Source organism: Myxine glutinosa, chromosome 5, assembly GCF_964187855.1.
Source record: "Myxine glutinosa chromosome 5, kmMyxGlut1.1, whole genome shotgun sequence".
In the NCBI taxonomy this organism is placed as follows: domain Eukaryota; kingdom Metazoa; phylum Chordata; class Myxini; order Myxiniformes; family Myxinidae; genus Myxine; species Myxine glutinosa.
The window spans coordinates 130233707-130373415 of record NC_136265.1 but is presented as its reverse complement, the minus strand read 5'-3'; the positions used below and the strand labels follow the sequence as shown (position 1 = coordinate 130373415).

The 139709-nt window shown below is 47.5% G+C and overlaps 2 protein-coding genes across 9 annotated transcripts; one reads left to right on the top strand and one right to left on the bottom strand.

The window, feature by feature from the left end:
• Positions 1–18433: 18433 nt before the first annotated feature.
• Positions 18434–92382, bottom strand: LOC137427073 (phosphatidylcholine:ceramide cholinephosphotransferase 1). Of its 6 annotated transcripts, XM_068116213.2 has the most exons (8): positions 66662–66727; positions 65602–65636; positions 27932–28039; positions 27484–27768; positions 25015–25132; positions 23344–23497; positions 21848–22020; positions 18434–19147 (listed from the first exon to the last, which is right to left on the bottom strand). In XM_068116213.2, the coding sequence occupies exons 3-8, from the start codon at positions 28036–28038 to the stop codon at positions 18950–18952; spliced, it is 1035 nt and encodes a 344-aa protein (XP_067972314.1). In that variant the 5' UTR covers position 28039; positions 65602–65636; positions 66662–66727; the 3' UTR covers positions 18434–18949. The 6 variants fall into 6 exon arrangements, with proteins under 6 accessions (XP_067972314.1, XP_067972313.1, XP_078634832.1 ...); XM_068116212.2 differs by lacking the exons at positions 65602–65636; positions 66662–66727 and adding an exon at positions 28853–29131 and having other exon boundaries at positions 18436–19147; XM_078778706.1 differs by lacking the exons at positions 65602–65636; positions 66662–66727 and adding an exon at positions 28591–28609 and having other exon boundaries at positions 18436–19147.
• On the top strand, positions 29746–59206 carry LOC137427072 (uncharacterized). 3 transcript variants are annotated; one of them, XM_068116210.2, is made up of 15 exons: positions 29746–29867; positions 33117–33194; positions 33701–33793; positions 33900–33979; positions 34122–34186; positions 34894–35039; positions 35255–35457; positions 35724–35784; positions 45085–45199; positions 47017–47321; positions 50374–50677; positions 53999–54135; positions 54343–54389; positions 54971–55047; positions 57320–59206. In XM_068116210.2, the coding sequence occupies exons 2-15, from the start codon at positions 33132–33134 to the stop codon at positions 57490–57492; spliced, it is 1869 nt and encodes a 622-aa protein (XP_067972311.2). In that variant the 5' UTR covers positions 29746–29867; positions 33117–33131; the 3' UTR covers positions 57493–59206. The 3 variants fall into 3 exon arrangements, with proteins under 3 accessions (XP_067972311.2, XP_078634831.1, XP_078634830.1); XM_078778704.1 differs by having other exon boundaries at positions 29816–29900; XM_078778705.1 differs by lacking the exon at positions 33117–33194 and having other exon boundaries at positions 29793–29867.
• Positions 92383–139709: the final 47327 nt, after the last annotated feature.

The following is a 139709-nucleotide window of genomic DNA, read 5'->3' as shown; positions in this document are numbered from 1 at the left end:
CCATCACCAATTCATCATCAGTCCCTCCTAAGGAGGGAGAGATGGAATCACCCCAATGTCTCATCCACGTCGTGATGCGTCTCACAAATCCACACAGCAATTCTCCTTTCCTGCAACACAGAACAAAGGAACACAGGTGTGGAGTCATCATCATCACCTCAGGTAAGTGGCTGCGCATGGTGCGACAGGTTCATCAATCCTAACTATTTCCTAAATGACTAACAACTTTACATTACCCGGGGTCTTTCCCTGCCAATCCATTGGCCAACTTACACTATGGGTTCTAAAAACCAATTCCCATTGACCAAACTGTGGTGCTTCTCAATTTGGGGTCTCACTCCCCCGATTCATCTCCCGGTGCCCTCGCACAATTTCTGGGCTGTGACGTGTAGCTCTCCCAGCAGGTCTACCCACCTGCACACCTCCACCACTGTAGTTGCCACCCGAGCTTACCTGCTCCTCACCCTAACCTAACTAACTGGGGAAGGCCCTCTCGCACTCTCACCCCCTCAGTGCCCTCTCTGGCACGGGCTGCCCGATCCACACCCGGGATCCTCAGGCACCCACTGACACTAACGGCTCCCAGAGCCCACCTGCGGCCTCACCTGGCCGACATCTAACAGTGGCGGAGTGCCCAACCATTCACACTCATACTAACAGGCCACACGACCAGCCAATTTCACCACACCAATGCACCCATCCACAATACCATTCTGCAACCGCACCACAAATGCCAATATCCAACCACAATTTACCTATACCCTCTACCTAACACTTACACTACCCGCCCCGGGTACTCGTGAAAGGGGTCCACTCTTCCCCCATCCACACCTTCGCACCATGCACACCACTCCGTACCACTTACTCCAACTCTCTCCACACCACTCATTCCAATACTCCATGTATTCCACACACCTGTACTTGCACACCTGTGCTTTCATACTTGGTGCCGCCTGCACCCTTCTCTCCCCCAAGCGCATTTGCGCTGATCCACAACACTCACTACTCATACACTGCTCCACACACCTGTCCCGTTCTCACACAGCATCATCTCATCTAACTACTCCCCTCTGAAACTTGCGCTTCCCAGTCGTCCCTTTAAACTATTGCGCTCCCTCGTCATTATCATCCACTCTAATCTACCTGCGTCCCCTCTACAGGTATCCTTGTCACTAACTAACCTTAACGTTACCTAATGTCATCTTCGCTAGATCCCTACACACAATATCCTAACCCACCCGGGCTAGTTTTCACTGCCATACACCCCATAATCTATAGCGCATTTGCCCCCATTCTTGTGAGGGATGACAGAGTTGCCATCCCACCACATCGGGCATCTCCCACTACCAATTTTGCACATCAAATTTCAACAAATCAAAAATTTGCCAATCACTACCCATCATCTGCCAATCATTACTGCCAATCCTTTGCCAATCATCAAATTTTGTTTTTCTAATTTCGGGGCCAAAACACTATCCTCGTCGTTACAGTCTACTTACTAATGCCTCTCGGTGCGCCAATTCACGTCTACAGCCCGGCTTCGTACAGCCAAGCCATGAATGCGGGTTGTTTGGTGCCAGCGGCTGGATACGTCCCGCATTTGGTGCAGGGAAGGAGGTTTACCCGGGCCGAGGTCCCACGCACCACCTCGGCGTGGAGCCATCCAATGTCCCGATCTCGACCTGCCGGCACGTCTCAACAAAAAGTGGTCGCCATGACGACCCTTCCTATCGGGCTGCCCGCTCCGCCTAGTGGAGCACGGACGCGGCCGTTCAAAGCGAGGCCCAGCGTGGATCGCGTACGGCGGTCCTTTCGAACCCGCCGTGGCTCGGATCCCCGCTGGTTCTCGCGGCACGCGAAGCCCGGCTCGCACCGAGGGCCCGATTCGGCTAAAAGTCGCTCTAACCGCTAACCCGGTTACCGTCGATGCCTCACCTGCATGCTTACACGCATACGCTACCCCTTTCTTGCTCATACCTCCAGCTGTTCCCATGCTCCTCGTACCTTTCCTTACACACCTCGGTACACTCATTCCACTCACAGCCTTGGTCACACACCTGACCACCGAACACTTTGGCACACATTCGTTGTTCGCACACCTCACCAACACACCTCTTCGCGCCCCTTCCTCGGTCACCTCCTCTGTGACAATCACAGGTGTGCTTTCACTCGCACACCCAACCACGTGCCTCACGACCAACTCAAGTGTGCATTCCCACACACGCTCTACCATTCCAGGTGTGCATCCTTCCATTCCAGGTGTACATCCTCGCTCACCTGTCACAACTAACTCACGCTCCATGTCACTCTCCCTACTCTCACCTCCACTCTCGGTCGCGCACTCACCCTTACTCTCGACAGCGCACTCTTTCCTCATGCACCTGTCCGTTACACACCTTTCTCGCGCACACTCTCCCGTTACACCCTCTGTAACACTCACCACAGGTGTACACTCTTCCTTACTTTTGACAGCGCACTCTTTCCCCATGCACCCCAGAGTCGGACTTTCTCGCACACCTCCTTTTTCGCACACCAGACCTGTCGCACACTTCACCAACGGCCTCTCACGAACACCCGGGTCCATCTCGACCCCCAAGCTTATTAAATCACCTGGCACATCATACGCACGACCATATTGGTCACCACTTACACCGGGTCCTCTTTCTCTTCGCTTCTCCTCCATCACCTGCGAATCCCTCATCCGGTTAATGAGCACATCATCACGATCCGAACACAGACTTTGGACCAATTCTTTTACTTCCTCCTTTATCTCTTTCTTATCCTCTCTCCGTCGCTTCTTAATTTCGCTCACCCCTTCTTCCACTTCTTCTAATTTCTGCTTCACCTCCTTCATCTCCTCGTGCGCCCCCTTAAGTTCTTCCTCTAACTCCACCTTATTTTTTTCTATGTGCTCCCGCACCTCCCGCTCTTTAACCTCCATCACCTCTACCACCTTGTTCATTTTCCTCGTCAGGTCCTCATGTACCGTCTGACACTCTTTTTTAATTACCCCTACGTCCTTTTTCATCTCCTTCTGTGTCGATTTTAAACCCTCTATTACCGCTGTGTTCTTCTTTACCTGGTCCCCCAACTCCTTTTGTCCCACTGTCAGTTGTTCTACTCCCAGCGTCAACTCCTCTATACCACCTTGCAATTTTACAGTCCCCTTTCTCACCTCCTTCTCCATGCGCTCCTTACAGTGCCTCACCTCCTCGCGCACTCCTCCGACCTCCTCACTCACACCTCTTCTGATCTCCTCTCCCATCACTTGCATCTCCTGCCCAGATGCCACCCTCATCTGCTCCATTTCCTCCCTGTGAGCATCCAATTTAGTTTCTACCCCCATTCTGACCCCCTCTATCTGCTGCCCCATTTGTTTAACTTCCCTTGACGCTTGGTCCCTTATGTCCCTCAATTTGCCTTCCATACTGTTTTCTAACCCCTCTAACCCCTGTTTCATCCCTTCCATTTGATTCTCTTGAGCGGCCATTCTGTTTTCTACCCCCATTAACCCATGTTTCACCCCTTCTATCCCATTGTCTAACCCCTCTAATTTCTTGTCTAATCCCTCACCGGTACCCCTCGCTTCGTCCCTCATTACCCCCATTTGGCCCTCCAATCGCTCACCCTGAGCATCCATCCGGTTCCCCATTACCCCCATTTGGCCCTCCAATCGCTCACCCTGAGCATCCATCCGGTTCCCCATTACCCCCATTTGGCCCTCCAATCGCTCACCCAATCGCTCACTATCAGTCCTCATCTCGTCCTTCTGCAGGTTGAGGGACGCCTGCATTTGTACCATAAATTGCTCCATGAGGGCCTGCATTTGGGCCATCCCTCCCACTTGTGCAGCGGGTGCGGCCGCCGTAGCCATGTGCGAGGCGCCATTTTGCGCGCCCGTAACCTCGTGCGCGAGAACGCCATTTTGCGAATCTGCCGCCCTCACTGCTTCGCTCTCATGTCCCTCAATTTGGTCCTGGATCGACCCTGCCTCACTCTCCTCTACCGGAACCCAGCCGTCTTGATCTGCCATAGCGCGACTTTCAAAATTCGGGTTTTTATTTTAAAACAAAACAAATTTCACACTGCTTGTAATTTTGAGCGCGTTAAGCACGCTTCGGGTTCAATCTCACTTCCTGACACCAATTGTTACGGACACGGCTAAAGTTGTTGCTTGACCGAGCGGAATGGCCGCCGTGTTCGCACAGTTTACCCGATTACCCCCAACTCACCCGATTCCACTCGAACGTTGGCCAAATCGCGCTACGCTAAATCAATGATTGGAAAGGACACAACGACTGGGATAAATGAAACGACGCAAGGGGTACAGTTCTCAAGACCTCCGGAGGAGGATATAATTAGTGGTGGAGAAAAGGGGTAGATTACAAGGTAGAGTGAGGTAAAAGACACAGAAGAGATAGGCACTTAGATACAATCTTATCTTATCCCAGACAGACCACAGACAAACGGAACAAGACTGACTTACACAGGGATTGATGGCAGGGAAGGACAGGCAGTCGATAGCACAAGGTGCACCTTGGCTCAGGGACAGGATAAAGCACGGCCCAGTCCAGAGATGCGGGGAGGTGTCACAGCGCTCGGAGGTGGCGTCCTTCTCTCTCCAAGCTCAGCGCGCATCTCACGTCACCTCCCTCTTCCTGCGCATGCTCAGCGGGGAGTCACACGCCCTCGGCTGGTTGACTCCGCCCCAGATGGGACCGGTCCGCCGCTTCTATTGGGTGCGGGGGTTACCGGGCTCCGCCCTTGACGAGGAGCTGACAGCGAGCCCCTACTTGGTAACCCCGTCGAGCACATGTGCGATGGCGGCTCGTTGGAAAAGCCTGGCGCCCTCCCAACACCCCCCACCAACCAAGCCGGAGTGAGGACGCGCACTCCCCGCGCCGCCGCCGTTGTTGTTGTTGTTGTTGCTGAACCGTGAGGAAGAGCTGCGGGGAGGTATTGGGAGGTCCTAAACTTCCTAACGGTGCCATACAATCACATTCTGGTGCAACGAAGAGTCAGAATTAATGGAAACGAGTCCTTAACTGACATAAACTAAGAATAACTAGCAAGATGTCCTATAGTTGTCTACGTGAGATGCGGTCGACCTGGATGCGACATTTAATGGGGGAAATAGGGGGAGGTCGGGTCTACAGAGTGTTGTTTACAGAAAATGGGACTAGGGAATGGGGGATTGGGGATAGTTGGGAAGTATGGAGGAAATAGGGGAATATTTACAAGCGGATATGGATGGATGCAAATCCCATATCCGCAACAATATATATATATATATATATTGTTGTGGATCTCCGACGTCGGCCTTCCCCTTATCAAGGGGGGATTAATCCCCTTGTCTTGTATCTGGTCGACGCGATTCCGGGGGCTATAACGTCCTTCCCGGGCAGCGTTAAATAGGGTTGTTGGTCGAATTTGGTCCTATTACCTAAGTAATAGTACCTAAGTACTAGTACCTAAGCTCACAAAATCCACCCATAACTTTGCCCTCAACATCGACGGTATCCCAGTATCCACCTCCCCTCACATCCGGAATCTTGGCGTCATCTTTGACCAAACCCTTTCCTTCGACAAATACACTAAACAGATCACAAAGTCAGCCTTCTTTCACCTGAAAAACATTGCCCGTCTCCGCTCATCCCTCTCCTCCACGGCTGCAGAAACCCTCATCCACGCCTTCATCACCTCCCGTCTGGACTACTGCAATAGCCTCCTCTATGGTTCACCCTCAAAAATCACCAATAAACTCCAATACATTCAGAACTCCGCTGCCCGTCTACTCACCCATTCCCGGACCCGTGACCACATCACCCCCGTCCTTTACAAGCTTCACTGGCTCCCCATCTCCCAGAGAATCCAGTACAAAATCCTCCTCTTGACATACAAAGCCCTCCATAACCTGGCCCCATCCTACCTGGCTGACCTCCTCTCCAGACACACTCCCACCCGCAACCTCCGCTCTGCTGGTACCAACCTCCTGACCCCCTCCATCCGGACCAAATTCAGATCCTGGGGGGACAGGGCCTTCTCCATCGCTGCTCCCACCCTCTGGAACTCACTACCTCACACCATCAGAGACTCCTCCTCACTCACCACATTCAAAACATCACTAAAGACCCACCTGTTCAACACTGCATTCAACATTCAACCCACAGCATTTAACCCCTGACTATCTCTTCTCCTTCTCCCTCCTTTTGCTTTAAATATTTCCCTATTGATTCTTGTCTTTTTGCAATTGTTGTTTTCATGTATTGTTATGCATTATGTTTGCCACTCTGTCAAAGCGCCTTTGGGCTTCTGGAAAAGCGCTATACAAAATAAATGAATTATTATTATTATTATAAGTACTAATGCTGACCGGAAACGAGGAAATATCTCCCGCCCCAACCACGGCGTTAGTGGACACGCCGAGCGAAGCGAGCCGCGATTCGGGCCGTTAGCAGGTACTAAACCCGATTCTAAGCGGTTACTAATGGTGCCACGCTTACCCAATTGAGAAAAGACCGATACGGTCAAATTGAGAGGAAACCAGGAAGAACAGGTAATTTATTAACACTTTGTACAATTAGAAGAGGAAAAGAAAGAAGAATGTACAGGGAAGAGGAAGAAGCAGACACTTAGGGCAGCCTTAATAACAGTCTTAACTTATTCCCTGGACACGGGCCCGTTCACTCTCAGACTCACTCAGGGTCACTCACACGGGGTTTGAAGATGGTCGGGTTGAGGGTCCAACGGTCCACAGCTCATCCGGTCCCCGACTCGTACCGTGCAAATGGTGGAATACGGCAGGCAGCTCTCCCCGTGGCGTAGGCGCGAAACGGACAATTATATAGTGGGGGATAGGTAAGCTGGCGATCAGACGGCGTACGTAATATGTGTACCGGCGCCTTTACACGCGCTCCCGGTATTACTATGATCGATCCAAGCGCCCTTCACCAACGTCCTTCTGCAATGCGTGCCGCGCGCCCGCCCTCTGTAAAGCTTGTTCCACAGCGCGTCTCTCCCTCTCGTAACTACTCAATTCCGATCAGGTCAAGCGCCTCCCTCTCGCCGCTCATAACTTGTTCACAATGATCACAGTTGCGTCCGTTCTCACAACTAAGGTACAATGTGCAAGCCCTCTCTCTCCTCATAACTCTGAACAAGGCTCGTAGTTGCGTCCCTCCTCATAACTGAGGTGGGGGCCTCGCGCAAGGGGTTATATTTCCACGCCCAGTGAACCCTCTCGAATCTCTAGCCACACCCTGTCAGGCGATCTCCCTCGAGCCCTGGTAGGCTGGTGAGGGCTTACCGGCTCCGCCTTGATGGCTGCTTGACGTGGCCGCACCTCCACCCTTGCACTCCGCCCCCTTTTCGGGCCTTACCTCGTGGCCTTTGGGCTGGTTTGAGCGGAAGCCCAACGAGGTCGCGACGGCTGCTGGCAACCTAAAGGGCGAGGGCGATGTAAAGACTGGCTAGCGCTTAATGGCGTCGATGGAAGGGAGGCTGCAAAAATGAACGAATGGGGCCTACTCTTATTTGTTTTACACAACGCAGATGCAACTACTGGACATGGCCTTATCTAAACACATACTATGAAATAACTAATGTCCTAAGGTGACCTACGTGTTGCTTGTGGCCGATATATGGGGTGCAACCTTTAACCTTTAATGATGTGACCTGTGTGGGTTCTCAAAACCGCAACAATATATATTTGTATTTTGAATTAAGATTTCCAATGCACCTCGTTGTGCCTGCTTGCAAACTGATTCCCTGCTGATAAATTGGCTGACCCATTGTTTAAAGTTTTCTCCTGCAAACATGGTCATAACACATTCTTTCTTGAAGGAATCAGAGTTTAAATCGACCTCATTGGTAATGAATGACTCGTTTTATGATGTGTTTTTCTCTCCCTGTCAAACTTTCTCCTTATCTAACAATGGATTTCCCTGACCATTTACAAAGGCAGCTGGTCCTTGTTATTGTCTCTGCTTATCTAAATGACGACATTAAACATTCGTTGACCTCCCGGTGAACCAAAGCACAGAGTGTTCTGCATTGCACATACTAGGGCATGCCCGTACTATATATTGTTGCGAATATGGAATTTGACCTCCATATCCGCTTGTAAATATTCCCCTATCTTCTCCGATACTCCCCAACTCTCCCCTTACCCCATTCCCTAGTCCCATTGTCTGTAAACAACACCCATTAGAGCCGATCTTCCCCTTCATTCCCCCATTAAATGTCGTGCCCAGGTCCCCCGCACCACACGTAGACAATTATAGGACATCTTGCTAGTTATTCTTAATCTATGTCAGTTAAGGACTTGTTTCCATTAATTATGACTCTTCGTTGCACCAGAATGTGATGATATGGCACCAGTAGGAGTTTAGGACCTTCCCATACCTCCCCGCATCTCTTCCCATCATCTCAAGCTCCAACAACAACCACAACAACAGCGGCTTTGCGTCCTCACTCCGGCTCGGTTGGCCGCCATTGAACATGTGCTCGACGGGGTTACCCAGAAGGGGGCTCCCTGTCGGCCCCTCGTCAAGGGCGGAGCCGGTAACCCCCGCACCCAATGAGAAGCCATGGGCCGATGCCATATGGGGCGGAGCTAACGAGCGAGGGCGTGACTCCCCGCCGGATATACGCGGCCCCGCGCCGGACGTGACGTCAGATGCGCCCCGAGCTTGGAAAGACAAGACGCCACCCTCCCGAGCGCTGAGCGACCTCCCCGGCATCTCCACCAAAGTCGCGACCCACGAGCGCTGAGAGACCTCCTGCATCTGTTGGGCCGCGCCATCCTGTCCCTGAGCACAAGGTGCACCTTGTGCTGGCCATCGACTGCCGCTTTCCTTGCCATCAAATCCCGAGTGAGTCAGTTTTTGTCCTGTTTCTCTGTGGTCTGTCGGGAATAATATAAGGTTGTGTCTAAGTGCCCACCTTCCTATGTTTCCCTCTTGTCCCTGTAATCTAACCTTTTCCGCCTTAATATAACCTCCTCCGGAGGTCTTGAGAACTGAACCCTTGGTGTCGTATTGTGTGATTATAATCCAGCCGGGTGTCTTCTTTTCCTTATTGAGCCAGCATAGCGCGGCTTCGTCGACGTTCGAGTACAATCGGGTAACTTGTACGGATACGGCGGCCATCCCGCTCGGCCCACCATACCATCAAAGTCGTATCTGTAACAATTGGTAGTCAGGAGATGGGATTCGAACCTGGGACTAAATTTATTTAGCCCAAATTTTGGACACCAATTGTGTTAGTACGATAACAATTGGTGTCGAGGAGTGAGATTCGGACCCGGGACTAAATTAGTTAGGCCCAAATTTTGGGAGGGAAAATCGATCCGGAGCGCGTACGGCGCTCGACAAAATCGATCCGGAGCGCGGGTACTGCGCTCGACGAAAGTATAACGGCGAAATTTCGAATTTGTTTTACGAAACTCGAATCTTGAAAGTCGCGCTATGGCGGATCAAGACGGCTGGGGTCCGGTAGGGGAGAGTGAAGCAGGGTCGGTCCAGGACCAAATTGAGACACGTGAGGAGAGCGAAACAGCGGGGGTAGCAGACGCGCGAAATGGCGCCTCGCACATAGCTACGTGGGCCGCACCCGCTGCACAAGTGGGAGGGATGGCCCAGATGCAGGTCCTCATGGAGCAATTTATGGCGCAAATGCAGGCGTCCCTCAAACTGCAGAGTAACCAATTGGGGGTAATGGGAAACCAAATGGGGGTAATGAGGGACGAAGCGAGGGCTCAGAGTGAGCAAATGGGGGTAATGAGGGACGAAGCGAGGGGTACCAGTGAGGGATTAGACAATAATTTTAAGGGATTAGACAATAATTTTAAGGGATTAGACATGAAATTTGGGAAATTAGACGATAGATTAGGGGAAATACAGGAGGGGTTAACGGGGGTAGAAAACAGAATGGCCGCTCAAGAGAATCAAATGGAAGGGATGCAAAAAGGGTTAGAGGGGTTAGAAAACACCATGGAAGGCAAATTGAGGGACATGAGGGACCAAGCGGAAAGGGAAGTTAACCAAATGGGGCAGCAGATAGAGGGGGTCAGAATGGGGGTAGAAACCAAACTGGATGCTCACAGGGAGGAAATGGAGCAGATGAGGGTGGCATCTGGGCAGGAGATGCAAGTGATGGGGGAGGAGATCAGAAGAGGAGTGAGTGAGGAGGTCGGAGGAGTGCGCGAGGAGGTGAGGCACTGTGAGGAGCACATGGAAAAGGAGGTGAGAAAGGCGACTGTAAAGTTACAAGGGGGCATAGAGGTCCTGACGCAGGAGGTGGAGCAGCTGACGGTGGGACAGACGGAGTTAGTGGAGCAGGTTCAAAGGAACACTGCGGTATTAGGAGGTTTAAAAGCGACACAAAACGACATAAAAAACGACTTGATAGCGACAAAGAGGGAATGTCAGATGGTACGTGAGGGACTGACAACGAGGTTGGACGAGGTGATAGAGGTAATGGAGACGAAGGACCGGCAGGTGAGGACGCACCTGGAAACGGTCAAGGTAGCCTTAGAGGATGAGCTTGAGGAGACGTACCGGGGAATAAAAGAGGTGAAGCACAAATTAGAAGAAGTGGAAGAAGGGATGAGCGAAATTAAGAAGCGACGGAGAGGGGATAAGAAAGAGATAAAAGAGGAGATAAAAGAATTGGTCCAAAGTCTGTGTTTGGATCGTGATGATGTGCTCATTAACCGGATGAGGGATTCGCAGGTGATGGAGGAGAAGCGAAGAGGAAGAGGACCCGGTGTAAGTGGTGACCAATATGGTCGTGCGTATGATGCGCCAGGGGATTTAATAAGCTTGGGGGTCGAGATGGACCCGGGTGTTCGTGAGAGGCCGTTGGTGAAGTGTGCGACAGGTCTGGTGTGCGAAAGAGGAGGTGTGCGAGAAAGTCCGACTCTGGGGTGTGTGAGGAAAAAGTGCGTGCCAAGGAGTGAGGGTGCTGGCGAGAGTGAGTCGGTCGTAGCGTGTGTGCGAGGGAGCACATGGAAGCGCGGGGTGGTGAGTGTTACAGAGGGTGTGACGGGAGAGTGTGCGCAAGAGTGTGCGCGAGAAAGGTGTGTGACGGACAGGTGCATGAGGAAAGAGTGCGCTGTCAGAAGTAAGGAAGAGTGTCCACCTGTGGTGAGTGTTACAGAGGGTGTAACGGGAGAGTGTGCGCGAGAAAGGTGTGTGACGGGCAGGTGCACGAGGAAAGAGTGCGCTGTCAAGAGTAAGGGTGAGTGCGCTGTCAGGAATGGAGGTGAAAGTAGTGAGAGTGACATGGAGCGTGAGTTAGTTGTGACAGGTGAGCGAGGATGTACACCTGGGATGGAAGGATGCACACCTGGAATGGTAGAGCGTGAGTGGGAATGCACGCTGGAGTTGGTGGTGAGGCACGTGGTTGGGTGTGCGAATGAGGGCACACCTGTGATTGTCACAGAGGAGGTGACTGAGGAGGGGGCGCGAAGAGGTGTTTTGGTGAGGTGTGCGACCAACGAATGTGTGCCAAAGTGTTCGGTGGTCAGGTGTGTGACCAAGGCTGTGAGTGGAATGAGAGTACCTGGGTGTGTAAGGAAAGGTACGAGGAGCATGGGCACGGCTGGATGTGTGAGCAAGGAACGGGCTGCGGGGTGTAAGCATGCAGGTGAAGCATCGACGTTACACGGGTTAGAGGTTAGAGCGACTTTTAGCCGAAGCAGGCCCTCGGTGCGTGCCGGGCCTCGCTTTGAACGGCCGCGTCCAGGCTCCACTAGGCGGAGCTGGCAGCCCGATAGAAAGGGTCGTCATGGCGACCACTTTTTGGTGAGACGTGCCGGCAGGTCGAGATCGGGACATTGGATGGCTCCACGCCGAGGTGATGCATGGGATCTCGGCCCGGGTAAGCCCCCGTCCCTGCACCGAGTGCCGGACGCATCCAGCCGCTGGCACAAAACAACCAGCATCCATTGCTTGGCTTTACGAAGCCGGGCTTTGGACAGGGATTGGCGCACCGAGAGGTATTAGTGAGTCGACTGGGTGATGAGGTTAGTGTTTTGGACCCAAAATTAGAGAAAAGCAAAATTTGATGATTGGCGGAGGATTGGCAGAGTGATTGGTAATGGTACAGTGATTGGCAAATTTTTAATTTGTTGAAATTTGATGTGCAAAATTGGTAGTGAGAGACCCCCGATGTGGTGGGATGGCAAATCCACCATCCTTCCCATGTGGGGGGCAAAGGAGCAATAGATTATGGGGTGTATGGCAGTGAAAACTAGCCCGGGTGGGTTAGGTTATATGATAGGGATCTAGCGAAGATGACATTAGGTGACGTTAAGTTTAGTTAGTGACTGATACCTGTAGTGGGGACGCAGGTAGATTAGTGTGGATGATAATGACGTGGGAGCGCAATAGTTTAAAGGGACGACTGGGAAGCGCAAGTTTCAGAAGGGAGTAGTTAGCTGAGATGATGCCGTGTGTGTGAGGATTGAACAGGTGTGATTGCACAGGTGTGCAACTGGACAGGTGTGTGGAGTAGTGTATGAGTAGTGAGTGTTGTGGATCAGCGCGAATGCGCTTGGGGAGAGAAGGGTGCAGGTGGCACCAGGTGTGGGAGCACAGGTGTGCAGGTACAGGTGTGTGGAGAGAGTTGGAGTGAGTGGGACGGAGTGGTGTGCATGGTGCGAAGGTGTGGATGGGGGAAGAGTGGACCCCTTTCACGAGTACCCGGGGCGGGTAGTGTAAGTGTTAGGTAAAGGGTGCAGGTAAATTGTGGTTGGATATTGGCATTTGTGGTGCGGTTGCAGAATGGTGTTGTGGATGGGTGCATTAGTGTTGTGGAAATGGCTGGGCGTGTAGCCTGTTAGTGTGTGTAGTTGGTTGGGCACTCCACCACTGTGAGGATGTCGGCCAGGTGAGGCCGCAGGTGGGCTCTGGGAGCCGGTAGTTGTGAGTGGGTGCCTGAGGATCCCGGGTGTGGATCGGGCAGCCCAGTGCCAGAGAGGGCACGGAGTGGGGAGAGTGCCAGAGGGCCTTCCCCAGGTAGTTAGGTTAGGGCAAGGAGCAGGTAAGCTCGGAGGCAACTGCAGTGGTGGAGGTGTGCAGGTGGGTAGACCCACTGGGAGAGGTACACGCCGCAGCCCAGAAATTGTGCGAGGGCACCGGGAGATGAATCGGGGGAGTGAGACCCCAAATTGAAGAGCACCACAGTTTGGCCAATGGGAATTGGTTTTTAGAACCCATAGTGTAAGAGGGCCAATGGTTTGGCCGGAGAGAGACCCCGGGTAGTGTAAAGTTGTTAAAGTCATTTAGGAGATAGTTAGGATTGATGAACCTGTCGCACCATACGCAGCCACTTGCCTGTGGTGATGATGATGACTCCACACCTGTGTTTTCTTTGTTTGTGTTGCAGAAATGAGAATTGCTGTTGGATTTGTGAGACGCATCACGACGTGGATGAGACATTGGGGTGATTCCATCTCTCCCTCCCTAGGAGGGACTGATGATGAATTGAAAATGGCAAATACTGATGATGAATTGAAAATGGCAAATTTTGATGAGAGTTGAAAATGGCAAATTTGATTGGTTAGGAGGGAGAGAAGACGAATTTGGTATATGGGAGGAACGGGGAAGACAGTAGGGATGTTTGTGGATTTGTAAAATAGATGTTTATGGGTAGTGTTGTGTTTTGTTGATACAGTAAGGGGTAAGGGAGGGGCCATGTAGGTTACCTGGTGGGGGGGGCGTACGGTAGGAACGTACCTGTCTCACCTGGTTCCCATGTGCCCCCAGTGTGCATCATCTTATATTGCGTGCACTTTTGCGCCCTTACCACCTTACTCACTTGTTTCTTCTTTTGTCTCCCACCTCCGAGGATCTGGCTTTGGGGTAGAGAGAGAGGAGAGAGAGGTGCTGGCTGCGCAGTTGTGGGCCTGCACTTTCGCTGTTCGCTGCCTGGATCGGTACACCATATGGACCGCAATGTTTGTGGCCACCCACAATGGACCGCAGTTCGTTTGCGGCCAAGCACCACCCGGGGATGGACCTATGGGTCAACGTGGCACCTATGCCATACAGGTGAACCACTTTTAGTTAACCACCAAGTGCACCACAAGAAGAGCAAGAGACACCTGCAGGGTTAGGGGTTGTTGAAGTTATTTTTATTCCAATGAACAATGGTGACTGCACCGATTGGTGGTGGGGTGGTGCTTTTGATGCGCGGGAAGGGTGCTCTGCACGTTATTAAAGGCCGTCGGCCACAGAGTACTCGTGGGTTGGTGTATCGATGTTGGCAAGCGCGCTCTCTCTATGCATAACATCTGCATGTGTTCCTCCAAAAACAGGTCCTGGATCGTAGTGTAAATAGCAGCGTAGTCTTGTAAATAATGCTCCCTACCGGCTGTATGTTTAGTTTGAGAATTCTTTCCGGATTCGGTTATCCTGTGGGTGTGTTTCTGTGAGGAGAAGGGTGCAACGTCGCAGGGGGACATATTTACTCATTTGTGAATATCTGTAAAACTGTCGCACTCAGGGTAGAGTTAATAGTAGAGGGAACTACATTGCGTGCCACACTAAAGTAGGTAAAAATTTATCGGGTCGGGACGCCCCGAGGGTAGAGAAGGGTGCAATGTTGCGAATATGGAATTTGACCTCCATATCCGCTTGTAAATATTCCCCTATCTTCTCCGATACTCCCCAACTCTCCCCTTACCCCATTCCCTAGTCCCATTGTCTGTAAACAACACCCATTAGAGCCGATCTTCCCCTTCATTCCCCCATTAAATGTCGTGCCCAGGTCCCCCGCACCACACGTAGACAATTATAGGACATCTTGCTAGTTATTCTTAATCTATGTCAGTTAAGGACTTGTTTCCATTAATTATGACTCTTCGTTGCACCAGAATGTGATGATATGGCACCAGTAGGAGTTTAGGACCTTCCCATACCTCCCCGCATCTCTTCCCATCATCTCAAGCTCCAACAACAACCACAACAACAGCGGCTTTGCGTCCTCACTCCGGCTCGGTTGGCCGCCATTGAACATGTGCTCGACGGGGTTACCCAGAAGGGGGCTCCCTGTCGGCCCCTCGTCAAGGGCGGAGCCGGTAACCCCCGCACCCAATGAGAAGCCATGGGCCGATGCCATATGGGGCGGAGCTAACGAGCGAGGGCGTGACTCCCCGCCGGATATACGCGGCCCCGCGCCGGACGTGACGTCAGATGCGCCCCGAGCTTGGAAAGACAAGACGCCACCCTCCCGAGCGCTGAGCGACCTCCCCGGCATCTCCACCAAAGTCGCGACCCACGAGCGCTGAGAGACCTCCTGCATCTGTTGGGCCGCGCCATCCTGTCCCTGAGCACAAGGTGCACCTTGTGCTGGCCATCGACTGCCGCTTTCCTTGCCATCAAATCCCGAGTGAGTCAGTTTTTGTCCTGTTTCTCTGTGGTCTGTCGGGAATAATATAAGGTTGTGTCTAAGTGCCCACCTTCCTATGTTTCCCTCTTGTCCCTGTAATCTAACCTTTTCCGCCTTAATATAACCTCCTCCGGAGGTCTTGAGAACTGAACCCTTGGTGTCGTATTGTGTGATTATAATCCAGCCGGGTGTCTTCTTTTCCTTATTGAGCCAGCATAGCGCGGCTTCGTCGACGTTCGAGTACAATCGGGTAACTTGTACGGATACGGCGGCCATCCCGCTCGGCCCACCATACCATCAAAGTCGTATCTGTAACAATATATAGGACGTGCCCGTAAGTGCGTGATGTTACCGTACAATGAATGTATCGTCCCGACGCCGCAGCTCGGATGGCGCTGCAGTTAATCGGGCCCCCAAATTCCTCATCGACGATAACTAAACAATATATTATATGAATCGCACCGTACATACCTCCTTCTAGATCTTGTTCTTGTCTTGATATACTCACTCAGGCTCACTCTATCACGACTGAGTCCTCCCAGCTCCTCCAAATGGCGCCCGCTCGCCGCTACGTAAGTCCGGAAGTGACGTCCTCATTTGACTGTCCGGAAGGTCGCATATCGCAGGAAAGCGAAAGAATCGCAAATTAGTTTTAATTCGTTTTAAAACATCGTTTAACGCCAACATAGCGCCAACATAGTTTGCCGACGGGAAATAAATGAATACGCTCTCAAATGTGCCATCCGAGGCAGAGTCTGTTCGCCACGTTCGGCACACGTGATAGCTCGCTGCTCTCTGATTGGTTGAATCGTTTTTTGGACATAGCTCGGTAACTACTTCTGCGATTAATTTAAAACCTTGAAAAGGCACATCCTCGGGTCCCCAGCAATATACCTGGCAAGTTTCAAGTATATCGGACCGGTAGTTGTCGAGAAACAGCGGTCACAGACAAACATACAAACATACAAACATACAAACAAACATACACACAGAGATTAGTGGAATTATAGATAGAAGACTCGGGCTTTGTTTTGCAGAGATCATTATCTCAGGCTGCGCTGAGCTATGCCTACTTAAAGCGCACGAGGTATCGAATATAATTTGTGACTTGGCTTGATTCGAGCTGGTCCGAATTCCCACATGTGCATTGTACTCTATCATTAAACCTGCTTTTATTCTCAGTGCGGTGTCTTGATCTCTCTTCTGAGCAGCAGACCTCGTACACGAACCGCGAGTGTCCATGGAGCACGAATACGAGCCGGCTGAGGTTTTGCTCGGCCGGCGGTTGTTATGATCGTTAGGGATGGCCAGAGGGTATCACGAACAGGGGAAATTAACCGTAAACCCTACTACAAATTAACACGGCATCATCCCTCGTAAGATGACATTTAAACACAACCTTAAGCTACATTTTCCCTACTTATTACATCGAAATGCTCCTACACGTCACACGGTCCATACTATTTTCTATTCAATCCTACCTTTCCTACGGTATTCTCTTACCTACCCCCATAAATGTAACAGATGATAGGCAGAGTCAACCCACCTGGTGTCGATTCAACGGATGACACGAGCTCGAACTGAGGACCAACCCGAATATATCAAGCCAGCCACCTTAACCATTAAGCCAACACCAGCAGGCTTATTCACTTTAGCCATTCCACAGAATTTCCCAGGGTACCTGCTTGTAATGTATAATTCTGTCATTTCACCAAAATATTTTTTGTCTTATGCAGGCGAATAATGGTCTGTAGGAGGTCTCTGTGGAAGGCGAGGTGTTCAGTTGGTAGTGTGCTCACCTCTGAGCATGGACTCAAATCAAACTATAGACCTGCTTCTCGCATGCAGCGTGGACAGGAGGCTTGCACAATGAAACAGAATAATTTGGACGGAGACAAAGTCGGTTGTCCCATCTGCATTTCTGCTGCAGATTATGCTGGCTCTCAAAGAGTATGTCATTGTGTGCTGGTTTCTTATCCAAATTATCAGCCTAGGCATTGAATGGAATATTGTTGGTCGGTTAGATATGGGATTTGGATGTAAAATGCATTGTGCATCTGCTTGGCATCCTTAATTAATCATGGCTCTGAAGATGTGGAGAAAGAATAGTAATGAACACCAAGACTTTCCTGGAAACCAGGTTTCAGTGCAAAATAAGAACTTGAGCAATCAGATTACTTCATCCCACCAATATGGGATTTTGATGCACGACCATATCCCCCATCTTAGGAATGAAGATGAACAGCTGCCAAAGCAAGTGTCATAAGACAAACATGTCAGAATAAGGATAATTAATAATAAATCGGAATAAGGAAGGGTAACATCAACTAGAATCCATCCAAGACAGAAAGACCACGTTGAGGTGGTCGTGAAGAGAACAAAAACTTGAATTGTCTAGAATCAAAAAGAAGGCATCTTGTGGTTCACAATCACAGGGGGAACACTTGGCAAGCAAAGGTGTTTAAAACAACTGGCTACCTCTATACAATGTTAATGGCTAAAGCAAAGTCCACAAAATCATTCGACAGGTTCGACTCTTCCTGGAATACAATCCATTATAAAAATTAAAAAAAGTCGTTGGCATTTGAAGTCTGGAAGGTCGGTGGTTTAAACCCTGTCCGAATCATACCAAAGACTTAAAATGTTATGTGCTGCTTCCTTGCTTGATGTTCAGCATTTCAAGGATACAGCACAGAAAAGACCCCATAGGTTGGCCTCCGTAGGGATGAGGAAATTCCTCCTCGATTGCCCCGCAGATTGCAGAGAATAGCAATGTCGCTGGTACCCAGGGTGCTCTGGGAAATGACGCCAGTCCCCCAATCTCAGCATCTGTGTTTGTTTGAACGTCATGTCTGGTGTTGTCTCATGTACGTGATTTGTTTTGCAGACTCCATGAGCTTAATCGACTAATTTACTAAGATTAACTAAGACTCCATGAGCTTAGTGTGTGATTTGTGTCAACTCCTTAGCCTGTAAAATGTAAATAGAAAAAATAAAACCCTTTGACTTTTTTTTTTTTTTTTACTCTAACAGCGATTACAAAAACTTCCACCAAGCACAGGGTATTAAAACAAATGCCAAACGACTTTCTCCAAATTCATCATTTATTTTTCTTCATTTGCGCTAAAAATCCGGGAGCCCATTGGGAAGCACAGAAACCGGACAAATACGCAGAAAATGATGGAACAAGAAAATATATAAATATATATATATATATATATATCCAGGAAAGGGGATGCTGTTTGGAATACTGTCAAAAAAAAAAATATTGCAATGCATGACATCCAATTTTTCTAAAATACTGGTCAAAATGTACTCAAAAGCTATGATGGGAAATTTCCAGCAATATCAGCAGAGGGCATTGCATTGGAAATATAGGGTTCCATTCATTTTGGGATTTTTTCTTGCCATTTATGGACACTTTCAAGACAAAATGCAATTCAAAATACTTGAGTCAAAATACTGGCACAGCCAATGGAGTGGCATCAGAAAGATTTGGGGGTGCGGGAGTGAGAAAAGGACGTAAAAGAAGAAGGATTATAATCGTCTTTCTTTATACTTGCTGAAGTCTGTTATAGCCTGTTCCCCTCCCCCGTGGCCAACGAGGGAAGCGTGGGAGGGGCAACCGTGGGGTACCCCAGCTCCACTTTAGGCAAAGTTCAAGAGTCATAGGACAAGGAGCTCCAACTTCCAGGAAGCGAAGCAAGCATCCCCACCATGGCCGATAGAGTGGGAGGGAGGGAGCCAGAGTCTAGGAAATGGAGGGGACAGACAGGGGGTGAGGAAGGTGAAGGGTAATCAGTTTAGGGCTGTGGGAATAAAATCAAACTTGTATGACAAATCACAAACCAGAAAATTTGTCTGTTCATTGTTGTCCACTTTTGTGCCAATTGTTGTTCGTGTCGTGTGCTCACTGCACTCCACCTTCACCCTTCAACCATTTCACTCATTTCACTCCACCTTCACCCATTTAACCCCCTTACTCTCACACAAGTTCGTCATTCTTTCTTCCCATCCCAATTCCCACCCTCACTCCAACTCTGTACAAAAATACCTAGAGTTCATGAAACACTTGGAATTTGAAGATCTTATCATTGGCATCTTGAAAAATGACATAGAAAGGGTCTGTGAGCGGTAAAATTTGATTGATCAAGATGACGGAAAATTTTGTCCATATACAAATAGGTTTTTGAAAGTGCCAATAAGTAATTTTAGTTCTACATTGTTCAAGTATATAATTCAATTGAAAACAAAATATATTTTAAAGAATGTATGAAAAAGTTTTGCATGTTTTCCACCGTTAGTCATTTACACCACCTTATTTAACATGTCGCATTAGTCATTCATGCCTGTTTGTGTCCTTTATAACACCCCTAAAAAGTAAGTTTCCTGTTTGGAATGATTTTCAATTTTGTTCAACTGCCAGAGAGTAAAAATATTACATCACTCCTCTCTGTGCATGTGCGAACGGTCAGAGCCAATATACGGTAAAACGACAAACTTGGCTTCCTATTTATGTTCAAACTATAACATTCAATTTTAATAAGTTGTTCCCTGATCAAACTGACGTTTGTAAACAGAAAGAATGAACCAATTTCATAACAGCGCTTTTCGCTTCGCCCACGGTGTAAAAATGCCATTTTACCACATTCTGTATTTGTCTGATGGTTTTGTATTGTCCATTAGTTAGCTATGGGTTCGACACCATCTGCAATCAAGCTCTTTCCCTACCTGCTCATTCCTCATCCTTCCGTCACTCGTCTGTCCCATTCCCATCATCCCTCACAATCTTATTCTTTCTTCAAAAATTAATTCTTCACTCATTCAGTCCCAAAACTATTTCTTTCCTCTCATCTCATCTCCATCCAACAACTGAATCTCAGATCATCAATTCTGATTGACCACGTCACTCCACCTTGGACATGCTGTTTCTACTCACCCAACAATGAATGGACACTCTCAATGTCAGACATGAGATCAAGGCCGTCTCTCTGGACATAGCTCGTGCTTTTCATACAATGTGGCATCCTGCCTTGTTCTCCAAACTCTCTGCCTATGGCATCAAAGGCCAACTTCACACATGGCTTACTGACTTCCTCTGCTCTCGTATCCAACGTGTCGCACTTAACGGAATCCTTTAATCTCCTCTCCCTGTCAAGGATGGAGTGCCCCAAGGCAGTGTTCTGGCCCAGTCCTATTCCTGATCTTCATTAATGATCTCTCAAACTCTAGAAAATCCCCTTTATCTATTTGCTGAACATTCCACCCTATGCTGTGACATCCCTCTTTATTCAGACAGACAAGCTGCAGCTGCAGCCTCTTCCCTCTCTTCAAACCTAGAAAAAAAGAAAAAAAAACTTCCCAAAATGGTCAAACATTTGGAATATATTTTTCAATCCTGACAAATCTCTCACCTTCTCCCTCCGAAAAGACCGTTTGGCAAACTATCTAATTTCTTAACAATTTACTTGACGAAATTCAGTCATCGAAGCTGGGTCTCACCATCATTGAAGATCTTGGGCAAAACATATGTCAAAGTTAGCCTCCAAAGCCAGTCACTGAATGGGCATCCTCCATCAAAGTTCTTCCTTGGCAATCATTAACCCCTTTCCACCTACAAGGCCTTCATCCGCAGCTTGATGGAGTACTGCTCTCCACTCTGGGCTGGCTCCCCTGCCTCACATCTTGCTCAGCTTAACGTCCTGGAAACCAAGGCCTTTTTTTTTTTTTTTTTTTTTTTTGTATACAAGATCGAGGCTCGTGAAAGAGCGAACATTAATCACACAGAAAGACAAACAGACACATAAAACAAATAACATCGGGAGCGGTAGACAAGATGGGGAGAGAGGGGGAAGGACACAAACACAACATTTGAGAGCAGGGACCGAGAGACATGGAGACATCGAGAGATCTGTGGGAGGGAGAGGGCTTTGGGGGGAGGCATGTGAAGGGGGGGAGGCATGTGAAGGGGGGGAGGCATGTGAAGGGGGGGGGGGTGGGAGAGGTATAAACATATGGACACTGCCAGGATTTCCTGGTATCCCTGCCTTTCGACTGGTATCCCTGCCTTATGCCCCTTTATGCTATAAAGTCTTTATGCTACAAGAGTTCCTTTGTTGTCCTCTGAAATCACTGGTGCATTTCCCTGCATTCCTTTGTATTACAACCGTTCTGTTGTCTAGCTCTTCCACGAGCTTTTACTTGTGTATGCAAAATATATATTTCAAAACCCAAATCTACGAAATCTCAAATTTACATTTTACGAAGATATGAGTATGGTGAATCCTCAGTGCAATCTTCAATTAAACTTTTTTCTTTTTTTTTAACAAGACACCATTTCATGTATCGATTTGAAGTTTGTGACGAGAAAGGGATTATGGGAATGCAATCATTAAATTCCCAAAGACTGTCCTGATAACCGAGGAACGCGGAGCGAGTGAAGGACATTTACCGGAAGTACCGCCAATGTGTGGTAGGCCCAGAACAATCGAGTGGTGATGTAGTAAGCCACGATTACATCCACCGTGTAATGATCATGAGCAAGAAGGATGCAGATAATTCCAGACGTGGAAAGCAACCAGCAGATAAAGAGGTAGGGCCGGGACCACACACCACTGGGACAGTCTGTTAAAAAAAAAAGAAAAAAAAAGACAAAACAAGAAAACACGTTGAAGAAACTAGGGGAAAGGGAACAAATACACTCGATGGAAATAAGGTAAATAAATACCAGAGCAGAATGAGAGCGGGATGGAACGAGCAAAACCCATTTGCGTGTGAATACCATCTAGGTCCCGAAGTCCCCAGGGATGGGTGGGGTGGGTAGAAGAGGACAAATGAATTGCAAAATCAAAAGGTATCTGTCATGTTCAATAACTGCATTGGAAGTTTAGTTTGAGCCCAAGTGGCACTGACATCCATCTCTACTAATTAATATATTATTTCCATCGTTCTTATGGCATTCATTAATTAGCAGTCGCTTTATTTGCCCAAAAGATCAGATGTTTCTCGACGTGGAGGAGCAAAGAGAATACAAACAAACCATACGGGCTCGGGGGAGGAAAAACAAAGGCACAAGCCTTTTGGAAAGCAACGATTTTTAAGCAAACAAGATAAGCGAGTGATAAAACGGTATCCCAAAGCAAACCGCTCGATTCAGCAGCTTATTCGCACGTTTGGATTTATTTGAGCAAATCATAAAACAACAAACAAGCACACAGAATTCTGGACACGTTCTCAAACGATGCTGACGGGAGAGCGGTAAGGAATAGGCTCGTGGGATTTCAAAGGGGAATAACGAAATGATCGTTTGTTTTGATAACCGTTAAAAAGTAATTGGGACAATAAAACGGTTTCAGTGTGGCCAACCTCTATTCCCCATTTCATTCTTCAATTCTCAGGTGCAATTCTAGTTCTGAAGTACCCATACACTGTTACAAAGCACCAGTGCTGCCGGAGCAATTTATTGGAAAGGGTTATACTGAGCTGTTTGCCATTGCCTTCCCAGAAGTAAAGGCAGGAATTTGTTCAGGGTGCCGGCGATAATTCACCGTGGGATATTTAACCTCCACCAACCGATTCTGGCAGATGGAACGCCCATTTAATGACCATCTGAGGGATGGCACACATCGATGAATCACCCTGCCTCTGAAGCACCGGGATGAGTTTATATCCGGGTCAGGATTCATACCCAGGCTAAACATCTTAGAAGCGAGTGTACGTACCTCTAGTCTAGTGTAAGCCATCCTGCGAGCGCTGTGCAACTCTAAAAGTTCTATTTAGGCTAGAGCATCTCTAACAATACAAGAATTCCAAAGTAACCTCAGGAAATATGGACATGTATCCATCCACTAGACTCCAAGGGTCTGCAATTGTTTAGTAGTTTCAGCACGCATGCAAAAAAGCAAGCTCGTGTGCACACCACACGTCCACACACAGAAAGATCCTTACACTGGGAGCAGAAGAGGTAGCAGAGGGTTAAGACCATCGTGTGGCCACTGTACAGATAGTCCCCGCAAAGGTTGTGTGCACCGGTCAGTGTCATACCACCACCAGCCAGCAGCCTAAAGGCTCGGCGGACTCGGCCTGCCACATCATTGCCCAGCTTGGAGGGAGAAACGGAACAAAAAAAAAACTCTGCATGGCATTTATCATTTTGGACATAACTTACGCTACAAACTCACGCATCCCCAGCATCTAGCCAACGGAACTCGCACATGGGGTCACAAGGTTTCCATCTTTTCAATAAATGTTTGGGAACCAAAGCCATGATTTCAACTCAAATGGCATCAGCAAACACCCACCAGTGCGGAAAATACATCACATCAGCACGAAAACACATGGAAGAGGACCAATACCTTTTGCATTTTCCTTCATGGTCAGGGGAGGGAAGAGTGGGTGTGGAAAGGGGCAGAGGGGGGAGGGTCGATTTCTCCATTGCAAAAGCGTGGCATTTCAATTGCTCGCAATTCAAAGTACAACTAATCTTCAAAATCCAAAGCAGATGTTATCAATGTAATAACACACAGAACAATGGTGGCAACTTTAAATCTTCGACATCTTTCGTATGCAGCACATGGCTGCAGGTAGCATCCTTTGCTGGGGACGTAGCTGTGACACTGATGCAGTGCCCCTTGTAGATTACAGCACAATTGCTTTGTTGTTGTTCAGGGTGCTGGCGATAACTCGCCTCCTCTTTGCGACGGACACCGTCGGATCTTTGACGTCCACCAAAAAATGCCGGCAGACAGGACACCCAGTTTAGCTTACACCCTACCTGTAAAACATCAGGATGACAGTTTATAGCTGGACTGAGATTCAAACACAGGCTGGATAGTTTAGAGGTGAGCATGAGGGCAACACCGGTTTACTCGCTCGATCAATTTCCAGCATTTTAAAGTCAATTTGATCGAAATAAATGCACACCCAAAGAATACCTGCCTGCACACAAAACAAGACACCTGTACGTGTTGGTGCTTGCAGAAAATGGACCAAAAATCAAGTTATTTGGTGCACGGTTGGATGGCAACAACGTGCCGATTAGAAGATGACAAAATAATCTGAGCCGAGCAATCTGGGAGTCACAAGGAAGCAAATGTACGATGTGGGATAAAAGCCAAGATCTAGGGTGGACGTAAAGGCCAAGATTTATGGTTCATTCAGTGATTTGCCAAGCAAATGGCAGCACGTCATTGGAGCAAAAAATAGCACGCCGAGCAGATGATTGGCATTTCACCTGGCCATTCTAAACCCACGATGTGGGATAAAAGCCAAGATTTATGTTTCATTCAGTGATTTGCCAAGCAAATGGCAGCACGTCATTGGAGCAAAAAATAGCACGCCGAGCAGATGATTGGCATTTCACCTGGCCATTCTAAACCCACGATGTGGGATAAAAGCCAAGATTTATGTTTCATTCAGTGATTTGCCAAGCAAATGGCAGCACGTCATTGGAGCAAAAAATAGCCGAGCAGATAATGATTGGCATTTTCGAAACCCCACAATTGCGGGCAAACTTGCCGCTCGAGCCGACTGAAAAGATTCAACACAATGGCTACGGACGTTTGGAGTTACAGTAAGCCAAAGAAAGGCTTGAAGCCAAAAGAGGGACGATGCAAATACCTTGGGAGCGCATTGGAAGTGCAGGCCTGGGACTGGAAGGATCGTCGCGGCCATGGTTATGCAACGATACAGGTAGAGCGTTCCAGCCAGGAACATGAATCTCCGCAATATCACCTGCCTGCACATTCCATTCAACAAAGCCTTTAATCACCTTGGGTTTCTTCAACATACCCATTGCTCCACCCAGCAACTTGCCTTCCCTCAAACTGGCTGAACAGGTCGAACGTTAAAACGGCACGTCCCGTCCTCCAGGTTGAGGATAAATCGGTCTCGTTGACCGGGATACAAAATATAGATTACAATTACTGACATTCTATGTATCAATTCGCAAGCTTCGACCATGTTTGGTGAAACAATAGGCACATGACAGTATATCAGATGTAATCAGAAAGGAGCTCATATCTGATGCCTTTTGCTCCTTTGTGTCTCTGCAATGTATGCAAAGCACATTTTTCAAAATTATCATTTCTGAAAGTTTAAGATAAACTTAAGGATGAGGCTACGGTTTGTACTTTACAAACAAAATTTACTAAAAAACTTATTACATCTCAGTTGGATCGGTCTCAGAAAGATTATACTGCACAACTATCAATTGGAATTGAGGATGAGAAGGTACCAACTCCTCACCAACCTTCTCCTTTCCACCTCGAAAATTAGTTGAATGGCAAAGTTAAGACAAACACACCCAAAGTTGCCCAAAATAAATCCTTAAGTATAACCACAAACGTTGAGATATTTCACATTTGTAATCTGAAAATTGCATGACAAGGGGAAATAAACACCGTTCCGGTGCAAAGCCCTTTCACACAGGGTGTGCAAAGGACAATACGCCTCAAAACGAGCCGAGCGGTACTTGGGTACATATTATTAATGGGGACCCCTTTGTCATTAGAGTCCTTTTAGTTTTTGGGGGTTCTGGACCAGTTATTGAAAGCTCATGTATGCCTCGTACTGTATTCAAGGCGAGAACACCGACAGTATGACTAATGGTAAACTGGAATGCATGCTGGTCACAAGCTTTAGAGTTTCACTAAAAGCCGTGACTGTTCAACACCGAGTGCTTTACAACAAAACAATGATCTTCTTCCTCTGCAAAAACGCTTTGCTCAGCACTTCAGTGCAGTCGGCATTTCTCTGCTCGAATCCGGTTACAATCAAAATTGGTTGCTGTGATGTAATTGTGATGGAGTTTACAAAGTTATTTTGCGTTTCTCGGAACACGCTGTGACCAATACATCCAATGCTCCGATTATGCAAGGGCAAATGTTGGGCGATAGGCTACTACTGCCACTACTGGTACCAATTTAATGGGCACAATAATTATCACATTTTTGTTGAATGAGAGTCCTGGTGTTGACTTAGCGGTTAGGGTGCCAGCTTGGGATCCTGGGATCCTGGGTTCGAATCCCGGTCGATCGCTGAATTAACGCCAGGGGGGTTGACTCAGCCTGTCATCCTTCCGAGGTCGGCAAATTGAGTACCAGCTCGCTGGGATGAATGATCCCGGTGTGTACGCCGGTTAGAATAGGTACACCGTATGAGTATCCCTGCGCATCGTAAGAGGCGACCAAGGGTTGGCGTCAGGAAGGGCATCCGGCCATAAAAACATTGCCTCAAACAGGGAACCATGATTGTCATGGGGCCCGCAAGGCTAACCCCCGCTCTAGCGGGGAAAATGGCCTTAAAACGATCATTCATTCATTCATTCATTCAGCTGGGGAACTTGTTTTTTTTGGCCTAAGTCTTTCAACAACTGGTTGGCTAGGCCTGCCATTTGACTGGAGGCAATTTGAGTAGGAATTTGCAATTTGTTCAATGTGCCGGCAATAACTCGCCTAATATTTATGAAAGACAGTGGGATCCATCCTTCTGACAGATGGTGCACATGATGTTCGCTCTGCATGTGAAACAGGGTGAAGGTTTAGACTTTAGAGCTAGGGTGAAACAAACCCAGGTGAGACACTTAAAGGGCAAGTGCACACACCCAAAGTAGCCCTGTCAGCACAAAATTGTTTTGTCCACAGAGAACACAAGTGTAAACTAGAATGGCAATCGGTAGAGCTCATACCTCTGCCATCTGAACAGTTTACGTTATGGATCCCACCGATAGGTCAGATTTGCATCCGGCCCTGAACCAAAATCTAATTGGCTTGTCCTCGTCACACACCCAACATGTCCACCCAAGTTTCGTCCAAATCGGTCCACAACCTTTTGAGATACTCTGCTCACAGACAGACAGACAGGGGTGAAAACATAATCTCCGTGCACCTTCAGTGGCGAAGGTAAAAAGAAAATCATCAATATCCCAAATAATTCAAAAATTATTCCAAAATCATAACGACGTCCTAAGCAATTATGTCAGATTCAAGTATGCAAAATCTAAAATCTGAAGCAAAAACAAAAACCAAACATCCAATTTCATTCACAGGTATTTCTCCAAACTGGCTGAAGGTTTCTCAGGTTTCTTACCTTTGGCGAAGCAAGAGGCAGTGCAGCAGGCAGAGAGATGCGAGCGCCAAACCATTCGTCTCGCACACGGAGAAGGCCCATGGAAGGCGCTGCCCCGAGCTCAACAGGATATCAGGGAGTGGAGGCGAGACATTCGGAGGGGGAACGTGCTCGTGCACCAAGGTTAATGTCACACCTGTTGCTAATCCTGACACTACTAAATAAAGGAAGGTCACTGCTGTGGCAAGTGCAGGAGAAATGCAGGTATTGGGTGTGGCCGCAGAAGGTGCAGGAATCAGGACAGAGCTGTGGTGGTAGGATAGAGGAGAACAAAAAAATGATCAATAAGGGTACTTATCACACTTTGATGTCCATAGGTAAAGCATTGTAATGTACATGAGGTATTACGTCACCAGTAAAAGAACCCTCACCCACACCTCCCTCATTGCACACCACACCCCTCCTTTACCGTTCTGCAATTCTCCATCCATTTGGCAAATTGCTTTGCCCATCCTCAGTGACCTCCCCTCCGCTGGGGACAGAGAGGAGCGTTGGCGTCGATTCGGAGAGAGACATGCTGGTGGTACGATGGGGAGCAGACAAGATAGAATGAACAGAAGGAAGAAAAAAAAGGGAAACAACCACCATCGAGCACAGCTACCCATCAAGGCAAGGCTCAAGTCCAACATTTCAACCACCGAGCAGTCTTCATCTGGGACTGTGCCAGCGGGTGGAGACGTTGGACCCGGTCCTTGCTTTGCTGGTCATCCATGCAGCTTGGTGACATTTTCACTTCTAAATACATTGGACCAATCGCCTCGAGCTTCTCAAACGATTTCACACCTGCTGCCCTCTCCCACCTCATGATCTCGGTCTCATTTCCACTACCATGCTTCACCACACCGGGATACCGTGCTCAATTCTCGAGTCCTACAATTCTTGCTGCGACACAAGTGTTTGTTGTGATCATACTATTTAACCTCTGACCCCATTTTGTCCGTTAGCTCATTATCCCTTGTAGTTCTCATCTACCATAACGGCATAAGCCTCGAGATAGATAAATAAATAAACGAATAAAACAAAAACACACACGCCTTCACATGAAAAGATGCATAATAACAAAAATACCAAGATATAATATTATTTTATGTAGACAGTCCAAGCTTATCGAGGAGAAGGAAATTAATTTTGAAAAGAAAATAAGGAAATGATTGTGAAACAGATTCTGGCCAAAGTCCTACTTCCCATTTTAAAGGGTTTTATCAATCCCATTCCTTCCCCGTTTAACGTCTTCTTCCGCCGCCTCCTCCTCCTCCTCTCACTCTCATTTCAACCTTCCCCTCAAGCTCTTCCTTTAATTAGTCAATCGTATACTTACTCACTCACGCACCCTCTTGTCCAACATCACTGCCCTTCGAGATGAAACCCTTCCGCGTCCGTTCTCTCGCAATGAATAGCCTGTTGTCCGAACGCACAAAACAGTCCACGCAGCCGCGACGGCACGGCACGAACAGCTGATTATAAAACCGAGATTTAACAGGGCAAATTAGCTTCTCTTCTTCTTCTTTTTTTAGCTTCTGCTCCTTCTTCTTCTCTGACTGTACCCCTCCATCTCCTCCCGTCTTCTCCTTCCCTTCGCTGCCGAACACGAGGGTGTGATGAAATTTCCGAACCTTAAAAGATTCACATTCACATCTTCAGTTTTTTTGTTGGAATGTTAATTCTTTTTAATTGTATCCGTTATACTTCTTCATTTTTCCCTGAGACAACAGTCATTTAATTGAATTGATATTTTTGTCTTGCATATTTGCGCCTCTTCTTCCAAGAACTATTAGTGTTTCTGCCTCACACTATGTCTGGCGCCATCCAGATTTTTTTTTCCAACCGGACGAGTTTATCCACCGCTCCAACTATCAGGGCACGCTGTTCAGTTTTTGTAGTCTGAAAAATCATTTAAATATGATATATTAAAGATAATATTGAAATACATTTAGTGGTCAAGCCCACGTTTTTTTGTGTTTCATTTTTTCAAATCCGATAAACGTGAAAGTGAAATGGATTCGCTCATCAAGGGAAATATCTTGGTTCTTGAAGTTATCGTTGAAGTTCTGCTCTTTTAAAAATCGTCTATGTTTTGTATTCGCTGTGCAGTTGCTTAAGCCTCATGGCGCAGCAAATATCAGCCATGTTAGTGTTAGTTGCGCTAGTGTTTTTGGTAATTATTTTTCTTTCTTTTTAAAAATCATCATTCAGGAATATTGTTTTCTTCCACGGCTTTTGCGGTAGAGATGATCATTATTAATTGTTTCTCTTCGTGTATAATTATTGTTACTTAGAATTTTGAAAAGCTTCTGGAATGAATCTGGGTGGAGACGAAGTCTGCATGTGAAAGGTTTACCTCGGTGGTGAGCTTCTTCAATCTTCACTCACATTTCTTTGTAAGAGGAATTATTTTGCCTTTGATTGAATAACTAAATAATGGACATACTAATTGGAAGTCGTGAAAAACGATCATCGAGATGTAACGAAAATGTGAAATTGTTCATTTAGTATGATCATGATGGATGGGTTGGTTCGGGCCTAGCTAGCATGCTTGTTTCATAGTCGCACTAGCTTGTTAAATATAAATGTAGTGTTGGATTGTTTCGTATCACCATTACCCCACCACCGAAGGTTGACGTCGGTTATGTTTTCACCCCTGGCTGTCACCTTCGCCAAGTATGTTGGTAGGTGACCGGCCAAGGACAGCAACGCGCATTTTTCGTCAGGATCCGCATACTAAAATGGGTAAATTTTTAAAGTTGCCCATAATCGTTTTTCACATCAAACCTAAGTTTTTCCGATGTTATTTTGATGAAATTCATTCGCATTTTATATTCATTTCGGCGGCAAATTATTCATTTTTTTTAAAGATAGGACCTCCCCCCCTCCCTTCCCCCCCTCCCCCTCCTCCCTTCCCCCCCTCCCCCTCCTCCCTTCCCCCCCTCCCCCCTCCCTTCCCCCCCTTCCCCCCCTCCCTCCCCCCCTCCCCCCTCCCTTCCCCCCTCCCCCCTCCCTTCCCCCCTCCCCCCTCCCTTCCCCCCTCCCCCCTCCCTTCCCCCCTCCCCCCTCCCTTCCCCCCCCTCCCCCCTCCCTTCCCCCCTCCCCCCTCCCTTCCCCCCTCCCCCCCCCCTTCCCCCCTCCCCCCCCCCCCTTCCCCCCTCCCCCCTCCCTTCCCCCCTCCCCCCTCCCTTCCCCCCCTCCCCCCTCCCTTCCCCCCTCCCCCCTCCCTTCCCCCCTCCCCCCTCCCTTCCCCCCCTCCCCCCTCCCTTCCCCTCCTCCCCCCCTCCCTTCCCCCCTCCCCCCCTCCCTTCCCCCCTCCCCCCTCCCTTCCCCCCTCCCCCCCTCCCTTCCCCCCTCCCCCCTCCCTTCCCCCCCCCTCCCCCCTCCCTCCCCCCTCTCCCCTCCCTTCCCCCCCTCCCCCCTCCCTTCCCCCCCCCTCCCTTCCCCCCTCCCCCCCTCCCTCCCCCCCCTCCCCCCTCCCTTCCCCCCCCCTCCCTCCCCCCCCCCCCTCCCTCCCCCCTCCCTTCCCCCCCTCCCTTCCCCCCCTCCCCTCCCCCTCTCCCCCCCTCCCTTCCCCCTCTCCCCCCCTCCCTTCCCCCTCTCCCCCCCCTCCCTTCCCCCTCTCCCCTCCTCCCTTCCCCCCCCTCCCCTCCTCCTCTCCTCTCCCCTCCTCCCCTCCCCTCCTCCCCTCCCCTCCTCCCCTCCCCTCCCATCTTAATCATCGAAAATGAGTTATTTTGACCGAAATAAGTATCAAATGTGAATGAATCCCATCTAACCCTATAAACAACTAGCCTGCAAGGCCACTCATTGGCCGATATGATCACATGGTGTATCGCTGCTCCATGATTGGCTCTTTCTCGTTAGAAGGAGGTAATTTCTATTCATATTTTCTCCGTTAATATATTTTTTTTACCGCGAAATTACTATATTTAAAAAGTTTTAGAAATGACAAGATATAATGGATTCTGGGTCTAAAACTTGTGTACGAATTTATGGGCAACTTGTGAAAATAAAATACCCTAAAATGTTTCAAAGTTTATATTCTTCACCATTGAGTGATCGGACCAAAAACCCTCTCTATTGTTCCTTTTGTCCTGATCCGTTCAGTGTTCCAGCTCTTCCACTAGCCTTGACTCTGTATACAAAAGGTAGTGGTGGTAGTAGTAGTAGCAGTCCAAGTGCAATTTATTTACTTGAAGGATTGCAGAACAATTTGCAGCGCCTTCAGAAAGTTTATCAAAGACACCCCTTGACTTATTTTCAAATTTTGTTGTTACAACCTGAATTTAAAATGGATTAAATTGAGATTTTTGGTCACTGATCTACACATAATAACCCATACTGACCGTGGAAATTTTGTTTTCAAATTTTTTTTACAAAATGAAATGCAGGAATATCTAATTTACATAAGTATTCAACGTCCTGAGTCAATACTTAGTAGAAGCGCCTTTGGCAGTGATTACAGCTTTGAATCTTCTTGGGTATGTCTTTATCAGCTTTGCACATCTGGATTCGGTGAGTTTCTCACATTCTTCCTTGCAGTTTTGCTCAAGCTTTGTCAAGTTGGATGGGAGCGTCGGTGAACAGGAATCTTCAAGTCTTTCCACAGATTCTCAATGGGATTCAAGTCTGGGCTTTGGCTGGGTCACTCAGACTTTCACGTTCTTGTTCTGAAGACATGCCAGTGTTGCTTTGGCTGTATGCTTGGGATCATTGTCGTGTTGCAATATAAAACTTTGCTGCAGTCCGAGGTATTTTGCACTCCGAAGCAAGTTCTCCTCGAGGATTTCCCTATTTTTGGCTCCATTCATTGATCCCTCTATCCTTGCAAGTCTCTCAGTCCCGGCTACTGAAAAGCATCCCCATAGCATGATGGTGCCACCACCATGCTTTATAGTAGCAATGGTGTTAGATTGGTGCTCAGTTTCCGCTGGAAGTGGCGCTTTGCATTCAGGCCAAATAATTCAGTTTGTCTCATCAGACCACAGAATCTTTTGCCTCGTGCTCTCGGTCTTTCACGTGCCTTTTTTCAAGACTCCAGGCGTGCTGTTTTTGCTCTGACATGCACTGCCAATGTGTGACCTTATGTAGAAAAGTGTTTCGTTCTAAATCATGTCCAATCGATTGAATTGGCCACAGGTGGACTCCAAACAAGTTGTAGACATCTCAAGAATTATCAAAGGAAATTGGATGCACCTGATCTCAATTTGGAGTGCCATAGCAAAGGGGTTGAATACTTATTGACTCCAGACATTCAAGCTTTTAATTTTTGATTTTTTTTTTTTTTTATGCCAAAACAAACAAAAAAAATCCACGTTGACATTATGGGTATTGTGTGTAGATAGATCATTGACAAAAAAATCTGAATTTAAACCATTTTAAATTCAGGCTGTAACACACCAAAATGTGAAAAAACCAAAGCGGTGTGAATACTTTCTGAAGGCACTGTATAACTTGTTGCAAGTTTCAAACTGAGTTGGAGTAAATGGAAGTCGACACTTAATTATATAATACAATCGGTTGGTAAGGATTAAGGATTAACCTCAGGCATTTGGGTTAAACATTGAATACGGTTTTAAACTAAACGAACCGCCGTGCATCACGTGCAGGGTTCCAGTCTAGAGATGAATCCCCCAACGCAAATCTCTGCGAGCCAGCTTATTGAGCTGCAAACATCACTCATTCCTGTGAGTACCACTCGTATAATCGTTTAACCGTACGCACCTGAGTGCTCACGCAATGTCAAATGCACTTTGTTTATTTTTGGAGGAAGGGGTTAAAAGGATGATCAGAGGTTAACGGTTGTGATATGTTTGTTATCTTTGATCACACACAGTGCATTGGATTTGACGAATTGCTTGAAGAGTTCAGACGTCACCACACACTGACTCTTTTAATCTCTTTTAATCAAGTGCAATTCTCTTGAAAGTCTTTAAAAATCGTCAAATTGAATTGCATTTTGATTCCTGTCCTCATTCATAAATTAGGTACTTTGCGATGCAATTGCAGACAAATTGATGTTTTCCATTTTATTTGGTGCAGGCTCAGTTTTGTGCCTTGTGGAACCAATTTTGTTTAATTTGGAAATGTCACGTGAAATTCCCCCAGGAAAATGGCCTGTTTTGGTGTTCTGATTCGATGAATAAATCTGTGAACTCGTTTTGTTTATACCCATTCTTGCATTCCCCAACAGGAATCCGGGCAGCCATTGATGGTAGAGATAGACATCAGCGATGAGCCTGCCTCCTGCCAGTCACTACTAGTTGAGGATGTGATGCAACAGGAGGTTTGTATTCTCTTTCAGCCCATTTTCAATTTTACGAAATTAGTGCAGCTCTCTCGGGCATTTTATTGCATCTTTGACTTGAGGCAACTCTTACCGTAACTTTCAGACTAGCATCGTGAGTGGTGCTTCGGTATCTATCAAGGGTCGTGGTATGCCCCGCGAAGATCAGGATCAGCAGCCCAGAAGGTATGTGGCCTTCGTGTGCTGAACCTCAGCTACACATGACGTCCCTCTGTTCATCGAGTTGTGCACCTGTGCAAGCATCTAGTTTGGCTTGGCTTCTTCGGTCGCCATTGTAATGCTGCTTTCCTTTTTTTGTTTGTTCCAGTGTTGTGGATTCGGGTCAACCTATCACTCTGTGTGTGCAAGGAGCAAACTCACAAAGTGTCAACAGTAAGATTCTAGTTTTAGTACATTGGGACACGTCATGTAAGATAGGAATGAGGAAAGATTTGTGGAATGAATGAATGAATGATCGTTTTTAGGCCATTTTCCCCGCTATAGCGGGGGTTAGCCCTGCGGGCCCCATGACAATCATGGTTCCCTGTTTGAGGCAATGTTTTTATGGCCGGATGCCCTTCCTGACGCCAACCCTTAGTCGCCTCTTGCGATGCGCAGGGATACGGTGCACCTATTCTAAACCGGGGCACACACCGGGATCATTCATCCCAGCAAGCTGGTACTCAATTTGCCGACCTCGGAAGGATGACAGGCTGAGTCAACCCCCCTGGCGTTAATTCAGCGATCGACCGGGATTTGAACCCAGGATCCTAGGATCCCAAGCCGGCACCCTAACCGCTAAGCCAACACCAGGCATTAGGCACCAGGCTTTTGTGGGAAACATGTTTTTGCACAGTGGAATGATGAGTGCATTATTTTATGGGTAATTGATTTACGATTAAGCTGTCCCATCGATTGTCACAGGATGGGATTTTTTGCTCGGATTTCTTCCTTCTCTCTCATGTTTCTTCAAAAGTTTGCTCACTATGGTAGCGTGAGGAAGAAAGTGAAAATGATGTGTCTAATACATCATGAGAGCATTTTTTGTCACTGAATGGAGCGTGAAGGTTAACTAAACCGCGTTTTGTTTCGCTTCTCAGAGGCTGTGGACCGATTGCGGAACATTCTGTCCAACGCATATTCCCAATCGGACTCGCACAATGCTCGGCAAAACCGCCAAAATCCATCGCGTCCTGAAGCCCAAGACGATCTTTCGGAACTATCTGATTCGCACACACCACCTATGGTGAGAAACCATCAACCACGTTTGGTCTACCACAACTAGGCCGCACTGGGCTATGAAATGGAATACCATACAATAGGCCTTAAAATCTGACGTTGACGAGTCGTGACGATGAAAGCCCACAAATTTTCTTCGCGCGTTTTGGATTGCATGCGACATGTTGCTTCGGCATATGTTCTTCAATGGATGTGCTACCCGTAACTCTGCATGTCTGGCAGGAACCACTGTACGAGCGTGTGTACGTTGGTCTGGATCACGCACCTCCTGCGTTTGATGTGCGGTTCTGCATTGAGGGCGAAGGTGCAAGCTACCTGAGGCACATAGAGGCTGAGACCGGTGCACATGTTGTACTGCGAGGAAAGCGTACAAGTTGGTCGGACAAGCAGGTGGAACACGAGGAGCCACTGCATTGTCTCATCAGGTTAGTTAATTTTTATATCGACCAGTTACAATGGCGTTGCTTAAGATGCCACCACCGACATACGATTTAATGATTTATTGGAAGAGGTGGGATGCTTTTTATTTTTTAGGGTAAAGTGTGAGAGGATACCAGCATCACTGTTGGATTAAGCAGCTTGAGTGTTTTCTTAATGGATATTAGGATGGAAATTGCAGTTACCAAGCATCCAATTCACCTTTCACCACTCCCACCTGCCCTTTTTGTTTTTGATCAAACCTCATTTTCAGCCACAACAACCCCAAGATGTTGGAAGCAGCCAGAACTCTATGTGAGAATCTTATCGAGTCGGTGAGTTATTAGAAATGTTTACGATCATGTGCCCACTTGGGATGCAGGCCTGATCGGGGGTGGCGGGGTGGGAGAGAAGAGTGAGAAAGAGGAGTAGGGAGGGTCATGAAGGAAAGGGTTACCTGCACTTGTGCCTTGTCTCACTTTCATTCCTCAGTTCCACGCTATCAGAACGTGGAGCTAAGGATTGAAAGTTAGATGGAACTAGTTTTGAAGCAAATGGTGTTTGCCCTAGCCCACCCCCCAACCTCCAATGTTCTCGCCCTATTTAAAAAAATATATATATATATACAGGGTGTTTCAAAAAGATGGACCCAATTTCAAAGCAGTATATTTCACGATGGCAACATGTTACAATTACACAAAAAGTTACAAACGGTTTAATGAGTTAAGTTTTGCTAACCATTTTATAAATGCTCTATGTGCCCTCCACCTGCTGCAAGAACAACATCGAGACGATAGTTGAATTCGTCCCAAACGTCTCTCAGTGTCTTCTTTCACTGAAGTCACCGCTGCCGTGATTCTGTTTTCGAGGTCATCCAGATTAGTCGCTAATGGTGGCACAAAAACACGGTCTTTGACGTAACCCCACAAGAAAAAGTCGCAGGGTGTAATGTCTGGGGATCTTGGGGGCCAAGAGTGTAGCGCCAAGTCTTGGGGTCCTGTGCGACCTATCCAACGTTGAGGCAGTGTGTCCATTTAGAAAATGTCGAACCTGCATGTGCCAATGTGGCGATGCTCCATCTTGCTGAAAAATGAAGTCATCGGAATCTTCATTAAGTTGTGGAAAGAGCCAGTTCTGCAGCATTTCGAGATAGGTTTGCCCTGTAACTGTTTTTCCCTCGAAAAAGAAAGGGCCATAAACCTTTATTTGAGAAACGGCACAAAACACGTTCACTTTCGGGGAATCACGCTCATGCTCTACAGTTTGGTGTGGATTCTCTAGTCCCCATATGCGCACATTGTGACGGTTAACTTTACCGCTTAGAATTAGATGAAACGTTGCTTCATCACTAAAAATCAAATGCGGTAAGAAGCTGTCGTCTTCCATGTTCTGTAACATCGCATCACTAAATTCTACACGCTTTCCTTTGTCACCTGTACGAAGAGCCTGTACCAATTGCAACTGGTATGGCCTCAGGATTAAACGTCGCCTTAACACACGCCAGACAGTCGTATGAGGGATCGCAAGTTCTCGGCTGGCACGACGAGTGGACCTGCGTGGGCTACGCAGAAAACTCTCTTGAATTCTTCTCACGTTTTCCTCTGAAGTGCGTGGTCGCCCTGGGCTCTTCCCCTTGCATAAACAGCCTGTTTCCTCAAATTGTCGCTACCAACAACGAATGCTCTTTGGCATTGGTGGATCAATGCCAAAACGTCGTTGAAACGCATGCTGCACCGCAATTATGGATTCAGTCTTGCTGAAATGCAGAAGGCAAAACGCTTTGTGTTGCGGGGTCGCCATCTTGCGAACGACTGAGGTTAGAGGCTGTTGGTGCACTGGGAGAGCCATCTAGCGGTGGTCATTTGACACGATGCCCGGCCCTTTCAAGTGGTAAGAGGTTCATTTATGGGCGGTTCGTGGTTGCAGAGATATAGCGATTTCAAATCGGGTCCATCTTTTTGAAACACCCTGGATATATATATATATATATATTTTTTGTATTAATCCTTGTGGCATGTTAATTTTTTTCAGGGTTTAGATTTATACATCTCTTGCTTTCACAATTACTACAGTATCCTCTTTTTATGATATTTTCCATTTAATCGTAGTAATTTTGTGCCCGTTTCATGTGAGCAAAGTTTCTAAACCAATGTTGATCCAGCTGGTGTGGAGGAGCAACTTTGCTTGGTGTTGGAATCGCATTGTGTGCAATTCTAGCGAATTGAGAAGCTACAAATCCTGCCCAAACCAGTTTAGAACTTAAGAGTGAAGATAAGACATCGTGTAACTTGGAATACCAGCAATGATCGATGTCTGCACACCATAACGGCGGTTTTCACCAACTAAATATTGACTGGTAATCTGTGTTTATCGCTGTGGGAAAGATTGACATTTGACCGTCAGCCCTCCATCGGCAAAAGCAGAATGTGTGGAAGAACAATGGTTCTTTCATACATTCTCATCCTCTGCTCTTTTGAGGAAGGGTTATGCTCGAAACGTCAGCCATGCCTTGGATCCCACTGTGTTGGATGTATTTATGCCAACTTTTAGTCTAAAATCTATCGTATATTAAATGGCCAATCTTAAATCCTTCCTATAATTCACGGACCGGTGTTTGTTTGTCGTGCCACTCCTCCTACAGTTCTGGGCCTATTACACCCAGACTGTTTCTCAAATGGTGGGTCGTGACCCCAAGGGTGCCAGTGAGTGGGTTTCCATGGGGGTCGTGAGCTGTCTGCGCCAAGTCGTTACACAAGTCCTAGTGATGTTCTCAACAACCTACCAATGTGAACTTGCATTCGCAAACTTATTAATGATCAAAACTAAAGACAGAAACAGGCTGATCGATGTCGAGAGTGAGCTATGATGGCCACTGAGTAAGACTAGTCCCCCAAATTGACACGTGTGCAAAAAAGAAATAAAAATGGCCCAGGTTCCAGCCTTTTTGATACTCCTGTAGTCAGGGTTGGCACTAATTGGCCCAGCCCAGTTTGCCCCACCTGGGTTAAAAAAACCCACTTGAATAAACCCAGTATTCTCCCAGCAGTAAAGTGGTGGGGAGGGGTGGGGGGCTTCAAAATCACGTTCCCTTTTTTATTTTTTCCCAATCCTTGTTGGGGATAAAGGGGATGCTGTGACCAAATAGCAGAACAGGTGGGTCATCTCATAAATCCAGCTTAGAAACACTGACATAGGATCAGCATGACCCCAATTAGTGTATAGGGGTGTTTTTGTCATTGTCGGTAGTCTTGGGGGTGAGGGGAGGAAGGGAGGGGGAGACGCAAATTTTCCATGTGAATGTGTTTCGTGCCGCCTCCAAGTGAGAGATGGTATACAAGTCCACACCCTCTGTACTGCAGTGATTCTTAACCTTTTTCTCAACAGAGACTGGCAAAGGTCAACGATAAATGACCGCACATAAGAACGGATCAAACCTTAGACTTGGTGGGAGACTCGGAGCGGGTTCTTCACTAGTGTGTAAAAATATATACATGGAAAGTGTAACTAGGGTACTGTTCCCGATTGTTACATAAGTTATACTGCTCATGAATATTCATGCACAATCCATCCTTGGAGTTGGTAAACAAATTCAGATACTACGATTTAATTACTATAATAAACACGTTTCATTTCAGCCTAAATTACCAAAGGATTGCTGAGTAAGTGATTGTCACTTTAAGTTTCAAATCTACAGGTTCTTTCTCAATCATGTCAAAATTAATAACGCCAAAACAAATAAAATATATTTTACAATTATTTAAACAAAGGTTTCCTGCACCCCTCCCAACATGTAACCAAATGTGGTCAGCAGATGCTCAGTCTACCTGAGAGCACCTAAAATCCCAAAGCTTCCAGGCCCCTTGAATGGACTCCTGACCCCACACCTTTTTTTAACGGCCTAACCGTAAGGCAAAGCCGTCTAGAATAGTTTCTCTGTCCGTATGTATGTTTTATGTATCTGTGTCTCTCACAAACAGACACCAATCGAAGCTGAGTATCTGGTCATATGACAAGGGTGATATCATTATGGCGTACGACGGCTGACTCCACACTCCACCATTTTGATTCCGATGCCGTTCAGGCCGAACATATCGTCGAATCTGTCATATATCACAATCGCCATGCTCTACCTTTACCTTTTTTATTCAGTGTGAAACGCAAACAAACCGACTGTTAAAATGACCATCAAATATCGAAAGCATGGGCGTCACAGGTCTTCCAACGACACAGTACATATAGGCCTTAGGCTTCATGCCTTCATGCCTCACCTTCAGGCCGCTTTGGAAAAATTAGTCTAGGTTTCTTAATACAGTAGTATCGTTTTTGTAGTAATAATGATAACGTTAACAATAATAATATTGTAAATATAACCGTAACACTGCAATCCCTTTGTCATGACTGCAAAGTTACTGGATTGAAGCGGTGAGTGGTTCATGGATGACTCTATGAGAAGCGGTGTACTAATTACCATGTGAGTAAGGAATTAGCGTCGGTTTATGAATACAGTAACATCGTCTTCGTAATAATAATAATAACGTTAATAATAATGATGTAGTAAACTAGTGAGGTACCCGTGCTACGCACGCACGGGTGGGAAGCCAAAAGCAAACAACCAATTCGGAAACGGTGAATGCAAAACCATGGAACCGATAAATTCCACATACATGTGCCACCTTCAGTCGAATGTCAGACATGTACAGCTGGTTAGTGAATTAATTGACCACGCCACTCACAGTATGCCAACACAAAGATGAAAGGAACATTAAATGTCAGTTCAAATATTTATTCAATTCAGAGTTAGAGTGAATAATCCCCTGTTCAGGTTGTTCTATATGATGCCAGATGCCTACGTGATGCGCCGATGTAGTGAATCTGCCGTTGAAAAACCGTGACTCGAGAAGGTTCTTGATCACATTTGTCCCGTGTGTAGCACTGGTACCTCGCTAATCGCTATTTTATTTTCATAAATGTAACACTCTTACTTGCGGCCTTCTCCATTCTTCTCCATTTTCTCCTTCTTCATTCTTTTCCATTCTCTCCATTTCCATGACAATCTTCTCCATTTTGCCCTTTCTTCTGCATCTCCCCTTGTTAACCCCCTTGCCCGCATTTCTTCTTCCACCACCTTTAGCCAAGTCTTTCTCGGTCTTCCCCATCCTCTACTTCCTTCTATATTCATTTCCATCACTCTTCTCAACCAGTCACTTTCATCCTTCCTCAACACATGACCAAACCATCCCAAACTGTTTCTCTTCACAGCATCCATCACAGGCTCTATTCCCATCATCTTTCACAATTCATCATTTGTCTTCCTCTCTCTCAACGATATTTCACACATCCACCGAACCATTCGCATTTCCACCCTTTCCAGCCTTCGTTGCTGCTCTACGTTCATTACCCATGTCTCGCTCCCATAAATCATAACACATCTCTCACATGCAGCATACACCTTTCCCTTCAGCTTCAGCGACACTCCCCTCCTCGTCAGCACGCCACTCAGTTCCCGAAACTTGTTCCATGCACATCTCACTCTAGCAACCGTTGCCGAGTCTGATCCACCTTCTCCATTCAACATGTCTCCTAGGTAGCAAAATGTTTTCACACCTTCCAACTTCATGCCGTCTTCAAGATCCAACTCAACATTTTCTCAATCTGCAGCTCCCTCTGTGCACACCTTACACTTCAATGTAGCTGCCACACTGGTTGATGACCCTCTCACTCCACTACATTTTTGATGAACCCACTCAGCGCACATTGTACATTGAATGGAGTTCACTCCGACACCCTTCCTGCACACAGCACATGGCCACTTCCCAGTTCTTTCCACCTCACCACATGCTTTACCACTTGCCATCACCTTCGTCTTTCCGATGTTCACCTTCAGACCTTTTGTCTCCATACATTCCTTCCACTTGTTCATCTTCTCCTTCAGTCCATCCATACATTCCGCAATCAACACCAGATCATCTGCATACAACAGCTCCCACGGTAAACCCTCCTTCACATTCCGAGCCAGCACCTCCATCATAGCTACAAATAGTAGTGGACTTAGTACTGACCCCTGATGCACTCCCACCTTCACCTCAAACTCACCACTGTTCCCGTCCTTCCTTACAGCTGTGCGCGCTCTCTCGTACATCGCCATCACAACTCTGATCAACCATTCCTCCACTCCTAACTTCCTCAATGCCCATGTCACTACTTCACATGGAACCCTATCGAATGCTTTCTCCAGATCAACAAACCCAAGAAACAACTTCTTCCTCCTCTCCATGTACTTCTCCTGCAACTGCCTCACAATAAAAAGCACGTCTGTCATTCCTCTTCCTGGCATAAATCCAAACTGCATTTCGTCGATCTTCACTTTCTTCCTTATCCTCTTCTCCATCACCCTTTCCAATACCTCCATTCCATGCTCCAATATCTTTATCGCTCTTTTTACGAGCCACAGTCCAGAGGGTCACCTTTCCCCTTGTATTGAGGGACGAGGGTACTCAGTTCCCAATCCACTGGAATGCGGCATTGTTTCACCACCAGATTACAGATCTCTGTCATTCTCTTCACACCCCAACTTCCTGCTGCCTTCAACATATCTCCCACAACTTCCGTCAGCCCATCCCGCTTTTCTACTCTTCATTGCTTTTATCGCTTCCTCAACTTCCTTCTCAGTTATCTTCTCTGCCGGTCCTAAAACTGGATTACTCTCTATGTTGCCATCCCATTCATTCTCTGCATTCAACAGCATTTCCATATATCTCTTCCATCTTCCTTTAATTCCATCTGGGTCCACAACGATTTGTCCCACTTCATCCTTCAAGCAACTCACCCCCATCACATCGCACCTCTCTTTCGCTATCTGCTTTGCAATCCTGCATACTGCTCTCTGACCCTCTTCCGAATCCAAGCGTTCTCCGAACATTTTCCTACATGCCTCCTGCGCCTTTGTTACCTCTATCTTTGCGGCCTTCTTGGCTGCCTTATAACTTTCATGCTCTGCCTTTTCTGCCTCCGTACCATTCGCCTTCTGCCACACCTTGAACTTCTTCCTCTTCTCGTCAATCCTCTTTCCAACTTCATCATCCCACCACCACCATGTTTCCGAGTCCCTCGGTGGTCCTTTTGTCCATCCACATACCTCACCAACGGCTCCCAACAGACTATCTTTCATTGACATCCAACTACTTTCAAGCTCAACCACATCATCCTCCACCATACTCAGCCTCTCTTTTAATGCAAAGCTCAGATCGGCAGTCTGCAGCCTCCTCACTCTCTGAAGACCTGGACAAAATCACAGACTGGTCAAACAAGTGGAACATGTCTTTCAATCCTGACAAATCTCACACTCTTACTATGTCTCTCCGAAAAGATCGACTGGACAACCCTCCCATCTACTTTCTCAACAATCCTCTCCAAGAAGTTGTCGCTCAAGCTTTTTGGTCTCGCTGTCTGCCATGATCTTTCTTGGGAAAACAACATTTCCAAGCTGGCCTCCAAAGCCAGTCGCCGATTGGGTATCCTCCATCGTGCGAAGTCCTTCCTAGGCACACCTGAGCTCCTCACCACATACAAGGCTTTCATCTGCAGCTCAATGGAATACTGTTCTCCCCTATGGGCCGGTGCTCCTGCCTCACACCTAGCTCGGCTTCACGCTGTTGAAACCAAAGCTTTCAGAATCATTGGAATCTCCCGCGATGAAGCTATCTCTGAGGGCCTTTCACTCACTCACCGCAGGCAGGTAGGTGATCTTTCTGTCTTCTACCGACTCCTCTCTGGCCTTGCTCCCCCAGCTCTCTCTGTGCTCTGTCCCCCAAATATTCCTACAGGTCGCACAAGATCTGCCAGCAACCCTCTGATGGTTAAACTGCCGAAATCTCGGCTTTCTGCTCACCTTCACTCTTTCATTCCACTTTTCTCCCGCCTCTGGAACAAACTCCCACACCCTTCAATCCCACTCCTCCCTCCAGGTCATTAAAACAGCTGTTCACCACCATCTCTTATCTTCCCCCATCCAAAACCTTGATCTTTTCTACCCCCACTAATTCACCCCAGTTCCACCTTGTTTGAAATTCCAACTTCTTTCCTGGAAGTCCTGGCAGTGTCCATATGTTTTATACCTTTCCCACCCCCCCCCCCCCCCACCCCTTCCCATGCCTCCCCCCCAAAGCCCTCTCCCTCCCACAGATCTCTCAGTCTCCATGTCTCTCGGTCCCTGCTCTCAAATGTTGTTTGTGTCCTTCGCCCTCTCTCCCCATCTTGTCTACCGCTCCCGATGTTTTATGTGTCGGTTTGTCTTTCTGTGTGATTAATGTTCGCTCTTTTACGAGCCTCGATCTTGTATACAAAAAAAGAAAGAAAAAAAAAGCCTCAATCACTGTCGCCTCTTTCAACCTCCACACCTTCATTCTCGGTTGGTACTTCACCCGCCGAGCTCTCCTCGCACCTTTCACCCTTATGTCGCAGACAACCAAGTGGTGCTATGAAACAGCCTCCTCCCCTGGGATCACCTTTGTGTCCCGGAGGTTCCCCCTATCTCGCCTACGCACCAGCAGGTAGTCAACGGTTGTCGTCGACCCACCTGACGTGTATGTAACAAGCTTATTATACTCTTTCTGGAACTGAGTGTTACAAATCAACAAACCAGCTCCATCAGCAAACTCAAAGCCTTTCACCTTCTCCATTTCTCACACCATATCCGTAACCCCCATGAACTCCCTCAAAACCATCCATACTCCTTCCCACATGTCCATTTAGGTGTCCTACCACAACAACTTCCTCATCTTTCACGTTTTCCATCAGCTTCTCTATCGCACACCAGAACTTGTCCTTCTCTTCATCGCTCCGACCAACCTGCGGAGCATATCCCGAGATGACGTTCACCAAGAGTTTTCCAATCATCATTTTCACCTTCATCAACCTTTCACTCACTCTAGTCACACTCACCACACTGTCTACAAACTCCTCAGAAAACAGGACACCAACAACATTCACACCCTCCGGGCACCCTTGCCACACAAACTTGTATTTCTGTCCCTGCCTACCCTTCACCATTCTCACACCACTTCCCTTCCATCGTGTCTCCTGCACACAACATATGTCCACTCTTCTTCTGACCAATGCTTCCACCACTTATCCTGATCTCCCTGTCATTGTCCCGACATTCCATGTCCCAAACCTGAGAAACCGATCTCCACGTCGGGCATCAGACGTTTCTTCATCATAAATGGAGTGATTTCCACCCTTGCTTCGATCGGGTTCCCCACCTTGATTTTTGCCGAGAGGGAGTGGGGTCCCCCACGGGGTACTTTGGGCTGTACCCTGCCCATATGTAGGTGTAATTGTCATGGTTCCCTTTTTGAGGCAATGTTTTATGGCCGGATGCCCTTCCTGACGCCAACCCTTTTAGTCGCCTCTTACGACACGCAGGGATACGGTGTACCTATTCTAAACCGGGGTACACATCTCACCCTAACAACTCTGATGCTAGCATACTCTCTGATAATGTGGTCTACCCTAATACTGTATAATATGGCCAATCTCAATGCTGTATATTATGGCAATATTAATTATTTATAACATGGCCAGATGATATCCTATAATTAGCCAATGCTAATATATTCTTCACATTGTCTCAAAAGGTCCATGCCAAGTTCCAACGCTTTCGCAGCCATATTCATGGCCCTCCACATCTTCTTCCTCCTCATCCTCCAGCGTTTCCTCTTCATCCTTATCCTCCTCTACCACCACATCGTCGTAAGTGTGCAAACTGTTTTTTTTTTTGTTTTTTTTTCTATATCTTTCTTGGACTCAGGCTCTTTACTTTTGTTCTGAACAAGCTTTTAGTTTTATAGCTAAAGCAGTTTTTTGTGATTGGTTGTTCATCTAAGGTTTTGTTATCCTACCTGACCATTGATGATCTGTTTTCCTTTTTACTGAGAAATGAAACAATTTTCAACACAGGCATTTTCCATAAGCTTGGTATCCAAACACTTTCTTTTTGATGCTTTTTTTCCAGCCCCCTTTTGAGTGGTGTTTTGTTATCGTGCCTTCTTTTGAGTGCTTTTATTATCCAGCATATTTTGAGTGATGTTTTGTTTTCCAGCCTCCTATTGAGCAGGGTATTGTTATCCAGCCCTATTTTGAGCGGTGTTTTGTAATCCATCCCTATTTTGAACGGTGTTTTGTTATCCAGCCCTATTTTGAGCGGTGTTTTGTTATCCATCCCTATTTTGAACGGTGTTTTGTTATCCAGCCCTATTTTGGGCGGTGTTTTGTTATCCAGTCCTCTTTTGAGTGGTGTTTTGTTATCTGGCCCTCTTTTGAGTGGTGTTTTGTTATCTGGCCCTCTTTTGAGCAGTGTTTTGTTATCTGGCCCTCTTTTGAGCAGTGTTTTGTTATCCAGCCTTCTTTTGAGTGGTGTTTTGTTATCAGGCCCTCTTTTGACCGGTGTTTTGTTATCAGGCCCTCTTTTGCCCGGTGTTTTGTTATCCAGCCCTCTTTTGAGTGGTTTTGTTATCTGGCCCTCTTTTGACCGGTGTTTTGTTATCAGGCCCTCTTTTGACCGGTGTTTTGTTATCCGGCCCTCTTTTGAGCAGAGTTTTGTTATCTGGCCCTCTTTTGAGTGGTGTTTTGTTATGCAGCCCCCCATGTTGCTGTTTCGTATGCAGCCTGTGGCTGCTGGTATGCATCATTTTTCTGAAAGTGCGTTTGTGCCGCTGATGCAGTGCTCTAATTACCAGTGAGCTGGTACTCAATTTGCCGACCTCGGAAGGATGACAGGCTGAGTCAACCCCACTGGCATTAATTCAACGATCGACCAGGATTTGAACTCAGAATCCTCGGATCCCAAGCTAGCACCCTAACTGTTTGTTTTTTTTGGTTTTGTTTGTTTGTTTTGTTTGTTTGTTTGTTTTTTGTATACAGGATCGAGGCTCGTGATTCATCACACAAAAAATCAAACAGACACACAAAACATATAATAAAGGGAGCCGTAGACAAGATGGGGAGAGAAGGGGAAGCACACAAACATAACATTTGAGAGCAGGGACATCGGGAGATCTGTGGGAGGGAACTGTTCAGCTGTTAAGGGAGGGAACTGTTAAGCCAACACCAGGCTATACCCAGCCCTCCATCTAGTTATTTTGTTATTTATTCCCCTGTGGATTGGTGATTTGTCATACCACCCAATGTAAAGATTCATTGTTTCCATTTTGTTTTCGCTTTCAATCTCAGACCTGTGTCTTCTTCTAATAAAATGCCTGTTGAATTAACATGTTGGGGAATATTCTTGACTGGCTTTTTTGGGGTGTGGCTTGTATGGAAAATTATACGTGAAGGTAATTCTATATTGTGGTGTTTTGTGAATGATTGGTTTGGTACACTCTGCCAGTCCTGATGACTGTTAGATTTTGAGCTGCATGTTTGTTTAAGATGCAATCTTTAATCCTAACCCAAATGGTATTTGATACAAAGTCATCATTTTAGATTCACTGGTACATGACCACCAACAAAAGACTTCACTGATTATTATTTTTGCCCCTTCTCTCTTCCTGCCCTTATTTTGCCTTCAGGTTTCCGTGGTTACGACCGTGGTTATGATCGTGATTACGATCGCGAATATGATCGTGAATACGATCCTGGTTATGAGCGTGGCCTTGACCGTGGCTATGATCCAAGCTATGATCGTGGTTTTAACCCGCATTTCGACCCTCGTTTTGATCCCCGTTTTGACAGTCGTTTTGATCCCCGTTTCGACCCTTGTTTTGAGCCCAGTTTGGACCCTTGTTTTGATCCCTGCTTCAACCCTCGTTTTAACCCTGGATATGATCCTGGTTATAGACAGGCCTATTACCAAGAGCCTCCTCCACATTTTAGGGTGAGTATTTTTTTAGAGTGCATTTTAAACGTTTGTTTTTTTTCTTTTAAAATGGTTTCTTTCAAAACATAACTGGATGGGAAATGGAAGATTGTGTGAAAAATCAAACCAATGTGGTTGGAATACAGACTTAGCATTTAATATGGAATTTTTTTTTTTCTTGACTTGGGTTTACTTTCTTAACTCAGTATATCAATCTGGTGAGTTTCTTTTACACTTTGGTGATTTATTTGTTAAAAGAACCATGTCACTGATTGTCTGTCGCAGCAAGAAGTCAACAATTATATCACAGGTGGCGTGGCAAAATGTACGGACAGGTGCATTTGATGATTGGCTTCACAGTCGGGTATACAAGGGTTGTTGCGTTCTGTATTAGTGGAAAACAACTGCTGCACGTCTCCAAAAGTTATTGCCGCTTCCTCTGGAGATGGTCCGTCAAATCGACAATGCTGTTTGTCATGGAGTGGTGGCTTTACGAAATTCCGGCATGAAACAGCGTGCTATTGCTCGGCAGTATGGCATCACTCAAGGTCAGGTGTCAAAGATCCTGAAACGAAATGCTCAGAGGGGTGTCCCTACTCCAATACCGAGGCCAGGATGTCCCCGCAGAACCACAAGGAGGGATGATCGCCAGCTGCACCGGTTAGTCCGCAATGGCCGTACCAAGTCAGCTAATCGGCTTAGGGCTGAGTGGCAGCAACTGACAAATGTGCCTGTATCCAGAAGGCTAGTAAACCAACGACTGGTTCAAGCAGGCTATCGTGCCAGGTGTCCCCTGAGAAAGCCACGCCTGACCAGACAACACCTCCAGCACCGATTGCAGTGGGCCAGAGAGCACCGTCAATGGCAGCCAGGACACTGGAATCACGTGATCTTCAGCGACGAGTCTACATTTCTGGTCTATCGTCAAGATGGCCGCGTCCGAGTGCGCAGACAAGTGCATGAAGCTTACAACAAAGATTGTATAGTGCCAAGAGTCCAAGCTGGAGGTGGTGGGGTGACCGTTTGGGCTGCTTTTCATGCAGGGGGAAAAACTGACCTGGTTGTTCTGAATGGAAACCTGAACCAGTTCAAGTACAGGGCCATTCTGGAAGAAACATTGCTTCCATTTGCTCGTGCAGCCTTTCGAGGAAACTGTCTTCCAAGATGACAATGCACGGCCTCATCGTGCTCGCATGATCCAACACTTTCTTGCTGACCGTGGTGTAGAGCATATGGAGTGGCCTGCCATGTCCCCGGATATGAATCCGATAGAGAACTAGTGGGCAGAATTAATGCGTCAAATCGACCACTTGGACCAGCAGCCGACCTCTGTGCGTGAATTGCAGCAGGCTATTGTCACTGCATGGCAAGCGATTCCTGTCCAAACCTTGGCAAATCTCGTGAACAGCATGCCTCAACGTGTACGTGCTCTCCTGAATGCTCGTGGGGGTTACACGAAGTACTGAACTGTAATTTTACTGTCCGTAATCCGTCGTAATTTAACTTTTGTTTTTGTTAAAAAAAAATTGGGCTAATGTGCAAAATAAAGAGATACTTCTGGAAAACGTACAGAAGTTTAACACAGTACTGTCCATGAATTGAGTTCGATATCAGTTTACATCACTTTCAAGGATCAATTTATTTGTTTTGAAATGTCAAATGTGGTTTTTGTTTCTTTTAAAGGTCACATTAACAAAATCTCGAATAATTTCAACATAATTCCAATGAACTTTTGGTTCTAAGACATCTTGAAAAGTAAGTTCACCCCCACAAAAAAAATATTCCATATTAAATGCCAAGTCTGTAATTTATTTAAAGGCTAATATGCCATTTATCATTTCTTAATTTCCCATTAAAAAAGTAGTTAGCATATGGAGATATCCACAGTGCATTTCTACGGATCACCACCCAAAAGGGATGGTACACTGTGTGGTCATCACATGGGTTCTCCAAAAAATTTTCATCTGGAGAGTTCATGGAACACATTACCCCACGCAGTCTTGACGAGCAAGGACATGGGCGGGGTCTGCGAGTAGCAAATTTGATTGGTCGTGATGATGTAAAATGGCGTAATATTTTGTCCAAGTACTGCGAAACGGAAGGGTTTTGAAAGTGTCAACAAGACTATGTTCTGTAGTGTTCAAGCATATCATTCAATTGAAATGAAGATTTTACAGGTAGAAAAATTTTTGAAGGTTACCGTCGTTGATGCAGCGTCTTTTACAACACTATTTAACACGTTACATTAGTTATTGATGCCTGTTGTTTGTGTCCTTTGACGACCTTAAAAAAAAAAACAAGTTTCCAGTTTGGAATGATTTTCAATTTTGTTTGATGGCCAGACAAGCAGACAGAGTAAAAATTATTATTATTATTATTATTATTATCTAACTCCTCTCTGCGCATGTGCAATCGGGAGAAATTTAGAATCGAAGTACTGCTAAACGGCAAGTTTGTTTTCCGATTCATGTTCAAAAATATAACATTCAATTGGAATCAAGTTGTTCCTCGACCATAAACCAACGTTTGTAGACACAGAAGTGAACCAATTGCTTGAACCCATTTTTCGCTTCGCATGCGTGGGGTAAAAATGCACACGTGGATCGATTGTTAAATGATGAAGATTGCTAGCTGTGTTCTTTGCTAACAAGTTTTCATTGTAAAGAGGTAAAAAGCTAATGATGTTTCATCTCCATCCCTCAGCCCCTGTGGATGGGTTGGGATGGATTTCCTTTAAATAGATATGGCTGATCATTGAACATGCAACGTGTGTGTGTGTGTGTGTGTGTGTGTGTGTGTGTGTGTGTGTGTGTGTGTGTGTGTGTGTGTGTGTGTGTGTGTGTGTGTGTGTGTGTGTGCGTGTGTGTGTGTGTGTGCGTGTGTGTGTGTGTGTGTGTGTGTGTGTGTGTGTGTGTGTGTGTGTGTGTGTGTGTGTGTGTGTGCGTGCGCGCGTGCCTGGTTGTTTATGCCTTTTTGTGTGTGGGTGTTTTTCCTGTTTGTGTGTGTGTGTGTGACTGGCATTTGTGTGTCTCTTTGGCTGTGCGGCATATTCCGTCTGTGCGTCTGCCAGGGCCGTGGGTCGCGCCCTTGGCGTGGCCGCGGACGACCGCCCAAGAGAACTCCACGCAAGCCGTGGCTCACAGAGGAAGTTCTGCAGCTGATAGAGCGCAAGCGGCAGGCACATCTGGTCCGGGTCCGCTACCCCTCTGCAGAGAACGAGCACGCATTCCGACGCTTGCGTGCAGAGGTTCAGAACGTCGTGCGCCGCTGCAAAGATAAATGGCGCAAGGAGAATGAAAGCAATTGTGAGAGCAGCGATGATGATGATCAAGAGGAGAGTGGACGTGAAAGCGAGGAAAAGGATATCCAGACCGGTACACTGAACACTCCTGCCCATACCATGGAGAAAGTCTCCTTCGGTCACCAACCCATTATCGTTTGGTTGGATCAGCGACAAGAAAAAGTTTGCAACCTTAGGCTCATGTCTGTTCCATGCTGCTTGTAAAGTTGGGCTGGGATGAGGTCGAGTGGGCTTGGATGAGGTAGAGTGGGCTTGGATGAGGTAGAGTGGGCTTGGATGAGGTAGAGTGGGCTTGGATGAGGTAGAGTGGGCTTGGATGAGGTAGAGTGGGCTTGGATGAGGTAGAGTGGGCTTGGATGAGGTATAGTGGGCTTGGATGAGGTAGGGTGGGCTTGGGTGGGCTTGGGTGAGGTAGGGTGGGCTTGGGTGAGGTAGGGTGGGCTTGGGTGAGGTAGGGTGGGCTTGGGTGAGGTAGGGTGGGCTTGGGTGAGGTCGAGTGTGCTTGGGTGAGGTAGAGTGGGCTTGGGTGAGGTAGGGTTGGCTTGGGTGAGGTAGGGTTGGCTTGGGTGAGGTAGGGTTGGCTTGGGTGAGGTAGGGTTGGATTGGGTGAGGTAGGGTTGGCTTGGGTGAGGTAGGGTTGGCTTGGGTGAGGTAGGGTTGGCTTGGGTGAGGTAGGGTTGGCTTGGGTGAGGTAGGGTGGGCTTGGATGAGGTAGGGTGGGCTTGGATGAGGTAGGGTGGGCTTGGGTGAGGTAGGGTTGGCTTGGGTGAGGTAGGGTTGGCTTGGGTGAGGTAGGGTGGGCTTGGGTGAGGTAGGGTGGGCTTGGATGAGGTAGGGTGGGCTTGGATGAGGTAGGGTGGGCTTGGATGAGGTAGGGTGGGCTTGGATGAGGTAGGGTGGGCTTGGATGAGGTAGGGTGGGCTTGGATGAGGTAGGGTGGGCTTGGATGAGGCAGGGTGGGCTTGGATGAGGCAGGGTGGGCTTGGATGAGGCAGGGTGGGCTTGGATGAGGCAGGGTGGGCTTGGATGAGGCAGGGTGGGCTTGGATGAGGCAGGGTGGGCTTGGATGAGGCAGGGTGGGCTTGGATGAGGCAGAGTGGGCTTGGATGAGGCAGAGTGGGCTTGGATGAGGCAGAGTGGGCTTGGATGAGGCAGAGTGGGCTTGGATGAGGCAGAGTGGGCTTGGATGAGGCAGAGTGGGCTTGGATGAGGTAGAGTGGGCTTGGATGAGGTAGAGTGGGCTTGGATGAGGTAGAGTGGGCTTGGATGAGGTAGAGTGGGCTTGGATGAGGTAGAGTGGGCTTGGATGAGGTAGAGTGGGCTTGGATGAGGTAGAGTGGGCTTGGATGAGGTAGAGTGGGCTTGGATGAGGTAGAGTGGGCTTGGATGAGGTAGAGTGGGCTTGGATGAGGTAGAGTGGGCTTGGATGAGGTAGAGTGGGCTTGGATGAGGTAGAGTGGGCTTGGATGATGTAGCGTGGGCTTGGATGATGTAGGGTGGGCTTGGATGAGGTAGGGTGGGCTTGGATGAAGTAGGTTGGGCTGGGATGAGATAGAGTGAGCTAAAATGGAGTGGGGTTTGGCTGGGGTTTTTCAATTGAGTTGAACTTTTACAACATCAGATTTCTGGTTTGGATTTTTATTTCATTTTACTTTTTTCACATGAGCGTGCATTTGTGTAATTGGCCTATAAAGTAGCACACCAACACATATCCATCAAATAAATTACCCTCCGTAGATTATACCCATTTATATTTCAAATTAACTCGTATTTCCCATGTAATCCAAATGAAAATTATTTGGCAAAATTAAGGAATGGGCTCTGTCCTACAGTGTGCAACACTTCCTGTTTACTTCAACCAACTGCACGTGGCTACATGTCTGCTCGTTGCTGTTGTTCATCTTCATCACTCTTGGACGTTTTCTGCTTGATAACCTTCTTCAAGCTGAAAAACAACACTGCTGCATTTTTGTGCAGCATTGGTCTCAGACCTAGAGATTTTTGGCTTCATATACTGTCCTGCATGAGGGTGCATATTTTTCAAATTGGAGATATTTTTCCTTGATTGATCCTGAACATCCAATCATTGCTCAAGAACCATGTGAAACTTTTTTTCTCAGCTGCAGCCTCCTGTCCTCCTTCTGAGCGAAGACCAAGACTGCCTTTATTATCCAGTTGTTTTCCATGTTCCTTGTCTGGTTGTGCAAATTCTCTTCTGTCTGAAGTTGTGTATTCATGTTTTTCCAAATTTTGACCACTTTAACTGTTCTTCAGGTATACCAATGTATAAACTGTTCTTAAAAGGAAATGGACATCCATTGGACCTTATTTTTTGTCTTTTTTTTTCTTTTCTACCATCTTTCCAGATGTGGACGCTGCTCTACCATCCAGTAGAGATGATTGAATACTGCTCCATCGTTCAACTTTGCTTCACCATCATCTTGAGATGATTAGGAATTGTACCACAATATCACTTGGTTATGGATTCTGATTCATCCCTCCAGAGATGGACAATGCTAGCACCATCTTCCAGAGATGAAAACGTCCAAACTCCCATAAGAGATAATTGGATGTTGGTCCTATTATCCCAAAAAGATTATTAGAATTTACTTGTTTGTTTGTTTTTCATTGCTCCAACCTCCTCTGGAGATGAGTAGATGTTGCTCCACCATCTTGTGGAGATGAATACTCCGTGGTCTACCATCTGGAAGAGAAGGAATAACGGACGTTTCTCTGCCGTCCCCATGGAAAGTATTGGATGCTGATCTACCATCCCCCTGGAGATGATTGGATGTTTCTGGCATCATCCCACTGGAAATTATCAGAAGTCTTTCCTCCTTGCTCGTTTGTGATGCACATTGCTCCACCATCTCGTGGAGATGATTGGACATTGCTGCACCATCTGCTGGAGATGATCATCGTTGATTGCCACAAGGATGCTGACATGGCAACAATGCTTATTGATATAAACCGAGCAGCCATCTTTGCTTTGATGAAGGATGTTTCACCAGCGATGCATTGGGGGTTTTATTTTTTCGATCTGGAGCCACACGAGGTTGTTGTTTTGTCTTTTTCCAACAGAGTTTCTTGGACTACAACTCTAGATGACACGAATGTCAATTTTATTGACCCAAATATGTAGCAAACCTGAGCCCAGCCCATTGAATGGGGTTTCAACTTTTAAATTGTAGCGTGTAACTCAACATTCGCTGTCGAATGCTCAGTCTAGGTTACCCAACTTTTATTTTTAATTCCGGGGAAACCCTCAATGAAAATCATGTTGCCGTCACTAGTTTATGAAGGGAAGACAGGGGCTTACTGGTCCATTTGAGTCGGTCAAGGTTTTCTTTGTATTTTCAAACTAATCCCAGTGTTGGAAATCTGTGTTGAACAGATGATCAGGAAAAGGTGAATCCGGAACCAGAACAGGCTGAAATGCCACCTCCAAGCAAATCCTCTGCACGTCGTGGGACAACCAAGCGCAGGTTTACAGAAGAAGAACCCAGCGATGAAGGGCTGTTGGGCTACAAGGTCAGGCCTGTTGCACGGTGATTGGTTGAACATTCACAAAGTGGCTTTCACTTTGCTTTTTTTTGTTGTTGTTGTTGTTGTTGTTGCTGTTTGTAGTCGGCGAAAATTTCCCGACTGTCACGTATCACAGTTGTCTCACTTGCTGGCAATGAATTTTGTTTTTATGATTCATCATCGGAAATTTGTCATCTTGTGTTGTTTCTACAGCATGGACCATTTCATCTTGCAACTGCTGAAACGGTCTCTTTAGACAAGTGAGTTGTGTGTAGCAATTTGCTCGTGAAGTATCCGAGGTCGATTGCAGTGGTTTATGGATCCATGACCTCAAAACGATAGAGGAGTTTTCAGGAGGCATTATGAGCGATTAATGTGGGTGCTTTTCATGATGTGCACACTCGATTTTCCAGCTGGCACTCTGATTTAGGACCACCAGGATAGCTAGGAGGTCACGTACTTAGCTTTGTGTACTGTCTCGTCTGTGTTTGATTCCCGACTCACCTATAAACTGTTGCCCGAGTGCTTTACAGACAGGGTGCTGCATCAATGAGTGTGATGTCCTTTTAGACAGGGCATTAAGCCAGCTCTCATATCTGCCATCATTATATTGTGGAGTTGGAAAATTCTCAGAGTACTCTTTGGAAAAGTGTCGACCATTGTGTCTGCACCGACCAAATTCCAAATGACTGAGGGTGGCTTCAGCTGCACTGATGGCCTACTCACCTGTACAGAGTAAATTAAGCTGTATAATTATTCGTTACCACAAGTCATAGGTGTCCTGATGCTCTTTGAGGGGACATCTAGCAACGATGAAAACTGACTTGCTTTGTTTCAACAGAAAAAAGTCTAAGGTGGATGAAGATGCAGGTCTTATGCCTCCACCTCCACCTCCACCTCCACCTCCATCCAAACAAGGTAAACCTCAATGTGTTGAGAAACCATAGAGAGTTGAACTGCATTTAAGGTACCAATATACAGTCACGTGAAAAAGTAAGTACACCACATGTAAAGTTTAGACTTTTTCAACATATTTCAACATACAGCTATTTGATCTTCATTTCAACAATATTGATAGATAAAGGTGATATAATATAACAAATATCATGAAACATTTACATTTTGTAGTCCATTGTATAATTTAAATAAACATAAATGCAAATTTTGCATGTGGAAAAAGTAAGTACACCCCTACATTTATCACTACTTCAAATACCTAAAATTAGAATCAGGTGCAAATGATTAGAACATTGTTAGAGAGGATCTTGGAGGAACCTGTCTTATTTAAACCTCAGACATTTAGTTTGGTTTGCTCTTTATTGTTGAAGTGTGCGGCGTCACCATGCCTAGATCAAAGGAGCTCTCTGAGGCCTTCAAAAAGAAGGTTATAGATGCCTACGAGTCTGTGAAGGTATTTAAAAAGATCTCCAAATAATTTGAAATCAATCATTCGACTGTCCAGAAGGTCATCTACAAGTGGAGAAGGTTCCAAACAACTGCCAACTTGTTCAGGCCAGGCCGCCCCAGCAAGTTCAGCCTGAGAGCAGACCGCAAGATGCTGAAAGAAGTCTTTAAGAACCCCAGAATGTCATCACGGGACCTACAGGTAGCTCTTGCCACTGTTGATGTCAAAGTGCACGAGTCTACCATTAGAAAGAGGCTGCACAAATTTGATCTACATGGGAGGTGTGCCAGGAGGAAACCTTTGCTGTCCACAAAGAACATCAGGGCAAGACTAAAGTTTGCCAATGAACACCGAGGCAAAGACCAGCACTTCTGGAACAATGTGCTCTGGACAGATGAGTCAAAGGCAGAGCTATTTGGCCACAGTACCAGAAGACATGTTTGGCGAAAACCAAAGACAGCATTTGACCACAAGAACCTCATACCAACTGTAAAGCATGGTGGTGGAAATATTATGGTTTGGGGCAGCTATGCTGCATCAGGGCCTGGGCAGCTCACCATCATAGAATCCACTATGAATTATTCATTGTACCAGAGGGTGTTTGAGGATAATGTGAGGCCATCTGTCGGGAAGTTGAAGCTCAACCGAAGGTGGACCTTGCAACATGACAATGACCCTAAACATATCAGTAAATCCACCAAAGAATGGCTGAAAAGAAAGAAATGGAGGGTTCTGGAATGGCCAAGTCAAAGTCCGGATCTAAATCCCATCAAGATGTTGGGGGGGGATTTGAAACGAGCTGTGCATGCAAGAAACCCCTCAAACATCGCACAGCTGAAATAATTCTGCATGGAGGAGTGGGCAAAAATTTCTCCCAGTCGATGTTAGAGACTGGTAGACAGTTATAAGAAACGCCTACTTGAGGTTGTTTCTGCCAAAGGGGGCAATACCACCTATTGGAGCCAAGGGTGTACTTACTTTTTCCACATGCGAAATTTGCATTTATGTTTATTTAAATTATACAATGGACTACAAAATGTAAATGTTTCATGATATTTGTTATATTATATCACCTTTATCTATCAATATTGTTGAAACTAGGGCATGCCCGTACTATATCTATATCTAAAATTATATCCCCCCCCTCTATTTACATGAAATGGTTTGGTCCAAAGCGAACGGCTTGCGAGTGGTGACAATCCCCCCCCTCTATTTACATGCAATGGTTTGGTCCAAAGCGAACGGCTTCCGGAGTTTGGTAAAGAAATCGCCATCGCGTGCACAAACGCGCAGGAAAGCGAATGAATCGCAAATTCGTTTTTATTAGTTGTAAAACATAGTTTAACGCCAACATAGTTTGCAAACGTGAAATAAATGAATACGCTCTCAAATGTGCCATCCGAGGCAGAGTGTGCCCGCCACGTTCGGCACACGCGATCGTTCGCTGCTCTCTGATTGGTTGAATCGTTTTTTGGACATAGCTCGGTAAGTAATTGTCCGATTAATATGAAACCTTGAAAAGGCACATCCTCGGGTCCCCAGCAATATACCTGGCAAGTTAAAAGTATATCGGACCCGTGGTTGTCGAGAAACAGCGGTCACAGACAAACGTACAGACAGAGATTACTGGAATTATAGATAGATGAAGATCAAATAGCTGTATGTTAAAATATGTTAAAGTCAAAACTTTACATGGGGTGTACTTACTTTTTCATGTCACTGTATTTGAAATCAAAGTGCTGGATTCCCCTTGTGTTGTTTTTTTCCTTTATTTTTCTTTTTTAGGCAAAGAGCGCCAAGCCAAGCAGCACCAAATCCAATCAAACCTGACTCCCTCTTTGGTGGCCTATGACGAGGAAGAGGAAGAGGTGGAAGAACATGAAGAAAAGTCGAATTTCATACTCTCTGATTCTTCCTCAGATGGGAATGGACCCAAACCTTTTTGGATGGCTCCCTAACAACTTGTTTTCCCGATAATGCAGCATTTGATTCCTTCCTTAGCAAATGTATATGTCTCTGCATCTTTCATTGGAATTTCCTTTTGTTGGTGTTCAACAAAGTTTACTTCCACCAACATGCAAGGCACCATTTTAATTTGTTTCATATTTTTGCCTTGCTTAATTTTCTTTTTCATTTTGAGTTTGATAAATGGTCAAATTAAACGTTTGTGTCTAATGTAACTTGCCTCGTTGGTTAACAGCTAGCTTAACTTTTGTAACCTAATTTTATACTGTCCTTTTATTTACTTAGATCGTACTTCTGTCGCTCAGACATTTTCTGTGTATTAATCTTCAATTTACCTTTTATATAAATTTTGGTAGACTTCCAATGATTACCAAATGCAGATCCTAGACAGAAAAAAAAAAAAGAGAGATGAGAAAGGACTTCTTAGAGAAGCTAGAATGTTAGAGAAGACACACGCTTCTTCGAGAAGCTAGAATAGATTAACCTTCCAAAAAGAGGATTATAGTAAAAATGCCAGCAAGAGAAGCATTGAGAGTTGTTGAGGAAAACATGCCATAGTGTAGCTGAAGTGATGGGTCTTTTTTTTTTTTTTGGAATACCAGCTCAAGGCTCATGGAAGACAGGTGACAAAGTGCTAAAACTGACCCTGTGGCAGTGGGCCAAGAGTCGGACACTGCCTCAAGATTGCGATTCCTCAAATGAGGAAAAGTGGTTCAAAGGAGTTGAGGTGTGCAGTCAGCCAAGATTGTGGGAGTTTAACGAGGAGGGAGTTACTGGAAGAATGTGTACAACCTGGAGGAGCTGTGGAGGGCTGATAGAGCAGAGGGAGCTCGACCGGAGGTGAGGGGGTTTAAAAAAAAAAAAAAACCAGACCGCCAACCTGTCTGGAATGGAGGCCACAGACCTTGTGCTTCGGCTTCATCATGGGAGAATCCAATAATGCTGAGAGCTTTATATTCCACAGAATCCAGGAGAAACGGATGTGACGTTGGGACACCAGCCCATCGAGGAGAGCAGTTCTCCATTGAGCACCCGCCCATAAGGCCTTTGTCGGCTGAGTAGTTCTGATTTTTAAATGAACAACTTGGAATGGCACAAGATGGTCTCATCGGTGGTTGGCTTTGTCGACCAGCTTAGCTATATGGTGAGCCCAGGAGAGGTCATGGCTCAAATCAGGGGGAAAAGGCTGATTTCTGGCTCCATCACACTTAGCAAATCAATTCAAAATGTTCATAAAATGAGAAGTTGTGTGATATCAATTTTTTCACCTTGCATTCTTGTATGAAAAAGAAATTCTTTCCAAAGCTGCAAATGAACTTCCATGTACTTTATGTATCCACTTTTCCCATTCAATGACATTTCAAATGGTTATTGGTTACCTTACTGCAAATGCTTCGTTAGTACCTTGCATTTTAATTGAGAGATCTGAAATCTAACTTGTTCAGGAATTTTTCCACCATCAACGAAAGATTCCAGTGCAAGAGAGACGCGTGCACTGAGCATATAGAACAGAAAGGAGGTGAAAGGTGAATGATTGTTTTCATTTCCGATGTGGGCTTCCTGATTGGAAATGACAGCATCATCATTAAAGCCAGACTAACACAGATTATTACCATGGTGTTATCAAGAAGCAAGGCCTTCAAGACACTAGACACATTTGAAATACAGTACTTCGTCATATCAATAAAGTTCATTTGGAAAATGCTCGATCTTTGTTGTGTTGGATTGAATCTGCCCAGTCCCATAAAAGAAAGTGGATTAAACACCGATTGGTACTGAATAATGAGTTTTTATTTTTATCTGCTTCCGTCTTAGTGTTTAAGACTCATGGAGTAGCTTGTATGTATAACTAGTAAGCATCTCAAAATGCAAAGACCGTCGGCATTTGCTTTGTACTCGAAATAAACTTGAGAAGAACGACAGTTAAACAAAACAATTGTACATTTTATTAATTTGTGTTCTTCATATGCTCAAAGCAAAATTGATTAAAAAAAGATTATGGCCTGGACAGACACAATGAAGCTCAATAAGTAAATAAAGAAACATGGAAGCGATTTTTTTTAAAAACGGGCCATCTCATGCTTGATGAGCTGCAGCAGGGCTAATAGAGGCTATTTATAGCCACTCATTTTACCTTCCACATTTTGACCCAATTTTTCGTTACTTCTTTCATATTCTCAAAGGTTTGTTGAAAATTGGATGACATGCTCAGCTGGTTTAAAATGTTATGACGGACACACATACAAGCATTGCAAAATCTCGTTTCTGGCTGCTGCAGAGGTTGGGGGAAGGGGCAAACAAAGATGAGCAATTGACATCCATTTTCCCAAACTTACGAGGTATGTGCTCACCGGTGCACATTACACATTGGTTGAAAGATTCCAGGATAAGCTTATTTGATCTCTTGCTCAGTCATGGATTTGTTATTTGGTGGAAATCCCATTAAAACTACATTCCTGGTATGTCGAGCCCTTTATACACAGTTTGGCCAACTCCATTTCAGTTTTTAGCGACCACGTGACAACAGGCGCCATGTTCAATCTCTAAAGTGACTAAACAATGAATGAACCTCGGGAACATCAAAACAAGAAGACATCATGCGGAGCACAACACTTGCAAAATACGCCCCCCGCCCCCTCCCCAAGAAAAAATATTCCATTGATACAGCAAATTGTCCATTTCATCAAGATTAAAATTGACAATCTTGATCAAAGCTCGGGTCAATAGGAACAAAATTGACGATTTTTCAGATGAAAATGATTTTGGAAGGTTGACCTTAAGTTGACCTTTGACCTTTTGGCCTAAAAAATAGTTCATTTCCTAATTTAGTGACGATATACAAATGTTATTCAATTTTCAAGTCAATCGGATTTAAAATGGCGATTTTAGAAATTTGACCTCCAGATGACCTTTGACCTCAAAATCAATAGGCTTCTCAATTGGGACGAGCTATACAACTTGGTGAAGTTTCGTGACGATCGGTTTAGAATTGTGACCTGTAGGCCGGTGACAAACAGACAGAACCACAAACGGAACCGACCAATATACTTGAAAAATCTTCGATTTTGCAAGTAATAAATAATAATAAAAATGCATTTATTTTATATAGCGCTTTTCAGGAAGCCCAAAGACGCTTTGACAGAGTGCAAAACATAATGCATAGCAAAACATAAAAACAATTGCAAAAAAGAAGAATCAATAGGGAAATATTCAAAGCACAAAGGAGGGAGAAGGAGAGGAGATAGTCAGGGGTTAGATGCTGTGGGTTAAATGTTGAATGCAGTGTTGAACAGGTGGGTCTTGAGTGATGTTTTGAATGTGGTGAGTGAGGAGGAGTCTCTGATGGTGTGAGGTAGCGAGTTCCAGAGGGTGGGAGCAGCGATGGAGAAGGCCCTGTCCCCCCAGGATCTAAATTTGGTCCGGATGGGGGGGGGGGTCAGGAGGTTGGTACCAGCAGAGCGGAGGTTGTGGGTGGGAGTGTGTCTGGAGAGGTCAGCCAGCTAGGATGGGGCCAGGTTATGGAGGGCTTTGTAGGTCAAGAGGAGGATTTTGTACTGGATTCTCTGGGAGATGGGGAGCCAGTGAAGCTTGTAAAGGACGGGGGTGATGTGGTCACGGGTCCGGGAATGGGTGAGTAGACGGGCAGCGGAGTTCTGAATGTATTGGAGTTTATTGATGATTATTGAGGGTGAACCATAAAGGAGGCTATTGCAGTAGTCCAGACGGGAAGTGATGAAGGCGTGGATGAGGGTTTCTGCAGCCACGGAGGAGAGGGATGGACGGAGACGGGCGATGTTTTTCAGGTGAAAGAAGGCTGTCTTTGTGATCTGTTTAGTGTATTTGTCGAAGGAGAGGGTTTGGTCAAAGATGATGCCAAGATTCCGGATGTGAGGGGAGGTGGATACTGGGAAACCGTCGATGTTAAGGGCAAAGTTATGGGTGGACTTGGTGAGCGTTTTTGGGCCAATGATGATTATTTCAGATTTATCACAGTTAAGTTTGAGGAAGTTGATTTGAAGCCAGGATTTTATTTCAGTGATGCAGTTTGTCAGGATAGAGTGGGTGGCGGTGGAGATGGACTTGGTGGAGATGAAAAGCTGGATGTCATCGGCGAAGCAGTGGAATTGGAGACCATGACGGCGGATTAAGTGACCGAGGGGGGACAGGTAAAGGATGAAGAGGAGGGGGCCAAGAACTGAACCTTGGGGGACACCTTGGGGGAGGGGAGCAGTGGGGGATTTGCAGTTATTGATGGAGATGAACTGACGTCTGTCAGAGAGGTATGATTTAATCCAAGAGAGGGCAGTGCCGGTAATGTTAAAGGTGGTTTCAAGTCGGGTGAGGAGGGTTGGTGTGATCGATGGTGTCAAAGGCGGCGCTGAGGTCGAGGAGGATGAGAATGTTGAGGTTGCCAGCATCAGAGGAGAGGAGAAGGTCGTTGGTGACTTTGAGGAGAGCAGTTTCAGTACTGTGGTTGGAGCGGAATCCGGATTGGAATGTTTCATACAGGTTATTGGCAGAGAGGTGATGTTTGAGTTGAGTGGCTACAGCGCGTTCCAAAACCTATGACAGAAAGGGTAGGTTGGAGATGGGTCTGAAGTTATTTAGGGTGTCAGGGTTTAGTCCAGGTTTTTTCAGAATGGGGGTAACAGCAGCAATTTTGAGGGATGGTGGGACGATGCCTGTAGACAGGGAGGAGTTTATTGTTGCAATGATAAGTGGAGAGAGAGCAGGAAGGGAGGCCTTGACAAAGCTGGAGGGGATGGGGTCAAGAGTGCAGGTGGCAGTTTTCATTCCGATGAGGAGTTCAGAGAGGTCAGTAGGGGAGACTGGGGAGAATTGAGACAGGGGATGGCAGGATAAGGGGGGGCAGGTGGTTTGAGGGGGAGCAGGTGCGGCGGTGGTCAAGCTGTTGTAGATGTTTTCAATTTTGCGTTGGAAGAATGAAAGGAAGGAGATGCAGTTGTCTATTGTGAATGACTGGGTGGTGGTGTTCAGGGGGCTGAGGAGTTTGTTTATTGTAGAGAAGAGTGCTTTTGGGTTTCTGGAGCCAGAGTGGATAATTTGAGAGTAGTAGGCGGAGCGGGCGCGGGAGAGGGCATCTTTATAGTGTTGTATGTGGTCCTTGTAGGCCTGGGAGTGAACTGTGAGACCTGTTTTATTGCGGAGTCTTTCAAGTTGGCGAGCACGAGTTTTCATCAGGCGGAGTTCAGGGGTAAACCAGGGAGCAGAATGGGTGAAAGAAACTGTTTTGGTTTTTATAGGCGCAAGTTGGTCAAGGCAGGAGGAGAGAGTGTGGTTGTAGTAGTCAGTGAGGTCAATAAACCGGTCTCTAATAGCAGAACGTTGCATGCACGCATCGACTTAATATGTAACTCGATGCATGCACGCTTGAACGCACGTGCGCGTGCACTTGGCGTAGGGCTTGAAGACATCTCAAATGCATTCATTCATCAGAGCAAAATAATCACAACAATGTGAACCTGGAGTCTCATTTCAGGATGATATGGCGTCGTACAAGTTAGACTCATTGGCGTCACAATGGTTCTTCGTCAGAGTCATGTAAGAGGACTCGTCCTTCGGTCCCTGTTGGACAAACAAGAACACGTGATGTCATCCTGAATGCTTGTACTATATTTTGGGGGCAGTGTACCCACACAGATCCTAATAATCAAACTGGTGTGTCTTCAGCTGGATTTGAAACCCACAACTTTTGACACCAACGTGATCTGTGTCTGTGTCAGGGATTTCATACATTTAAGCTTCATATTTGATGTTTTACATACAACTAAAGCCCATTACTAGGCAACTACTGCAAAGTATCCTGGGAGGAGTGAAACCGGGCAGTACTCGCCTGTTGCGAAGCAACTGCAAGGGCCATCTGGTTTGGGTGAGAAAACATTGGGCAACTGTGATAACCGCCCTTTCCCGAGCCATAGAAAACAACAACTATTATTACATTTTCTCTTGGCCCTTTCTCCTGTTAATGCACTTTCTCTTAGCCGTGTCTAAAAGTGAGTGGGAAGGACATAGTTTCCTTCTGACCTAAAAGCAAAGTGTCTTATCTGCTTTCCTTCATTTCCTCTGAGCCTAACTATGTACAGTCACGTGAAAAGGTAAGTACACCCCGTGTAAAGTTTGGACTATTTCAACATATTTCAACATACAGCTATTTGATCTTCATTTCAACAATATTGAAAGATAAAGGTGATATAATATAACAAATATCATGAAACATTTACATTTTGTAGTCCATTGTATAATTTAAATAAACATAAATGCAAATTTTGCATGTGCAAAAAGTAAGTACACCCCTACATTTATCACTACTTCAAATACCTAAAATTAGAATCAGGTGCACCAGCTCAGGTGCAAATGATTAGTACATCGTCAGAGAGGATCTTGGAGGAACCTGTCTTATTTAAACCTCAGACATTTAGTTTGGTTTGCTCTTTGTTGTTGAAGTGTGTGACGTCACCATGCCTCGATCAAAAGAGCTCTCCGAGGCCTTCAGAAAGAAGGTTATAGATGCCTACGAGTCTGGGAAGGGATTTTAAAATATCTCCAAACAATTTGAAATCAATCATTCGACTATCCGGAAGATCATCTACAAGTGGAGAAGATTCCAAACAACTGCCAACTTGTTCAGGCCAGGCCGGCCCAGCAAGTTCAGCCCAAGAGCAGACCGCAAGATGCTGAAAGAAGTCTCTAAGAACCCCAGAATGTCATCACGGGACCTACAGGTAGCTCTTGCCACTGTTGATGTCAAAGTGCACGAGTCTACCATTAGAAAGAGGCTGCACAAATTTGATCTACATGGGAGGTGTGCCAGGAGGAAACCTTTGCTGTCCAGAAAGAACATCAGGGCAAGACTAAAGTTTGCCAATGAACACCGAGGCAAAGACCAGCACTTCTGGAACAATGTGCTCTGGACAGATGAGTCAAAGGCAGAGCTATTTGGCCACAGTACCAGAAGACATGTTTGGCAAAAACCAAAGACAGCAATTGACCACAAGAACCTGATACCAACTGTAAAGCATGGTGGTGGAAATATTATGGTTTGGGGCAGCTTTGCTGCATCAGGGCCTGGGCAGCTCACCATCATAGAATCCACTATGAATTCATTGCACCAGAGGGTGCTTGAGGATAATGTGAGGCCATCTGTCGGAAAGTTGAAGCTCAACCGAAGGTGGACCTTGCAACATGACAATGACCCTAAACATACCAGTAAATCCACCAAGGAATGGCTGAAAAGAAAGAAATGGAGGGTTCTGGAATGGCCAAGTCAAAGCCCGGATCTAAATCCCATCGAGATGTTGTGGGGGGATTTGAAACGAGCTGTGCATGCAAGAAAGCCCTCAAACATCGCACAGCTGAAAGAATTCTTCATGGAGGAGTGGGAAAAAATACCTCCCGGTCGATGTCAGACTGGTAGACAGTTATAAGAAACGCCTACTTGAGGTTGTTTCTGCCAAAGGGGGAAATACCACCAATTAGAGCCAAGGGTGTACTTACTTTTTCCACATGCGAAATTTGCATTTATGTTTATTTAAATTATACAATGGACTACAAAATGTAAATGTTTCCTGATATTTGTTATATTATATCACCTTTATTTATCAATATTGTTGAAATGAAGATCAAATAGCTGTATGTTGAAATATGTTGAAATAGTCAAAACTTTACATGGGGTGTACTTACTTTTTCACGTGACTGTACACTTGGCCTGCACTCTTGGCCAAGTACACCTGGCCGTGACTGTACACTTGGCCTGCACTCTTGGCCAAGTACACTTGGCCGTGACTGTACACTTGAGATGCTGTATTATGTGTTGTGCAGTGTTACTTGCCTACACGCTGCTGTTATCTTCCGTGTACATGTAGATATCCTTAATAAATCTTCCTGTGATTGTCTGAGTTGTTCAGGTGATTCCTGTTGGGGGAGTTTACCCTCTACATCTGCAAGTTCACTTTTACAATATGAAGGACGGGCGGCAATAAATTAGTTATTGTTCAAAAACAATGATCACATCATCAACTTATTGATGATCTGACGAAGAATTACAACGTTTGTACATTAATGAGGCAATCTCAAGGACTCACCTGTTCGTTAAGGTCTTCAAGATGGTTTCGGTTTCCTGGAGGGACAAAAAGCAGACATTTTCTTTATGTTAGTGACTACATTCATGTTTCTTATTCAAGTTCCACAAGTAAATCTGTTATGATTTTAACAAAATTGTAAATAAATGCAGAAAAAAATACACGTATAAATATTACAACAGTCCACCAAGCTTGAATCCCGTGATTCGCTGAGCGACCACCTGGTAGTCAGGTTCACTATGTTAACAAATATAATTTCGTTCAAATTTTGGGAGATTAGCAAAACTATACATTTTTGGAATCAGAGCATGGAAAATCCGAAAATCAATGTTGGCATTTGCACAGACACCTGCATGGCCGCCATTTTGGATTTTCAAAATGGCCACCATAAAATACATATTTTGCGCGATCTCGGCTTCTACTCAACCTAGAATCTTATTTAAATATGCTAATCCTATGTTTTCTGGGTCATGGAATCCAATAAAGGCCTCAAAATAGTGCTCTGGATTATAGAAAAGCAACAAACAAAGGTAATTTAAAACCATTGTCTTTATATTTGTGATATAACTGTATTACATAATACATGATATTGCAAGTCCTATGAAGTTATGGGTATGGGTTTATAAAGCAAGAAAGCAGCCTTGTTCGTATCAGATTGAACTATAAGTCCTATACACAGGATCTACTAGGTCTATACCGTTCAGGAATATGCTTTTACACATCTTCATCACTGTCCTGAGTGTCATTTTCACAAAGGTGTCTTTGCCAACGCAAATGCCAACATTAATTTTTGGATTCCTCAATGCCCTGAATATTCCAAAAATGTATAGTTTTGCTAATCTCCAAAAAATTTGAACGAAAAAACAAAGTGAACCTGACTATCAGTCCCCCGCCGCAGAGACTTCCCGCCAGATCCCGTGTCTAACGTCACGTTACCGGCGGATTGAAATCTCTGCGCCAGATGAGTGGCGTGCTGGCGGCAATCACGGGACAGATTTTACCTCGCTTTAAATCATTGGATAAAAAGAAAAAACAGAACACAGACTTAAATTTCAGTTTTCACCTTCTGCTGAATTCCATTGTTTCTTGCAAATGAGGAACCCAAACAAAAATAGTAGAAGAACCAGGATCAAGGTGATAGAACATCCAATCAGGATCCTTGCGATTCCTCGTTCTTCACTTGTTTCCTCACCCTCCTTGAGCAAAACAAATCCCTTCACCACACCATACTGGTTCTGTACCACACAGCTGTAGTTCCCTTCTGGATGTTCTGTTGTGATGTTACAACTACTGATGATCTTCTGTAAATCATTTTGATTATTTGGAATATCTATGGTATTGCTCTCATTAACAGGGTGTCTGTTTGGATTCCACCAGGTCACGTTCGGTCTTGGCTTGGCCTCGGCCTCACAGAACAGCATGTTGGAGTTGCTCGATTTCATAAACTCTCTCCAGATGCGCAGGATCTTCGGACGCACTGCGGGACCACAGGTTCGGAATATTTACATATATTGTGTACATTCTACCACAGATTCGATATTGTATACATATTAGCCAGACTCTGTGGTGTTATGATCTGGTAGGTCGGTGGTTCGAACGCTGACCGAGTCAAACAAAAGACTTTTTTAAAGGTGCGTGTTGCTTCCTTGCTTGACGCTCAACCTATAAGAGGATAGAGCATGGATCAACAACCATAGGTTGGCAATACCAGTGCAGATTTGATGGGCTCCTCCTACTTCGATGTTCCTTGTAAGGGAACACATATTATATCGTAAACTTTTGATACTGTCTGGCAACCCACCTTGAGCCTGCAGCTCTCAATGCAATCCTCTCATATCGTCTCCCTGTCCAGCCTGAAGTGTCACAAGACAGTGTCTTGAGTGCAGTCCTCTTCCTCATCTTCAGCGACAATCTTTCTAACTCTCTGGAAAATCCTGCTTATGTCTTTGCTGATGACTCCACTCTTTGCTATAGCATCTCTTATCCTTCAGATAGGCAGCAAGCAGCCTCTTCCCTCTCTGAAGGCATTTATAAAATTATCATGAGCTGGTCTAACACTTGGAATATGTCTTTCTGCAATCCTGAAAATATCTCATTGTCTCTCTTTATCTCTCTCTCTCTCTCTCTCTCTCTCTCTCTCTCTCTCTCTGAAAGGACCGTCTGGCAATGTCTCCCATCTACTTATGTAACAATATTCTTGAGTAATTTCAGTCATTCAAACTCTTGGGTATGACATTACTTGAGCAAACCACATTTCAAAGTTGGCCTCCAAAGCCAGTCTGGAGATCCTCCATCATACAAAGACCTTGATGGCAGCTTGACGGAGTACTGCTCCCCCGCTGGGCAGACGCCCCTGCTTCACACCTTGCTCAGCATGACGTCATGTAAATTGAGGCCTTCAAGATCATAGGAATCTCCTGTGATGAAGCTGAGTCTATGGGCCTATAACTTTCCCATTGCAGACAGGACAGTGTATTTGCCTTCTACCACCTCCTTTCCGGTCTTGCACCCGCTACTCTTTCCGTGCTTCATCCCCCCTCTCCCCTCCACCCCTCCAAGGTTTCTACAGGGCGGACGTGGTCCACCAACAACCCCCTTCTAGTGACACTCCCAAAATCCACGATCAGTGCTCATCTCCAGTCATTTGTTCCTCTTTTCTTTCCCACCTGTGAAGCCAACTTCCACATTCTCTTCAATGTCACTCCTCCTTCATGGTCTTCAAGATAGCAGTTCACCACCATCTCAGATCATCCTTAGGCCAAAACCATGATCTTTTCTATCCGTGTTAACCCCCCCCTCACCCCCCCCCCCCCCCCCAGCCCACAACCTTCCAAATTCCCAGTTTATCCTTCCTGAGAATTTAGTCCTGCATCCATCCTGTCATTCCCAGTTTATCCTTCCTGAGAGTTTAGTCCTGCATCCATCCTGTCATTCCCAGTTTATCCGTCCTGAGAGTTTAGTTCTGTATCCATCCTGTCCACACCATGCATCCTCCTCTACCCCTCATTCCTCCCCACATCCCTTATTTCTCCAAGTCTCCCTCTATTATCCCTCAACCTTGCTGTTGGTGTTTCCACCCTTTTTCTCCTGGTCCATTTGTTCTATTGCATCCTGATCCATTCAGTGTTCTGTCTCTTCCATGCGCCTTAACTTTATATTAAAGGGACGCATGATTGCCGACATGTTTTCATGATGTACATGGCGAAGCCCCCAATCGACATTCTTAACAATCCTCTTGAGGAAGTTCAGTCACTCAAGCTTCTGGGTCTCACTATCAGCCATGATCTTTCTTGGGCCAACCACATTTCAAAGTTGACCTCCAAAGCCACCCGCCGACTGGGCATCCTCCATCATGCAATGCCCTTCCTTGGAACACCTTAACTCCTATCCAATTCAAAGCCTTCATCCACAGCTTGATGGTCCTCTCCCCTCTGGGCTGGCTCCCCTGCCTCACATCTTGCACTTTCTGATGCTGTATAAACCAAGGCCTTCAAAATCAATGGAACCTTCCACGATTAATCTGAGTCTCTGGGCTTGTCACATGGCAGACAGATTGGGGGCCTCATTGTCTTCTACCACCTCATTTCTGATGTGGCACCCTCTCCCCTTTTCCCATTCCCCTCCAGGTTTCTGCATGGCACACACAGTTTTATACTAGTAACCCTCTTCTTGTTAAACTCTCAAATTCCAGGCTCATTGCTCACCTCCACTCATTCATTCCTCTTTCCTCTCACCTGTGGAAGCAACTTTCCCAGTCTCTGATCTGTCTTATTCTTCCCTCCAGTGATCCAGGACAGCTGTTCACCAGGACTTCGGGTCATCCTCCATCCATATATAATCATGACCTTTTCTGTCCTCATTAACTGTCCCCCTTCCTTTCCAGATTAATGCATTTTCACATTCTCTTCTTCGTCCTCTTTATTGTTGTTTGTTGCATTTTTGTTTCATCCACAGTTTTCACCTTCCTCTTGCTGTGTTTGAGCCTGTATCCAGTTTGTTAACCCGCTCTCTCCTTCCCCTTCGTTTGATCTCGTCCCCCACCCAGGCCACAACCCTCCCCCTCCCAGACTTTATGCACAATGTACACAAGCACCCCATAATGCAATAACTGGGTGTTATATTGAACGATTATAAGATATTGTACACATTCAAACACAGCACTGGGGGATGCCAAATATTCCTTACCGGTAAGTGTCCCATATCAAAGTATCTCTTGCTCATCTATATAATAATAGCGTAAGGACTCGACTTTGTTATCCCTTTTACGCCGCACCCAGTGACCCGATGCCCACGGCACTAATGGATTTACGATCTACGAACCGCGCTCTTTGTTTATCACGTACAGACATACTCGAAAAATCTGAATTAGCCGACGTTGGGGCCCAAAAGCATCTGATTAACTGCCGATACGACGCCATCTTACGATGCCATTGTATTGGCGTCTGCTGGGCGAAGGCGAAGCAAGCCGTCCGCTGATTGGACAGGCGAAGGCGAAAGCAAGCCGTCCACTGAGTGGACAATCCAGAGCATGCATTTGTGCCGGTGTCGGCGATCGTTGTTCATATACGCACTCTTCATTCTCATCTTTCTTCCTGCTCTTTCACGAGCCTCGATTCAGTGTACAAAAAAAAAAAAAAAAAAACTCTTACTCGGACAAGCAAATCCCCTATGCCATCCATAATGGTACACTCTATCCATACACCACATCCTCCCTTCCGTGGATGTTCCATGAGTTTCGGCTAGTTATTCAATACTTGTTGTACACTGCTCCTTTCCTATGCCATCTCCAGGCGCTGCATATCGTCATTACCGGGCACCGAAGGGGGCTCGGCAATGACGCACACTGAAAGGGAGTACTCAGTTTTGACTCTGGTTGTTTGTTTGTTGAACACCGCTCCTTTCCTATGCCATCTCCAGGCGCTGCATAACGTCATTGCCGGGCACTGAAGGGGGCTCGGCAATGACGCACGCTGAAAGGGAGTACTCAGTTTTGACTCTGGTTGTTTGTTTGTTGAACACCGCTCCTTTCCTATGCCATCTCCAGGAGCTGCATAACGTCATTGCTGGGCACTGAAGGGGGCTCGGCAATGACGTACGCTGAAAGGGAGTACTCAGTTTTCACTCTGGTTGTTTACTTGTTTTCTTGCTTTCTTGTTTGTTTGTCCGGGCGATATCTCAGTCATCCTATGAGCTAGGAAGCTGAAATTTCTGGAGTTGAAAGGGGTTGAAAGGGAGTTGAAAGGGAACCTTTGAAAGGGAGTACTCAGTTTTCACTCTGGTTGTTTTCTTGTTTTCTTGCTTTCTTGTTTGTTTGTCCGGGCGATATCTCAGTCATCCTTTGAGCTAGGAAGCTGAAATTTCGGCGCAATAGTGACCAAGTCCTTTGTCAAAAACGCTATTTTTTGTTTTTTGATTAATCAATTAATTGATGCGTTATTTAATTATTGTCGATTAATTAAGTACTTTGTAGCGGCTGCCGCTGGGTTTTCACAATCGCCTTGCACCTATCAAGGACGCGGAGCGATCACCATGCCGGGCTCGTCCAGGACGCCCGGGCAGGCCCGCGCTCAACTTGCCAGGCCTCGGTCGGGACGCCCGGGCATGCCCGGGCATGCCCGGGCAGGCTCGCCCTCAACTTGCCAGGCCGCAGCCAGGACGCTGGGCCACGCCCCCTGGCGCCGGGCCTGGGCAAACCCCCCGGGATAATAGATATATATTGCTGCCCGATAAACGGGTTTTCAGAGTGCCTGAGTGTTTGATTTGATTAAAGCAACTCGGATGAATTCCAGCTTTTTGTCGCGTCCATTCTTCCGATCGACGTGGGAGCCCCAGCTCCTTCATTGGTGACCTACCGACATGGACACGGCAGTCGCCCTTAAACTGCCTACCTTCTGGGAGGCTCACGCGGCGGTTTGGTTCGCACAGGCGGAGTCCCTGTTCGCCCTGCGAGGCATCACGGCCGACGACACCCGCTTCCACCATGTGGTAGCTGCGCTCGGTTCGGCTACCGCGGCCCGCGCCCTGAGCCTCCTCGAGAGCCCGCCAGCCGCTGACAAATACGGCGCGATTAAGAAGCTTCTCCTCGATGCTTTCGCCCTCCCATCGGCGGAACGCGCACGGCGCCTGCTCGAACTGCCTGAGCTCGGCGACACGCGCCCTTCCGAGCGAATGGACTACATGCTTTCACTGCTCGGCGAGCACTCTCCGGCATTCCTGTTCCGGGAGCTGTTCCTCCGTCAGCTGCCTAACCCGGTACGCCTCGCCCTGGCAAGCACGACGATCACAGATCCCCGGGCCCTTGCCAGAGAAGCCGACAAGATCTCCGCCGCAGGACAGCGCATCGCAGCGGCGACATGGGACCCACCGCCGTCCGACGCAACACCCATGGCGCCCGAGCACCCGGCACGGTCGACGGCCGAACTGCCGACGCAATTGGCGGCCGCTACACCGAGCCGACCACCTCCAGCACGACGACCGGGGCCTCCACCTGACCAAGCGTGGTGTTACTATCATGCCAGGTTCGGACAGAAGGCCCGGCAATGCCGACCCCCGTGCACCTTCGGCAGGCCGGGAAACGGCCGGGCCGGCGTTCATTACCAGCCATGAGCGCCGGCCACATGGGCAACTTACTGTTCATCACGGATAAAGCGTCCGGACGGCGCTTCCTGTGCGACACCGGCACCCAACTGAGCGTCATACCCGCCTCTGACCAGGACAGGCAATCCGCGGTTTGCGGCCCCTCCTTGGTTGCGGCCAACGGATCGACCATCCGCACCTTCGGCCCGCGCAACGTCACCCTCTGCTTTGGCGGCCAACGCTTTGCTTGGACGTTTGTAACCGCAAACGTGCCCATGGCTCTGCTAGGCGCCGACTTCCTCTGCGCACACGGACTGCTGGTGGACGTCCAACGGCGTCGTTTAATCAACGCCGAAACCTTCAGCTCCCTGGTATGCACATTGAGCAGCTCCGCGCCGACCGAGCTGGCATGCACCGTCCCGGCGGCGAACGAGTTTGCTCGCCTGCTCACGGAGTTCCCGGCCCTCACGCGGCCGACGTTTTCGGCCGTCGCAGTACGGCATGGGATCGAGCACCACATACCAACCACGGGCCCGCCGGTCTACGTCAGGGCCCGCCGCCTCGACCCAGCCAAGCTCGCCGTAGCGAAGGCCGAATTCGACGCGTTGGAGCACCTCGGCATCGTGCGGCGCTCCGATAGCGCGTGGGCCTCGCCACTGCACATCGTGCCAAAGCCGGGGGGTGGATGGCGCCCGTGTGGCGACTACCGCCGTCTCAATGACGCTACCACCCCCGACAGGTACCCGATCCCGCATATCCAAGACTTCTCCGCCCGTCTGGCGGGACGGGTCATTTTTTCAAAAATTGATCTCATACGGGGATATCACCAGGTACCTGTCAGGGCGGCCGACGTCCCTAAAACGGCAGTCATCACGCCGTTCGGCTTATTCGAATTCTTGCGGATGCCGTTTGGTCTCAAGAACGCGGCTCAGGCGTTCCAGCGCTTGATGGACGGCGTGCTGCGTGACCTGCCGTTCCTTTTCGTTTACCTGGACGACATCCTCGTCGCCAGCACGTCCCGGGCCGAGCACCTCCTCCACCTCCGAACACTGTTCGGGCGCCTCAGCGAGCACGGCCTCATCGTCAACCCGGCCAAATTCCACTTCGGCACGACGGCCGTTGATTTTTTGGGCCACCACATCACCAAGAACGGGGCCGTGCCGCTGCCAACCAAGGTCGAGGCCATCACCACGTTCCCGCGTCCCCGCACCATAAAGGCCCTGCAGGAATTCCTGGGAATGGTGAATTTTTATCACCGCTTCGTGCCCCGCGCTGCTCAACTCATGCGGCCCCTCTACGAAGCCCTCCGGGGCAAGCCGGCCAAGCACGACATCGCCTGGTCCGCAGCAATGGATGCGGCCTTCCAACGCTCAAAGCGGGCCCTCGCCGACGCAACACTGCTCGCTCACCCGGTGCTCAACGCTCCCATCGCCCTCACCACGGATGCCTCCGACTACGCGGTGGGCGCCGTACATGAGCAATGGGTGAACGGGGTTTGGCAGCCACTCGCTTTTTTCAGCCGGCAGCTCCGGCCGAACGAGCTCAAATACAGCACGTTTGACCGGGAGCTCCTCGGTCTACACCTGGCCGTCCGCCATTTCCGCCACCTCCTGGAGGGCCGACCTTTCACGGCGTTCGTCGGCCACAAGCCGTTGGTTTACGCCATGGCCAAGGTCACGGAGCCATGGTCGGCCCGCCAACAGCGCCACCTCTCCGCCGTGTCGGAGTTTACCACGGACATCCGGCACGTCGCCGGCAAAAACAACGCCGTGGCCGACTGTCTTTCCCGGGCCAGCGCGAACGCGGTCCACCTGGGCGTGGATTTTGCGCTTATGGCGGCGGACCAAACCACCGACACCACGGTGCAAGCCCTCCGGGCGGCGGACACGGGCCTCCGCCTGGCCGACATCCCCTGCGCGGACACTGTCCTGCTCTGCGACGTCTCCCAAGGCCAGCCTCGCCCCATCGTGCCCGTCACCTGGCAACGCCGCATCTTCGCCTCCCTCCACGGCCTTTCCCACCCGGGCCGGAAAGCTTCCCAGAAGCTGGTGTCGGCGCGTTTCGTCTGGCACGGCCTTCGTCGGGACGTCCGCGATTGGACCAGCACCTGCATGGCCTGCCAACGGGCCAAGGTCCACCGACACACCCAGGCCCCGCTGGCACCTTTCACCGTGCCCGAACGACATTTCGACCATGTCAACGTGGATCTGGTGGGCCCCCTCCCCCCATCACGGGGGTTCACACACCTGCTCACCATGGTGGACAGGACCACCAGGTGGCCGGAGGCCGTTCCCCTCGTCTCCACCACCACCGCCGACGTGGCGCAGGCTTTCATCGCCACCTGGGTCGCCCGCTTCGGCGCACCGGCGGACATCTCGTCAGACCGCGGACCACAGTTCACCTCCGAGCTGTGGGGCGCGGTCGCCCGCAACCTGGGGGTCAAGCTCCACCGTACTATGGCCTACCACCCCCAAGCAAACGGGTTGTGCGAGCGATTCCACCGCTCCATGAAGGCCGCGCTCATGGCCGGCCTTCAAGACGGCGGTTGGGCCGACCGGCTGCCGTGGGTCCTTTTGGGCCTTCGCACGGCCCCCAAGGAGGACCTCCAGGCATCCACCGCCGAGCTTGTCTATGGCCAGGCGCTACGCGTCCCGGGCGAATTCGTGCCCGACGCTACCAGTCCCTGGTCCGCAGCTCACCAGCGCTCGGACCTCCAGGAGGCCGCCCGACGGTTTGCCCCCGTGCCAACATCCCACCACGGTGACCCCCAGTCCTACGTCCCCCCAGCACTCCGCACAGCGGAGTATGTTTTTGTGCGTCACGACGCACATCGGTGGCCACTCCAGCCGCCATACGACGGGCCCTTCCGGGTGCTGCGACGGGACGACAAGTCGTTCGTCATCGACATCAGCGGCAGGTCGGACCGGATTGCGGTGGACCGCCTCAAGCCGGCGCACGTGGACGTCGACCACCCACCACGGGTGGCCCTTCCGCCGCGGCGAGACCGCCCCCCGTCCACGGTGCCCCCCACTCGACCGCCCACCACCTCACCGGACCCCCTCTCACGACCCGCCAGGGGTCGCTTCGGCCGGGTCATCAGGACCCCCCTCAAATTGACCCTGCCGGTGCAAGTCGATTCTGGGGGGACGTGTGTAGCGGCTGCCGCTGGGTTTTCACAATCGCCTTGCACCTATCAAGGACGCGGAGCGATCACCATGCCGGGCTCGTCCAGGACGCCCGCGCAGGCTCGCCCTCAACTTGCCAGGCCGCAGCCAGGACGCTGGGCCACGCCCCCTGGCGCCGGGCCTGGGCAAACCCCCCGGGATAATAGATATATATTGCTGCCCGATAAACGGGTTTTCAGAGTGCCTGAGTGTTTGATTTGATTAAAGCAACTCGGATGAATTCCAGCTTTTTGTCGCGTCCATTCTTCCGATCGACGTGGGAGCCCCAGCTCCTTCAACTTATACATTTCCTTTCTCTTCTGGCCATTATCTCAGGCACCCTTTGAGTTAGGAAGCTGATATTTGGACATGACAATGACCAAGTGATTTGGCTGCAAAGGCTATTTTTGATTTATTGATTAATCAATTAATCGATTAATTATTTAATTATTCGATTAATGACTTCTTTTTTTTTAAGTTACAGATTCTGATGAAATGGTAGTGGTTTATGTGTTCTCTTAGCGAATTGATTAATTATTTAATTTTTTATAATTATTATTTATTTATTTTAATTATTAATTATTAATTATTAATTTATTTTCTTTCTCATCTGGGCAATATCTCAGGCACCTTTTGAGCTAGGAAGCTGATATTTGGACATGACAATGACCAAGTGATTTGGTTGTAAATGGTATTTTTGATTTATTGATTAATTAATTAATCGATTAATTATTTAATTATTTGATGAATGACTTCATTAATTTTTTTTTTTTTAAGTTACAGATTCGGATGAAATGGTGGTGGTTCATGTATTATATTAGCCAATTCAGTAACTATTTAATTTTTTATAGGATTATTATTTCTTTATTTTCATTATTAAACATTTATTTATTTTCTTTTTCATCTGGGCAATATCTCACGCACCTTTTGAGCTAGGAAGCTAATATTTGGACATGACAGTGACCAGGTGATGTGGCTATAAATTATAAAGGATATTTTTGATTTATTGATTAATCATTTAATCGATTAATTATTTATTGATTAATCAATTCATCATTTAATTTTTTTATTAATGACTTATTTAATTAAATTTCTGAACGTTACATCTTCGGATGAAGCACGAATGGTTTAGTTATGCTATTAGCCAATTGATTAAGAAAATATTTTATGATAATCTTTTATTGATTTTAATTTTGCAATTAATCAATCAATTATTGTACACCTCTCCCTCCCAATGCACTCTCTAAGAGCTGCGCCGCGGTATTGCCGGGCGCCAGGGGCGCCCCGGCAATGCCGCGCTGTGGGATATTTAATTATTTGGCATGGGGGCGGTGTACTTTGAATGTATCTGTACTTGTTCAATACTTATTTATGTTGGAGTTTGCCTAATAAATTCAAATAAATAAAAAAATCAATAACATACCATAGACACGAAGCTCCAATTGCCTTTCTTTGTTTATGAAAATTGTAGTAAAGTGCTGATCTCCCAGCTTCTTGAAGCGAAACCCACACCCATACGTCCCTTCGTCTTCTATCTTCAGATCTCTGATCCTCACCGACCCATCTCCCTCACTTAGGTTTCCCTTGGTTTGAATCCTCCCCTTGGAACTGGTCGTGCTGTCATAAATGAAATCATTGTCTTTATATAAAATCAACGTCAGTTCACTTATCTTGTTTCCTTCATTGTGATGAAACAGACAGGGAAGAATCACATCCTCGCCCCGCACACCAATCACTTCCCGTTGGATGCAAATCTTAGTTGTCCCTTTTATTGTACAGACATTCGTGTCCTGGGTCTGTGCTTCTGTGAGAGGTTGGGGTCACAATAAAACCGAGAGTGAATATTCTGGTTTTCAATAACAGTGTAAATGTAAAATACAATGGCCAGATCATCAGCTGGGGACTGTCCATTTTCAAGGTTTCAACACTTTTAGATTAGAACCTCTCCAAACTCCGGGTCAATAAACTTACTTGTGTCCGAAGATCATCCAATCAGGAGAGAAGATTCAGGCCAGAACCTCTCCAAACCCCAGTCTCACACCTCGCTCGGCTTCACGCTGTTGAATCCAAAGCTTTCAGAATCATTGGAATCTCCCGCGATGAAGCTGATTCTGAGGGCCTTTCACTCGCTCATCGCAGGCAGGTTGATGGTCTTTCTGTCTTCTACCGACTCCTCCCTGGCCTAGCTCCCCCTGCTCTGTCCCCCAAATATTTCTTGAAGATGCACAAGGTCTGCCAGCAACACTTTTCTGATGAAACTGCCAAAATCAAGACTCTCTGCTCACCTTCACTCTTTCATTCCTCTTTTTTCCCGCCTCTGGAACAAACTCCCACACTCTCTTCAATCCCTCTCCTCCCTCCATGTCTTCAAAACAGCTGTTCACCACCATCTCTTATCCTCCCCCATCCAAAACCTTGATATTTTGTACCCCCGTTAATACACCTCAAATCCACCTCTTTCAATCTCCGCCTTCATTCTGAAATTCCGAGTAGTGTTCATTTGTTTTATAACGTGTACCCCTCCCTCCTCCCCCAGCCCTCTCCCTTCCACAGATCTTCCAATGTCCCTGTTCTCTTCTGCTGTTGTCCGTGTGTGCTTCCCTCTCTCTCCCCCTCTTGTCTCCCGCTCCTTTAATTTTGTGTTTTATGTGTCTGTGCATGATAAAAGTGACAACCATCATGGATTTTATTTTGTTATTTCTGACTTTTACAATTTGTGAGCAGAGCCTCCGTTAGGCGCCCGCGGAGCCCGCAGCCGCTGGGGGCCACCCACATAGAGGGGCCTCACACATCAGCCAAAGCATCTTGAAAGTCCAGTTGTGCAACATAGACGTTTCCAATAACACTAGTCATGCATATCAACCGGCTGACAATCGCTTCACTGTCGAATTTAATCAAAGACATCATGTTGCACTTCACAACCACATGGCATTTCTATCTGTAAACCTCAGAGGATGAAAAATACAGTGAAATACACGAAAACCGGACCTTTTGTGGCAGAGTTGTTGTTGTTGTTGTTGTTGTTGTTTTTGGGCCCCTTCTGTGTCTGTCTTGCTTTATTCTAAAATCTTAAATGGTTCCTGTTACCATACTGACGCGTGATTCCCCTTGGTTAAGACCGGGAAATCATGAATGGCAATCGAGCTTACTTTGAGGCGACGATCAATGGCGGATTTAACTATATATATATGCGTAGGGGAGAAAAGAAGGAGGAAGAAGAAGCGGCAAGCTTTTACCTGACACGATCTCGCCGGGAAGTCTTCAACCTGCACGAAATTAACTCAAGCAGGAACGGGTTTAGAATTGTTTGGGAAAATAATACAAGGGTTGATTTAATAAATATCGGAACAGGAAAAGAATGCGCCGGTAACTAAATATGACCTAAATTGGGATCCCACACACCTCACTTCAAATACAAGCACAGGGGAAGAATGAATCAAAGAAACCGTTGTGTTCTATTGTGGGGACTTAGCTCTGTCTGGCAGTCAGGAATCATCAGGCTTGAGCACCGTCGTCCAACGTGGCTCTGGTTGGCACGAGCAGGCCTCGCCGCGCCCCCGTTCACCAGGCCTCGATGCGTCCTTGTTTGCACTCCACTCGACCGAGCCACCCGCTCGTCACACTCCAGCGGCAAGCCTCGCTCGTACGCTCGCCGTTCGCACGTGAACGCAAGGGAAGAGAATCGTCGGTGCTCCAATGGCAAGCCTCGCTCGTACGCTCGTCGTTCGCACATGAACGCAGGGGAGGAGAATCGTCGGTGCTCTGTCTCTCAACCAAAGTCCGAAGGCAAGAGAAGGCAAGAAGGGGAGACGGTCCAAAGCAAGAGGGCCAAGGGAGAGAGGAAACGTCGGTCACAACCATCCGCTATCACATCCAACACGAGAAGAAGGAAAATGTCCGCTCTCGTTTCGTGGTGTGGCTCGTCCTCTTACGTCACCGGCCCTTCCCATTGGCCGAGCGCTTCGTGCTCCTCCCCTCATGCCATCGGGCTGTGGTCAATCACGAGTCCTTCTGGGCATGGCTATTGCCTGCCTGTTCGATGTTTCATTGCCATGCTGGCGTAATGCGCAGCCAATTCCGGCCTGTTCTTCCGGTAAGTCTTTTTGTGAGAGGGAAGTTTTTATTACTGTGTGCGCTAATGGTGGGATTCTTAACCTACATATCTATGAGCGCTGCCATACGGGACAAATGGATGACCACAGAGGGAACGACACACCGGGGAATTAGCATAATCCCTACAACTACTTAACATGCCCCGCCCCCTCGTGGCGGGGACACATATCCAACTTATCCGACATCCGGGCTAGACAGGTCCTCTACTTATTTACATCGAGATGGTTCTTGCTACCCACGATCATCGGAGCACCTACCTATGCAGATCTATCTAAATCTATATATCCCCTACCCCAAAATTCATAACAATACATTAAACATCTTCTTCATCCATTTCAGAAAGATAGACAGACTTAAAATAGAAACCTGTGTCTTTATGTTTAAACAGACATCGATTGATTTTTTTTTTCCAAGTATAATCGATCGTTAGGGGACTAAGTCTATAAGAGACTTGGTCTCCTTTTGTTATTGGACTTCTTATTATTATTCTTTCCGCCAAATTTTGTGGAAGCTGCAGTGTCAGCACTGTTGCTCCGATCAACGATCAAGTTGAAACTTTCCAGGAATGTTGGGGCCGATGGGAATTGATGCCATCTTTTTTCCGAATTTTGATTTTGCAATCACCATGGCAACTAGCTTGGATTTAAGGGAAAACTTAAAAAACCTTCTCCCAAACCGCATATGCTATCGATTTGAATCTTGTCATGTTATGATCGACTACCCATGGTGCAAAAAAGTTGTATAAGATGACATCATTGATGAAGCGGTTTGGCAGCTACGTTGAGGTAAAAAAAACAATTATATCCGATTAACACAAAACATTTTTTGTGGCATCTACGTAGCAATACAAACTTGAATATGAATTTTTTTTTGATCGGTCACATGGTCTGGCTATGAAAAGGAAAACAAAATTGATGATGTCATAGGTCGTGACCAGGCGGCTATATGGGATTTCATGAAAACCTTTAAAATGCATCTCCGCCTTAATTTTTCGATCGATTGAGTTGAGACTTGGACCACTTATAGTAAGTATGCTACTTGACTTGATGTACTACTGTGTTCAAAAAGTATCCGACCTTTATTTTTCGTGCGTAAAAAAAAAGAAGCTAGGGAGGCGTTGATTGGTGCACGTATGTGGGCGATCCTAATGCACACGCGTGAATTTTTTCCCACCTGCAGAAGCTGTCATTCGACGGCAGACCGCTGATGAGTGAGGACATGTAAGTGAGTGTCGTCGGATTTTCGTTTTTGACAAAATGACGGAAAAACTTGAACAACGCTACTGCATCAAATTTTGTGTAAAGCTTGGCGATTCCCAAGTGGAAACGATCCGCAAGATTCAACACCGTTCATTCCATTATGAAGGAGGATTTGGGCTTCAGGAGAATCTCAGCGAAGTTCGTACCAAAGCTGCTAACGATTGAGCAGAAGCAACTCCGTTTGGAGATCGCACAGGACATGCTGGAGACTGTGAACAGTGATCCCAGCTTCCTCAACACAGTGATCACTGGCGATGAGTCCTGGGTTTATGGGTACGACCCAGAAACCAAGTTGCAGTCATCACAATGGAAGCATCCAACATCCCCGAGGCCAAAAAACACAAAATTTGATGCAGTAGCGTTGTTCAAGTTTTTCCGTCATTTTGTCAAAAACGAAAATCCGACGGCGCTCACTTACATGTCCTCACTCATCGGCGGTCTGCCGTCGAATGACAGCTTCTGCAGGTGGGAAAAAAATTCACGTGTGTGCATTAGGATCGCCTACATACGTGCACCAATCAACGCCTCCCTAGCTTCTTTTTTTTTACGCACGAAAAATAAAGGTCGGATACTTTGTGAACACACTACGTATATCCTCTAGATGACGTCATAGGTCATGTGGCATTGTGGCCATATTGGATTTCATGAAAAACGTATAAAATGCACCTTGTTGTGGCAGAGCAGAGCAGAAAAGACAAGTAGGCCTTTGGGTAGGCTTTAATCAACACAATGGTGGCCAGGTGCACAAAAAGAGGCCGAAGCAGGGCTTGAAGTCCTTAAGGCGGAACGTAGCATGGAGCGGATCGTAGGCAGCCTGCATGCCGTCGGCTGACCCACTTTTATACAGTAATGATCCCAGGACACAGGAAGTGAGGTACACAGGAAGTGAGGCATCATGAAAACTGGAATTATGTCATTCTCCCCTTGCTGAGAAAAACACTTCTCAGAGGCCCAGATGGTCGGGGACCCGCCGGGCACGTTGTGATCGTCATAGCGGCTGTTGTTCAGTCGCATCTCCAGAGACTTCAGTGGGCACAGAGCTAGGATCGTCCGATGCAGTTGAATCACTGCCAACCGCATTCTCCAAGTCGCAAGGTGCCTCGTTCTGTTGCTCCCATCCCTTTGTGTCTCCAGTCGGGGCGAAATGTCGGATGGATACAGTGGTTTCCTTGCCGTCTGGATAGCGGACCTGGGCGTACTGCAGATTTGTGTGCAGGAGTTCCACTTGGTCGACCAGTGGTTCCGTCTTACTCTGGTGCACATGTCTTTTGAGTAGGACAGGTCCAGGCATGGATAGCCAAGTCGGTACCGAGCTACCGGTCGCGGAGCGGCGAGCGAAACTTAGCAGTCTTCCGTGTGGGGTAGCGTTAGTAGCTGTGGACAAGAGAGAACGGATCGAGTGTAAGGCGTCAGACAAGACAGTTTGCCAACACTGGGTCGGCAGTTGGCATTACCTCAGGGCCATGGTGATAGCCTTCCAGACTGTTCCGTTGTAACGTTCAGCTTTGCCGTTACCCTGCGGGTTGTAGCTAGTGGTTCTGCTGCTAGAGATGCCTTTACTTGTCAGGAATTCACCATGCTCTCGGCTCATGAACAATGGTCCCCGGTCCGAATGGATGTAGGCGGGCATTCCAAAGAGGGCGAAAAGTTGGCAAAGGCAGTCGGTCACCGTATAACTTGTCATGTTCGCACATGGGAACACAAAGGGGAATCTCGAGTACTCATCGATGATAGTGAGGAAGTTCTGGTTTTTGTCAGTGCTTGGCAAAGGACCCTTAAAATCGATGTTAAGGCGTTTGAATGGCTGGGTGGCTTTTATGAGGTGGGCCCTTTCTGGCCGATAGAACCGGGGTTTGCACTCTGCACAGGTTCTGCACAAGCCGGTCATCCGTTGAACAACTTCCACCGAATAAGGTAGGTTTCGAGATTTCACGAAGTGGTACATGCAAGTGATTCCTGGGTGAGATAGGGACTGGTGGAGGTCGTATAGTGAACGATGGTCCAGGCATATAGATGAGCAGTATGACCTTGAGAATGCATCAGGAGGTATGTTTTCTTTCCCCGGATGGTAGATAATGTCATAATCTACGCAAGATAACTCCATGCACCAACGCATGATCTTGTCGTTCTTTATCTTGCCTTTCTGTCCTCTGTCAAACATGTAGCTGACAGAGCATTGGTCAGTCTTCAGTGTAAAGTGCCTTCCCGTCAGGTAGTGTCTCCAGTGGCGAACAGTTTCGATGATAGCCTTAGCTTCCTTTTCGACCGATGCATGACGTTTTTCGGATCCTTGGAGTGTGCGGGAGAAGAAGGCTACTGGACGCGCTGCCTGGTTAAGCATTGCGGCACCCCGCCTGGTTAAGCGGAGAATAGCAAACTCGGATGCGTCAGTCTCAACTTCAAAGGGTATTCACTCATCAATTGCGTTGACCAGTGACTCTTCAATGTCCCGTTTGAGTTGGTGGAATGCGGTTTCAGCCTCCTTTGAGATGGGGAAAGCTTTTGTGGCACTGAGGGGGCAAATTTTGCTTGAATAGTTGTGAATCCACTGAGAGTAGTAGGCAAAAAGTCCGAGGATCTGGCAGAGCGACTTAATGTTGTGCGGCACGGGTAGCCCTCGCAGGGGCCGAAAACGCTCAGCGTCTGGCTGCATTTGACCATCCTCTACTACATAGCCCAGTATACTGAGTTTAGTGGTCGAAAACACACACACTTATCCTCATTATAGCCGATGTTCTTCCTTTCGGCTGGTTTGGGGAACTGATTCAGGTTGACATCGTGCTCGGTTTGTGCTATGCCACAGATAGTCAGATTGTCTAGGTAAGCTAACATTCCAGCGAGTTTCTCTTCCTTAATAAAGGAGTTCATGATGCGTTGGAAGCAAGATACACGGTTCGTGATGACAAATGGGACTCGCATGAACTGTTAAAGACTTCCGCTCAATTTGAAAGCCATATCGGGCTTCTCTTGTTCCTTGTGGGTACCTGATGGTAAGCACTACGCAGGTCGCTGGTGCTGAAGACACGATACTGGGTGATCTTATTCACTGTGTCATCAATACGCGGTAGCGGGTACCCGTTGAGTTGCGTAAATCAGTTGATGGTCTCAGAATAGTCAATCGCAAGCCGTTTCTTATGGTTTTTGTCTTTAGTTACCACGACCTGGGCACGCCATGAGGAATTACCTGGGCAATTACTCGGTTTGATGACTCCTTCGCGTAGTAGCCGCTGAGTTTCTTTCTCGATGAATTTGCGGTCGTCAAAGTTGTACCGCCACGACCTGGCGGCAATAGGTTGACATTCCGCCGTCAGATTGGCAAACAGTTCCGGGGGGTCAACGCGTAGTGTGGTCAGTCCACAGAGAACCAAAGGCGGCAGGTTTTCAGTGTGATGCCATCATGCTGTTTCTTGAAGTCTTGCCCGAGGATAACGTCTGTGCAGAGCTCGGGGTGTATGGACAGTTGCACGTCTTGGTAGCTTCGTCCTTTCAGTGTTAAATTGACCACGCATACTCCAAGCGTCTTCATTGAAAGCGATGCTGAGGCCATAGAGACAGCTTTGCCCGACTGGTAAAACTTTAGCAAATGTCGCCTGACGAGGTGTGGGTGAATAAAGCTTTCGATGCTTCCACTGTCAATGAGGCCATCGGCTTCAATTCCATTAATGGCAACCTTATAGGTTGCTTTTGATAGCGCCGGAGAGATGGGTGCAGATGTCACGGAGGCAAGGGTCGGGTGATTCGCTGGCACTGCGATAGCGCCCGCGGCAGCGGCGGCTGGTGACGAACAGCAGACTTTAGCAAAGTGCCCCTTCTCCCCGCATTTGTTGCATGTAGCCTTGTGTGCGGGGCACCTTGTACGGAGGTGTTTCAAGTAACCACAGAAGAAGCATTTGCTGCCCGTAGCAGCTGATACTGTTGGAGAGTCGGTTGACTCGATAGTTGGGTAGAACGGATTCAGAACAGCTTGTTTCAGTTCAGCGGCGGCACTATACGGTGACCCCGATGACGCCCCATATTGCTCGGAGCTCTTTTGCGCTGAATCTAGGACTCATGCTTGGTCGAACATCGTCGCTTGTTCTAAGGTCCTATTTTCTAGGAGGTGTTGGCGGATCAACGGGGATTGTAGTCCACTGATGAATGAATCTCTAATAAGTCCTTCTAGATGTTGAGCTGCGGTCACGGCTTGGCAGTTACAGTCTTTACCCAGTGTCTTTAAAGCCTGTAGGTATTCATCCAGGGATTCGCCGACTTGTTGGCGACGCGTATCAAGAAGGTGGCGTGCAAAAGTCTAATTCTTCAGATTTATATACACGGGCTTCAGCATTTCAGCCGCGTTCTCGTAGGCAGTCCATGATGATTTTGTAGATCCTTAGCATGACAAAGTTTGTCAGGAGAAGAGGTTTGTCGAGTCCTTCAGGAGGAAGTACAGCAACGAAGTTTTCGAAGGTCCGAAACCAGTGTGTCCATTTGTCAGTAGCCAAACTTGAGTTTGGATCCGTGTCAAGGCGTTCTGGTCGAAGCAGCCGGTCCATTGTTGTGTTGATTAAATTGTTGTGGCAGAGCAGGGCAGAAAAGACAAGTAGGCACAATGGTGGCCAGGCGCACAATAAGCGGCCAAAGCAGGGCTTGAAGTCCTTAAGAGGGAACGTAACATGGAGCGGATCGTAGGCAGCCCGCATGCCGTCGGCTGACCCGCTTTTATACAGTAATGATCCCAGGACACAGGAAGTGAGGTACACAGGAAGTGAGGTACACAGGAAGTGATGACACAGGAAGTGAGGCATCAAGAAAACTGGAATTATGTCACACCTCCTTCTTCATTTTTTGGATCAATTCAGTTCAAACTTTGCATAACTACGTCCTGGCTGCAGCTGTCAAGGACGTTGTTGCACACTTGTCCAATCAGAATGGGGCATCTTGGTCCCCGGAGCATCACTGCTCGCAGTTTTGATTTCTTCTTGTTTCCATACTTTTTCCAGTAACATCCCTACATCCTTTTTCGTTTAAAAAAAATGTTTTTATTACTTGTTAAAAAGCTTTCCAACAACCTCAAAGTAAATCGAATGAAATTTACTGTGAATCATTTACTCGATTTTATGTCATTTCCTCCATCTGGCGGAAGTACCTTTAGGAGGTCAGTCAGCGTTATCTTCATTCTTAACATACTCGGCATTAGGCCCACATAAGCTATCCTGGCAAATGATGAACAGCGATTGACATTGGACTTAGTTCATTGTTGGCCACATATCACACTCTGGTTGACCCACACTACTGTCCTATCTAGTTTGGTTACAATCGGTACAGGTATAGACCGATCCGATAAGGACGATCAGGCCCCCTCGCCGATAGGCGGCGCTCTGCGCCCGCCATTACTGGGGGGCGTCCCGATCCAAACTTAACTCCAGCTGTCTGCGCCAGCACAACTATCATCGCGATCGTACATGAAAAGTGTCCGTGATAATCGTTCTCAAGTGTTTCTCTATACATGTGGAGTGGTCGTGGACACGTGACACCTGAAGGCACACGATACAAACGCCGTTTTTGGCGATGTCGCCGAGCGCCGAAGGCGCACGGCCATGCCGCTCTGAAGGCACCTGGCACCTGGGGGTACCCGGTTTCCACTTCCACCTGCACCAAACCAATTTTGTTAGCAACCGCATACTCTATGCTACGCCATGCCAAGCCCCCTTCCGCCTTAGCCACGAGTTTCTCGACCACTACGATAACGACTCCTCTGACCGACCCGACTAGGTGCCAGTCCCTTCATCAACTCCTCCATACGGCCAGGTCTTGGCGGTCGTACCACAGCCGCTCCGCATGGATTCTCCCCTCAGAATCCACCTCCGCCCGGGCCGGCCACCTCTGGCAACTACGGCTAGGCCCCGAGTGGCCGCTGCTGAGCCCCAAGTTCCTTGATCACTAGGGTCGCGACTCGTCTGGCAGACCCGACTGGGCCTCCGTCCCTCCACGCGGGCCGCCACACCGGCTCCTCGCCGGTCGTATAGCTTGGTGGACCAGTGGTATCGTCCACGATTCCATCTTCTCCGATGAATCTAACAAACAAATATATTTTGTATCGATATTCTTTCGGCAAAGTGAACTGAGCCCGGTAACTGCATGTAATCTGAACGCTGGAGAGCAAGCCGAATGAAGCGGACGCCTCCCACCTATGGCGTCGTCTATAGAGGGCGCCCATCCATTGAACCCTCCGTCGGATCAGTCTATAGCCGAGATATGACAATACATTACCCATGATAGTGCGGAAAGACAGATACACGCAGAGACAGACAGACATAACTGATCAATCTAGTACTCCGCTAACCCCTCCAGCAAAAAACAAACAACAAAACAACAAAAAATAATGTTGAAACTAATTAAGCTCGACATACATGAAAGCAAAACGTAATACCATTTAAATCAAAGTTTTACGAACATTTCTCTTAACAACAAAAAAAAAAAATTGATTTTATAAACACCAATTTCGCCCAGATTCCTAGTTTTCTGCTAATGCCAGGAAATGTACATATCTGCGGGGGAGTAACAAGACTGATAGACTAACAACGGTGTAGCCGGGCTTGCATCTGCTGTCCCCTGACCATGTGACCAGATGCTGAGCTGTGATTGGTGGACGTTTGTGGGACATACATACATCGAACGGGCAGACAAACGCTGTCCCAGATGGCATTGCTTTCAGGCTACACTGTAAAAATATGGCTGCCAAGCCACGTGACAAATGAATTCATCAATTTTTTTTTTCTTGACCAATTTATCCCGATATCACGCTCAAGAAATTTCATACTGATCGGATCAAGCGTTATACTTGTCAATTTAAGACGTCATAATGAAGGCACCTATGACATCATCATTAACATGTGATACTTTACAATGAGCCACCTTTCAATTTTTTCCATGGAGCGGTTTCGGAGATAAAAGCTGCAAAGTTTTTCCGCTTTTCCAAGATGGCGCCCATAACACGTGACCTATGATGCAATAATCATAAAATTCTACCAGATGAGGTGCCCATATGGTGAAATTTTGTTCAATCGGAACAACGGTTGCAGAGAAAATGAATTTTAAAGGGAGTAAACCCGCAAAATTCCAGCGGAAGGGATATACATACATACATACATACATACATACATACATACATACATACATACATACACACATACCTACATACACACACCTACATACACACATACCTACATACACACACACACACATACATACACACATACATACCGACATACATACACACATACACACATACCTACATACATACAAACCTACATACACACATACCTACATACACACACACACATACATACATACACATACATATTACATACCGACATACATACACACATACCTACATACACACACCTACATACACACATACACACATACCTACATACATACAAACCTACATACACACATACCTACATACACACACACACACATACATACACACATACATACCGACATACATACATACATACATACACACATACCTACATACACACATACCTACATACATACATACTGTTACGGGACCGCGGCGAGGATGTTGTTTGCCGAGCGGATGGCCGCCGCGCCCGAACAGTTACCCCGACTAACCCGATTCCTGAACGTTGGCCAAAATCACGCCACAGATATTCAATAGGGAAAAGACAAAGGCGACACGGATGTGAAGAAGAAGAAGAAGCCACAAAGGTTTTGCAATACGAATATAATTTATTACTATGTACAGGACCAAAGAAACCAAGGAAGAAGGAAAGATAAGAAAATAAAGCAGAAAGAGGGACGGCCCAGAAAGACACAGTGAAAATACTAGCTTAACTAAACAGGCTTAACTTATTACCCAGGACAGAACAAACAAAACAAACTCACGTACGCAAAAGGATGGAAGGGCAGGAATCGTTTGGAGGGATGAGCAGGTGGAATCACAGGGCACAGCGAGCAGGTCCACTCCGGGCGGGAAGCGAGGAGCCGGCAGCTCCTTGTATTCGGCTTTACACCGCACACCGGCAGGGTCACTCGCTGCCCCGTCAGGGCTTCACGCGGCTGGTTGAAACGAGGCTGGTTGAAGCGGCTCTTTGTCAAAGGCTTTTCGTATCTCTCACGCAACAACCACCCAAAGGCTTTCCGTATCTCTCACGCAACTCCGGTGAAACTCTCAACTCTCTCCCGGTGGACTGCCAACCCTCTTACGCACCTGGACTCATCTGCCGTATCTCTGGTGTATCTTTTCCCAGCGATCGTCGCACCCTTCTCTCATACCTTCAGCGCGGGTGTGACACGCCCTCGTCGGTTTCGGTACCGCCCCCCCGTGCTCTGTTTCGTGACCTTGTATGGCAATCCCACGGGCTTGTCTCCTTATTTGGGCATCGCGACGACGGCACGCCCCTCGTGGGGGCTTGTTTCCTTATTTGGGCATGGGGCTGAACAGCCCCGCCCTTCGTGGCACGCCCTGGGCTTGCCTCTCCCTGGCGACCCCGCCCCTCCTGTTCAAACAGAGCACGGAGCACATATTCACTATAGCAGCGAAATGAGAGGGCGCGCACCCCACGCTTGTGAACTGCTTTACCCAGAGATGGAGAGTTTGGCTGGGAAATGGAATTATTGAAGGGGAGCTATTCTTAATTGATTCGGTGCAATGGAGTATTAATTAATGGAAGACAAAGCCTTAGCCTAATACACAGAATAAGGATATAACTACTGAACAGGGATATATGGTGTCCTTCGTGTATGTTTTATGGAATTAATTACGGGAACGCCCTTTGACCTTTATACACAGACTGGAGGCAGGAGGGTCCAGAATAAAGCAATAAAAAACAAAAAAAACACAATCCTCATATCCACAACAATACACACACATACTTACACACATACATACAAACCTACATACACACACACACACCTACACACACACACACACACACACACACACACAAACACAAACACCGGACGGACAGACAAACACTGTTCCAGATGGCACTGCCATACGGACTACGCCATAAAAAAGTACAAAGCTTGGGAGACCGATTAATAGTGACTGCCACCAAACACCAAGTCACGTGATACGCCCGCCCGACCTCGTATGACGAACGACGTCACTTCCTCTTTACAATTCGCCAAATTGAGCCACTTCCTCTCTGCTCACCTTCACTCTTTCATTCCTCTTTTCTCCCGCCTCTGGAACAAACTCCCACACTCCCTTCAATCCCACTCCTCCCTCCAGGTCTTTAAAACAGCTGTTCACCACCAACTCTTATCTTCCCCCATCCAAAACCTTGATCTTTTCTACCCCCACTAATTCACCCCAGATCCACCTTGTTTGAAATTCCAACTTCTTTCCTGGAAGTCCTTGCAGTGTCCATATGTTTTATACCTCTCCCACCCACCCCCTTCCCACGCCTCCCACCCCCCAAAGCCCTCTCCCTCCCACAGATCTCTCGATGTCTCCATGTCTCTCGGTCCCTACTCTCAAATGTTGTGTTTGTGTCCTTCCCCCTCTCTCCCCATCTTGTCTACCGCTCCCGATGTTATATGTTTTATGTGTCGGTTTGTCTTTGTGTGATTAATGTTCGCTCTTTCACGAGCCTCGATCTTGTATACAAAAAAAAAAGAAAAAAAAGAAAAAGGTATTGTATCAATACAGATTCTAGTAGAATCTGTATTGATACAGTACCTTTTTTTTTTTACTCTACTCTACATAGCGTAAAATTCTACTCTACATTTCTACTCTACATATGAATGCAGATTCTATTTACAATTTACAATTCGACAATGCAGATTCTACTCTACATATGCACCATACATACGAAAGAGTAGGTTTTTAAATGTTGGTTCAAAATACAGCAACGTAATGACGATGACGTAGCCAATTTATATTGTTTAATATTATCACGTACAGTTTTGTGAGATGATAATAACGAATAAGTGGAATCCCATCCAATCCACTTTATACACCCTAACAGCATGATCCGGATCCAGTGAAACCAAACTCCATTTTGCATTTTTTAAAATTACGTTTACCACGATGTCCTGCTGATTTTATAGTTTGTGTGGTTAAACTACCTTTATAAAATCAGTTCTGCTCAAAAAGGATGCTCGCACGTTTATCATTTTTAAATGTCAGACGTTAAAATTTCACAAATTCAGTCACCATGAATACAAAATATTTTGATGGGGGGTGGGGACAAATTTATCCCCCCGGGGATGGCAATTTCAAGTGCAGTGCCAGGGATTTTAAAAAACAGTGCCAGGGAAATCCCCCCCCCCCCCTCCGCATCCCAGGGAAATCCCCTCCATTCCGAGGAAATCCCCCTCATCCCTGGGAACCCCTCACCCCTCCTCATCCCAGGGAAATCCTCTCCATTCCGAGGAAATCCCCCTCATCCCTGGGAACCCCTCACCCCTCCTCATCCCAGGGAAATCCCCTCCATTCCGAGGAAATCCCTCTCATCCCTGGGAACTCCTCACCCCTCCTCATCCCAGGGGAATCCAGTCCATTCCAGGAAAATCCCCTCATCCGTGGGAACCCCTCCCCCCTCTTCATCCCAGGGAAATCTCTCCCATCCCCGGGAAATCCCTCCCATCCCCAGGAAATCCTCCCCCCCCCCCCCCCACCATCCCAGGAGAATCGCTCCTATCCCCATGAAATCCCCCCAATCCCCAGGACACCCCTCCCATCCCCAGGAAATCCGTCCCATCCCCATCCCAGGGGAATCCCTCCCACCCCCACTCCCTCCCATTTAAATCGCATCCTGGTGACGAGGACAAAACTAGAACAGTACTCGGTAGAGAGCACACCTCCGCCTGGTGAACAGATGTTTTGTGTCCACTGATAGGCCAGATCTGGATTCGGACCTGAACCAAAATCGAATCGGCTTCTTCTCGTCACCAAACCAACTCATCCCCAAATTTAGTCATAACTCGTCCATAACATTTTAAAATATGTTATCATTTTTGGCCATATCTCTCAATGGCGAAGAATCACTTTAAACATTCTACTACCGGATCCGCATTCGAATCTTCACCAAAATCGAATCGATTAGTCCTTGGCACACACCCAACCTGTCCACCAAGTTTCGTCCAAATCCGTCCGCAACTTTTTGAGATATCTTGTTCACAAACAAACAGATAGACTGCAGACAGGAGTGTAAACATAACCTCCATCTACCTTCGGTGGCGAAGGTATTGATTCGATTTTGGTGAAGATCCGGATCCAGATACTACAATTTTTAGTGATTCTTCACCATTGAGTTATAGGGCTAAAACCGATATCATGATATGATCTGTGCATGAAAAAAATAATATAGCATCCCATATTGGTATAATTGAAGTTTCATTGAACAGATGTTGGGATTGATGTCCGACAGAGCGACGAGGAAGATTAACAAACTGTCGACTGTAAGTGCTCAAGGAATGAAGGATTCAAGGATTCATGTGTTCGAAGGAGAAACATTCGATTGGAATCCCTGCAGTGGGACATAGAGAGAAGGGAAGAGAAAACTTACCGGAGTGAAGAATCCCAGTGAGGATGATGAAGAAGTAAAGGAAGAACATCCTGTTTTCCCGGTGGATGAGACTAAAGTGGCATTCGGGATCTGGGACACAAGTCGGGCAGTCTCCGACTCCAGGGAATGAACACAAATCGGTACAAGGAGAAACTTTATACACTTCTTGTTCCCACAGATGATTTCTCGTCATTTTATAAACTTCCTCACAAAACGTGACGTCACAAATTCCAATGGAAACTCTCTAAATTGGTACGAGATGGGCAGGTACAGTGAACACGGCACAGGTACCGCTCCTGTTTTACACTCCTGTTCCTGTTCCGCTCCCGCTCCCGCTCCGGCACAGGCACAGGTACCGCTTCTTCATCATTCCCAGGATCTCACATCCTCACAGTTCATCTATCGATCCTCTATCCGTGTTTGATGGAATGTTTCAGTGAAAGTGTGAAATGTCACGTGATATGACACTCAGCCATTTTCTTTTGTACAGACTAAGTTCCCCATATTATCACACATATTAACACATGTATTGCTTAATTTTCCAAAATGACACAATCACTAAACCCGAGGTTCAACTTCCCCTATCCCATTGTGTAGCTACATAGAACGACCTCGTAACTACACCAACACACAACTAATCATTTACTGTATATACATATACTGTATATATACAGTCGTGGCAAAAAATATTGGCACCCTTGCACTTTTTTCAAATAATGCACAATTTCTTCCAGAAAATTGTTGAAATTAAAAAAATATTTTTGTATCAACATTTGTATTTCTTTGGTTTGCAGTGGAAAAAAAACAAAAAAAGCTGAAAAAATTACTAAATCTTAGCTTATTCCACACAGAAATCCTAAAATGGCTCGGATAATATTATGAGCACCTTTTAGAAGTTGTTAGGAATAATTAGATTTCAAGCAGGTGATTCTCCTTTACTTTAGAATTGAACTCACCTGTGGTGAGTTGTGGGTACCTGCAATATAAAAATCACTCATTCAACCAGTTTTAATGGAGAAAAGGAGTCATTCTGCTGTTTTGTGTCACTGTGTGTACCGCAATGAGCATGGAGAAAGGAAAGAAAACCAGAGAATTGTCTGAGGAGGTCAGACACAAGATTGTAGCCAAGCATGGATAATCTCAAGGCTACAAGTCCATCTTCAGAGACATTTATGTTCCTGTGTCCACCGTACGCAATGTTATCAGGAAGTTTAAGACCCATGGCACTATAGCCAACCTCCCTGGACGTGGCCGCAAGGGAAAACTTGATCGAAGGTTGCAGCGAAGGATTGTTCGAATGGTGGAGAAAGCACCTCGATCAACTCCTAAACAGATTCAAGCTGACCTTCAGACACAATAGTCCACTAGCCATTCCTATATGTTCTATAGTGAACCTAGAAATGTTGAGTACTACAAGGTTTTATGGTATAAATGTAATGTATGGGTCTTAAGGACTCCGAAACTGCCGGATGCTATTTTGCATCTGTGTAGCATTTTGCATAATTGACCTAATTAGCATATGAATTAGGTCAAATCACTAAATCCGGAATATCTTCATAACTAAGCAACATAGAGACTTCATTATAGTATCTAGACCTATGTTTTCTACCCCAAGGAATCCAAATAACATGGTTTTAATCTCCTAAAATCCCTCCAACTATCCAAAATCCAATATGGCCGTCATGCATAACAATATAAATCCTAAAATCACCCAAACTCAGAAACGGTTAAAGATACGGATTTCATTTTGATGAGCACACCCATGTTTATTACCTCAAGGAACTCATATAACATTATTTTAAAACCCTATCTCCTATCTGTTTATCTGAAATGCAAATGTGACTAATATAAATAATTACCCAGCTCAAAAGTCGTAAAACCGTATGAATAATTGAAGAGATTTCCTTTGACACTTCGACCCATGTCTAATTATTTATCCAACTACCAAAAATCCAATTTTTGGATAGCCGACCAACTACTATGGCCTACCTCTTCGAAAAGTGCCTTAGGGTCTTTCAGGTCCACCAGGAAATGCTAGCATAGCGGACGGCTGATTTAAGGTCTTCTCAACCTGAGACGGGTCAGGAATCAAACCCAAGCAAGCCAGCGAATGGCACCTCACATTAAGCTGTCCTGTGAATCCATCGAAAAATCTGTTGAAACAAATTACCTCCCGGTATGTACACGTACCGTATAACTAGGATGTTATTTTAGCCGTATGTTTCACTTCCTTCCAAGTCGGAACCCTTGTGGTGTTTACTGCATTCGAGAAAAAGTCACTTGCCAAAATGACAGAGGGAGATGGAGAGAATAGTAGCCAAAAGTTGAAGTTTTTGGGCCTCTGCAGAGGCATACTTGGTGCCAGGAGAGAGGGGGAGAGGAAGTGGAAAAGACAGGAGAGGGAATATAAGAAAAGGTGGGGGAGAGTGGGGGAAGGGGTGAAAGAGGATAGAAGGTGAGGGGAGGTGGAACAAAGAAAAGGAAAACAATGGTTTTTTCTCTGCTCACCTTCACTCTTTCATTCCTCTTTTCTCCCGCCTCTGGAGCAAACTCCCTCACTCTCTTCAATCCCACTCCACCCTCCAAGTCTTTAAAACAGCTGTTCACCACCATCTCTTATCTTCCCCCATCCAAAACCTTGATCTTTTCTACCCCCGCTAATTTCACCCCAATTCCACTTTTTTGAAATACCAACTTCTGTCCAGGAAGTCCTTGGTGTCCTTGTGTTTTATACTTCTCCCTCCCCCCCCCCCCCCTTCCCATGCCTCCTCCCCCCAAGCCCTCTCCCTTCCACACATCTCCCCTGCTCTCGGATGTTGTGTTTGTGTGCTTCCCCTTCTCTCCCCATCTTGTCTTCCGCTCCCTCTTTTTGGGTATTTTGTTTGTCTGGTTGATTTGTTTGTGAAGTAAATGTTAGCTCTTTCACGAGCCTCGATTCAGTATACAAAAAAAAACAAAAAAAAACTGCCGAGTGCATAATTATAACTATTGCAAGTAATCGCCATAAAAGACATCACAAAATTGTAACATTTTGTGTTCTCTTTAAAAAGTACATTACATAAATAAAAATAATGATACAATGCTAGTTTTCCACCAGCGATTTCTACGTTCCAACTATAAAAGAAAAATGTTAATATGCAGTAGATGCAGTAGTGGTCTCTAAGAAGCATCTGCCATCACTTCTCGCCGAGACACAACTAAGCTCATATTTCCCCTCAAGCTACTTATAAACTCCTTCCTGCTTCACTAACACCTCTTCTAACGATTTATCTTCATCTTTCCCTCTCTACTTGCCGATTAACTTTCCATTTTTTACTCGCCGTTTTCTTTTACTTTTAATTATTTTTTAGAATTATGATTATGAATACTATGGTATTTGAAATTTTTTTTTTTTAAATCTCAACGCGTTTTTTCCTCGTAGTTTTCTTTTAATATATTGTTCTGGTTTTTAGAACCTTCACTTTGTAAATTTTAGTAAATGTTTCCCTTATAAATGATCCCCTGTAAATATCCCCATCATTTGGCTTATTAAAGATCGCACCCTAGTTCGTCCATGTACAACATGTAGAGAACCATAGGACCTCTCTGTAGTTATTTCATTATTATGTGTTTCAGTTAAGGATCTGTTCCCAATAGTTGAATTTGCATTGCATTAATTAAATAAGATAGGCCCCATTCCGTCCATTTTGCTCTCTCTCTCTCTCTCTCTCCAAATTGTGTTACTTTGCTTGCCAGCAGCGTTCGCTGCATTCAAACGCCATTACGCACGCGGTCAAGCCGGAGAAGAAGGGGGCGGAGCGCCGAGACCGAGGCGTGGTCCTTTCAGCGAGCCAACCGGGGCTGAGGTGAGCTCATTGATAGGCGTGCCTCGATGTGAAGCGCGGCTTGATCTCTACGCGGGCTATATAAGCGCAGCCTTTACACGAGAAGGGAGAGAAGTGCGGTTGTTGAAAGAAGCCCAAGAGGAGAGAGAGGGCACGGACTGCGCAGAGGTTGGGCGAGATTGCATCATCGATTGTATTGAACTGCGCATACGGCCATGCAAAGGACTACCCCCCCCCCCCCCCCGCCACATATAAGGTCCGACGGCGTGCCAACAGTACGCACTCGCCGCTGCCGCGGTATGAGTCAACACACGGAGCTGGACTTGAGTGAAGCTGGAGCCGGACCTCGACGCCTACCATCTGCCTGGACCCTTCTCCTCCTTCCAGCCATCCCTTCCTGCCATCCCCTATTCGTGTGAGTCTGTTCGTTTTGTCTGGGATATAATATAAGACTGCTTAAGGCTGCCCTGTGTCCTGCTTCTTCTTCTTCACTGTACATTCCCTTACATTTCTTCTTTGGTTTTGGTTTTGTATATAATTAATAAATTACACCTGTTCCTTCTTATACTTTGGTTTCTTCTTCCCCCGATCGCTTTTGTCCTTTCCCGATTGAGTACCTGTGGCGCGATTTGGCCAACCGCTATAGTCGGGTTTAGTCCTTTTGTTAACGGCCTGAGTCGTGGCTCGCTTCACTCGGCGTGTCCATTACAGCCGCGGCTCGGGCTGGGCTCATTTCCTCGCTTACCGGAAGGCGCTCATAATTAGGTCATAGGAATAATTGGCCTACTACCCTATTCAGCGCTGACCGGAAGTGACGTCATAGCTCCAGGACTCGGAGGGCCAGTGTGATAGATGAGGGGATTAAACCCCCCTCGGTAAGGGGAGTGCCGAAACCGAGATCCGTAACAATTGGTAGTCAGGAGTTGTGATCTGGAACCTGGGACTAAATTTATTTAGACCAAATTTTGGACACCAATTGTGCTATTGGCCGTAACAATTGGTGTCGAGGAGTTGGGATTTGGACCCGAACCAAATTTTTAAAACATCTAAGAAATTTGGTCAAAATTTGGAGCAGCCGAAATTTTTATTAACACCACCAAATTTAAATCGTGCCATGGATGATCAAGGCGATCGGGTGCCGGTAGGGGAGAATGAGGAGGTAGAGGTGACCCAGGACCCCAGGGAAGCAGTGGGAATAATGGAGAAGGAGATCAGATGAGGTGAGAAGGAGATGAGATGAGTGAGAGGGATGAGTGCGTCAAGAGATCAAAGAGCAGAGAGCTGAGTGTGAAAGATCGTGAGGCAGAAGAGTGGGTCCGTTGACATTACGCGATCTATTCACATTGTCAGACCGCGTGCAACTATTACGTGCAGCTGCCGCCAGGTTTCGCCTGAGACCCAGAGCGTGGACCGGAGCGTGGACTGGAGCCGACCTCGACGCTGCGCGTCGGCCTGGACCTTACTGCCCTGCCGCCTGCCTGGACCTTCTCCTCCTTCCAGCCATTCCTTCCTGCCAATCCCTATTCGTGTGAGTCTGTTTGTTCTGTTGGGGTGTTGATAATATAAGACTGTTTTAAGGCTTGCCCTGTGTCCTTTTGCTCTTCTTCTTCTGTATATTACTTTAGTTTCCCCTTCTTTGGGTTTTTGTATAGAATTAATAAACCCACTCTTTGTTCTTCTTATTTTCTGGGTTTTCTCTTATTCGATCGTTTGCGTCCTTTCTTTCGATTGAGTACCTGTGACACGATTCGGCCAACGCTATAATCGGGTTTAGTCTCTTGTTAACGGCCCGAGTCGCAGCTCGCTTCGCTCGGCGCATCCAATCACGCTGCGGCCCGGGTGGGAGTATCTCCTCGCTTACGGATTGGTGGTGGTAATTAGGTAGTAGGACGGATTGGGCTTACAACCCTACTCACCACCGACCGGAATTGACGTCATACCCCTAGGACCGGTCGGACGGCCAGCTTAACAGGACAAGGGGATTAACCCCCCCTTGCTAACGGGAATGCCGTCCCCCGGATCCATAACAATTGGTGTCAGGAGTGGGATTTGGACCCGAACCAAATTTTTGAAACATCTGAGAAATTTGGTCAAAATTTGGAGCGGACGAAATTTTTATTAACACCACCAAATTTAAATCGTGCCATGGATGATCAAGGCGATTGGGTGCCGGTAGGGGAGAATGAGGAGGTAGAGGCGACCCAGGGCCCCAGGGAAGCAGTGGGAATAATGGAAGAGGAGAGCAATGAGGATGCGGTCGAGGGGGTTGCAGGCGCACAAGATGGCGGCGCCTCGCACGTGGTCGCGGCAGCCGAGCCCGAAATACCAGGGTACATGCGATTTTTTATGGACTGATTAATGGCAAAAATGGACACCAAGGTGGATAGAGCCACCCGGGAAAGGAAAGAATTGAAAAACCAGATACAAAAATGTGGGGAGAGCATACAAAATGTGGGGAGAGCATGGATCGCATGTTGAGCGGGAAAGGCACACGGGTATGCGATGAGGTAACGCGGCTTGAGGAGCGCAGGAGAAGTGAGTTGGAGCAAGGCGCAGGTAACTGGACCGGGGTAGAGATCGCGACACGGGGTGTGAAAAACCCGACGGCCGCCGAATTGGACAGGGCAAATTCATGTGCAACGGCGGAAAAAAGAAATTAGAATTGGCAAAGAAACCAAACAAATAGTAGTGGAAATTGGGGTTAAGCAGACGCCGGACTTAGAAAACCACTCGTTGGAGGAAAAGATGGATAAAGCACAAAGTCTGTATCCACATCATGATGCCGTGCTGCATAATCCTTATAAAGATTTGCAGGTGGTGTTGGAGCGAGGAGGAAGAAGCGCCCAAGTGAGTCGAGCTGTATGTTGTGCGGGGAGGTTTTGCAGGAAAGTGGTTGCCGCGAAAAGAATTTTCACGTGCTTGGGATCAAGGCGTAATCCGGGCACTCGTAAAAGGTCCCGTGTGAGTGGAAATGGCGCGCTTGTGAGGAAAAAGTGTGCGTCGGAGAGTGAGTGCACGACAGAGTATGGAAGTGAAACCGAGTGCGAGCGAGAATGCACGTCGGAGTGTATGTGTGATGAGAGTGACACGGAGAGTGAGATGGATGAGGAGCGGGTGCGAGGATGCACGCTTGGAATGGTTGAGAGTGTGCGAGAACGCACACCTGAGTTGGTTGTGGCGTGTGTGCAGGAGGGCACATCTGAGCGCGTGAGTGGGTGTATGCAAGAGTGCACCCCTATGAGTGGTACGGAGTACGTACCAAGGGAGAGTGCGCAAGACGGTGCGTGAGGAGGTGTGTTAATGAAGTGTGTGAACGACGAGTGTGTGCCAAGGTGTGCGATGAGGTGAGAAGGAGATCAGATGAGGGGAGAAGGAGTTTGGGTCGATGAGCTTGAGCGGAGCTGGGAGTGCGCCACGGACTGCTTTTGGTACGAGCTGTGCCACGAACTGCTGATGGTAACGGACTGCGCAGGGGACCGTTGATGATACGAACCTTGTTCGAGAGAGAGAGAGAGCGTTGGCACGAGCCACATATTACGTACGCCGTATCCCAGTTTCCCCGATATATGTAACGTCCGCTCGCGGTCCATGATACGCGCTCGCTGCCTGGCAGGGTTTCCCGCCATGACGCGAGTCCACTCCTGGAGCCGGACCTCAATGCCCTGCCATCTGCCTGGACCTTCTCCTCCTTTCAGCCATTCCTTCCTGCCAATCCCTATTCGTGTGAGTCTGTTCGTTTTGTCTGGGGTATAATATAAGACTGCTTAAGGCTGCCCTGTGTCCTGCTTCTTCTTCTTCACTGTACATTCCCTTACATTTCTTCTTTGGTTTTGGTTTTGTATATAATTAATAAATTACACCTGTTCCTTCTTATACTTTGGTTTCTTCTTCGCCCGATCGCTTTAGTCCCTTCTCAATTGAGTACCTGTGGCACGATTCGGCCAACGCTCGGAGTCGGGTTTAGTCTCTTGTTAACGGCCTGAGTCGTGGCTCGCTTCGCTCGGCGTGTCCATTACAGGCGGGGCTCATTTCCTCACTTACCGGAAGGCGCTGGTAATTAGGTCATAGGAATAATTGGCCTACTACCCTATTCAGCGCTGACCGGAGGTGACGTCATAGCTCCAGGACTCGGACGGCCAGTGTGATAGACGAGGGGATTAAACCCCCCTCGGTAAGGGGAGTGCCGTAACCGAGATCCGTAACAATATATATATGTAATTATGTATATATATGTTATGTTATGTTGTTGATTATATATTTATATATATTTTTTTTTTTTTTTTTTTTTTTTTAATATATATATTTATATATATATTTTATATATATTTTATATAGTTAGGCATTACTCGCCTAACAACTAGTAATATTTTAATATATGAATATATATGTGTGCAAATATGTTTTATAAAAATTTTATAAAATAAATCTTTTTTTAACTTTACCTTCGCTATATACATGGATACAGAACAAACCTTTACTTTTTTTTTTTTGTAAATATACTTGGCAAAAAAAGAAACGCATGTTTTTATGTCAAACCCTAACCCCAACCCTAACGCCAACCCTAACCCTAACCCTAACAACCCGAACAACAACCCTAACCCTAACACTAACAACCCAAACCCTAACCCTAACAACCCCAACCCTAACCCCAACCCTAACTCTAACCCTAACCCTAACAACCCGAACAACAACCCTAACCCTAACCCTACCCCAATCCAACCCTAACCCTAACCCTACCTGTTATGGATTCGGCACTTCCGTGGTTGTGGTTTTCATCCACTTGAAACATTTCTGGTTATGTATTATTATTATTATTATTATTGGGGTTTGAAGGAAACGGCGATTATTGCTGTTAAAAGGTAAGGTTATTGTTGTTAAAAGGCGAAAAGGATTAATATTTTAAATGAAACAGGAAACCGGATCAAGAACCGGAAGACGACGACAGAGAGGAGGAAGAAGAAGGCGTGAGGAAAAAGTGGGAAGACACGTGTCTTGAAGCTGTAGCGAGTGTGATTGAGCGAACGTCGCGAGTGAACTTTGAGTCCTTGAAAGGAATTCCCTGCGATCGGTGTTATCGCTATAGGATTAAAAACGTGCGTAGCCAGATATAGGCGTTGAGGTTTCGAAGAATCCCCCGCCAGGTCGCTTCGACTCACGTAAGAGCCGTCGGCCATTTTGAACCTCGCGCGTTGTTCACGGAAAAAGGTTTTGCCGCGTCAGCTTGTCTCACCCTCCGGTGGTCTGCTGGGGATGGGTGTGCACTAAAGCGGCATTTGAAGATTACACTGCGGTTCGTTGATTGAACGGTGAATGTGCACGTCTGGTTCGCGTCTTTGGGATTTCCCTTTCCACCGCCAGTTTGCTGTTGGTTTGGACCACGTGACGGTCCATGCCTTGCCTACGCCTCATTACTCGCCTCATCGCCTCATCGCCCCTTCGCCGGGATCACCTTTGAGTTATAGAAACATTGAGGAGTGTTCTGTTCCATTCCCTGGGAGCGCAGTGAGTTATGTTACTTGAGAAGATGGTACCATCTTAAGATATATTGATTGTATGGTTGATTATTTTATTTTATTTTTTTTTTATTTTTTTTTATTTTTTTGTATACTGAATCGAGGCTCGTGAAAGAGCTAACATTTACTTCACAAACAAATCAACCAGACAAACAAAATATATAAAAAGCGGGAGCGGAAAACAAGAAGGGGAGAGAAGGTGAAGCACACAAACACAACATTTGAGAGCAGGGAGATGTGTGGAAGGGAGAGGGCTTGGGGGGAGGAGGCATGGGAAGGGGGGGGGGGGGGTGGAGGGAGAAGTATAAAACACAAGGACACCAATGACTTCCAGGACAGAAGTTGGTATTTCAAAAAAGTGGAATTGGGGTGAAATTAGCGGGGGTAGAAAAGATCAAGGTTTTGGATGGGGGAAGATAAGAGATGGTGGTGAACAGCTGTTTTAAAGACCTGGAGGGTGGAGTGGGATTGAAGAGAGTGAGGGAGTTTGTTCCAGAGGCGGGAGAAAAGAGGAATGAAGGAGTGAAGGTGAGCAGAGAGTCTTGATTTTGGCAGTTTGCCATAAGAGGGTTGCAGGCAGATCTTGTGCGACCTGTAGGAATATTTGCGGGACAGAGCCCAGAGAGAGCTGGGGGGGCAAGGCCAGAGAGGAGTCGGTAGAAGATGGAAAGACCACCAACCTGCCTGCGGTGAGTGAGTGAGAGGCCCTTGGAGTTAGCTTCATCGCGGGAGATTCCAATGATTCTGAATGCTTTGGTTTCAACAGCGTGAAGACGAGCTAGGTGTGAGGCAGGAGCACCAGCCCAGAGGGGAGAGCAGTATTCCATTGAGCTGCGGATGAAAGCCTTGTATGTGGTGAGGAGCTCAGGTGTGCCAAGGAAGGACTTCGCACGACGGAGGATGCCCAGTCGGCGACTGGCTTTGGAGGCCAGATTTGAAATGTGGTTTTCCCAGGAAAGATCATGGCAGATAGTGAGACCCAAAAGCTTGAGTGACAGAACTTCTTGGAGAGGATTATTCAGAAAGTGGATGGGAGGGTTGTCCAGTCGGTCTTTTCGGAGAGACATCGTAAGAGTGTGAGATTTGTCAGGATTGAAAGACATGTTCCACTTGTTTGCCCAGTCTGTGATTTTGTCCAGGTCTGCAGAGAGTGAGGAGGCAGCAGACTGCCGATCTGAGGGATGAAGAATGGAGCGACAGAGAGTAGAGTCATCAGCAAAGAGATACAGAGGATTTTCAAGAGAGTCAGAGAGATCATTGATGAAGACCAGAAAAAGGACAGGGCCTAGAACACTGCCTTGTGGAACTCCAGCCTGAACAGGAAGAGGAGATGAGAGAAACCCATTCAGGGCCACACGTTGACTACGACTAGAGAGGAAGTCCGCCAGCCATGCGTGGAGATTTCCATGGATACCAAAAGAGGAGAGTTTGGTGAGCAGAGCGGGGTGCCAGACCGTATCGAAGGCACGTGATATGTCAAGGGAGACTGCTCTAATTTCCTGTTTGGCATTGAGGACCTCCATCCATTGTTGAGAAAGCAGAAGCAGCATGTCCAGAGTAGAGTGTCCAGGTCTGAAACCAAATTGATGATCAGAGATCAAGCCATTGGAGAAGAGGAAAGATTTCATATCTGAAGCAATGATGGATTCCATGACTTTGCTGATAATTGGGAGAAGGCTGATTGGTCTGTAGTTGCTGGGATCTGTTTTTGCACCTTTTTTGTGCAAAGCGGTGATGTTGGCAGATTTCCAAGCAGATGGAAGATGACCTTGAGCAAAAGAGAGGGTGAAGAGAACAGAGAGAGGGAGTGAAAGAGCGGAAGAACAGGATTTTAGGACCCGTGGGCTGATGCCGTCAGGTCCAGTTGCAGAATCCGAGTCGAGGGTTGACAGAAACTTTTCCACCTTGTCAGGAGGAAAGGACACAGAGTCCAGGAGCAGCTGGGTACGACTGGGTACGGTGGGTACAGAGAGGGATGGGTTTGGGACACAAGATTTAGAGGCAAACACAGAGTTGAGGCATTCAGCTTTTTCACGTGCGGAGTCAGCCGTGTGGCCATTTGAGGTGAGGGAGGGGATGGAGGGGGAACAAACACCAGAAACAGATTTGACCAGACGCCACCAGGATTTGGAAGAGGGAGACAGATAAGAGAGTTCGGTCCTGAGAATGGAGAGATATTGTTTCCTGGCTCTCCTGAGCGTGGACACACACTTGTTTCGGGCTTTGTGAAAGGAAATGAGATTTCCTTCCGTTGGATTTGCTTTCCAGGAGACGAAAGCAAGTTGTTTCTGGGCAATAGCCTCACCACAAGATTCCGTGTACCATGGACGGGAGGAAGGGTATGACAACAGAAGACGAGATGGGATAAATCTGTGCATGAGAGAGAGCAGTTTGCTTTGGAAGAATTCCCAGGAAGAATTTATGTCAGAGGCAGTAGAGATGGGAGACCAGTCCAGATGATTGATGGCTGCTTGAAGACCGTGCCAGTTGGCCTGAGTGAAATGCCAGACTCGTCGATGCTGAGGAGGCTCTCTGAGAATGGTCAGAGAGATGTCCACTTTAACAAGCACATGATCAGAAGAACCGATTGGAGCAGAAGAAGAGCAGCAGACATTTTCAGGGAAGTTAGTCATAACCAAGTCCAGAAGAGAAGATGCTCCGTTGACTGAAATCCGGGTCGGGAAATTGACAGTTTGTGTCAGTCCCAGTGAGTCACAGAAGTCCTTTGCTGAAGAGCCATGGCTGGTGAGAGAGGTACCCACACCCAGCCAACTGGCATGGTGACAGTTGAAATCACCACATATGAGGAAGAGAGAGTTGGGATGGGTAGATAGAAGTTGGTCCATATTCTCAGACAGCGAGATGTAGATGGAGTCATCACTGTTTGGTGGACGGTACAACACACATATGAACAAAAGGTGGGAGCGAAGGGGAAGCCGTAGCCAAAGGTATTCCTGGGGGTGAGGTGGAGAGAGGGCAGTGCAGGGCGAGTGAGGAAGAGAGTTTTTTATAAAGATAGCAACCCCACCTCCAGGACGAGGCTCAGGTCTATCATACCGGAGTAGGGAGTAACCTGGGAGAGATACCAAGGAATCAGAGACATCGTGAAGGAGGAAAGTTTCTGTTAAGCAGATCACGTCTGGTTTGTCAGAAGCAACCTGTATGGAGAGATCGGACATGTTTGAGCGAAGGCCTCGGATGTTTGAGGTCCATACTGTTAAGGAAGAGGAAGGGGGAGCATCGGATACAGAACAGGGGGGGGGGGAGCGGTAGGGTAAGATGTGGAAGAGGAGGAAGAGGTAGGGAGAGCTGTTGAAGGTGTGTCAGAGATTACAGAATAGCTCGGAGAAAGGGAAGGATGGGGCAGACAAAAGGTTTGATGGTGATTGGGAGAGGCGCAGTGAGGTGTTATTTGACGAGGGGGAAGAGCGAGGCAGAAGGTTGAGAGAGATGAAGGTGAAAGTTGGAAGGGGGAAGAAGCGGGGAGGACGCTTTGAGGAGGAGGGGTGAGAGGGGAGTCTAGGAGGGGAGGAGCGAGGGAGAGTCTCGGAGGGGAGGGGTGTGGGGGGAGATTTGAAAGGAATGGGTGATTGGGAAGATTTGGAGGGGAGGGACAAGGGGGAAGATTTGAAAGAGATGGGTGATGGGGATGATTTGGAGGGGATGGGCAAGGGGGTAGATTTAGAGGGGAGGGGTGATGGGAAATGGGATTTTGGGGTGATGGGATTTTGAAAAATGTACGATTAATGGGAAACGAACATTTATTGCAAAATGAGTTTCTTGAGACATTCGAGTCAAAAATACGTTTGAGGACGCTGGAGGGAGGATGGAGTGCTGGAGAGTTTAGGGAATGAATGAAAGATGCACTATAAGAGATGGAATTTTTTTTTGGAATGAATGGATTTGGTGAGCAAGTCGAAAGCATCCTTTTATAGAAGAAGAAGAAAAAGGTGTTATAGAATATGACAGAATATAGGTCTTCAGGGTTCAGATGAGACATTTTTTAACAACGTGATCACAAACAGCGTGGTCGAAGAATGAATGAACGAACGAACAACTAAGAACGAATAAACGAATAAAAACGGAAGGAAATGTTTTTGGGTTTTTTTTTTTTTTTGAGATTTTAAAACAAGGAAGTATGGGATGAAAAGACCGTGAAAACAGAGACCGGAAAAAAATTTCAGCGTGATCGGAGAACCGCTGAGACAAAAACAAAGCCTAAAGCCAAGGTTGGACACAGTAGCCTAGTACTACACTTAGGCCTCAGAATACACGATGAGAAAGACCAACGATTCTGTACACAGGTACAAAAAACCAACGCCAAGAATACTATTAAAGACACCCCAATAGGTACATGCAAGACCAGTTTCGACAAAAACACAATTGTGAAAAGTTACTTAACTTCGAAAGCGAGCGTGCATGGACAGCTTTGAAGAGACGAGACCTCCAATCTTGCGCATCAATCATCTCCCCTGATTGCTATCATTGTTGTATCATTATTCCTGTGTGCTTTTTTATATATTATTTGTTTGTGGATAACCATTGGTGTGGTTTCAATATTGGTTTTGACACGGAATAATATATTTTTCTGCCGTGGCTCCTCTCGGGGTTCGGAGGTATACCGCGACCAGGAGGTCGGGGAGGAACACGTAACAGAAATTGGGGGCTCGTCCAATTGACTCGTGGGCTCGAAATTGGGTCTTCATCCGGGATAACAAAAATTCCCTAATAACATTCGTTCGGGATTGACCCAGATTGAAATTGGGGGCTCGTACTGTGGAGAAATTGGGGTTTTGGCATTGCTGATTAAATTCCCTAAATCTCGTACTGTGGATTAAAAACCCCTAAATTTCGTCTGGGAATGAATTCGCAAATTTGGAAATTTTTCCAACATTCCCAAATTTTTTTAAAATTGGAAAAAAATTGTGTGAAGGTTAACAGGTGCTAACGGATAGTCACCATGGAGTTTGATGCAGAGAAGTTTGCAGTGACCACTAGTGAGGCACAGTTCTGAGCGTTATTAAAATCGGAACTCTTGGTATTGGCCAGACATTTTAGCTTGGAGGTCCGAGCGAATATGAGGAAAGCAAAAATGCAGAAATTGGTGATGGAATCTCTGGTAAGACGAGGAACATGGGAAGAGGGAGCCTTGGATTGGTTACCCGATGAGCAAGAAAATGTGAAGCTCCGGAAACTGGAGATGCAATTGCAGAGCCAGGAAAGGTTAGAAGAGAAAAAAGCAGAGGAACGGAGAGTTGAAAGAGAACTCGAGGAAAGAAGAGCAGCACAGGAACGAGAACTCGAAGAGAGAAGAGAAAAGGAACAAGCAGAGGAAAGGAGAGTTGAAAGGGAACTCGAAGAAAGAAGAGAAGAGAAAAAAACAGAGGAAAGGAGAGCTGCAATGGAAATCGAAGCAGAGGAGAGAAAAGCCGAAAGGGAGTTAAAGGAACGTGAACTGGCGCTTCAGCAGGAAATTAAACTCGAGGAGCTGGATTTAATGAAAGAACGGGGAGAGGTAGCATCCATGCCGACTGGTTCGACACCCAGTCAGAACACCTGGGATGTTGGCAGACATGTGAGGCTGGTTCCACCCTTCAATGAAAAGGAGGTAGCCAATTTTTTTTCACACTTTGAGAAAGTGGCTCAACTGCTAAAATGGCCTTAGGAGTCCTGGACCATGAAAGTGCAAAGTGTTCTGGTGGGTAAAGCTCAAGATATTTATTCGGCTTTACCGATTGACCAATGTGCAGATTATGAGATAGTGAAGAAAACATTCTCAAAGCCTATGAATTGGTCCCTGAGGCTTACCGGCAAAAATTCCGGAATGCCAGGAAGAGGGAGAGTGAGACCCATGTGGAGTTTGCCAGAATGAAAGAAACCATGTTTGATCGGTGGTGTGATTCAAAAGGGGTTGGGAAAGACTTCGAACTATTGCGACAATTGATCCTGGTGGAGGAATTCCAACAGTGTGTCCACGAGGACCTTAAAGTAGATCTGGAGGAAAGGAAAGTACCAAAGTTGTATGAGGCAGCAACCATGGCAGATGACTATGCCTTAACACACAGGATGGGGTTCCACAAATCTAACTTCTCGCCTAGACTTAAACAGGGGAGCTATGGTACATCAGGTGCGGAAAACGAAAATTCATGGGGGCGGCCTCGAGATGACTATGCGGACAACACTGATACCACAACTTTTAGAAACCAGAAGGCTACGGGTCCAAGACAGACCTATCTTCTGAGGGGCTCGAGGCAGACCACAAGGTTCTCCTCTGGGCCTACTTGTGCTTTTTGCCATAAACCTGGACACTTGATGTCCCACTGTTATGCTCTGGAAAAGGAAAATCAGGAGCGGAGTTCGACTAGTACAACTCCGAATGCAATGGCAAATGTGAGAAATCGCCCTCAAAAGGGTTACCAACCATTTATTTCAGAGGGGTTTGTGTCACTGGATGGAGACTCGACTACCCAGAGACCTGTTAGGGTATTGAGGGACACAGGAGCACATCAATCTTTAATGCTTGAAGGCATTTTGCCATTGTCAGAGGAGACGGCAACTGGTGATAATGTTCGTTTACAGGGGATTGGTGGCTGTGTTAGAGCTCCACTTCATGTCATCTATTTGGAGTCTGATTTGGTGTCAGGACTGGTCACCGTAGGTTTACAAGCCACTCTTCCTGTAGAGGGAGTATCTTTTGTTATCGGTAATGATTTGGCCGGTGGTCAAGTTTCTGGTAACCCAATGGTTGTTAAAAAGCCCAGTATGGAAACTAACACCACACCAGTCAGGGATGGAGGCAATATTGGCAAGCTCTTTGGAGGTGGACTGAACTTCAAAACAAGGGAAGAGGTTCTGACCTCTCTCTTCGGCAAATATGGACCGCTTTTGGAAGTGCGGCTGATAACAGACAGGGAAACGCAAAAGTCAAGAGGGTTTGGCGTTGTCACGTTTGAAAACACAAAGGACGCCAAAGATGCAGAAAAGGCTTTGAATGGCAAGGATTTGGATGGTCAGACCATAGCCGTAGAGAAGGCAGGCCACAGGCGTCGAGGGGGCTACAGAAGAGGAAAACGTGGTGGAAGTTTCAGGGGTGGCTATGGCTCCCGGGGTGGGAGTATTGGTTTTGGTGGTGGCCGCAGTCGATATTACTAGGGAGGCTCCCAGAGTTACGGCAGCTCCCGAAGGAATGATTACCAGGGTCGTGGCCGAGAAGGAGACCGCTATTCACGTGACTACAGTGACAAGCAGTCCAACCGTGATTATTACGAAAGTTAGAAAGAGTTGAAGCACTGAATGCTGTGGAGCAGCCGAGCCAAAATTCTTACACGGATTACCCGTGAACGCCACATTCCTAAAGGCGTCCATGTAGTGAATACTTCCAGGCCTCACCACCCAACCACCATGGAACCTGGCTGTCAGCTCGGCCTCCCGGGAAAAGTGCTATAGATTTGCTGGCCTTTGGGTTTTTGATCACATCCCCTTAACCTTCATTCAAAAGAAACGACAAGTAAAATCAGAGGGTGATGAGATGGAGTTTGGCGTTGCAGAAGTCCAATGGGGAAATTGAACATGTAAAGGGCAGGGACAATGTCATGGCTGACGCTTTGTCCAGAGTCAATTAACTTTGGAAATCTCTGTGGGTTGTTCGAAGTTTTGTTGCTTTAATTTTGGGGAGATTGATTATTGTTGCTCACGGGAATTGATGATTTGGGTTGTGAGTTTACTTTTGTTTGTTCAAAGAGTTGGCCTGCAAAGAAAGTTTTCGCTGTGTTCAAACTTTCTTTCTTGAGGGGGGGAAGTGTTACGGATTCGGCACTTCCGTGGTTGTGGTTTTCATCCACTTGCAACATTTCTGGTTATGTATTATTATTATTATTATTGGGATTTGAAGGAAACGGCGATTATTGTTGTTAAAAGGTAAGGTTATTGTTGTTAAAAGGCGAAAAGGATTAATATTTTAAATAAAAGAGGAAACCGGATCGAGAACCGGAAGACGACGACAGAGAGGAGGAAGAAGAAGGCGTGAGGAAAAAGTGGGAAGACGCGTGTCTTGAAGCTGTAGCGAGTGTGATTGAGCGAACGTCACGCGTGAATTTTGAGTCCTTGAAAGGAATTCCCTGCGATCGGTGTTATCGCTGTAGGATTAAAAACCTGCGTAGCCAGGTATAGGCGTTGAGGTTTCGAAGAATCCCCCGCCAGGCCACTTTGACTCATGTAAGAGCCGTCGGCCATTTTGAACCTCGCGCGTCATTCACGGAAAAAGGTTTTAGCGCATCAGCTTATCTCACCCTCTGGTAGTCTGCCGGGGCTGGGTGTGCACTAAAGCGGCGTTTGAAGATTACACTGCGGTTCGTTGATTGAACGGTGAATGTGCACGTCTGATTCGCGTCTTTGTGATTTCCCTTTCCACTGCCAGTTTGCTGTTGGTTTGGACCACGTGACGGTCCACGCCTTGCCTACACCTCATTACTCGCCTCATCGCCTCTTCGCCTCATCGCCCCTTCGCCTCATCGCCCCTTCGCCGGGATCACCTTTGAGTTATAGAGACATTGAGGAGTGTTCTGTTCCATTCCCTGGGAGCGCAGTGAGTTATGTTACTTGAGAAGATGGTACCATCTTAAGATATATTGATTGTATGGTTGATTGCTATCATTGTTGTATCGTTATTCCTGTGTGCTTTTTAATATATTATTTGTTTGTGGACAACCATTGGTGTGGTTTCAATATTGATTTTGACACGGAATAATATATTTTTCTGCCGTGGCTCCTCTCGGGGTTCGGAGGTATACCGAGACCAGGAGGTCGGGGAGGAACACGTAACATACCCTAACCCTACCCTAACCCTACCCTAACCTAACCCTAACAACAACCCTAACCCTACCCCAACCCAACCCTAACCCTACCCTAACCCTACCCCAACCCAACCCTAACCCTCACCCTACCCTAACCCTAACCCTACCCTAACCCTACCCCAAACCTACCCCACCCCTGCCCTAACCCTACCCTAACCCTAACCCTAACCCTACCCCAACCCTACTCTAACCCTAACCCTAACCCTACCCTAACCCTACCCTACCCTAACCCTACCATACCCTACCCTAACCCTAACCCTAATAACCCTAACAACAACCCTAACCCTAACCCTACCCTAACCCTAACCCTACCCCAACCCTACCCTAACCCTACCCTACCCTACCCTAACCCTACCCTACCCTAACCCTACCCTATCAACTCGTGGCATTGTCGTCTGCTGAGTGAATTCGGTTCAAGCCTCCACGGACCATAGACTACCACAGGAACATCAACATTCTTATGCAATTTAGCCTTGGAAGCCACAGTAAGTGATTGTTTGAAAATCCATTCAACCCCCATTGTGGTGGTTCAGTGAGGCATGACGCTCAAGAAATGTGGTTGAAAATACAGGTGCTTAAAATGGTATTACAAATCTTTGTCATTGATAATTATTTGTGCACAACAATGCACATTTAAAAAATGCGTCTTATCAACTTGCGTTTCTTTTTTTGCCAAGTATATGTTGTCCATTATATATAGCAGAATTAAGAGAATAAAAAGGATAAAAAACTTTATTTAAAAAGTTAAAGATTTAATATGTTTCAATGCCACAGCATCATCTTCAGAGGTTTTTCAGCTGCACTTATTTACAGGAACCCAGTTTTAAAAATTATTGGGATCCATAGGCACAAAAAACTTCCCACAAAACAAACATTCTTCCTTGAATTCAAAGTCTGGCAGTTGGGAACGAGTAAAGTTCTAAAAAATATATACAATTGCAGCATATGGGATTCCCAACACTGAATTATAACTCATTGTTGTATATGGCATATGTAATTAGAAACATCGACTCATATGTTACAACTCTCACACTTGGTCTTCATCATTGTTGTCCTCTCTATTCTCCAGGTCCTCTTCTTCCTCATCTTCTTCATAAGTTTCTTCAACATATTGTTGTGTTAGTGGGTTTCTACACTCGTCCCCCCCGTCCCCCCCCCTTCACACCAACAGTAACTCGTGCATGATAGTCCATTAGCTGCACAACCACACCTCCTGCTGCAAGCAGTCCCCTGCGCTCGACAGCTACAGCTAATGACGTCCATGAGATTTTCTGGTGCAGTTGGTTCATTGGACAGTACTGGCATTACCTCACCATTTCAAGTGATCTCCCACCCATAGTTTGTTATTTCGACAGTTGGAGGATCATCCTTGTCTGTAGCCTTCCAAAGCATTATTTGCAGATGTGCTCTATGGATATGGAGGGCTAGGTTTGTGTCTGTTGGCGGAAGGGACTTCAGAGCAGGAGGATTCTTTCGTTTGCGATAAGTCTCATAACGGGCAGCATTCATTGACTTGCTCTTCTTCTGCCCATATAGATGTAGGAAGAAGGTTTCCCAGTTGCTATCAGGTCATTGTAGGTAGCATTGTTCTCTCCCAGAACAGAGTCTAGACCAGCAATATCAGTCTGGTTGAGCACTTTCAAGGCAGACAGTTTACCTTTTCCATTAGGGTAAGATTTCAGTTATTGTTCACGTTACAGTTGGTGCACGTGCATATACAAATAGAGATACATACATACATAAACACACAAGCATATATTAATATACCATTTATATTCATATAATATATTTATATATTTATTTATATATTTATATAAATGACATATAAAGGTAGAATGAATGAATGAGTGAATGAGTGGGTTACGGTTAATGATTTGATTGGGTTAATGTTGGAACATTCTTTAATCATCAAAATTTATGCCTTGAGGGATTTTTGTCCTAAGTTTATGTATCCAAAAGGACTCACGTTTCAGAATCGTGGTGTGTGATCGATTTGTAATTGATTCAATGGCAGAGATTTGAATGTCATTTATAGAGTGATCCGGTTGATTAAAGTGTATCGTGTAAGGTAGAGATTTGCCCTGACTGGTGTGGAAGTTATTGATTTCCACTCCGGCTGCAGAGATTCACTTCCGCTGAACTTGGGGACGGTGAGTGAGCTTTAGCGTGGATTTTCCTTTTGTGTGCATCTTCTACACATATGACACATCTTACACACGTACACTATACATACTTGTCTGATATACATGCCTGTTGTTTCTGTAGACTAAGAAGAAGACCTTTGTTGGTCCAAAACTTGTCGAGAATTAAAGATCGACCGTCCTGAAGCTAGGTCCGCGTCTGATTTAATCTCCCGATTATTTATTTAATGCAAATGAGACACCCTGCTCGTACTGTGGAGTTTCTACTATTTCTCACAGTTATATATACTAGGGCATGCCCGTACGTGGGTGCAATGCCCGTACGTGGGTACGTGGGTACGTGGGTGCGAGTACGGTGACAATCCCCCCCCCCCCCTCTATTTACATGAAATGGTTTGGTCCATGAAATGGTTTGGTCCATTCGCAACGCCAAAGCGAACGGCGAACGGCTTGCGAGTACAGTGACAATCCCCCCCCTCTATTTACATGAAATGGTTTGGTCCATTCGCAACGACCACAGAACCCCCCCCCCCCCCTCTATTTACATGAAATGGTTTGGTCCATTCGCAACGCCAAAGCGAACGGCGAACGGCTAAATCGCCATAGCTCGGTAACTACTTGTCCGATTAATTTCAAACCTTGAAAAGGCACATCCTCGGGTCCCCAGCAATATACCTGGCAAGTTTCAAGTATATCGGACCCGTGGTTGTCGAGAAACAGCGGTCACAGACAAACACACATACACACAGAGATTAGTGGAATTATAGATAGATATCTAAAATTATATCCCCCCCCTCTATTTACATGGAATGGTTTGGTCCATTCGCAAAGCCAAAGGCAAAGCGAACGGCTTGCGAGTACGGTGACAATCCCCCCCCTCTATTTACATCAAATGGTTTGGTCCATTCGCAACGACCACAGAACCCCCCCCCCCCCCCTCTATTTACATGAAATGGTTTGGTCCATTCGCAACGCCAAAGCGAACGGCGAACGGCTAAATCGCCATAGCTCGGTAACTACTTGTCCGATTAATTTCAAACCTTGAAAAGGCACATCCTCGGGTCCCCAGCAATATACCTGGCAAGTTTAAAGTATATCGGACCGGTAGTTGTCGAGAAACAGCGGTCACAGACAAACATACATACATACATACATACAAACATACAAACATACAAACATACACACAGAGATTACTGGAATTATAGATAGATATAGATATTTATTTATATATTGTTGTGGTTTTCAGAACCCCTCACTTGTAAATAATAATTCTTGTAAATAACTCCCTGTAAATATCCCCATCTCCCAAAGGTCAAAGGTCGCACCCTAGTTGGGCCATATTGCAACACGTATGACACCATAGGAACCTTCTTCAGTTATTTCATTAGTATGCGTTTCAGGTAAGGCTCTGTTTCCAATAGTTTGACTCTGCGTTGCATTAATCAAATAAACTAGGCCCCTTGTTCAATCCCCTTCATTTTGCGGCTTAGCCTCCCTCCAAATTGGATTGCACGTCTCTGCCAGCCGCAGCGCTGGCTCCAAACGCCATTAACCACGCGGTCAAGCTGGAGGAAAAGGGGGAGGAGTTGTCGGAGTGAGGCGTGGCCCCATCAACGTGTCATGAAGGGAGGAGCCGGTGAACCCTCGCGACCAATCAGGCCGAGGCGTGTTCACCGGTAGGCGGACCTAAAAAGCATGCGGCTTGATATGCGAGCGCGTGATAAAAGCGCTCATGTGGGACTACTTCAATAGAGCCGTGGTGAGTCAAGAGGTTGCAAGGCAGAGCAGAAGGGACAGCCAAAGAGCAGCAGTGAGTCAAGAGGTTGCGAGGCAGAGCAGAAGGGAGAGCCAAAGAGCCGCGGTGAGTCAAGAGGTTGCGAGGCAGAGCAGAAGAGAGAGTTGGGTCAAGAACGAGACCAGACACGAAGTTGAGTGAGAGAGTCGGTCCGCTACCATGACAATACCAACCGCGCTGCCTGCCGGGTTTCGCCACGGAACCGGAGCGTGAACCGGAGTGGAGCGTGAACCTGGAGCCGGACCTTCCTCCCCTGCCATCTGCCTGGACCTTCTCCTCCTACCACTACCCTCCCGTGTAAGTCTGTCTGTATTGTCCTGGGCGTGATATTTAAGACTGTGTAAGCTTGCCCTGTGTCCTTTTGCTCTTCTCCCTGTACATGCCCTTCTTTCGTTTCCTCTTTTAGTAGAATAGTAATAAATCATATTTGTTCTTCCTTACCTTTTGGTTTCCTCTATTCGATCGCTTTCATCTTTTCTCCATTGAGTATACGTGTCACGACTAGAACCGCTCAGAATCGGGTTAGTCTTTTTGCGAACGGCCCGAGTCGCAGCTCGCTTCGCTCGGCGTATCCATTAACGCTGCAGCCCGGGTGGGAGTTATCTCCTCGCTTTATGGCCAGGGGGTAGCACTCAGGTATTTGGGACTTTATTGACCAATCATCCTGGCTGCTCCCGACCGGAAGTGACGTCATTTCCAGTACTGGGGGTTCGGCTAGTTTGGGAGACAAGGGGATTAACCCCCCCCCCTGGTAAGGGGAGCGCCGACCCCTGGATCCGCAACAATATATATATATATTGTTGCGGATATGGGACTTGGCCTCCATATCCGCTTGTAAATATTCCCCTATTTCCCCAATACTCCCCAACTATCCCCAATCCCCCATTCCCTAGTCCCATTGTCTGTAAACAACACTCTGTAGAACCGACCTTCCCCTTCTTCCCCCATTAAATGTCGTGCCCAGGTCCACCGCATCTCACGTAGACAACTTTCGGACATCTTGCTAGTTATTCGTAGTCTATGTCAGTTAAGGACTCGTTTCCATTAATCCTGACTCTTCGTTGCACCAGAATGTGATTGTATGGCACCAGTAGTGAGTTTAGGACCTCCCCATACCTCCTCCCATCTTCCCCATGAAACAACAACAACAACAACTACAACAACAACTACAACAACAGAGGGGGGCGGCGCGGCGCGGCACGGGGAGTGTGCGTCCTCACTGCGGCTTGGTTAGCCGCCATTGCCCATGCGCTCCACGGGGTTACCACGAAGGGGCTGGCTGTCAGCTCCTCGTCAGGGGCGGAGCCCGGTAACCCCCCGCAGCCAGTGAGACGCGGCGGGCCGATTCCATCTGGGGCGGAGCTAACGAGCCGAGGGCGTGTCACTCCCCGCCGGATATGCGCAGCCACTTACCGGACGTGAGGTCAGATGCGCCCCCAGCTTGGAAAGACAAGTCGCGACCTCCGAGCGCTGAGCGACCTCCCCGCATCTTTGGACCGGACCGGGTCGATTTTGCCCCTGAGCCAAGGTGCACCTTGAGCCATCGAATACCTGCCCCTCCTTGCCATCAATCCCCGTGTGAGTCAGTTTTGTCCCGTTTATCTGTGGTCTGTCGGGAATAAGATAAGCGTGTTTAAGTGCCCACCTTTCTATGCTGTCTCTCTCATCCCTGTAATCTAACCTTCCGCAATATTATAACCTCCTCCGGAGGTCTTGAGAACCGTACCCCTGGTGTCGTGTCATTTTAAACCCAGCCGTTGTGTCCTTTCCTCAATTGATCTAGCATAGCGCGACTCGGCCAACGTTCGAGTATAATCGGGTAACTTGTGCGAACACGGCGGCCATTCCGCTCGGCCCATCATAACATCTAAGTCGTGTCCGTAACAATTGGTGTCAGGAGTGTCGGATTCGGACCTGGGACTAAATTCATTTAGCCCAAATTTTGGAACACCAATTGTACCATTAGGGTAACAATTGGTGTCGAGGAGTGAGATTCGATCCGGAGCGCGTTTTACGCGCTCGAAATTATAACGGCGAAATTTGATTGTGTTTTACAAAATATAAAAACCCGAATTTTGAAAGTCGCGCTATGGCAGACCAAGTCGGCTGGGGTCCGGTAGAGGAGAGTGAGGCAGGGTCGATCCAGGACCAAATTGAGGGACATGAGGAGAGCGAAGCAGTGAGGGTAGCAGACGCACAAAATAGCGTCGTTGCGCCAGACGTTGCGGGCGCGCAAAATGGCGCCTCGCAAGAGCGCGCGGTAGCCGAGCCCGCTGTATCAACGGGCTTTAACATGCAGCCGATTGACATGCAGGCCCTCATTGCGCAGCTACAGGCAGCTGTACAGATGAGTATGGGGAGCCAAATTGAGCGATTGGGTGAGCGATTAGAGGGCCAAATGGGGGTAATGGGGAACCGGATGGATGCTCAGAGTGAGCAATTGGGGGTAATGGGAAACCAAATGGGGGTAATGAGGGACGAAGCGAGGGGTACCGGTGAGGGATTAGACAAGAAATTAGATGGGTTAGACAATGGGATAGAAGGGGTGAAACATGGGTTAGGAAGTAGAATAGAGGGATTAGACAATAGATTAGGGGAAATACAGGAGGGGTTAATGGGGGTAGAAAACAGAATGGCCGCTCAAGAGAATCAAATGGAAGGGATGCAAAAGGGGTTAGAGGGGTTAGAAAACAGGATGGAAGGCAAATTGAGGGACATGAGGGACCAAGCGGAAAGGGAAGTTAAACAAATGGGGCAGCAGATAGAGGGGGTCAGAATGGGGGTAGAAACCAAACTGGATGCTCACAGGGAGGAAATGGAGCAGATGAGGGTGGCATCTGGGCAGGAGATGCAAGTGAAGGGAGCGGAGATCAGAAGAGGTGTGAGTGAGGAGGTCGGAGGAGTGCGCGAGGAGGTGAGGCACTGTAAGGAGCACATGGAGAAGGAGGTGAGAAAGGGGACTGTAAAGTTACAAGGGGGCATAGATGACCTGACGCAGGAGGTGGAGCAGCTGACGGTGGGACAGACGGAGTTAGTGGAGCAGGTACAAAGGAACACTGCGGTAATAGGAGGGTTAAAAGCGACACAAAATTACCTACAAAATGACTTGGTAGCGACGAAGAGGGAATGTCAGATGGTACGTGAGGGATTGACAACGAGGTTGGACGAGGTGATAGAGGTAATGGAGACGAAGGACCGGCAGGTGAGGACGCACATGGAAACGGTCAAGGTAGCCTTGGAGGACGAGCTTGAGGAGACGTACCGGGGAATAAAAGAGGTGAAGCAGAAATTAGAAGAAGTGGAAGAAGGGGTGAGCGAAATTAAGAAGCGACGGAGAGGGGATAAGAAAGAGATAAAAGAGGAGGTAAAAGAATTGGTCCAAAGTCTGTGTTCGGATCGTAATGATGTGCTCATTAACCGGATGAGGGATTCGCAGGTGATGGAGGAGAAGCGAAGAGGAAGAGGACCCGGTGTAAGTGGTGACCAATATGGTCGTGCGTATGATGCGCCAGGGGATGTAAGAAGCTTGGGGGTCGAGATGGACCCGGGTGTTCGTGAGAGGCCGTTGGTGAAGTGTGCGACAGGTCTGGTGTGCGAAAAAGGAGGTGTGTGAGAAAGTCCGACTCTGGGGTGTGTGAGGAAAAAGTGCGTGCCAAGGAGTGAGGGTGCTGGCAAGAGTGAGTCGGTCGTAGCGCGTGTGCGAGGGAGCACATGGGAGCGCGTAGTGAGGAGTGTTACGGAGGGTGTAAAGGGAGAATGCACGCCTGTGGGGAGTGTTACAGAGGATGTAACGGGAGAGGGTGTGCGAGAAAGGTGTGTGACGGACAGGTGCATGGGGAAAGAGTGCGCTGTCAAAAGTAAGGAAGAGTGTACACCTGTGGTGAGTGTTACAGAGGGTGTAACGGGAGAGTGTGCACGAGAAAGGGGTGTAACGGACAGGTGCATGAGGAAAGAGTGCGCTGTCGGGAGTAAGGGTGAGTGCGTTGTCACGAGTGGTGGTGAGAGTAGTGAGAGTGACAAGGAGCGTGAGTTGGTTGTGACAGGTGAGAAAGGATGCACACCTGGAATGGTAGAACGTGAGTGGGAATGCACGCTGGAGTTGGTGGTGAGGCACGTGGTTGGGTGTGCGAATGAGAGCACACCTGTGATTGTCACAGAGGAGGTGACCGAGGAGGGGGCGCGAAGAGGTGTGTTGGTGAGGTGTGCGACCAACGAATGTGTGCCAAAGTGTTCGGTGGTCAGGTGTGTGACCAAGGCTGTGAGTGGAATGAGGGTACCTGGGTGTGTAAGGAAAGGTACGAGGAGCATGGAGACGGCTGGATGTGTGAGCAAGGAACGGGCTGCGGGGTGTAAGCATGCAGGTGAAGCATCGACGTTAAACGGAGCAGCGGTTAGGTCGACTTTTAGCCGAATCGGGCCCTCGGTGCGTGCCGGGCCTCACGTGGAACGGCCGCGTCCAGGCTCCACTAGGTGGAGCGGGCAGCTGGATAGGAAGGGTCGTCATGGCGACCACGTTTTGTTGAGACGTGCCGGCAGGTCGAGATCGGGACATTGGATGGCTCCACGCCGAGATGGTGCGTGGGATCTCGGCCCGGGTAAACCTCCTTCCCTGCACCGAATGCGGGACGTATCCAGCCGCTGGTACCAAACAACCCGCATTCATTGCTCGGCTTTACGAAGCCGGGCTTTGGACAGGAATTGGCGCACCGAGAGGCATTAGTGAGTAGACTGTGTGATGAGGTTAGTGTTTTGGACCCAAAATTAGAGAAAAACAAAATTTGATGATTGGCAAGGGATTGGCAGTAATGATTGGCAGATGATGGGTAGTGATTGGCAAATTTTTGATTTGTTGAAATTTGATGTGCAAAATTGGTAGTGAGCGATGGGCCCGGTGGGTAAGGGTGGCATCCCTGCCACCCTTCCTAGGTGGGGCAAAGGAGCAATAGCTTATGGGGTGTATGGCAGTGAAAACTAGCCCGGGTGGGTTAGGTTATATTGTTAGGGATCTAGCGAAGATGACATTAGGTAACGTTAAGTTTAGTTAGTGACTGATACCTGTAGTGGGGACGCAGGTAGATTAGTGTGGATGATAATGACGTGGGAGCGCAATAGTTTAAAGGGACGACTGGGAAGCGCAAGTTTCAGAGGGGAGTAGTTAGATGAGATGATGTGTGTGAGAATTGAACAGGTGTGATTGCACAGGTGTGCAACTGGACAGGTGTGTGGAGCAGTGTATGAGTAGTGAGTGTGTGGATCAGCGCGAATGCGCTTGGGGAGAGAAGGGTGCAGGCGGCACCAAGAGTGAGAGCACAGGTGTGCAAGTACAGGTGTGTGGAGAGAGTTGGAGTAAGTGGTACGGAGTGGTGTGCATGGTGCGAAGGTGTGAATGGGGGAAGAGTGGACCCCCATCACGGATACCCGGGGCGGGTAGTGTAAGTGTTAGGTAGAGGGTATAGGTAAATTGTGGTTGGATATTGGCATTTGTGGTGCGGTTGCAGAATGGTATTGTGGATGGGTGCATTAGTGTTGTGGAAATGGCTGGGCGTGTAGCCTGTTAGTGTGTGTAGTTGGTTGGGCACTCCACCACTGTGAGGATGTCGGCCAGGTGAGGCCGCAGGTGGGCTCTGGGAGCCGTTAGTGTCAGTGGGGCCCGAGGATCCGGAGGACGGACCCGGGTAGCCCAGTGCCAGAGAGGGCACCGAGTGGGGAGAGCGCCAGAGGGCCTTCCCCAGGTAGTTAGGTTAGGGTGAGGAGCAGGTAAGCTCGGAGGCAACTGCAGTGGTGGAGGTGTGCAGGTGGGTAGACCGGCTAGGAGAGCTACCCGTCGCGGCCCAGAAATTGTGCGAGGGCACCGGGAGATGAATCGGGGGAGTGAGACCCCAAATTGAAAAGCACCACAGTTTGGTCAATGGGAATTGGTTTTTAGAACCCATCGTGTAAGAGGGCCAATGGTTTGGCAGGAGAAAGACCCCGGGTAGTGTAAAGTTGTTAAAGTCATTTAGGAAATAGTTAGGATTGATGAACCTGTCGCACCATACGCAGCCACTTACCTGTGGTGATGATGATGACTCCACACCTGTGTTTTCTTTGTTTTGTTGCCGGAAATGAGATTGGATTGGTGAGACGCATCAAGACGTGGATGAGACATTGGGGTGATTCCATCTCTCCCTCCTTAGGAGGGACTGATGATGAATTGGTAATGGCAAATTTTGATGAGAGTTGAAAATGGCAAATTTGATTGGTTAGGAGGGAGAGAAGACGAATTTGGTTTATGGGAGGAACGGGGAAGACAGTAGGGACGTTTGTTGATTTGTAAAGTAGATGTTTATGGGTAGTGTTGTGTTGTGTGGATACAGTAAGGGGTAAGGGAGGGGCCATGTAGGTTACCTGGTGGGGGGGGGGCGTACGGTAGGAACGTACCTGTCTCACCTGGTTCCCATGTGCCCCCAGTGTGCATTACCTTACATTGCGTGCACTTTTGCGCCCTTACCACCTTACTCACTTGTCTTTTCTTTTGTCTCCCACCTCCGAGGATCTGACTTTGGGGCAGAGAGAGAGAGGAGAGAGAGGTGCTGGCTCCGCAGTTGTGGGCCTGCACTTTCGCTGCTTGCTGCCTGGATCGATACACCATATGGACCGCAATTTTGGTGGCCACCCACAATGGACCGCAGTTCTTTTGCGGCCAAGCACCACCCGTGGATCGACCTATGGGTCAACGTGGCACCTATGCCATACAGGTGAACCACTAATAGTTGGCCCCCTGACGGCCACAATTTAGAAATGGACGCGGTTGGCGCCTTTCTTTATTTTTGAAAGAGGCAAGAAGGCCAAGTGCACCACACGAAGAGCAAGAGACACCTGCAGGGTTAGGGGTTGTTGTTTTTATTTTAATGAACAATGGTGACTGCACCGATTGGTGCTTGGGGTGGTGCTTTTGGTGCTTGGAAGGGGTGCTCTGCACGTTATTAAAGGCCGTAAGGCCACAGAGCACTCGTGGGTTGGTGTATCGATGCTGGCATGCGTGCTCTCTGTATGCATAACATCTGCATGTGTTCCTCCAAAAACAGGTCCTGGATCGTAGTGTAAATATCAGCGTAGTCTTGTAAATAATGCTCCCTACCGGCTGTATGTTTAGTTTGCGAATTCTTTCCGCGATTCGGTTATCCTGTGGGTGTGTTTCTGTGAGGAGAAGGGTGCAACGTCGCAGGGGGACATATTTACTCATTTGTGAATATCTGTAAAACTGTCGCACTCAGGGTAGAGTTAATAGTAGAGGGAACTACATCTGAGTGCCACACTAAAATAGGTAAAAATTTATCGGGTCGTGACGCCCCGAGGGTAGAGAAGGGTGCAATGTTGCGGATATGGGACTTGGCCTCCATATCCGCTTGTAAATATTCCCCTATTTCCCCAATACTCCCCAACTATCCCCAATCCCCCATTCCCTAGTCCCATTGTCTGTAAACAACACTCTGTAGAACCGACCTTCCCCTTCTTCCCCCATTAAATGTCGTGCCCAGGTCCACCGCATCTCACGTAGACAACTTTCGGACATCTTGCTAGTTATTCGTAGTCTATGTCAGTTAAGGACTCGTTTCCATTAATTCTGACTCTTCGTTGCACCAGAATGTGATTGTATGGCACCAGTAGTGAGTTTAGGACCTCCCCATACCTCCTCCCATCTTCCCCATGAAACAACAACAACAACTACAACAACAACTACAACAACAGAGGGGGGCGGCGCGGTGCGGCGCGGGGAGTGTGCGTCCTCACTCCGGCTTGGTTAGCCGCCATTGCCCATGCGCTCCACGGGGTTACCACGAAGGGGCTGGCTGTCAGCTCCTCGTCAGGGGCGGAGCCCGGTAACCCCCCGCAGCCAGTGAGAAGCGGCGGGCCGATTCCATCTGGGGCGGAGCTAACGAGCCGAGGGCATGTCACTCCCCGCCGGATATGCGCAGCCACTTACCGGACGTGAGGTCAGATGCGCCCCCAGCTTGGAAAGACAAGTCGCGACCTCCGAGCGCTGAGCGACCTCCCCGCATCTTTGGACCGGACCGGGTCGATTTTGCCCCTGAGCCAAGGTGCACCTTGAGCCATCGAATACCTGCCCCTCCTTGCCATCAATCCCCGTGTGAGTCAGTTTTGTCCCGTTTATCTGTGGTCTGTCGGGAATAAGATAAGCGTGTTTAAGTGCCCACCTTTCTATGCTGTCTCTCTCATCCCTGTAATCTAACCTTCCGCAATATTATAACCTCCTGAGACCCGTACCCCTGGTGTCGTGTCATTTTAAACCCAGCCGTTGTGTCCTTTCCTCAATTGATCTAGCATAGCGCGACTCGGCCAACGTTCGAGTATAATCGGGTAACTTGTGCGAACACGGCGGCCATTCCGCTCGGCCCATCATAACATCTAAGTCGTGTCCGTAACAATATATATATATATATATATATATATATATATATATATATATATATATATATGTATATATATATATATATATATATATATATATATATATATATATATATATATATATATATATATATATACTGTATATTGTTGCAGTTTTTCGAAGCCCGTTCCCGTTACAAAGGGGGAGATTAAGCCCCTTTTTCTTTCTGGGTCTTCAAAACCGCGAGACCGAGTCGCCACTTCCGGGCAAACGTGGAAAAGGGTTTCGGGACAATTTCACGTGTACCTTGAGTACCCACGCTGCAGTGGAAGCGGGGATCGAGTCTCGCACGAACCACGCATGATTGAGTACGCCCGAGCAGATTGCGTACCACGTGAAGGCTGTTACCTTCCTATAGAACCCGATTCGAGTGATCTAATTCGTACCATGCAAGACCAATGATGGAAATGACAAAACGGTCGAATCAGAAGAAATAACAGATTTATTTACTCTATTTACAGGAATTTCAAGGAAAGGAAAGCGACACAGGGCAGAACTTAAACAGTCTCATACTTATCCCCAGACAATGGGCCCACTTACACACACAGGTAGATGGAAGAAGAATGTTCGCGTGCCGAACGCGCCTGCTTCGGTTGCTCCAGGAACAGCTCACCCGGTTGTGGCCCTCTGGCGGTCACAGCACGTATCCTGGCGAAAGCAGGCAGGAGGGAAAATCCTCGCGGCACGTAACAGGCGAAGGCAGGCAGGAGGAAATATCGCGCGTCTGTGGCCCGGCGCGGGTCGTCTTTTACAGCGCGATTAATACTGCGCAGAGCACGGGGAGCAGGGCAAGTTCATGTACAACAGGATTATTCAGTTCAACCGATATGACTCAATACGACGCAATCTCACGCGCATTCTCAACTCCGAACTCCGGCTGCACTCCAACTCGTAGCTCAACTGAACTCAGCACGTCTCCTCTGGGGTCTGAGGCGGGGGGGGGGGGGGGCTCGGGGCACAGGGTTATATCGCCCCGCCCTAGCCTGACTCGAATGTTCCAAATCCCACCTTTTGCCGCAGTGGTAAGTCACTCCCCTCGAGCCCTGATTGGCGGCTCGCTCTTACCGATGGCTCCTCCTCCGCCTTCCTTCGGCCTCAGTCGACTTGTTCAGGCCTGCCTCGTGGTATTTCGGCGCCAAAAACCAAACCAAAGCGCCACAAGGACACCTAATTTTCATTATCCTACTCAACGCAAAACTAACACAGGAAAGGACTACGCTTACATTTACTAAGAAATAACTGAACCTAAGCAAGGCTACATGTTGTAGTGTAACTAACTAGGAGGGGAAATTAACCTTTATTACAAAACTGCAAAACCGCAACAACAATATATTGTTACGGGTCGCGGACAAGATGTTACTTTGGGCCGAGCGGATGGTCAACCGCGACCGTTACAGGATCCCCGATTGGCCCGACTCCCCCAGACGTTGACCAAATCGCGCCACAGGTATTCAATTTGGAAACCTCTAAAGCGACCGAAAGAGAAGGAAGAGAGGAGGAAGACAGAGTACAGAGGAAGAACAGATTTATTATACACACACAAGCAAAAAGGAGCAATCAAGTTATTTACAAGCAATGGATGGAAGAAGCAGGTGACACAGTGAATCGTTAGCTTATCTATGCAGTTTACTTAAAGCCAGGACAACGATTAGGACAGACGACGTTCACACTTACACGGGGGAAATTGCAGGCAGGAATGGCAGAGGTGGGTTGCTGGAGAGGGAGGCAGGGTCAGGTCCCTGCAACCGGCAGGGCTGGAGGTAGCAGCTCCCACTCTTCGCGTTTTTGGCGGGAAAACCCTTGGTCGCGTCGACGCTGCTGATGCTGTGGACGTCACGCACTGGCTTGGTCACACCTGCTCCTCTCCTTCTGGTGGAGCCGTCTCCCTCCTCTCAGCGCGTCTCTCCAAAGCTTGTTTCATCTCCAAGTACCTCTCCTTTTTGGAGCGTCTCTCATCTCTCATCTCACAGCTCATCTCTCATCTCATCTCATCGCTCATCTCATCTCATCTCATCTCCTCTGCCGAAGCAGTCCCTTCCAGTCGCTTTTATTACTCGGGTCAGAATCAAGCCGCCGGCTGCGAGGGCACGCCTACCGGGTCGCTCACCGCGGTGCTGGTTGGCTGTTAGGGCTGTCCGATTCCCCCTTTGATCATGACGACGTGCCACGCCCGTGAGTTGGCGGCTCCTACCCCCCTCTTCTCCGAGATTAGCACATGGGCAATGGCGGCTTGCGGGATTGAACACCACTCGCACCGCTTTTGAAAGGAACTTTGGAGAGCGGAGATGATTGGGGAAATTGAAAGGGGCCTACGCTTATTTCGTTTGATACAATGCAGAGTCAATCTAGTGGGAAACACATATTTAGCCTACATAGAATAAGGAAATAAGCTATTTAAAAAGATATATCGTGGCCTGTCTGTAGGTTCATGGAATTAACTAGGGGGACGTCTTTCGATCTTATTTACTCTACGAGGGCCAGTTAAAACACAGCAAACCAGTTCTCACATTCTTTACACTTTCCAAATTCGTTACAATATATATATAGACATATAGATAGATAGACATTTCGATATATAAATAGATATATGAAAGATATGTTCTTTCAGGTAAACAGATAGGAGATAGGGTTTTAAAATAATGTTATATGAGTTCCTTGAGGTAATAAACATGGGTGTGCTCATTAAAATGAAATCCGTATCTTTAACCGTTTCTGAGTTTGGGTGATTTTAAGATTTATATTGTTATGCATGACGGCTATATTGGATTTTGGATAGTTTGGGGGATTTTAGGAGATTAAAACCATGTTATTTGGATTCCTTGGGGTCGAAAACATAGGTCCAGATACTATAAAGAAGTCTCTATGTTGCTTATTTATCAAGATATTCTGTATTTAGTGATTTGACCTAATTAATATGCTAATTAGGTCAATTGTGCAAAATGCTACACACATGCAAAATAGCATCCGGCAGTTTCTGAGTCTTTAAGACCCATACATTACAGTTATACCATAAAACCTTATGGTACTCAACATTTCTAGGTTCACCAGGTTGGCTAGCAGACTACAAGGTACTGCAGTTTCAACTCGCACCATCTGTCAACAACTCAATGAAAGGGGTTCTATGGTAGGAGACCCAGGACCCCACTGCTGAGAAAGCCCGACTGGAGTTTTCCAAAACTCACCTGAACAAGCCAAAATCCTTCTGGGAGAATGTCCTGTGGACAGATTAGACCAAATTGGAGCTTTTTGGTAAACCACATCATCTCTATGTTTACAGAAAACAAAATTAAGCCTTCAAAGAAAAGAACACCTTCCCTACAGTCAAACATGGACGAGGTTCAGTGATGTTTTGGGTGCTGTGCTGCCTCTGGCACTGGGTGCCTGGAATATCTGCACAGCATCATGAAACCAGGAGATTGCCAAGGCATTTTGGAGCGCAATGTTCAACCCAGTGTCAGAAAACTGAGTCTTCATTGAAGGTCACGGGTTTTGCAGCAGAACAATGACCCTAAACACACTTTAAAAAGCACCCAAGAATGGTTCAAGACAAAACGATGGACTGTTCTGAAGTGGCCAGAAATGAGTCCAGATCGAAATCCCATTGAACACCTGTGGGGAGATCTGAAAACAGCAGTTGGGATAAGGCACCCTTCAAATCTGGGAGAACTGGAGCAGTTTGCACACGAAGAGTGGGCCAAACTGCCAGTAGAGATGTGTAGGAAGCTCATTCATGGCTATAGGAAGCGCGTGACTGCAGTTATTTTGTCCAAAGCCCCTGTAGACCCAAAATACCCTTAAGGGCTCAGAAGATCCAAAATACCCTTGAGGTCCAAAAGACCCAAAATATCCTGCAGACCCAAAACACCCTGAAGACCCAAAAGACTCCGAAAACCCAAAAGACTCCCAAGACCCAAAACATCCTGAAGACCAAAAACACACTGAACACCCAAAAGACCCCAAAGGCCCAAAATACCGAAAAGATCCTGAAGACCCTTAAAGACCAGGAAGACCCAAAATACCACAAATTCCGAAAAGACCCACAAAGACCCAGAAGACCCAAAAAACCCCAAAGACCCTTAAATACCCAGAAGACCCCAAAACACCTCTAAGATTGAAAAGACCCTTAAAGACTCCGAAGAACCAAAATACCCCAAAGACCCTCAAAGACCCAAAAGTCTCTGAAGATCCAATTTTGCTAGCTCTCCCCCACCATACCCCCATCACCATCCACCTCATCCCCTCTCCTCCATTCCCCCACTTCCCCCCACGATCCACAATCCACCATCACCACTACTAACCCACACCCATCCCTCACTCCTTGAGAAAGCAGACATTGTCAAAGATGCTTACCCCTCTGAAACGACGTGTGGTGAGGCGAGCAAAGTCACGCCAGTGAATATAATATAATATACTGTAGCGGTTACCGGAAGGAAGCATGACACAATTACCTTGCACCGGCCGATGACGCAACCGGCGAGCGGTCACTTGTCCGGACTCGCCCGGGCGTGTCCAGACGCCTTTCCCGGGCGAACACTTGACTTACCTATTTGCATACCACGCCCCGCCTGAGAGGCGTGGCTTTTGTGTGTTGAGCTTTACTTATAAATTGCCGCCCGTTCGATGGGCTGATTCAGTGCTTTTGAGTTCTTTCGAGTGAGCTGGAAATAAATAGCTCAGTGAAACTTCATTCCTGGCGTCGTTTATTTTGTCCAGTTTTATCGTGCGAGCATAGCTCCCACAATACTATAATATTGAAGTGTGGTGCTGTGCACACAACTTGCTTGCCAAAGAGGTAGGCCACAACGCGTTTGTTAAAACCAAAAGAGTCTTTATTACGAAAGCTCGAACTGCAGCACTGGGCGGGCTCGAGCTTAGAGCCCGCATATATGTGCCGAGGGCACGCATAGTCCCCGGGCGTGGCCGCTCGGTCGAAGGGCGGGGCATGTGCCATCGGTCCCCGCCTGGGCGCTCGCGCCACCCACTGGTGCACGGAATTATTGCCCCATGTGCCCGCCACAATATACTATAATATACTACAATGTAATGTAATATAATGAATATTTTATTTTTATATATATATATATATATATATATTGTTACGTAACCCAACGTCGGCCTCGGATCCCTTCTCGAGGGGGGAATTAGTCCCCTCGTTTGTGACTGACCGATGTGAGTCCTGAAGCTGCACAAGCTCCCTCCAGAGGCAGGTGAGCAGCTTCGTTCGCGACCGCGGATAAGATGTTAATTTGCCGAGCGGATGGCAACCGCGGCACGAACCGTTAACAAAGACTAACCCGATCCTGAACGTTGGCCAAATCGTGCCACAGGTATTCAATGGGGAAAAGACAAAGACGACGGATGTGAAGAAGAAGAAGAAGACGAAGACAAAAGGTTGGAAATACTACTATTATTTATTGTTACTATTTACACAATGAAAGAAACCAAGGAAGAAGGAAGGATAATAAAATAATGTAGAAAGGGGGATGGACCAGAAGGACACAGTGCAATTTCTAGCTTATACAGACTTACTTAACCCTGGACAGAACAAACAAAACAAAGTCACGTACACAGGAGGATGGAATGGCAGGAATGGTTTGGAGGGATGAGCAGGTGGAATCACAGGGCACAGCGAGCAGGTCCACTCCGGGCGGGAAGCGAGGAGCCGGCAGCTCCTTGTATTCGGCTTAACACCGCACACCGGCAGGGTCACTCGCTGCCCCATCAGGGCTTCACGCGGCTGGTTGAAACGGGGCTGGTTGAAGCGGCTCTCTGCAGAAATCAGCTGGGTCACGCAGCTGCCGTATCTCTGACGCAACTCCACTTCACTGCCGTATCTCTGACGCCACTCTTCCAAAGGCTTCCGCGCGCGCTTATGTGGGGCATGAGCCCCTCCCCCTTTGTGCTCTCTTGCTATTTAACCAAGTATAACCAATTATATGTTTGGTTTGATTGTTTCCTGTATCCTTTTAATACTCATTCTGTCCATGATTCTCTGAAAGCTGGTTGTACCCTTATAAGGAGCTAAATGCTTTACAAACCTTTGCCCTGTGTTGGCACAATCCCTTGTTCCCCATACTACGGCCTTGGTTGCAAACTGCTATCTTTCTGGCCTCTGCCAATTTCCTGTATGTTGGCACATTTATGAGTGTCCACTCCCTCTGTACTTTCTCAATCAAAAGACTTATGTTACATTACTTTGTCTGTTTATGCCCTTTTAAGGATTATATACTTTGTGTGACTTTTATGCCTTGTAACGGCATGTTCTCTTTACCTGTCGTAATCCAGAGTTTGTTCCCATACTGTGGTCTCAGCTGCAAAGCTGCTATACTCCTCCAAGTTCTCAATATTCTTCTTGATGACAGCTTTTAAGGCTGTCCATTCCTTATCTCCTTCTTTCCCTTCAACCATCAATGATTTCCCTTCAAGCTTCAATGATTATGATATCAAAGGGCATAACCCTCGCCTAGCCTCGGACTTCCTTAAACTAACTGGACAACAGGAGGGGACTAAGGTGGGGGGCCATGTAAGTCCACCCTTTGTCTCCTGTCCTGATGTTAAACCACACCCCTATATTTCATATATATAATGAAGCCCTGGTCGAACATTTTTAGAGCATTCAGCTGGGAAGTTGGTCTCTGAGCTTCTTCTTCAGCATCTGTTTTCCGCAAGCTTGTGTACAACGAGATCTAATAAATATATCAGTTGTTCCTTCTCTGAGTCCTCTGAGTCCTAAGTTATAAGTCCCAGACCCGTCACTTATATCTCCCTCGGGCGATCAAGCCGCCGGCCTCCAGGACACGCCCATCGGTGAGGTCGCCTCGGCCCTGATTGGTTGCGAAGGCTCACCGATCCCGCCCTTAGAGGAGGCGTTGGCAAGGCCACGCCTTGTTCCCAGCGCTGGGCCGACTCCTCCCACCTTCGGCTCCGAGATGACCTCGTGGCTAATGGAGTCTTGCAGTGAAAACAACAACCCACAGCTGCAGCAGAATTCAGCGAACCGCTCAATGCAGTTGGCAATTGAGGAAAGGGGAATCCAATGGAGGTTCTGGGGAAATTGAAAGGGGATACTACCTTGTCTGGATTCGGTGCAATGGAGTGTCAATTAATGGAAGACACAGCCTTAATCTAATACACACAATAAGGAGATAACTACTGAACAGGGAGATCTATGATTTGGCTACGTGATTGTATATGACCGAACTAAGGGACGCCCTTTGACCTTTATACACAACAACTGGAGGAAGGAGGGTGATATTTTCCTAAAAAAAAAAACACCATTCTCAAATTCATAACACTGCACCCTCCTCATCTTAGGCACGTCCCGGGCCTATTACTTTTACTTTTAGTGTGGCATGTAGGTGTAGTTCCCTCTACATTTAACCTGACCCTGAGTGTGACAGTTTTAAAACATAAATAAATATGTCCCGCTGCTCCATTGCACCCTACCTAACAGACTCACGCCCACAGCTAACCGAATTGCGGAATTGTCTTCAAACTACAACATGAACGATGGGGGAGCATTATTTACAGTTGACGCTATTTTATTTACAAAACGCAACCCAGGACCTGTGATTGTTCTTTTGGGGGGGGGGGGGGGGGGAGACAGTCTGCCCTGCATCGACGCACCAGAAAGCACCAAAAAAACCCATCAAGCACCACAAAGCACCCTTTGGTGCACAGTCATCACAGTTCATGAATAAAAATAACCAAACAAACCCTGCTGGTGGTCTCTTGCTCTTTGGCTCCCTCTACTGGCTATTGTCGTTTTTCCAGATGTTGTCTTTCTTCATTTTCTTACTGGCAGCCTATTTGGACATAAAAAAGGCCACACAATGCGTCCATTTTTTATTTATGGCCCACAGGGCCGACTATTGTGGTTCACCTGTGTGGCATCGGTGCCCTGTGACCAAGGTCCGCCAGCAAGATCTCGGGCCTTCATGGCCGGTTCCAGCAGAAGGGCCACGCCCCAACCCATGGGGTCCATAAGTGGTGCTCAACCACAGACATGTGGTCCATACGTGGTGCATCGATGCAGACAGCTGTGGTTGCGAGAGTTCGGGCGCACAATGGCAGACTCCCGCACGCTCCCCTCGGCGCCCAGTAGCACACAGTCCTCGGGTGGGAGACAAGGGGGGGGGGAAGAAGACAGGTGAGCAAGGGGTAAGGTCACAAGGGTACACATCAAACAAGGCAATGCAAGGCGAGGTGCGTTTGGAGACGGAGCGGAGAAAAGCTCGTCCCTATCGTACGTCACCCCACCCGTCACCTGTTCTACCCTTGCCCCTTACCCCCGTATTTACAACAATCTACACATTTACAAATCCGTCACGACGTCCCGTCCTCCCCATATTTCCCCTATACCAAATTCGTCTTCACTCCCACTAATCCAAAATTTGCCATCACCAACTCATCATCAATCCTCATAAGGAGGGAGAGATGGAACACAAAGCACAATGTCACACCCACGTCATGATGCGTCTCACAATCCAAAACATTTGCAACAATAAAATAATAAAAACATGGCATGGTGTGGAGGTACGTCATCTCGGGTGAGTGGATGTAGATGGTGCGAGGAGATTCTTAATCCTAACTATCCTCTAAATGACATTAACACACTTTACACTACCCGGGGTCTTTCCCTGCCAATCCATTGGCCAACTTACACTATGGGTTCTAAAAACCAATTCCCATTGACCAAACTGTGGTGCTTATCAATTTGGGGTCTCACTCCCCCGATTCATCTCCCGGTGCCCTTGCACAATTTTCGGGCTGAGTCGTGTAGCTCTCCCAGCAGGTCTACCCACCTGCACACCTCCACCACTGCAGTTGCCTCCGAGCTTACCTGCTCCTTACCCTAACCTATCTACCTGGGGAAGGCCCTCTGGCGCTCTCCCCACTCGGTACCCTCTGGCACTTGGCTAGCCGGGTCCGTCCTCTGGATCCTCGGGCCCCATCCACAACTCTACCGGCTCCCAGAGCCCACCTGCGGCCTCACCTGGCCGACATCCTAACAGTGGCAGAGTGCCCATTTAACTACACACACTAACAGGCCACACACCCAGCCATTTCCACGTCACTAATGCACCCATCCAAACACCATTCTTCCACACGCACCACAGATGCCAATATCCAACCACAATTTACCTACTCCCTTTTCCTAACTCTTAAACTACCCTCCTGGGTTTTCGTGATAGGGGTCCACTTTTCCCCCATTCACACCTTCGCACCATCCACTCCACTCCACAGTTTCCACCATACTCACTCCACACCATCCATTCCATTCTCCATATATTCCAGACCATTTATTCCATACAACCATGCTCACCAGTATTGGCACACCTGTGCAATCACTCCTACTGGTGCTTCCTGCACCCTCCTTCCTCCCAGGCTCATTTGCTCAACACAACACTCAATCACTATTACTCACTCATACACTGCTCCATACACTTCCACGCTCAATACAACTCACAATCACCTTACTCTTTTCACAATACACTTCCGATTCTCAAACACACGGCATCATCTGATCTACCTGGTGCCCTGCTAAAACTCGCGCTTCCCCGTCGCCCCTTACATTATTGCGCTCCCTCGTCATTATCATCCATTCTAACCTTTCTATGTCCCCGACTACCTGTCCAATGTTGCTACTTAAATCTCCAGTTACCTATGGTCAATCTTCTCGAGATCCCTATACATTATCCAAACCCTCCTTCGGCGAGCTTTCACTGCCATAAACCCCATAAAACTATTGCTCATGTGCCCCGTTTGTGAGGGATGGCAGATTTGCCATCCCACCACATCGGGCATCTTCTACTATCATTATCAATTTTGTCATCAAATTTCAACCAATCACAAATTCCCTATTCCAAAATTTCGGGTCCAAAACACTATTACCATCACAGTCCGCTATATCTGAGCCTCGGTGCATCGTCACATTTTCAACGTCCGGCTTCGCAAAGCCGAGCAATGAATGCGGGTGGTTTGGTCGCCTGCAGGTTGATTCCGTCCGGCATTCGGTTCAAGGGAGGCAGTTTGGTCGGGCCGAGATTCCACGCACCATCTCGGCGCGGCACCTTCCGGTCCCCGGCCCGATGGCTCAATCTCGCCCGGTCGAAACCCCGTCCCTTCCAGGGGGCACTGTCCGCTTCCTCCTACTTGCCCTTGAACCGGACCGGTCGCCTTGCCGTACAAGGCCCGGACTCGACCGTGCGGGGCGGAGCCAGGCCAGAATCGGGCGCGACGCTTCGAAGAGAAGCGATGCAGCACCGACCCGCGCCGGGCCTCGCATCCAACAAAGCGCACCGCGCCCCGAGTGCTCACCTCGGCTATCCGTTGCCCTAACTGCTAACCCGGTTAATGTCGATGCTTCACTTGCATGCTCACACCACGCGTTCCGTTCCTTATTCACACATCCAGGTGTCTCCATACACTTCGTCATTGCACCTTCTCTTACACACCACCCAGGTACACTCATTACGCTCACAGACTTCATCACGCACCTGACCACCGCACACCTTGGCACACACTCGTCATTCGCACACCTCATCAACACACCTCTTCGCGCCCACTCCTTGGTCACATCCTCTGTGACAACTATGGGTGTGCTCTCCTCCGCACACCCAATCACATGCTTCACTACCAACTCAAGTGTGCATTACCACACGCACTCGACCATTCCAGGTATGCATCCTTCCATTCCAGGTGTGCATCCTCTCTCACCTGCTACAACAAACTCATGCTCCGTGTCACTTTCGTCACTCTCACCACCACACTCGGTCGCGCATTCACCCTTACTCTCGACAGCGCACTCTGTTATCATGCACCCATCCATTACACACCTTTCTCATGCATCCTCTTGTGCACACTCTCCCGTTACGTCCTCCGTAACACTCACCACAGGTGTGCACTCTCGCATCCACCCACTCACATGCTTCAATGGGCTCTCCCACACCCGCGCCACAACCAACTTAGGTGTGCTTCCTCGCACACTCATCCCAAGCGTGCATCCTCGCACCCGCTCCTCGGCCACATCCTCTGTGACAACCATGGGTGTGCACTCTTTTGCACACCAGATCACGCACTTCCATGTGCCCTCCCACACCTGCGCCACTACCAACTGAGGTGTACACTCTCGCACACGTTCCACCACCACCTTACTCTCTGTGTCACACTCCATACACTCTGTTTCACACAGACCCTCCGACGTGCATTCTCGCTCGCACTCGGTTTCACACTCGCGCTCCGATGTGCCCTCTCGCACTTGCGCCACCACCAACTCACTCTCCGTGTCACACTCCGTACACCCCGACGTGCATTCTCGCTCTCACTCGGTTTCACACTCGCGCTCCGATGTGCCCTCTCGCACTTGCGCCACCACCAACTCACTCTCCGTGTCACACTCTGTACACCCTGATGTGCATTCTCGCTCGCACTCGGTTTCACACTCGCGCTCCGTAACACGCTCATTCCCCGATGCACACTTTTTTTCCACAAGAGCACCATTTCCACTCACCTGGGACCCTTCACCAACGCCCGGATGCTTCCTCAATCCCAAGCGCGCGAAAATTCTTTCTGCGCCAAAAAACCTCCTGCAAAATCTCCCCGCACAATACACAGCACGACTCACCTGGGCGCTTCTTCTTCTTCGCTCCAACACCACCTGAAAATCTATATAAGGATTAAGCACAGCATCAAGGTGTGAGCAGGGACTTTGCACATTTTCCATCTTTCCCTGCCGCGAGTGCTTTTCTAAGTCCCCGGTCTCTCCAATTTCAATTTCAACTTTTGCTTTTTCTTTGTTCACCTCAACGACCGCTGGCTTTAATCAAATTTTCTCTCCTACGTCAGCGGTCGCCGGCTTCCCTAAACCCCGGGTCGCGATCTCTACACCCGTCATTTTATCCGCGCTTTTCTCCGCTTCGCTCAACCAGCGCCTCTCGACCTGCTTTACCTCGTCGTGCACCTGTGTGTCCCTCCCGCTCAACCTGCGGTCAACCTCCCTCTCAGCTTCCCTCACCTCATATGCGGCTTGCCCCTCGCCAACCCCTCATTAATTTCTTTGGCTTGGCCAATTATTCCCCCCAGTTTGTCCCCTAATCTGCTTCCGACTCCCTCCAATTTGCTTCCGAGTCCCTCCAATTTGCTTCCTAAGTTATTGGTGTTGGCTCTTACTTCTTCCCTCATTGGCATTGCATCCATCTTTTCCACCTCCTTACTCAATCCCCCGAATTTGGTTTTCCAATCATTTCCCATTGGCTCTCTATCGGCCCTTGATTTGTCCCCCTCTATTCTATTACAAAACCCTTCAACTATTTTGGCCATAAAGGCCCTCATTTCAGCCAAACAGGCTTGCATTTCGGCAGCCGTTGGTGGTACAAAGGGTGTGGCTGCCGCGGCCATGTGCGAGGCTCCATTTTGTGCGCCTCCAACCTCGTGCGCGAGGGCGCCATCTCGTGTGCCTGAAGCCTCCGCTACCACATCCTCACTGCTCTCCTCCTCCCTCTCCCTCATATACATTTCCCTGGGGTCCTGGGTCGCTTCTACCCCTTTTAACTCCACTCCCACCGGCACCCGATCGCCTTGAGCATCCATGGCACGATTTTAAATTTGGATGTTAAAATGAAATTTTGGGCCACTCGTAATTTCGAGTGCGTTAAGCACACTTCAGGTCCGAATCTCGCTCCTGACACCAATTGTTACGGATCTCTACCTCGGCCTTTTTCCCCTTAAGAAGGGGGGATTAATCCCCTTGTGTATGACTGACCGACGTGAGTCCTGAAGTTGCCCAAGCTCCCTCCGGAGAGGCAGGTGAGCAACCTCGGACAAGATGTTAATTGCCGAGCGGATTAGCAGCCGCGGCACGAACCATTAGCAAGTAACTGACCCGATTCTTAAACGTTGGCCAAATCGTGCCACAGGTGTTCAATGTGGAAACCTCAAAGACGAACGGATGTGAAGAAGAAGAAGGCAAAAGTAGGAAGAACAAATATAATTTATTACTAACTATTTACACAATTAAAGGAACCAAGGAGAAGGAAAGATAAGAAAATAAAGACAGAAAGATGGAAGGACCAGAAGACACAGTGCAATTTCTAGCTTATACAGACTTACTTATACCCCAGGACAACATAAAAGACGGACGACAATCAGACTTACACGGGGGGATGATGATCGGGATGAATGGCACGAATGGCTGGAAGGAGAGGAAGGTTCAGTTGGAGCAGGATAATGGTCGGGCCGGGAGTGAGCAGCCGCCGCCCCTCCGCACTCGGGTCCACACGGCCGGGATGCTCGCAGCAACACGTCGGAACTTGTCGTGGCAAGGCTGGTTGGAACAGCGTCTCCTTTCACAGAGCTCTCTATTCGGGCTCCTTCACTCTCTGGCTCCCTCAATGACTTCGTTCTTCACCTCTTTCACCAAGCAGTCCCTCACTGAACTCTTGCGCGCATCTCTCTCCCTCAATCATCTCTGGTGGGGGCGGCGCGTGACGGGTTATATAGGCCACATCCTCGAACCTTCGCGAACCTCCCCGGTCGTTCTTTCTCCGCCCTCTCAAGCCAAACCCCTCATCCTTGGTTGGTTGATCGGGGCTGGCTCACTCCTCCCTCCGATGACGAGGGCGGAGACACGCCTTTCTTCTCCGAACCGACCGTATGTTCAATGGAGGTCGAATGCAGTTGGCAATTGCGGACAAATGGGGAATTGAAAGGGAATCTATCTTATTTGAATTCGGTGCAATGTAGTCAACTAATGGGAAACACAACCTTAAACTAATACACATAATAAAGAAATAACTATTTAGAAGGGTATATGGTGGCCTGCGTGTATGCGATGGATTAACTAAGAGGACGACCTTTGACCTTTACACACAAAACGGAGATACACACAAAACGGAGATACACACAAAACGGAGAATTCATTACACGACTTAGAGGGTGATATTTACACAAAAAAACACAGGATCCTCAAATCCACAACAATATATATATATATATATTTATATATTATATATATATATATATATATATATATATATATATATATATATATATATTGTTACGGATCGCGGTTAGATGTTATTTCGACCGAGCGGTGGTGTATTACCGCGACCTAACAGTTATTCCCCGACTAGACCCCGATTCCACCCAGACGTTGACCAAATCGCGCTATGCTAAATCAATGATGGAAAGAACACAACGACTGGGATAGATGAAACGACGCAAGGGGTACAGTTCTCAAGACCTCCGGAGGAGGATATAATTACAGTGGTGGAGAAAAGGGGTAGATTACAAGGTAGTGAGGTAAAGGCACAGAAGAGATAGGCACTTAATTACAGTCTTATCTTATCCCCGACAGACCACAGACAAACGGAACAAGGCTGACTTACACAGGGATTGATGGTAGGGAAGGACAGGTAGTTCGATAGCACAAGGTGCACCTTGGCTTGGGGACAGGATCAAGCACGGTCCAAGAGATGCAGGGAGGCCTCACAGCGCTCGGAGTGTACGTCTTGCTTGCTCCAAGCTCAGCGCGCATCTGACGTCACCACTCCCTCTTCCTGCGCATGCTCAGCGGGGAGTGACACGCCCTCGGCTGGTTGGCTCCGCCCCAGATGGGACCGGTCCGCTGCTTCCATTGGGTGCGGGGGTTACCGGGCTCCGCCCTTGACGAGGAGCTGACAGGGAGCCCCTATTTGGTAACCCCGTCGAGCACATGTTCGATGGTGGCTCGCTGGGAAGGCCTCATGCCCTCCCAACACCCCCTACCAACCAAGCCGGAGTGAGGACGCGCACTCCCTGTGCACGCCGCCGCCGTTGCTGTTGTTGTTGTTGTTGTTGTTGCTGAACCGCGAGGAAGAGCTGCGGGGAGCTATTGGGAGGTCCTAAACTTCCTAACGGTGCCATACAATCACATTCTGGTGCAACGAAGGGTCAGAATTAATGGAAACGAGTCCTTAACTGACATAGACTAAGAATAACGAGCAAGATGTCCTATAGTTGTCTACGTGAGATGCGGTGGACCTGGATGCGACATTTAATGGGGGGGAAATAGGGGGAGGTCGGGTCTACAGAGTGTTGTTTACAGAAAATGGGACTAGGGAATGGGGGATTGGGGAGAGTTGGGAAGTATTGAGGAAATAGGGGAATATTTACAAGCGGATATGGATGGATGCAAATCCCATATCCGCAACATTGCACCCTTCTCTACCTCGGGGCGTCCCGACCCGATAAATTTTTACCTACTTTAGTGTGGCACTCAGATGTAGTTCCCTCTACTATTAACTCAACCCTGAGTGCGACAGTTTTACAGATGTTCACAAATGAGTAAATATGTCCCCCTGCGACGTTGCACCCTTCTCCTAACAGAAACACACCCACAGGATAACCGAATCGCGGAAAGCATCCTCAAACTAAACATACAGCCGGTAGGGAGCATCATTTATACAAGACTGATATTTACACTACGATCCAGGACCTGTTCTTTGAGGAACACATGCAGATGTTATGCATAGAGAGAGCACGCATGCCAGCATCGATACACCAACCCACGAGTGCCCTGTGGCCCTACGGCCTTTAATAATGTGCAGAGCACCCCGTCCAAGCACCAAAAGCACCACCCCATTATGCACAGTCAGCACCATCCGGTGCACCAATAAAGTGTTCAATAATAAATGCACAATCAAGTGTCCATGGTCACCGGTGGTGTCGCAGCCGGCCGATGTTCTGCCGCTGGTCTTTCCTTCATGGAGTGCACTTGGCCTTCTGGCTTCTTTAGAAATAAAGAAAGGCGCCAACCGCGTCCATTTCTAAATTGTGGCCGTCAGGGGGGCCAACTAAAAGTGGTTCACCTGTATGGCATAGGTGCCACGTTGACCCAGAGGTCCATCCACGGGTGGTGCTTGACCGCAAAAGAACTGCGGTCCATTGTGGGCGGCCACAAAAATTGCGGTCCATATGGTGTATCGATCCAGGCAGCAAGCAGCGGAAGTACAGGCCCACAACTGCGGAGCCAGCACCTCTCTCTCCTCTCTCTCTGCCCCAAAGCCAGATCCTCGGAGGTGGGAGACAAATGAAGACAAGTGAGTAAGGTGGTAAGGGCGCAAAAGTGCACGCAATTCAAGGTAATGCACACTGGGGGCACATGGGAACCGGGTGAGACAGGTACGTTCCTACCGTATGCCCCCCCCCCCACCAGGTAACCTACATTGCCCCTCCCTTACCCCTTTCTGTATCCACAAAACACAACACTACCCATAAACATCTACTTTACACATCAACAAACGTCTCTACTGTCTTCCCCGTTCCTCCCATAAACCAAATTCGTCTTCTCTCCCTCCTAACCAAACAAATTTGCCATTTCCAACTCTCATCAAAATCTGCCATCTCCAACTCAACATCAAAATTTGCCATCACCAATTCATCATCAGTCCCTCCTAAGGAGGGAGAGATGGAATCACCCCAATGTCTTATCCACGTCGTGATGCGTCTCACAAATCCACACAGCAATTCTCCTTTCCTGCAACACAGAACAAAGGAACACAGGTGTGGAGTCATCATCACCACCTCACGTAAGTGGCTGCGTATGGTGCGACAGGTTCATCAATCCTAACTATTTCCTAAATGACTTTAACAACTTTACATTACCCGGGGTCTTTCCCTGCCAATCCATTGGCCAACTTACACTATGGGTTCTAAAAACCAATTCCCATTGACCAAACTGTGGTGCTTCTCAAGTTGGGGTCTCACTCCCCCGATTCATCACTCGGTGCCCCCGCACAATTTCGGTGGCTGGGTCGTGTGACGCTCCCAGCTGGTCCGCCCACCTGCACAACTCCACCACTGTTGTTGCCTACCGAGCTCACCTGCTCCTCACCCTAACCTAACTAACTGGGGAAGGCCC

Coding starts and splice junctions, on each gene's coding strand:
- LOC137427073 (XM_068116213.2), bottom strand. CDS start 28,038: ATGTCTCTCTCCGAATCGACGCCAACGCTCCTCTCTGTCCCCAGCGGA. Junction 25,133..27,483: donor TGCCTCTTGCTTCGCCAAAG/GTAAGAAACCTG, acceptor TGGAATGTGCAG/GCAGGTGATATTGCGGAGAT. Junction 22,021..23,343: donor CTACCTCTTCTGCTCCCAGT/GTAAGGATCTTT, acceptor TTTTTTTAACAG/ACTGTCCCAGTGGTGTGTGG.
- LOC137427072 (XM_068116210.2), top strand. CDS start 33,132: ATGAATCCCCCAACGCAAATCTCTGCGAGCCAGCTTATTGAGCTGCAA. Junction 33,794..33,899: donor AGGATGTGATGCAACAGGAG/GTTTGTATTCTC, acceptor CGTAACTTTCAG/ACTAGCATCGTGAGTGGTGC. Junction 34,187..34,893: donor AAACTCACAAAGTGTCAACA/GTAAGATTCTAG, acceptor TTCGCTTCTCAG/AGGCTGTGGACCGATTGCGG.